The sequence below is a fragment of the Dermacentor silvarum genome, chromosome 1 (genome assembly GCF_013339745.2).
Source record: "Dermacentor silvarum isolate Dsil-2018 chromosome 1, BIME_Dsil_1.4, whole genome shotgun sequence".
In the NCBI taxonomy this organism is placed as follows: domain Eukaryota; kingdom Metazoa; phylum Arthropoda; class Arachnida; order Ixodida; family Ixodidae; genus Dermacentor; species Dermacentor silvarum.
Window position 1 is genome coordinate 99,458,986 of NC_051154.1, and position 144,179 is coordinate 99,603,164.

Here is a 144,179-nt window from a genome sequence, read left to right on the forward strand (position 1 = left end):
TAGCGTGAGCTAAACTGGCCGAGGTTGAGCAGTTTCGCGTGGCTCCTGGAGAGCCATGCTGCGCATGCGTGAGGACCAGTGACGTCACACGGCGCACAGCTGGCGCGCCGGGCGTTTGATCGTTTGCGCTGGGCGTTTGCCAGTGTGCTATAGCCATGGAGAAGGAGAGCGAAATTGCTGCTCAGCGGCGCAGAAGAGCGGAGAAGCTTAACTCATCGAATCCCGAAGTAGTTGCCTGACAATTAGCGGTTGAGTGTAGGAAGAACGAACAGAAGAAGGCTAAACGTGCTGCGGAGACACTGGTGCAAAGAGAGGAGCGTCTAGCAAAGCGGCGTCGCCAGGAGGCTGAGCGACGTGCCCGACCATCTCAGCAGCAGCAACAACAAGGCGCCGTCGATGACGTCAAGGCTCGCCCATTGACTGACTATGCGGTGAAACTTATCGAAAGCGTCCGTGCGACTCTGGCCTTCGAGACGGACTTCGTAAACAATCCGTTTGGATATGTGTATGACGTGTGTGAAAGACTGTGGCACGTGAAAGACTTGATGCCGCTAAGTGGTGCCATGCGTGAAACGTTGAGTTTAGCGGCACCGCACGAGTGAGGTGAAACCGTGGCGCGGGTTTGTACAAAGTGCAAGAACGCGGGTTTGTACAACGTGCAAGAACGTATATCCTGGCATAGCCGAGCTAAGCCACTGCTAGTTTTTGAAGCAATTTGGTTTCGCAGGATCGCAAGCGGCAGTGGCAGGCGAAAGCTGCTAACCACGGCCCCGAGCAAACTCGAGACATCGAATGCAAGCGACAACGGCGAACTGCGGGCATACCGTCAGTGACGTTCTCTCCGTCGCAGCCGAACGTGTGTGTAACCTCATAATTGAGAAATACTTCAATGAACCCTAGGGATTAACCCAGTGATAAATAGCGGTGCCGCACGTTTCAGCTTCGCTGGTTAACCATCTTCACGGAGTGAAAGGGCTGACGAATTTTTTTCATTCTGGACTAAGTGCCATTTTATAACAGATATTGTTTATCTTGTCAAAAGCCAATTGTGCCAACTATAGTTAGTCTTTAACAACGCAAATATTACCTTTATCAAACGTTTATACATTTGTGTTTCAAACTTGGTTCCACCTCTCCAATATTAAAATAGGGCCCTACAAAACTAGATAACTGTGTTTTAGCCTTCTTGAAAGTGCCCGGTAAAAATTTCGATTAATCGATTAATCGATGAAAAACCCTGCATCGAAAGCGATTAATCGATTAAAGGCTAAAACGATGAACGATTAATCGTTAATCGAATAAAATAATTAATCGACCATCCCTAGATGGGCATGCCGAGGCGGCCGCTTTTCGTTGGGCGGCTTTGTGTTCGAGCACGGCTTGCGTTCCAGCGCGGCCGTGGTTCGAGAAGCGTCGGACCGCATTGTATGTGTGAACGCAGAACTTCATTGGCGCGTGATACGCAGGTTTTCCTGGCGATGACGTTGCAACCAATAAAATCTCGAGAGCGCTGTCTGTTTCTTGTCGCTCGTGATTGAGTTATTCGGCTGACATTTGAACGCTGACAGCATTTGTCGACTGCGGCTCCGCCGCGCTTAAATACTGTAGGGGAACGGAAAAGGGGCATTCGTTACAGCAGTGAAGTACTATACTCGCGCGCAACGTCATGTGGCAACAAAGGAAAGTTGCGGGGGCGGAGCTTCTGCACACCGCGCCAAGAAGTCGGGCAGCGTTTGACAGCGCTTGTCGTTTCTTGGAACAGACGCTGAGTCGACGCAGCTATCACGTGCAACGGCTTCGCGTTTCTTAGGACGCGCAAAGGGAATGCCGCAAAATGAGTCAACTTCAACACTCGGTGGTGTGTTTTGTCTTATTTAGCTGTTGTAAATACGGTGTATGTTTTCTCTTTCCCAGCTTAATAGTAACGCGGAAGAACACGTGGAACTTTTTTTTTTCCCCCGAAGCGCTCTCGTTTGTGCGCGCTTTGCCTCCGCTTCGCTTCATTGCCACAGAAAGTGGTCCGCGGGTATAGCATGTTTGATACTTTTCCGTTGCTATTCCTTTTCGCGCTTCGTCAGTAGTCAGAGCAACGCTCCGCACGCGCTAATATGATCAGCCGGCCGTGAACGGTGGATAAGAAGCATAGAATCCAGTGCGAGGCATTACAACAATATCGCGGCCCACTAAATATATATGAAGTGCTCACGTCCAGACCTTGTCGCAGGTCTGGACATGGCCGTCTTCAGTGGCAGCAATATACGAACACCCGTCACACTGTTCATTGTACTGGTGAATCACAACGTGACCCGAACAGATTTAGTTTCAGATTAGGAGGCGCAAGCGGGTTTGCGAACGCATGTCGTTTGCTTCCTCTAATAAAGTTTTTTTTTTTTTTTTATAGCTGCACAAAATGAAAAAAAAAGAAAAATTGCCTGTGGAAATTAGCACAATTCTAACCCTTGATCTAAATTACTTCTACGAGAAATCTGAATTTTTAATTGAGTAATCATAATTACGCGAATTACCTTTTTAATTACTCTACGGCACATATTTAAATCTACGACTTGTAGCTAATTAGTTTGAAAGGCATATCGAATTGGAACGAATTCTGAGGATGGGACTGGTTTCGAGTTATGCGCCGTCAAAGTTTCGGTAAACATGCACTGTTTCACATACAATTTAAAGAAAACGACTGTTTTATACATTGAAGGCACTAAAGTAGCTGTAACGCCAATGCAATTCGTCGGACACTGAAAATATCTCGAAACTAGTGGAATAATGAGAATTCGTTCCAAGTGGATATGATATGCCTTGCGAACTAACCGGCTGCAGTTCGTTGATCTAAATATATATGTGCCGTAAAATAAAAGGTTTATTACGTAATTATTATAATTATTCACTTGGGCATTTTGATCTCTCGTAGAAGTAATGACCGCTTTATCGAGTAACTTAGATCAATTGTTAGAATTGTGCGAACTGCCACATGTGATTATTTTAAATTTTGTGCAGCTAAGAAAAAGGAAAAAAAAAAAAAAAACCCACCCTTGAATATTAAGCTCCCTATATAGATAGGACGGGTCGTCGAGGCGACCTTGACGAGTGAATAGCTTCCGTCTGCGTTCGTTCTACGCAGCGACAGCTCGAAAAGCTTTGCGATCTGCACATTTCGTGTCCAGCCGCACAGCTCCGCGCACCCAGCGAGTGAGCAGTGGTGATTTCGACGTCACCGCTATCGTCACGCCAGGCTTGGGAATGGAAATTTCGGGCCGGGACGTCATGGATCGCAGTGAACGGTCCTTGCGCTATCTTATAGGCGGTGTTCACCCAGCACGTGCGCGAACACGCGACTCCTGCTGACGCGTCGTAAGTTTTCGTCCTCGCAGCGGGAGATGGACGTGTGAGGTTTGCCTTCGGGGCATGCGCTGTGAATGAGCGTAAGAATGTGTTGCATTCGAGGTGCTGCTTACCTTGCGTGCGCCAAATTGGGCAAGTGTGCCGTCCAAGAGGGTGCGTGTTCCTACTGGCTGTTCCTACTGGGTCCCGCACATTTGTCAGCGCGCGTCGTTTCCGACATCTTACATTATGTACGTCCACATGTTCTTGTATGATGCTCTTGGGTTCTCGTTTCGTGTACAAAATTATATTGCCATTGAGTATAAAACAGTACAATATATATATTCTAAATCTATATGCACATTGTATTCTTGAGTTTCACGTGCCAAAACCACGATCCCGAGGCACACCGTAGGGGTGACTCCGGAATAATTTTGACCGCATGGACCACGTGCGCCTAAGTAAACGATTGTTTTTGCATTCCGCCCCCGTCGAAATGCGGCCACCGCGGCCGGGATCGAACCTGCCAGCTCAGCAGTTCAACGCCCTGCATAGCCACTATGCTGCTGACGCGCGTTAACGTTTTCTTTGCGTGCGGTATTTTACGGAATGCTCGAAACAGTTGCCTTTTGCAAATTTCCATGTGTAAAACAATGTTCTCGCGCCAGCAGCTCTTAGATGTGTAGCGAGAATTCGGCAGCTAGTGCTACTTTGGGTGGACGTGTCTCATTGATGCTGCTCTTGAATCCCAACCGGCATCCTATTCAAGTCGAGACGCGCTGCTCCTGTCCTCGCGTCCTGCAAGGAGCGCGTATATTTTCCCCTTAAGGGTCGCAGGACTTTGCGTTTGCCTCTGGTGAACTGCTGAGTTGCCGATGTCCTGCTTTTTACCCGCCGGGGTGGGTCAGTCAGCTAAGGCGTTGCGCTGCTGACTGAGCACGAGGTCGCGGGATCGAATCTCGGCCGCGGCGGCCGCATTTCGATGGAGGCGAAATGCAAACACGCCCGTGTGCTTGTGTTGTAGTGCACGTTAAGGAACCCCAGGTGATCAATATTTAACCAGAGCCCTCCACTACGGCGTGCCTCATAATCAGAACTGGTTTTGGCACGTAAAACCCCAGAAAGAAGATGTCCTGCTTTCGTTATCTTCTTGCGCCACGGGTTGTCACGCGACACGTTTGTGATCAGAACGCTTCATGCATGAACTGTAACCGTGGCTTGTGAACTGGTTGTATACGAGCGGGCGCGCCGTGCCTTCTGTAGGACAGTCGATGGTTAGCATCCTCTGCTGAAGCGGGCGAAGAGCACTTGACGTCTAGGGTATTCAGATGCCGAACCCCTGGCCAAAGTGCAGGAAGGTGCGAGAAGCCCCTGCCCGAAGTCTTTGGATAGCGACTTCCTCCGCCTGAGAAACACTAAGCGGGAAAGGATTACACACGTGGTGTCGGTGGAAGGAAATTGATCGATGTGGTTGACTGGCTAATTATACTGAACGTTGCTTAATTAAGAGCTCCATGTATGTATGCATGCACCTTCCGGTTATAAACTGCTGGCTAGTTCGCCCTCAAATTTCACATGGAAATGGCATATCGCGGTGCACGCGCAGCTTAAGTGCATTAAGAGCCTCTTTCGCACAGAGCGAGTGCGGCAATAACAGGGGAAAAAAAAAAATCGCTGCAACGTAACAGTGGACGCCGTCTGTCACTGTCACGACGAAAATACGCGCCCGGACGGCCAGATGGCAGCTGCGGGTGCGGTAGCCGAATCTTGGCGCAAGCGGCATAGGCACCGTGCATTGCAGTTTGCGCGCGATCTATGCGCCAGCTACAAGTGAAGCTTTGGGACGGCCAGCGTATAAACCAGCAAAACTGGAGAGACGCTGCATACATTCGCCGTGATACTTTAGATCGCTTATCACGAGAGAAGACTGCCCGAGTTGTGAAAATATAAAAGTGCGCATGCTCTGCATATGACTGCACGCGTTCGCGATCGATATGAGAAGTGAGAACAATTGTGAGCTTGATATCGTCAAAGCGCTGTGCATACCTCTCAGACGAGCGACGATAAGGGAGCCGTTGTCGTTCGGAATGGCGTATCATTTTCATCGCCTCTCTAGCGGCCGGTGTCAACAATACTGGGGCGAAACATGAAATGTCGTAGCGCCATCTGAACAGTGAACGGTGAACGCCGCGGTAACGAGCTACCGCATGCCGAAGTAATCGCGCCTCATATTTCGGGAGCTGCGTGGGTCAGCGAGTCTGACTCGTATCTGCAAGCTCCACCGCGACGCCCTTTTTGGCCCGTTTATCAGCTTCAGTTTGTCGCTATGTGTCACCGAGGTGGCATCCTGCCCATATCACCGTTATTCAGTGATTCTAACCCATATTACTTGGTCTTTACTTGACCCACAGGCGGCCGCGGCGGTCAGATTTTCATGGGGACGAAATGCAAAATACACGTTGAATGAAGATTTAAATACACGTTAAATAACCCCAGGTGGCCAGTATTAATCCGGAGTCTTCCCCCACTACTACACTATGACGTGCCTCATAATCAGAGTTGTTTTGTAACTTGTTTTTTTCTCATATATTTATTTCGTGTTGACTTTCGGAGCCTTGTAGGAGCTTGCGCTGTTGAAGTGTAAAGTAACTCGTTTCCTGAATAAGTTTTGCAGTTGATTGCGCTTGTGTTTTCTACGCCTTCCTTCGCTGTCGTTTTCAGTGCGCAGTTTCTTATTAGCCATCGCTCATAACTAGACCGCGGTTATGGGCTCGTTTTCTTTAAAATTGTTACTTGAACCAAGACCCTGTAGCAGGCTTTAAAATTGGAGCTTTCATTGCTGTGAATGACTTATCGGTACGCACTTGTTGGAAGTGCTAGTGATGTGTATAGTATATTACAGCTCGCGCGTGTTAGTCTTGTACTCTAATTTGTTTAGCTGCCCCCCCCCCCCCTTCCTTTTTTACTTAGTTTAGACTCAGTGACGCGTTTTGTTTGTTGTTATTTTCTTTTTTGCGTATTTCTATTTTTACCGTATGCGATATGGAGCAGTAAATGCGGTGAACATTGTACGAAACGGGAGGTTTCTTGCTGCTGGATCAGTAACGTAGTATCCAACTCTTGGAAATACGGCGTGTTTTTGGTGAAAATCGCACAACAGCAAATCACGTAGCCTCGAAGCGCGCTGGTCGCAAATAGTACTCGTTTGCACGGAAATAAACGCTTCGTGCTCTCACTTCCTCGGTAATGGTCACAAGGACTTGCTGTCTGGAAGCCGTGCTTTGCCTTTCGTGAAAAGGTGTTCCTCAAGTATACCTTAGTTGGTCCTGCGCACGTTCTTTTTTTTTTTTTTCTGTACTGCCGAGTAACGAGCAGCTCCCTGTATCGCGTAAGAAATCGGAATCGGCAAACTTGGCTTGTCTGTTCCTGTTCGCGTGCATCACGAAGAAATCTTTCAGTACGGCGGTTTGTAGATCGCTTGTGCGAGGTCGAACTCTCGCGGTCCTCGCATTGGACGATCGTCTGCGATTTACCAACCTCGGAGCGCCTTCCGGGTCTGCTATGCTATATGAATGTCGGGCATAGCGTGTCGCATTGTGGTCCCGTTGTGATGATCCCGCGAGTGTGTGTGTGTGTGTGTGTTGTACGGCTCTCTCTCTGCGGGGCTGGTGGCATCGTCACTCGAGCACTGCGAAACCATAGGTCGGCAGAATAAGTGAATAGTCACTCGCACTCACTCACCAATATTTTTTTGCAGAATATGTACTCACTCACTGTCATGTGCACTCACTCACGTTCCTACTTGCACCCACTCATACCCATCAACACTCACTCGCGTTCATAATCACTTTCAGTCACATTTACCACCATCCAATCACGCTCAATTTCGCGTCCACTCCCAGTTAGCCGCACTCACTCACTCACTCACGTACATACTCGCGTCCATTCAAACTCACGCCCTTCGTCACTACTAACGCTGTATCTGACGCCCGTGAAATGAGTCAGTCGGTGCACTCGTCAGTGAATATGCCGACCTATGCTGCGAACCCGCGGAGAGCGCCGGCAGCCGGCCCCCCGTATGTGTGTGTGCGTGGTTATTAACGGCGTTTTTCTTCCCTTCGGGGTGTCCCTCCCCGCCCTGCTCGCCCGCCATGTTCCTGCCCGGACTCGATTCATGTCCCCCCGCTCGTTACCCTGGCCTGTAGATTACCCCAGTTATAACTCCAGTCGCAGACACGGTGAGTGGCACTCAATTGGACGCACGTCTTGGGCGCATCGGCTGCGCCCTGGTTTGGTCTCCGGGTGCCTGCGAGTGGTTTGCCTGGTCTTGGGTCTGCTCTGCATGCCTGGTTTTTGGTGCATGGGTGTGGATGCCGGGTGGTGCACGTCTAGCGTGGCCGGCACGGACAGCGTCTCACGGCGCCGTTGGTGCACGGCACATTTTTATTTCATTTTCTTTCTGGTTCATGCTGCCGCTGCCTTGGGCGCTGATGAAATTGTTTGGAGCTGCTTCGGCGTGTGCTCAGCGTCGTGACAGTGTGATGAGAACAATACAATCTGGCACGAAAAATTCGGCGGTGACGCATGGGACTTGCCCCCATTTATTTTTCTAAAAAAAAAATCTCAGTGCCTTATGCTGCGGCGTATGGTGATGTGTACCCCTTTTGTCATAGCGTCCTCTGTCTGTACCTATAACGACTCTCCCTGCTTCGCGTCTTTGGGACGAGGACAGCCACTGCCGCCGTGGATGTGTACGGCACAGGCAACACTCTGTTGCTTTGACCTCGAGGTTAACAGCGTCCGGATCACGGTTTTTAGCGTGTTTGCCGTGCACGTTCTTTAAGCTGTTGAGTATGTATGGAATAAGTGTGGGAAGAAACTCGGAAGCATACGTTCTCTCTCGCACACACGCACATATTTTATCGCTCTTCAAATGTTCGTCAAAGCCTTAGCACATAAACAAAATGCGAACAAAAGACACCGTTAAACACAAAATAATGCCGAAATCTGTCTGCACATTAAATGAAAAAGCGTCAACCGACCGACGTCGAGGTGTGTGATTCGCGTGGAAAACGTGCCTTGCGGGTCATGCGATGAGGCTCCTGCTGCGCATGTGCTTCTGGGGGCATAGCAACGCGAATTCTCAAAATTTTGTGGCGCGCAATGAAGGCGTTGCATTGTGCGCATGCGTGGTGCGGTCACTGAAAGGTCAGTTTAAACACGCGCACTGAAAAAAAAAAAAGTTCGATTATAGAGCTCATTTGTATACTCTTCTGCCCTTGTTGCCACAGCTGTGATAAACGACAGTGGAAGGAGCCTACAGGGCGCCGTCTGTACATGACCTCGTGCAGTGCGGCCTTGCTTTGTGCAGCCGTAAAGCTACCTGCGCCTGCGCGTTTTGTTTTTCAATACAAAATTGCATTCGAACGTAGGAAAACGTACTTACGCGATAGTATTACCCATCGAAGGCGCCAGTTAATGTTATCTAAATGGGAAGGTAGAGAGGTCGCTTCGTGTAAACTGCCGTACTTTTGAGTCGCGACAATGGCAACTTTCAAGCGTCGTGAAAGTAAAGCTTCGGTTGGAGCGAGTAGGAAGCGTGACGTCATGAGCTCTATGCAACCTCGACGAGCGACAGTTTTTGTGCGTTGATAGGTGGGTTTTCGGCGCCCGTCTGACGTGCGATGCCTGGAACGTTAATGCGACCTTCGCAGGATTCAAGTGTAACGGATTCTCAACAAAAATAAAATATAAAGCTGTTCTCGGTGTCTTTGAGAAACAAGTATAAGCGACGCGTCGACGTGTAATGATTTTGTGCGGCTGAGAGCGTCCATCGAGCTAAACGTATGGCATTGCACGTTTGTCCGCAAAATTAGTATTCGGAGCAGTGTGTCAGCCAAAAAAAAAAAAAAAAAAAGAGGCATTGCGGTTCGAGTTCAGGATGCTTCGATTTCTTCTTCTTCTTTTTTTTTTCTTCGTGTAGTCCGTGCATTTACCCGTGTAGTCGCGCGAAGCGGGTACATACAGGCTCGCAACGACTAGTTCAGCGCGTAAGAGGAAAACATCCGACATGATCCCGTTGGGGCGTGGAAGACAGGACCAGGATGTCTTAGATGGTTTCAAGCACGCAATATTCTCTACGACACATTACACGTTTTGTCTATAGCTGGTAAGTTGATGTAGCTGGCTTTATGCGCATTTCAAATTATACATGTGAACGAGAACAACTAAGATGACTAGCGTATTAAGCGATGCCCACGATTCTGTGCTTTGAGGCGTGCAGCGTGTAAATATTTGTGCGTGTGCACCATTAATAAATGGCTTCATATTATTGTACGATGAGTTTGGGAAATTAGGTAAACGGGATAAAAAAAAAAGTCCTGTCAAGCTGATTGAATTGGCGTGTAAATGGCAGTGAGGGCAGCGTCACGAAGCAACGTGCCGGCAACGCGAGTAGCATGCTGCCTCGCTCGTTGATTGCAGGTGCTCGCTTTACAAATTGGATCGGATCACGACGAGTGCACGCTGCTGGGATGAATCGGTGATTGAGCGTTTATAGAAAGAATATGGCACTTCGGCCTCTGATTATTGGGAAAGAGGAGATCGGGGAAAGGCTGTTTTGGTGAGAAGTGCCGACTCTTTCTCGGCTCTACAGAGGAATGCTCGAATTTTCGTCCACCCTTCGGTGACCGAGAACGGATGTTCGCGTGCGTGACAAGCGTGGTGAAAGAGGCGCGCCCCGTTTCTGCACGCGTTGTGCATCGCTTCGTTAGCTTCTTGGCAGCGCAGTTTTCTCTTTGGTTCGGGCATTTATTGATGGATATCTCGCATCCAAGCACCTCGAGCATCTAGTTATCTCGCCTTCCCTTTCATAATTAAGAAATATACGGTAAGACTGGTACACGAGTGTCGGCAGACACGTTGTTTTCGTTCGTGAACTCGACTTGAGAGCCGATTTCGTTGCGAAGCCCGAGAAGGCGCCGTTGCACACGTTCTCGGTGAACAGAAAAGCAATTTCTTTAGAAGCTACCTGTAGGTGGCAGCAGCGGCGGTGGGCAAGGAGGAAGTGAAAAACGTTACTGAGTGACTGCAGATGTCTGTAGTGTAGGCGAAAAAGAAAATATATTCGCCTCACAATATAGTCCGAGTGCACTGTTACTTTGTGAACTCCAAAGAAAATGGAAGTGATTCTGCGCATTTTACGGACCGCTTCTCGTTGGCGTGTGTCCTCCGCGAGCGCGTCTTTCTTGGGCTCTGCATCTGCTATCTTCAAGCTTTAAGACTGTGCTAGTTACCGCAGTCAAAGATGAACTCTCTCTCTCTCTCTCTCTCTCTTTAGCGTTTGATTTGCCTTAGTTTACCGAACCATTTACATCACGAACGGCTGTCTCGGAGACGTTCGGTAAAACGTTTCTGTCACGGAGCCAAGTCATCGTGGCTCTGTTTGAAACTGCAAGCGTCTGGGCCTAGGTGCTCGTAGATTTCGGCATATACGCAGCACCTGCATTTACATAGAAGTGATAGAATAGAAACCACCGCCTTGCGAGTCTCGTGAGAGGAGTCATTTCGCGAGGGTGATACGGACGCTATATAGTTTGTCGAAGGTAGGCTGACGCTTGTAGAAATAACTCCTGATAGCCCTTACGTGAAACTTCGATCTGGATGGATTGAACTTCTAAATATTCGAAATGATGACTTGGGCTTTTTCAGTTATACCTCATGCGTTCTTAAGACGACAGAGGAAAAAAAAAAAAAAAAAAAAAAAAAACCCTCGAGAGCTAACTGTTTCTCGAACGAGTGTTTGTCTTTATTTTTACATGTTTTATTTCGCTCATCGCCTAGGGCATTCGGTGGGGTGCTTTCGTGGCGCATGCTCAGCTCACGGCGAAACGGCACACTTAGACCACTTTTCCGCATATGCCGGCATTCCCGGTGTCCTAAACGCTTTCTCCCGCTCAAAACCAGCGGCCAGTGCCCAAACAACATCGCGACTGGGGCAGCCCCTGGCCACACCGGCAACAAGAGATGCGCCGATGCTCCCGCGGGGCTGTTGGAGGAGCCGTGTTCCTTTTACAATGGAAACGCAGCACGAGGGAACGCGCGGGCGGTCATAAACGAGCTGGCGGGTGGTTTGGGGGGTCGCGTTTTATGGCACATCTCCTTGAAGAAGATTCAGAGATGCCCGAGTGGCGAAATGCCGTTTGGGCAAGAACAGCGCCGAGAAGGGAGGGAAAAGAAAACATTGTCCTTGACACTCGGCGTAGAGGGGGATCGTTTTATGAAGGCTGGTGCCTGAAAGGATCCAAGTAGGCAGACGAATCGCTAGTTGACCGGGAGAATGGCGACATGGATCCTGCATTGGGGAGCGAGGATTGCGCTCCGCGCATATCATCTGCGGCGAACTGCATTGTGAAGCGCCGAATGGAGCTAAAGAATCAATAAATTCTGGGGTTTTACGTGCGAAAACCACGATTTGATTATGAGGCACGCCGTAGTGGAGATCTTCGGATAAATTTCGTCCACCAGGGGATCTTTTAACGTGCCCCCAATGCACGGGACACGGTCATTTCTGGCATTTTGCCCCCATCGAAATGTGGCCGCCGCGGCTGGGATTTGATCCCGCAACCTCGTGCTTAGCAGCGCACCGCCATAGCCGCTAATCCACCGCGGCTGGTGAGCGGAGCTAAAGCGCCAATCGGCGTTCTCGTACCACCGAACTTTACGCATCTGTTGCCTTGGTCGCAAGAGTTGTCAGGGCTTGCAGACGCAGTTGCGTGAGCTCACACCAGGAATGGAGCCATCTTCTGTCAGCAACGTCAGGCGCCCCGAAAAGGGTCATACGAGCCCGCAGCTACTACGTTCACCGTAATTTGCTTCCGAAATTAGGTTGTCCTATACTTCTTGCACTACGGCCCAATGGTGTTGAACAGTAAACTATTTTATGCTTCCGCGTGCGCGTCCGCTGACGGGAACGTTCACGATGAATCGGATGGACTCGTGGAGGCCGCCGCTGAAGGTTTTCAAGGTATCTGCGGGATGGAAAGAAAACAGAGAGAAGGGGATCGAAATTATTGGCGAGGCACAACGTAATAATCGTACCATTTGTATGTGTTCGATGTGTAAGCTTTAGCCGTCGTCATATTTTAAGCCCCGGTTTACGAATGCAAGAAAGCTAAACTTTGTTACACGTCAATATTTAAGTTCATATTGTTGAGGCCAAATATGAAGCGTTTGAGAATCAACATTTCTTAGCACGATGAGCTGACTATTGACCGCACGCGAGAGGAACAGGGCAACCAGCGGACATTTTCCGAGTCGTGAACGGTGCCATTTGTTTTTACTATAACGCAATTCATATCGACACAAAGCATGTTGGCCATTTCGTATTACAATACCCTTAGATAATGTAGGGACCGTATTTTCTATTTTAATTTTTTCCACTCATTTCGTCGTCGCGACTCGGAGATGGCCCCGTTATCGCCGCGATCTGACACTCCGCCTGTCGAAGAATGAGAAAATAACGGAAAATCGAAGGATTCTTCTGAAAAATACGACCCCAGATGTATTTTCGCAAGAGCAGTCGGGAAGCCATATAAAGCACCGATGTCGCTTCCCGATGGCAGCTTGAGGTCAAACACGTGTTTCGTGATTGCTGACAAAAACAGCGCGTCTGGCCCTTGACAGCAGGATGTAACACGGGCCTCCTCCGTCCTACGCCTCTGTGACCGAACTCGATTCGAGCGTGCTCGACGTCCGTGCCAGACTTGTGACACACCTAGGCGCGTGCACTGGGGCCATCTTCGCGGTCGATCTCTTTTGATTACTTATGCGGGACGCTTCTCAGCGCCACGCCTCTCTCGGAGGGTCGCACGTCCTCTGTCAATGCGCTCGGGGAACTGTGTGACATGAAAATAACGATGAGACATGTGTCGTTTCCATAGTATTGACTATTCCCGCTTGCCTAGCCAATTAAAGCGAGCCGAAGTGGTATCCCAGAAAGGCGATCGATCAATACTGCCCCTGCATTTCAACGGCCTTTCGTCGCTTCCATGAATTCTCCCGTATCTGACAGCGTTGCCGCCTTCCTCGTTTTCATTAGCGTAGCTCTCAGTTAACTCATGCTGTAACGGTTGCAGTGCGGTTTTTTTTTTCTTTTTTTTTTAAGTTTACTCATGCTCAGAATGCGACGCGAAACTCGAAAAAAACCCTTCGGGAGCCTTACCGTGCACAACCGTGCGTTCTTGCACAGACCGTCATATTCGCTAGTTTTTGCCACATCCACGATCGTCCCCGTTTAGAAAGACTCGTGAATCCCTGTATCGGCAGCTGGGCTGTTCTTTTCACAGCTCTAGTTCATTCTCAGTTTAGCGTTGCTGTGGGCAGTTTACCAAGCCTGTTTTGAGCTGAAGCAGCGAAGTCGCGTCAGCGCTGTGGGCGCATTGTCGGCGTTTCTGCGCATCGTATATGTTTACCGAGGAAGAAATGATATTCCGTGCGCGAACAGCGTAGCGCCACGGCGGTACCGTACGGACTGAGCCTGAGTCACCTGCATCGCCCGGTGACTGGTTTCGTGGGGCGTAAGCTGCGCCGCGCCACACCTGTGCTGAATCATGTGGGTATGTGTTCGGGGTGTGGATTACTTGCTTTCACCTATTTAGTTGCTGCAGCGCTTTTTATTTATTTTTCCTTCTTCCCCGAATTCGTTTACCGAAGACTACTTAATGTTAAAGAACGAAAAGACCGTGATACCGCTTGTTCCGCACGGCAGCCCTTGTAAACACACATCCGCCGTCTCAGAATGTCGCGATGCTGCAGTTCATTAAAGCAGACCCATTTCGACTGGGATTGTCCTTGAAGTGATAGGATACGGGATTGGCACCACTTAGTGCGAACGAGCACCCGTAATATAGACGTCGGCAGGTGTCGTTATAGTTAATGCCGTTCCACTTCGGTGCGCTTGGTGTTTTATCAAAGGGCCGCGGTGCGCCACCTTTGTTTTAACCGCAGCGGCGTTCGCGTAGGCGATCGACGATACCGCTGGAAGGTGTGACGAGACGGTTCGCTGAAAACAATGGCGGGAGACTCCGCGCACGCGGCGTCACCATGTGCGGTCCTTGGGGCGACCTGTGGTGACGTCATAGTAGGCGGCCCTCAGACGTCGTCCTCCGTGTGAGGTTTTGCTGGTGTCTCGAACATTAATTTTTTTTTTCCTGCCTTGCTTCTATGCCAGTGAGCGCAGCGCGCCCAAGCTATACTGCCATTTGAAGGTGAATATAAACATTGTAATCCGCACTGGTGCGCGTGGGCTATCGCTGCTAAGCGGCAAGTTCCCGGAATCAGGTGCCGCTGAGAAGAGTGCGTCGCATTTCTTTGATGCTGTGAGTGTTGTTCTGTTCCATCTTAGGATTCAGTGCAAAGGATACCTAAGCATACCGCTAGAGAAATCGAAGTGCCGCTCGTTGAAGTGCTGGGCGAAACACGGTGCTCCGAGATTAGCACAGTAGGTTGGTTGGATCTTGCGTGATACGGCGCAACCCACTAAGGGTGGATGGGCCATGAATCGGGTGGTAGTAGCAACAAAACTAACATGATTTTGTAACAGTCTGCTTGATATATGTCAGTTCTTTCTTTTTCTCTTTTTCGAGGAGCATGTTGTACCCCCGCCAAACGGGCAAAGAAATGTCACTTTGAGCGAGTGTCACTCGGCGTTGTGTCATTCGGAGGCTGTCACGCGAGGAAGTGCAGTGACACTCGATAGCTGCAGAGTGCGTTCGACGAACTCGCTTCACCAAGCTTTTTCCAAGTGTGCACTCTTTATAACAGCAGTTCTAGGAGAAAGCGAAAAACAGATTTGAAGCGTTTGGTAATTATAGGAGTATAAGTCCAACTGCGTATGTTTCAGTGAACAAAAACAGCCGTCGTGCGCTTCCGGGGCTTTATTTCAGCGGCCCCTGCCATTGCATCTGTCCTGTGTAAACTACGGGTTCAGTAAAGCACTCAGTGCGCCCTCTCAGAATGACGCCAGCCAGGCCGGAGTATTAAATGTCCATGGCGTTGTTGTGCGGTCAGTGGGGAAAGCGCCCGCCTTTCGGTGGCGATGCCTCGCGATCCGGCCTCCAATTGTGCTCCCTGTAAACAGCCGCGTAATGTGACCTCCAGCAGCGCAGCGCGCTGCCCATCGGAAGGGTCGTTCAGGCGCGCTCCGCCGCCGCTCGAATCTGGGCGTGGCCGCCGGAGGCAGCCTGATCGACGCGCGCGAGCATTTCGTTCACGGTCGCTGAGATCGGCTCGCGATGCCGCTGGCCATGTTTGCTTTTGCGCTTGTAGACCGCGCGTGCTTTCACATTGGCCGTGCGGCGCTAGATTATAAACTGACCGGAGCCAGGCAGGGTACCGCGAGAGCTGCCACTTTGCTGGTCGCTGATCTTTCTCGGCTCTATGTTAATTTTTTTTTCTTCTATCAAGCCTGGATAAAATTGTACGCAGGCCATGAGCGGACGCTTTTATGATGCTAGGGTGTTTTTCTCTCACGTCCTTGGGATGGTAGTGTCTGCTCTCCTCCAGCGCCGTGTGCTCTCTCTCTGGCTTTGCTTGCCTACTGCATTCTCTGTCGCCCTGTTCGCCCGTGTACTGACTGCCCTACATTCTCATTTATTGGCGGCAGTTAATGAACGCAAATCATGCCCTGTCGGAAGCAGGTGGGGAGGTATTACGCGCCGCTGACTACTGCTGCTGCCGGGCTGCGTACTTGGTTAGAGCTGTGCGGGTCTCGCGAGAGCGTCGCTCTGCCGTGGTGCTGTCCTGTCACTTCCGCGAAATCTGCAGCCGAATCTTTGTGGCCGGAATCGTGCCCCGGCGGAGCAATGGCGGCGGGGCGTGCTTCTGCCGAGGACCTCTGGCGATTCCAGCTGGCTCCACCCGTCGAGTTCACTCGCCGCTTGCTGCAGCCACGGCTCTCGTGTTTTCTTTGGTGTCGTGAGCGAGCGAGAGGGGCGGAGGGGAGGGGGGGCAGTGCGTCAGCCACCCGCCCGCATGCGTCGCCTGTCCTTCGTGGTATCAGCCACTGCGGCCACGCGCGGGGTGTTCGCGGCGCTGTTTCTGTTGCACGAGCCACGGCTGCTGCATGCAAATGCGTTTCGCTCCCCCTCGTGTTCACTCAGGGTTCTTCATCATCGGTTGTCGAAGGTTTCGAAAATGTGTGGGGCGAGATTGACATTGACAGCGGCGAAACGGAAGCGGGCCGAAATGATTAATTTTAACCGAGGCGCGCTGCTCCATGGCCGGTGCTCGCTGATGCGGTTCTTGGCAGCTTTGCGCGCATTTTTCTGAGGGCGAAGTACGAAGCTTAGAGGGTCGCACAATATGAAAGGAAACGCTTGCTAATCGCGATTCAAACATTGAGTGCATCGGAAGCGTGAAATCTAACCTCACAAACCTGGCGCGTGGTTCTCTTGTTGAGTAATGTGCCTATGGCATTTGCTTAGTTGCAGCGCGAAAACAAGTTTTTTTAAATGCATATCAGCTGCCTTTCATATTGACTAGCCACGGGTGGTCGGAAGTCGTACCTGGTAATGTGCCCACTTTGCACCGAGGCCATTGCTGCTATATTCTCCATTGTGGCTGAACTTCTTCGTGTCAGCTTGCGCTGAGAGATGGTTTATACGGTAGTATCCCTATTGCAAAACCCAGTATCCAGTTCCCAGTGCCATGCCTGATTATGGGCCCAGTGTCGCGCGCTGGATACTGGGACGCTGGCAAGGCGCGGCATACTGGGAGGCGCTGGGCGCGGGGTACTGGTGCGAAATGCAGCTCTAGAGCGAGAAATACGTGGTGCCTGGCTACCTTATATATTTTTTTCGAATACAGAAAGAAACAGAGAACGTTGTAATGCAATAAAAAAAGGAAAAATAAACAAAGAAAAAAAAATTAGCGAGGATTCGAACCTCCGCCCTACAGATCCCAATCCCAGTATCTTACCACAAGGCCACGCCGATCCATGATTACCTGTTCATATTTTGCCATGTCAACGCGCTGACACAGTTGTAGCTTTGCACAGACGTCTATAGCACAGACATGGTACATGCGATATCGCCTTCAACTAAAACCTACGCCTCCATCAGAACGAAAAAGTTGTTGTCCGTATTGCATAGTATGCCTGGAATTGCTGCAACACTGATTTGCTTTTGCGATTGGTATATTAACAACGAAAAAAGCCTTAAATGAACCGCCGACCCGGAATGTTGTACGGGCCGTTACTGCCGATTTTGACAGCCGTTTCTTATTCTTCGCGCAAAGGTAATGCAACATTTCCATAGCTCGACAATGCCTTTCAATCGACACGTATGTTTAGGCACATATCTCCGTAAGGGAAGCGGTCGGTTAATGCGACTGACAGCCTTCGGCGACAGCACGTATAGGTATGTTTATAACGTCATATTGGCGCTCATCGCTTGTTATGCTGACACTGTACACACGAAAGAATAGTCTGTTTAAAAACACCGATGGGAAAGGTGAACTACAGAGTGATTTATTCTCGTTAGACTTGTTGATTCCTCAGCCCAGACGGGCCGATAGAGTGTAGACGAACTCGGCGGGTACGTACGATAGGCTTAACCTTCGGTTGAAGCGAACGATCTCGGTGTGGGTACCGGGCGGATGCGAAAATGTTTGTATTTGAGCTTCAGAACCTTTTAACTATTATTTTTAGTACAGCAGCGAAAGTGGAAGCGCACGAATCACCGCAGCTTTGTTGTCGGTGCGATAATATCAATCAGCGGCAGGCTTTCTGAGGTCCGTTCGAACGCGTCTGAACGGCTGCTCGGTTTCGTGTCGACTGTAGAGTGTACAACACTGCGATAACTCGCAGTCATCGATTGCGTACAAACTACTAGAAAACGAGGCGTTATCCGCGTTTGCGTAATTTTGTTCACGAATACAGCTATCCGCACAGTCAAAAGGGAAATGTACAAAGCGAAAGGGATCTCAAGTGTCGCATATGCATGGGCTAGCATCACGCATGCACCTTGATTCCAAGCTGCAACACCGCCGACACGAAATAGACATTTATGATCCCAACTTATTGCGCTATATTAAGGACAGGAGTCTGTTTTTTGGACAGGAGATGCCCATAAAATTGTATCAAGCATTTAATATTCAACAGCGCCTATACTCCGGCAGTGCGGCACAAACGAAACCAGCGTAGTCTCCAGTACGAGCCAGCGAACTCCAGCGCGTGTACAGCGCACACCAGTGCGCCCCAGCGTCATAGCAGTGAAACCAGCGTTTCGTCCAGTGTGACCCCGCACTTCTCCAGCGATCTCACCAGTGTCGCAGTGACTCCCAGTGACTCCCAGCGTGCGCCAGCGTCCCCAGTGCCACCCAGTGTCAAAAAACGCGCTGGTTTCACACTGGAAGGCACTGGAAGACGCTGGTTTTTGCAATAGGGATTGCAAATTATACGGTAGTATAAGTTTATACGGTAGTATTGACTCACTAGACTGAGTAATGCGTCGCATAAAGAGAAGCTGAAGCACTTTTCTGAGCACGGGTCTGCAACAGTGCTTAGATTTTGATTTGGTGAGATACTTCAGCGAAATATGCTCGCCTGCACGCAGCGTGGAACCTGCAGCATCGTTCTGAAGACTGCTTGGTACTTTCCTGCAACATTATAGAATCTCTGTCACCCGTCGCTTAGCATCGTGACAATAAGGGAGCCAGCGAAGGCTTTCGGCCGAATTCCATTATTAAATGAGGCCAGTGGCCTGGCTCTTCAGTGGTTGCTGCGAGCCAATGTCAGACCAAAGGTAGCAGAAACTGCGTTCATCGATCAAGGCGGCTAAAGAATAGAAAACAATAATACTCTGGTGCCTCTTTTATTGAGTTTATTCACTGTCTGCGAACTGCAACGAAATTTCACTTTGGCTAAATTTATACATGAGTGGTGTATACCACTAAAGCAATCTTGCCAATGCCGCAGGGCTGGTAATTGTACAGGGTGTTTCCCTTGAGTCAAACTTTAAAAATATGCGAATGCCACGTAGCTGGACAGAACCAAGGTAATGTTGTTTGCCGTCGCTTGGATGTGCCCAGATTATTTTTGCATACCGCTTAATTAGATAATTAGTCTTCATTAACTAATCAACTTCTCAATTATTATGAATGACAAGTGTCCATGAGAAAATTGTAGAGCAACATGAAAAACTCCCGATACAGCTTTCTGTTGCTCAATATGTGCTACATAAAAGTGTTTTTGCGAGCAAAGTGTTTTTGTATTTGCGGAATCTCACTTGAGCTATGTTCTGTCGAAGAACATACGCGCGAAATACATTTTGCACGGAAGCGAGTGAAACCAACATGTTTAGTGTTACGAAAGGGGATGTGACGGCGTGAGCGAACGAAGTACGGTGACAGAGGTAGTGGACGGGGGACGTTCTAGATGGCAAGCTCTCGGCACCGCAGCATGTGCGCGCACCGGCGCCAAGTTGTCTTTTCCTCGACTGATTTCGTTTCCCTCGTTATTTCGATAAGGGCGAAATGCAAAAAAGCCCGTGTCCCGTGCATTGGGGGCACGTTAAAGATCATCCCCTGGTGGACAAAATTAATCCGGAGTCAGCCACTACGGCGTGCCTCATAATAAAATCGTGGTTTTTGGCACGTAAACACCAGAATGAAATTCAAATTTCCTCACCATTTACACATTTCAATTAGAGTGACTCTAAATTTCCGCTATGCTTTCCTTGGCTACATTGTTGGCTTGGTGTAGTTATCCGAGACCGAAACTCCCGTGTGTGCGCGTGCTCGAGTTGTGGCACAAGGGTAGCAGTTTGGGGGCGCGTTGGTATTCCATAAGGACGACTGAAGAAGTGGAAACTGGACATAGGAAAAAGGTGCACAAAAGCGGTAGTCGAGCTATATGGTGCCTGTGCGATAGCATGTGCTGCGCTGTCCCCGTAGTAACGGGCTGCTGCCGATCGCTGCCGAAGCCCACTCGACATGGTGGGAGCTTCGTAGACTGTGCCCACGGAACGAAAATCTCTCAAGGACGCGGCACAGTGAGCGACCCGTGGTCGTCGTCTTCGTTCCAGGAAGCGACGATACGTACGTTGGAAGTTGTGGCGGATGCCGGAGGCGGGTTCGCGCCCCTTTCCGTTGCACACTGCCGGGGTGTTGCAACTGCCTCGGTGCGGCCAAACTTCGAGCACGGGAGGGGGCGCGCCCCTTCATGTAAATTGAGATGTTCGCCGTGATTTCGAGGCGCCGTTGTCCCGCTTGCCTCTGAGCACTTGGACGGAATCCCTTTGCCAAAAAGTGGCTGCGAAAGGCGGTTCCGCGGATTTGTTTCGCCCTCATACGCTAACTCTGTAGCTCCCGCGCACTGTCGCAGATCCGACTGTGGAACGGCAGTCGTACGTACTCTCGGCGGACAGGGAAAGTATTCTGTAAGAGTCCACCTAGTGAACATGTCCATTTCGTCTTCTGCTGAAGTGCTGATTGGCTGTGGCGCCTGGCTCCTGTTGAAGCGCACCCCAGCCCAGCCAGTCAGAATTTCAGCAGACGAAATGGACACGTCCACTAGGTGGACTCTTACAGAATACCTCCCCCGGTCTCTGTGGTTGGTGGGGAGGGAAGGTGCACCGCTGGAGCCAGTTCTGGGGCCGCGACTTGTAGTCTGCGCCCCCTATCTGAAGCAGATAACTGTGCTGCTGGAGGCGTCTGATTCGTGCGCGTTCGCCGCGTGCAGCCCGCAGGGAGGATGTCGCAGCTCGTATGCATGTGCACGCTTTCGACATGTGCATGGGGCGTCGCGGCGGCGGTGGCGGCTGCGCTTCCGTGGCACAAAGGCCGCAGCAGCGTTCACTGTGCCCGGTAATGAGCAAGCTTTGGCAACAAAGCGCACGGAAGAGGCTCTCGCTGATGCAACGAGTTTGCCAACCACGCGTGCCGAGTTAGCTATTACACCTGCGTAGCCATTCGCGCGTGGCTGCCGTTATGTATAGCGGCGAAGTCCGGGGCAGACACCCGCGAGGTAAATGTGTCGCAGGTGTGTTGGAAGCTGGCTGACGTCGCGAGCACGCCTCTGGCTTCCACACGACCCCGGCGGGTGTGCATACCTTTGCGCCGCTGATATGCAGCGGCACGCAGTATACGCGCGCGCGCGTAGCATTGCTTTGGAAAGCGCTCTTAATCGACACTCTCTCCCGTCACGTTTCTCCCCTTCCATTCTTTTTTTCCTTCCTCTCTCCGGCTGTTGATGCCGCCATTCTGCACGGCTGACCCCTTGATCGTCGTCGCCTGTGTTGCTGCTGCCTGGCGGTGAATTCTGCTGTGCCTCGGGACCGCGATGCTGCTCGCGCCAACAGTCGTGAGTACACGCACTCTCTTTATTCTCGCGCCTGTGTAAATGGGCCGTCGGTGGCATCTCACTCGCCGCGACAATGGCAGCTGCTCTGGCGTCGACACCCTTCCCCCGCGCGCCCTTGAAGCGCTAGGGGCACGAGCTGAAGCCATGCGTACAAAGTCTGCCTTCTTAAAGCACACGCCAGTCCCCTTTTTTTTTGCGGACCCGCACCCATTTTTTTTTTTTATACCACGCATAAAGGCTGATCGTTGAACGCGTCTGACCCATAGTCGATAGGGGCCTGAATGTTGTATTTGTTGGTCAATATTTATTTAGTGTAGATAGAAGGAACAATTAGATTATTGATCTTAAACATGCCCATTTTTCTTTCTTGTTTTTGGGCTGTGTGCGTTTTTGTATTTAGCATTTTAATTTGTTAGAAGTCTGTAATTGCTGCATTCGTAAAAGGTGACCGCGACATTAGCCTGCGGTAAGGTAGGCTGGCGATAAGCACGCGCACTTTGTTACCACTATCTACCAAAAAAAAAAAAAAAAAAAAAGTAGTCGATGTATTCGGCGGTTCCTGCCGAATGCATATTCACCCGCCGCAGCGGCTCACTGGCTGTGGCGTTCTCCTGCTGAGCACGAATTCGCTGGTTCGATTCCCGGTTGCGGCTGCCGCATTTTGATGGGGTCGAAACGCAAAAACGCTCGTGTATTTAGATTTACGTGCAAGTTAAAGAAACACAGGTGGTCAACGTTGGCAGGGAGCCCTCCACTACGACATCGAGAAAACCAGTGTTCCTTTCGAACATTAAACCACATGAATCGTAAGATGGTAAAACCATCGTGACTTTGTATGTATGGTCAGCGTCAGGGAAAAAATGCTTATGATGCGTTAGGTGACCCTGTAGTGGTAAAAAAAAAAAAAAAAAATTACTGCCGGAACCTCCGCGTCAACGGTTAGCTGTAGAGTGACTAGTTGGGCTTGTTGGTTGAACATCATTAGCTGTAGTCAGTTCCGAAATACTAATTTGGCGTTTACGCTACGGCGTAGCACAGCAGGCACTTCTGAAGCACGCTCGCATTATAGGATCCCATTTAAAAACTATTTTTCCCATGTCATGTGATGTTAGTAGATGAGAGTTGTAGGGAATACGTTTTTTTTTTCTTTTTTTTTTTTTCCAGTAGCCTTATCTCAGGGTTATGCGGTTTATTCATTATACAACACATAAGTTCACGTTCGGTATACTCGTCGGATGGCCGTGATTGGTTTGCGACTGTTGTATCACTGCATTCTTGAGCGCTAAATGTTTGCCTGCTGTTCATGCGAAATGAATGCGCATCCGTAGACTATAGAAGCAGGAAGTTCCGCTGGTTCGGTCGCTCTCCTACTGTCAGGGTGCTTAAGCTTAACCAGATGTGTGGCCGGACTAGCGTGCTTACGTGTTTATTACTCTTCTCGTAACGCGGTGACGTGAATTTGAGTGCCTAAGCGAGCATCGGCGGGTGCCGCGATGCCACTGGCCCTCTCCATTGAAGCAAGTCTGGCCGCTTCTAATTTGGGAGAAACGTGCCTGTGGCACAGTGGCGCCTAACCCCATCGTATTCTTTGAGCTATTTTCCATGTCGTGGTGGCGTTGAGGCTTTAGGCGTTGCGCGCTAGGGCGCGGGATCGAATCCCGGCCGCGGCGGCCGCATTTCGATGGGGACGAAATGCGAAAACGCCGTGTATTGGGTGCACCTTAAAGAACCCCATGTAGCCAAATTAATCCCAAGTCCCCCTATTACGGCGTGCTTTGTGATCAAATCGTGATTTTGGCATGTAAAATCCCAGAATTTCTTTTTTTATTAAGGGACACTAACATGCTTTTCTATTCTGAATGTACGAACTTGTAGACTACGCCGTACAGGCCGCTACTTCGCCATTCTGTCAGGGGTATGGCCTTCTGAATATATAAAACGCAGAAAGTGAGCACTCGGCTGGCGACTTCTTCCGCGTTCGCGTGAATTGCGGCAAGCTACAACAAACACTGATGTTTAGACGGCACCCGAACTCCGCGTCGTCGCGGCATGTCGCAATATTAATAGAGCGGTAAATAAAGACGTACAGGGGTGATCAAAAGTTTCCAGGCCACAGCTTGCGCGAACACGTTCACTCTTAAGCAAGTAGCGGGGGCCCCTGGAGTAACTTTGGCAGTCGGAAGCTGTGGGTGGTGAGAAAGTGTCTCTTACCCTCTTCACAAAAACCTTGGAGCTCTTATAATCCGATACGTGACAGTCCCGATTGTTGCCAAAATTAAAAGAAACGCTTCCGGGATGAGTAAGTGTCACAGCTGTCACCGATTTGTCGTCGGCGCGAAGTCGATCGACGGGGTATACAAGCCGGTTGGTCGTTCCGTACTCAAGCGAACACAGTGAAAAGAGTCAGAGTCGGGAGTAATCAAAAAAGCATGATATTTATCAACTGATAAATATGCTAATTACCTTACTAATTTCCGAAAACGGAGCCATGCTTGACTCGAGAGATAGCGCAGAGCAATTTAGCAAATGCTTCTCAAGAAGCAGCTTTCACTAACGAACTGCCGCTTGATAATACTCACATACTTTTGAACAACCATCCATTCAATTCGCCTTTTCTTCCATCTTGGTATCGGAACATGGTGTCTCTTGTGCAATTGACAGGCTTCCTCTTAAAACCGGCCCAGGTCCTGACGGTATAAGTGCTAAGCTTCTAAAATTAACGTCGCACTACTCTTCTGTCTTGTTATCTCTAATTTTTCAGCAATCCTTAGATACCGGATGCCTGCCGCAAGATTGGAAATCAGCATTAGTAATACCGGTATTTAAATCTGGTGACGCAACAGATCCTAATAATTACAGGCATATATCACTGACATCAATTTGTTGCAAATTACTGGAACACATCCTGTACACTCACATTATAGCCGATCTTAACGAAAATAGTCTGCTGCTCAAAAACCAACATGGCTTTCGTCAAAATCGCTCATGTCAGACGCAGCTATACGAACTTATAACCGATATTCACATTTCTTTACACAAATTGGTTTGCACAGACGCCATTTTCATTGACTTTTCTAAAGCTTTTGACCGGGTGCCTCATAATCGTCTAAAACTGAAAGTTCGGAACCTACAGCTTGACTCTAACACGACGCGATGGATTGAGGAATTCCTAAGCAATCGATTTTAAGTAATCTCTTTGAACAACTGTTTTTCTAACCGCACTCACGTGACTTCGGGAGTTCCTCAAGGATCTGTTCTTGGTCCGCTACTATTTTTAATTTACATAAATGACATCGCAACTAATGTTACTTCACAAATACGTCTCCTTGCAGATGACTGCGTCTTGTATAATGAAATAAAACTGCCCGGCCGACATCACTGTGCTGCAGTCTGATTTAACAAAACTTACCGAATGGTGTGACATATGGCAGATGGAAATCAACATAGCCAAAACTAAACACGTAAAATTTGCTCCTTTTACTCGCGTTACCTCTGTCCAGTATAAAATACGTGGTATTACTATTTACACAGCATCTTCAATCAAATACTTGGGTGTCTTGCTTACTTCCAATCTAAGCTGGAATACCCACATTGAACACATTACCACAAAAGCATGTAAAACACTTGGTTACTAAAACGGCACTTACACCTTGCGAACACAGATACCAGGCTTCGCGCATACAGTTCTCTTATCAGGCCCTCTTTAGAATATGCGTCCATAATTTGCCTCCATATGCGTCCTCGGTAGCCAGCAATCCGGTTCATTCATCCTTTCAAACTGCTGTTTCTAACATTATATAATGATTCACCACTCCTCTCTGTAACGCCATCAGACATTGAGAGTATGTTAAATAAATAAATAAATAAATAAATAAATAAATAAATAAATAAATAAATAAATAAATAAATAATTTGGCACCCCCATCATTCAAATCTCACGAACCTACTTGAATCAGTTCAAAATAAAGGTGCGCGGTTCATCTCGTCTTCATACTCTCGCTATCAAAGTGTGTCAGCCTTAAAGAAATCACTAAATCTCTCTTCTCTTGACATGCGCAGGAAATTAACACGGTTGTCGTTCTTCCATAGCCTTTTCCACAGCAACATCCCATTTGCCCGAGCTCATATTCTTCCCGCTGCTCACATATCGACGCGCACAGACCATATTCATAAAGTAAAACCTATATTTGCCAGGACTAATCTTTATCAAAATTCGCCTCTAGTTTTATCTATTGCCAAATGGAACTCACTCCCTTCAAACATTGTCTCGCTTACGGAATCATCATTTCACGCAGCACTACTAACCTTTTTAGAGTGTGTCAACCTGTCATAACACACGTATTACGCTTGAATATTTACTTGAACATGTTTTTATGTGCTTAGTATTGTATAATTTTTTCCGTTTCATCTGATATGTACTTGCGAAACATCTTATCAGTATCTGTAGTCCTCTTCGCGTTTTCAGTTCTCTTGCGTTTTTTTTACGCTACCAGATATTGTATAAACATCGTTTTCGTTGTTGTTTTCGTTTCTTTGTATCTGTTCCACGTTTTGATAATTTTACTGTACCTCATAGCTTGCCATATTATTTATATTCTACACAGTGCACGTCCATTTGACCTTTTCCATCCCCCCCCCCCCCCTATGTAATGCCCTAACGGGCCTTTAGGGTACTTAAATAAATAAAAATACACAAATACACAAATTAATTAAATAAATGAGAAAGGACACAAGACAAACACACTTGAACTTAATATAGCACAATGATGATGACAAATAAATACGAGCAATTAACCATACATATACATATCAAACAGGGCGCGGATCAAATATACAACAATAACACCTAACAGCATTTCACTAAATAAAGTTCAAAAGAAAACAACGATGTCATACGCGTGGCCGGCGCGCAGAGCTTTCCCGAAAAATGCTGGCCGGCCGATCTTGTTGAGGTGGATGCGATTGCTGGGCTGGATTTCCCGGGAGTCTAGATTTGACGTCTTCTCTCAAGCAGGTTGCAGACGTTGGTTTGTCATCTCGTACTTCAACTAGTTCCTCGGAGTTCCGACGTGGCCTGGTGGCCCAGGCGATACTGGACGGCACTAGCCCCCCGACGGCTTCTCAGCAGCGCATAGGTTCAACTTCTAGACTAGCTAGCAGGGCCCAAAACCTGCGCTTAAATAGCCTCTCCTTTCCCTAGTTCCCTATGTAGGGGAACTACCGGTATGCAGAGTTCACCTATTTATTTCATGACTCCTCCCAAAAGTCTTGGCCGCGCCCCTTTCACCAGGGACGAAGGACGGTAGATTTTCCACTCCACGGTCGAGCCCCGGCACTGCACCACACGGACGCACAGGCACACCTCTGGGTCCGTTAATCGGCGTGTCGCTGTCTCGAAATGAGATGCCACCCCGTGGGGCCACATGTTTTTGACGCCCGTCAGTCGGCGTGTCGCCTTCTCGAAATTATATGCCACATAGTGAGGACACGACGTTTTTGGCGGCCGCTAATCGGCGTCAAAACCACTCGAAAACTCTCGAAAATATGCCGCTCCGTGAGAGTAAGCAAGACTTGTTTTCACTTGTTTCTCAGGTCCCTCGAGCAACTCGGGAGCAGGCGCCATTTTTATCCCCGGAACCGTGCTCCTCATTTATTCCCCTACGGTCTTCCCTATTTTTCTCGCTTGCGGCCACTCCCCGTGCCCTACCTGTCGCCAACTTCCGGGCCTTGAGGGACAGCCGCTATTTCCTTATTGTTCAACTGGGCGGCGGCTTTCCGTCTGTTAGGATGAATAAAACTGCTTTTATAGTTCAGTTTTGGTTATGGGGATTTAAAAGCGAGCATTCTTCACTTCGTAGAGTGCACGCACAGGAAGCGAGAAGCGGCGACACGGCGCACTATCAACATCGGTACGTTGCCGTTCTCGAAGAGTCGCACTCACCGGCGCTTCCCCAAATGAAATGTCACTGCGTGCATGGGTGTGTCCGTACATAATGTTATCATAATCTCGTACGGGCAACAAGTGGTGGCCCGTTCAATACAGCAGCATAAACCAATGCCTCGTTCAACTGCCAACGGTGACAGTATTAACATCGCCGTTTTCGCGAGAGAACTACGCGTTCTCTAAATGAGCAATCATACACGCGTAGTATTTAAGTCTAGTTTATCGAACACATAAATTGTGTGCATAAAAATAGTATCTATTTTTATTACCCTCATGCTTTTCACATTACACAGTTGAGGCGAATAGAAACACGATAGCAAACGCAACATCACTACTACCAGCAGTAAAACTAAATCAATTAGGTGGTGAACAACCAAAACAGGTAGAACAATAAAACATGATGATGGTAACATGACTAGTCAAGGTCAAAATGTGTCGATCTTTGATAGGTACAGAACTATGAAGTTGTAAAAATATGAAACAGCCTATAACCAACACGCTCATAATCATAACTGAAGAATAGTGATAGTAACAGCGTCTGCTATACGTATGACATCTTATATAGCGAGTATGAGAAACGCTTTTTTGAGGAGAGGTAACAAACCTAATACAAATCAGTTGCAGCCGTGTCGGCGCTGATATAGGATAGTCGCGTCGTTGTAATGTGACAACAAAATCAACTCGGTGTCCAAATCTTCTGTAGACAGTTGTCGGCACTGTGTGATGGGACAGCCAAAAAGACGGATGTTTTGGCCGCGTAAGGTCGGCGCTGCTGCCGTACGGGGCACGACGCTTGACTGCGAAAGCACCCGCTGGCAGCGACTGACGCGTACCAATGGCCAGGGCTTTTAAAGAACGCCCCATTTCTTTATCATTAATGAGTAACGAAACGCACTTCCAGCGCTGACTTGGTTCACCTAGGTGGCGCTCGTGACGTGGTCACTTTCGTCGTCCTTTGGGCGCAGCTACAGTGTGCTAGTATACTAGTACACCATATTATTGCTGGTACTCCATTCTAGTATACACTGTAGCGCATCAGCTGCCCGAAGAGCGCCGCCAGCGCCCCATCCACAACCAGCAGGGTGCACACAGCTGGTGCACACGACAGCGGGACAGCCGCCCCTCTGCCGCCGTTATGTGGCGCCAGATGGCCGCCCACTCCGCATGGTCGCGCTCAGCTCCCTCTCCTGTCGCTCTGCTTCCCGTTTACTTGTGCGTCTTAATCGCCGTTCTTTCTTTTTTTGACCCCCTTTGGCTCTCGGTCGCCCGCTTCGGTCGCGTTTTGTTTTCTTCTTGCCTCATCAGGCGTATGGTCGCCCTCGTCGCACAAGCGAAGCTTTCCTTCCTTGTTGGCATCCCCCCCCCCCCCCTACTGTTATCCTCCCCCTCCAAGCGTGTTTGCCTGCCGGCAGCCATTAGGCTAATTGAATGTCAGCTGTCTAGCAGATCGCTGAGCCGATACAGGCCATGACTTGTCACCTACAGCTCGTAATGGCCTCTCGGCTCGAAAACTCTGGCATCCGCTTATTCCGTGTCGCGGCTCGCAATATTTGCGTTCTACGCATTGCTGCGGCAACACAGTGACCTTCGTCGCACAAAACGGCTGGGAGTAGGGGCGACATATCCGGGACGTCCGTCGACACGCTAGTGGTGTGCCTGCGATATTTCTCGGGAGTCGGCGCCGCGCTGGTGCCACTCTTGGGGCCTGGAACCTCGCGATACGCGCGCCGCGCCGCGTTCGCATGCGGCCCGGCTTCGTTTTCATACCTGCCGCTTGCCTGTGTCCAGCCGCGACGGCGCCACCGGGTGATAAGCGCGCACTGTCGGCGACCTGTGCTAGTACTGTTGGTAGCCGGGCGACGTCCCCCAGCCGCCCGCGGCACAGTGTTGTGCGCGTCGGGCGAACGCACCAGCGGAGCGCAGCTCGCAGCAGGCCTGCCCCGCGGGGTGAGCCGAGCCTTGTCGGCGGCCTGGACTTCGTCACTTGCGCCCCTATACGGGCCCAACTTTGACGAATGCATTCGCGCGCTGCAAAAGGGCATGCGTCGACACGCCGAGAAAGAGCCGCGAGCGCGCTCTCTGTGCGTGCGAAATGGCCAGGTCGCGTCGGCCCGTTTTATGGTCCTCGGCGCAGTGCCGCTTTTCGTTAGCGCTTAATCCTGGAACTGAGTGTGCTGTAGTGTCCGGCCGGCAAAGCAGACTGCGCGCCGTTCCGCCCCATTTAGCGTGCTAAGGAATTTCAGCCATCAGCATTTCCACTGCGTGCCAAGGACTGGCAAGCGTTGCATGTTCCCGTGACAACATTGTCGGCGGGGGAGGGCGGGGAGTGGCGACCCTTGAAGGGCTTCGTTCGTGTCGAGAGTTATTTTCGCTATACGTGCGCACCACATCGTATTGTATGCGCAAATAAACTCCCATTGTTCGCTCCCGTGGTTTCGACGTCGAACGTGGTTGCGCCGCCTGTGTCTTCACGCCCGATACGTTCGACCCGTTGGGTGCAGCATGTAGCTACGCAACGATATCCGTGACGTTACAGCGAGATTCGTTCCGCCCCTGCTCTCGATTCACCAACCGTCGCGGGGGATTAATTCTTGTGACGCGATGGAGTTTCTGGTGCACAGGAGGAGAGGCTGTGTCCGGGTGTTCGTGTCTGTGTTCCGCGTGCACCCTGCTTGATGGTTCGCGAGCCCCGTGGAATCGAGGACTCAGCATTGGACAGAAGCACGTGGCGTGATGTGCCTCTGTATACCATGTTGTTTCTCATATCCCCAGCGGCTTCGTCCACCACATGTAATGTTTAGAACCTGGTCCGTGCGCCTCGGCGACGCAGCCTTCTTTCACGTTTCATGTGTCAGAATTACGAGGCCGCATTAAATTTCTGCAAAGCATGCCTCATTTGGGAAGCGGACAAGTAAACATTGCCTTTGTTTTACGGACTTGCACGTTCGGCGTTCTCCAAATCTGCGAGATGGTTTACCGTCTTGGAAACGAATCATCGTTTGTGCCGTTGATATAAAGTCGCTTTTCCTGGCCTCCACCTGCGCGCCGCCCAGCGTCGACATTGTTAGCAGACTGGTTACCAACGATCGTGAAATAACAAAATCTGGTAATGGTCGTAGCATCTACAACCGGATGCATGAGCGAAATTAGTTGCGAAGCACGGGATCGCTGCCGTGGAAGCAGCTTTTCCCGTTTCCCACGCTACGTGAGCAAAGATAGCCTCAGCGATGGTTTACGGGCCTCGCCTAAGCCGCGCCTTCATGCTCGCACTCTCCCGATTCCCTCTCCGCACCACGCGCTCATAACGAAGCCTCCAGCGTCGTCCTCTTACCGTTGGACCGACGAAGGAATGCGCCTTGTGGAGCGGCCAGATCCCAGGGTTTTTCAGGTGCGTGCAGCGTCGAGCGAGCTCAAATCGCGCGCAGTCCGCAAAAGAGAGACGTTCTTGGGTAGTGTGCATTACTCACTCTCGGTCGCCTTGCCTGTACGAGTCTTTTTCAGAATTTATTTACGCGATGAATGTCGTTTTTCACTTTTTTTTTCTTCCAGGGAATATATTTTACCACATGGACTCATCGGATCTTTACTGTGGATAACTTCTCGCGTCGAGCTTACCGGTTTTTTCTCTTTTATTTCATTTTTGTGCATATCTGGTTAAATCATTTGGTTTGACTCTGAAACGTGCTGTATAAGTGCAGATCCTTGTTTCCGTCGCTGTAGTTTTATCCTAATTCACAGATAAACAGTTTTTGGGAAGCGGTCTAGCAAGGGCGCGTTACTATTGACCCTTTTCGCGGAGCAGTTTGAGAGAAACGAGATGGCGCTCACGGCGGCGCGCCATACCTCTCCTCAGCGACCGCGCACGAATACGAAACCATTACTGCTTCTACCTTGCTTCTGTACAATCAGCTGTCGGAAATGCAACCGAATTTTCGCTAACACACTGTGCTCCAATCATGCTAGATTGAATCATGTGGATTGAAGACGTGTGCAGTAGTTGGCTGCAAAAATAGTGACTGCACAAGTTAAGGAATATAATGAATCTGTGTGGCCAAGTTCGCGCACCGCTGCTGCAACTGTCCGAACGTGTTACCGGCACTTCGTGATGTACGGCTTTCCTCGAGGATACAGAAATTTGCTCATCCGCCAGCCTTGTATCGCTAACCTTCAAAGAAAGGGCTTCATCCCCAGAACGTCGGCAAGAGTGATTACCACTCGTTAAACAATGACAAATGGAGTAGCGCCGCTCCCTGTCATAGTAAGTTTCGCGCACGTTATCTATACACATCTGTCCCAAATGGCAGGAAAACTTACGCCCACTCTATCGCCGACGTATCAAGAATAAGTGAATGGGCGCACACTTGAATATATGCGCACTGCATGTATATGCACAATAAGTGACGGACTACACCTATATATGGCGCACGAATGGTCGAAGCTGAATGTTTTGTGACGGTCCACAAGAGTAAGCGAGTTACTAGCTGCAATATATTTGCTACAAGGTATTACAATGTACAAAACAGCTACGTTTCAAGCATTTTGCGCAGCAAGAAGAAACATATCGGAACTGAGCAGATAGCAGAAAATAATCAGATAGTGGCCGCACCGAGGAACTTCACTGAGTCAGAAACTGACAAGCCACTGCTTCAAAGTATTTTCCAAATAAATAACAAAGAGGAATACACACTAATCCTGATTGAATTAGTAATTGGAAAGCTGGGATAGCTTGGAATACATATTAAGCCCCGCTTTTAGAACAAGCGCCATATACGCTGCTTGCGCCGTTTGGACATAGCTTAATCAGCTCCGAAAGCGCTTTTGCATGTTCTCTGAAGCTGTGATCAAAGCTTCGTTTCGTCCACCTAGTCACCGTCTACGATATCTCCGAAAACAGAGGTTTTCTAAGCCGCGGCGGCGTCATACACTTCCATTGTAAACAAGGAGGCAACGGAGGCAGTTGAGGCAAGCAATGGACGCGTCACCACGTGATCAAACATGGCAGCGCCCACGTGATCGCCGCGAAAAGGGTCAATACAGCGATGGTGACTATGCAATGAATTGGGACTATGTAGTGCATTCAATATTCGAACACCAATAGGATGAGGCTTCACTTGTAACATTATCCAGGTACAGAGCTCCAACGAAGAACACAGCAAAAGAAAAAAAAAATGTCACAGTTTCGCCCTAAGGGCGAAGCAATGAATGCGATAGCAACACAGCAATGTCATACGAAGTAAGGTGAGCGGCTTTGGTAGCAATATGAATTGTAGTAAACATGAGCTGGATTAAGTAAGCAGGTGTGCTGCGGCGTAAGTAGACCGACATGAAGAGAGACTCGATGACCACGAGAAGGCGCGTGTGAAACGGTGGTGTTGATGAGAAGCGCTTCCCGTGGGCAGCACGTGCGAAGGGACACACCTGTAGCGCTGCACTGCCGATCCGGGCAGCATTGCATGTGTAGCGTGCGTTGGAAAATGTGGCCCGACTATTACTAACTGAATGAACAAGCGTGGTGTGAGCGCGCACAAACAAACATGAATAGATCACACTGAATGACTGCAGACAACGACCGTCAAAACTCTGGCAGCAAGCGGATACGCCGCAGCGGCGAAGGTACGTGCGGTCTATCGCTTCAACGGAAACTGAGCGGCGAATGCACGCGGCGCATAAAGGTCACAGCCGTGTGGAGATAAGAGACGGTGCGAGCGAGCGACGAGCGCGGTTGTTGGCAGAGTGGAAGTGCCCCCCTCCCGCTCCCTCCGGCGCTGGCTTCCCGCTTCCTTGCTTGCGCGTGGGAGATTGAGTGCGTTCGCTCTCCGTGATAGCGCGCGTCCCCGCACGCTTCCGCTCGGGCATACGGCACGCGGCGAAGATTTTATCTATAGGGAACCTCACGGCGACGACGACGCCGACGGCAGAAATCCGGTTTAAGTGTCCATATAATTGCTATCGCAATAAAAAAAAAAGGGGGGGGGGGGCGGGGGGTCGATGCGACCCTGCGGATCATCGGTAACTTGCCCAGTTACCGCAGTGACTGCAGCACGGAGTCTGAAAAAGCTCGGGCCTGGGCCCCCCCGATCCCTCTGCGTACCACCAACCTCCTCCCCGCTTGTTATTATCGCAGGGGCTGGCAAAACGTACGCTATCCAGAAAAGAAAAAGAAAGGCATCAAATATTGCTTGGGCGGCGGCACGCTGGCGCGTGACCTTGGCCGCGCGCGGGCTCCTTGCATCGGAGCGTGTGTAGGCTCGCAACTGCGTAATAATTGCTGTCTTAACTCGTTGATAATTTGCTTTCACTGTCTGTTTCTCGTTAAAGCCGAATACCCCCTCCCCCTTCCCCCCGTCCTCCCTAAAAAAAAAGTCGCCTTTTTATTTATAATTTTTAAAACCGAGAACGCTCAACCCTACCGTGTACGGTGTTCAGTGGACTTGGAAACACTACTTGTGGGTTGGGGAGTGTTGTCGCTAGGCTCTAATTAGAGCGTCAGAAAGCCGACCAAGTTGGTTTAAAAAGGCAAGCGCGGAAGATGCGGAGACAGGAGTAACTAATGGCTTCCATATGTAGATGTTGTACTGTACAGTACGATCATTAAGCACTTCTGCTCCTAATAGCGACACGACACCTATCCGGAAACGCCGTCAGCTACGCGTACTTCAGACCTACTTCGGCATTTTCGGGCGGTCTTCGGACCGTTGTGTGCGCGTTCTTCGCGAAGCGCCTCCTAGGGCGGCGTCCAGACCTTGGCCCCCGGATGCGTGTTTCTCCGAGGCGAACGCAGTTAGTACTCGCTGAACGGGCCGTCCCAGGGTCGCCGCTCTCTGGATAAACAGCGGCGGCGGTTGCTTACAACAGTTTTCTGTGCTCTGTCAGCTGCTGCTCTCGGACGGGGGCCACCTCCCCGTTGCTCAGCGGTCGACAGAGCAAGCCACCTATGGCGGTTGTTTAGCCGGCGCCCCATTATTCAGTGCCGTCGTTATCTGCAACGTCTCTATCGCAATTGGTCGATTTACAGGGCAGAAAGTAATATGCGCTCCACCACGGCCCTTACAAAAATGTCTGCGGCGTTTTTGTTGAACTTAATTTTTCTCCAAAGACTGTATCGTGTGTAAACTGAATTTATGTGAATTTTCTTTCTGAGTTGCATGAACAGATTGGCCACCGTGTTTTAATTGAAAAATTTTGTATGTCAGTTAAACGCCTGTTTGTAAAAGTTAAACGCTTGTATGCTATAGCCTCACTCTAATAAAGAAGACACTTGCTCTGTGTTCCAACGAACTTTCAAGCATTTTTAAAAATTGCTTGCGGCAGATCGCCCAATTCTAGTCCATGAGCAGGCCTACTCTAGAGGCGGACATTACTTTCACACCCCCAAAAAATGAAACGCATAATCGACTAATTAACAAAATCTACTAATTCAGTTTTTAACTAATAAGATTATTGGTTAGGTTATTAGAACAGAAGCGAAAGCTATGGGGGCAGAACTTCTGCGCATGATTGTAATCGTGCGCCGGGTAGTCCGGGGGAGGTCGGCACGAGTTTCGTTTTCTCCGACCTCGCACAACTTCTTTAGTGAAGGCAGAGACAATTAACTCGGCGTCAATAAATCGGTGTTTATACGCATCCGATATGTACCGAGTTTCACACGGCGAGCAACGCGGCCTGCGTCGGAGTCCCCGAAGCCGCCAAATGACTTAGGCGTCGGCAGGGCCGGTGCCGCAGTCGGCTCGCTCACTCGCTTGTATGCGTACATGCCTACGCTTGAAATTTCCAGATAGGTTTCGCCTGGTTTCCGCGTAGACGCTGCAAACACTTTTATGAGCTTCGACGCCGTTTTTCTGCTGACGTTGCAGTAAACAGCTACTCAGGGGGGTTGATTGGCGGGACAGCAAGCGACGAACACTCAACCGAAGGTGCGGGCGCCATTTTGTTTTTGAGGAATGCGAAAACTGAAAAGAGCAAACTGAAAACACAGTAATATACTAGTAGCCCACTGGTGAATGTTGCGTATTGTTTCAAATTAGGTGCTGTAAAAAAAAAGAAAAAAAAAACTTGTTTCTCACGTAAGCAAAACTGCGGGACTACTTCCAGCAGCGGTGAAAGAGGCGCGCTTTGGTTCCGTAGCCTTCGCGTCATAGCCTAGAAAAGTTTTCCGCGAGTATATCTGAGCGCATGATATAGCCTAACCTGAACCAGACGGTACACGGAATGTGACCAACGACATATTGCAATCGTCTCGAGCTACTCAAATTATTTTTGTAGTGTGCTTAATGAAGTTTATGGTAACTAATGCGCACAAGGGGTCGATGACACAGAGAAATAACGACAAGGACGCACCACTTGCAATAATCCTATAGGGAAGTTATGTAAATATTAAATATTGGGCCTTCAAACCGTAAGCTGTATTTGGAAGAGTAAGGCGTGTTCAGAAACACCCAATGAAGTCGTCTCCGTGAAATCTGCACTCGTGATACTTTATTTAGGGCGCTGGGCCCGTGTTTGACATAAAGTCCCTATATAGGAAAAGTGCCGCCATCCTTTCAACAACGCCGCTTCTCTCTCCTGTATCTCCGATTGGACGATGATAGCGCGCACTTTCACTTCTTTATATTTTTTTTTTTCGCCTCAGCACCATGTCGAATGTCCCTCTGCGCAGCCGCCGCGGTCGGCGGCGGCGGCGCGCGCCCTGAAAGCTTCAACGGGGGCATTCGAGGGGTGCCACCGTCGACTTGCTTTCGTAGGCAAAAAAGTAAAGAAAAAAAAGGCGTTTTAGGAGAGAAGGCGAAGGAGAGAGTAGATGGCGGTACTATATGACCCTTTTCGCGGCGATCCCGTGGGCGCTGCCATGTTTAATCACGTGGTGACGCGTCCATTGCTTGCCTCAACTGCCTCAGTTGCCTCCTTGTTTACAATGGAAGTGTATGACGCCGGCGCAGCTTAGAAAACCTCTGTTTTGGGAGATAACGTAGACGGTGACTGGGTGGACGACACGAACCTTTGATCACAGCTTCAGAGAACATGCAATTGAAAGCACTTTCAGAGCTGATTAAGCTATGTCCAAACGGCGCGAGCAGCGTGTATGGTGCTTGTTCTAATAGCGGGGCTAAATATGTATTCCCAGCTATCCAAACTTTCTGCTTATGAATTGAATCAGGATTAGTGTGTTTTGCTCTTTGTTCTTTATTTGGCAAATATTTTGAAGCAGCGGCTTGTCAGTTTCTGACCCAGTAAAGCACCTCGGTGCGGCCACTATGATTATTTTCTGCCTAATCCCTCGCGGGTGTGCTCAGTTCCGATAGATTTGTTCTTGCTGCGCACAAGGCTTGACACGTAGCTGTTTTGTACATTGTAATACCTTGTTGCAAATATATATTACCGCTAGTAACTCGCTTACTCTTCTGGACCGTCACGAAACCATTCGTCGACCATTCGTGCGCCATCGGTGTAGTCCGTCATTTATTGTGCGTATATAGCGCACATATATTCAAGTGTGCGCCCATTCACTTATTCTTGATACGTCGACGATAGATTGGGTGTAAGTTTTCCTGCCATTTGGGATAGATGTGTAAGATAACGTGCGTGAAACTTACTATAACAGGAAGCGGCACTACTCTCTTTGTCATTGTTTAACGAGTGGTATAACTCTTGCCGACGTTTCGGGGCTGAAGCCCTTTCTTTGAAGGTTAGCGATAGAATGCTGGCGGATGAGCAAATTTCTGTATCCTCGAAAAAGCCGTGCATCTCGAAGTGCCGGCAACACGTTCGGACAGTTGCAGCAGCGGTCCGCGAACTTGGCCACAAAGATTCATTCCTTTCTTCAACATTCCAGTCACTATTTTTTTGCAGCCAACTACTGCACACGTCTTCAATCCACATGTTTCAATTTAGCACGATTAGAGCACAGTTCGTTAGCGAAAACTCAGTTGCATTTCCGACACCTGATCGCACAGAAGCAAGGTAGAAGCGGTAATGGTTTCGTATTCGTGCGCGGTCGCTGAGGAGACGTATGGCGCGCCGCCGTAAGCGCCATCTAGTTTTTCTAAAACAAAGTGCCCCGCGAAAAGGGTCAATAGGGACTTTAGTTTGACAACGTTCCATTTCGTTTTCCTTTTATTTTTTTATCCCGCGGCGCGCCGAGTGACCGATCCCAGCGATAAGAGCAGCGTGCAAGTCGTGTCCGAACCGATGACGAAGGGCGAAAAGAATGTAAAAGTGAAAATGAACGTTACGAAGCCTGCTTCGAGCTTGGTTCAGCTTCGCCCGACCGATGTCGACGCGCACGATAAAGCGTGAAAAACATGTCATACAGGTGAGCCCCAAGTGGCCAATGAGGAAGAGCTTAATCTTGACGTCATTTTGAATGTATTCAGCTTGAAAAGTGTGCCGCGGCGACACGCTCTCGAGAGCATGCCGAAACCTGCGTGCGCGGGTCGCGCGCAGCTGCGTTGGCCAGTTTGTTGTTGTTGTTGTTGTTTTTGTTTTTTTCCCATAAGCCCGATATCCTGTGCCCATCTCGGCTCACACCGCAAGTCATTTAACGAAGAGGATAAATAATTTCGGTGGTGATGTGGCCAGCGCCATTTACATGCTTACAGCTACTTCAGTGTGCGTGCGAAATAGATCATCGTTATTTTTGCACGTTCGAATGCCTTTAGCTTTGCACCCCCCTCCCCCCAACACACACACAAAATGTTTGCTGTTTGTTTTGTCTTGCACGCAGCCCGCTCGAGATTAGCAGAAAATCTCCACCGCCCCGAAATGTGTCGCGCATAACAAGTGCCAACTAAAGTCCCTATATATAAGAAAAGTACCGCCATTCTTTGATCAACGCCGCTTCTCTCTCTCTTGTATCTCCGATTGGACGATGATAGCGCGCGCTTTCACTTCTTATATATATATATATATATATATATATATATATATAATTTTTTTTCCGTCTCAGAGCTATGTTGAAAGTTGTCTGCGCAGCCGCAGTCGCCGGCGCGCGCCCGGCCTGAAAGCTTCAACGTGGATTTTCTAGGTGCGCCACCGTCGACTAGCTTTCGCAAGCATAAAGTAAAGAGAAAAAAAGCGCTTTAGGAGAGGAGACGGCGGAGGAAAGAGTAGATGGCGGGGGCTTTGGCGCTGAGCCGTGCTCCCTCAAGGGCTGCAGAAGATAGCGCCAACCTTTCCCTTTCCATACGAACCACTTACTACTACTTTAGTGCCAACATTGTCCGCGACGATGCGGCCTCGTCACGCAGGGGCTGTGAGTGGACCTGTAATGACAAGACGCGGTCGCCCGTTGAAGGGCGACTCCGCATTTTTTTTTAAATTTGTGATTTTGTGATCGACGTATCTCGACGGGATTTTTTTGTCATGCGGTCGCCTAGGCACTTTGATCAACGGGACGAGTATACTGTTGGTCTCCGCACATTCGTTTTAAGGATTGCCGTGCGCGCTTCCGAATCGTGACCTCAAACGGATGCTGGTTTTGGCCACCTTGTTCTCGCTGATGTCGCGACCTTGATGTGCGTTCAGCACCACAGCAGCGGCGCTGGTATCGAAATACCAGGAACAAGTTTTTAGATTGGAGGGAGCGGTTGTCTAATATCTGGTGGCGTAAATTATTGAGCATCAGCGTAACCTTCGTTTCGTAGAGGCGTTTTATTTATTTTTTCTTGCCACGACGAGTTGTGCGACACAAAGACGTTTAAAAATTCTAGTTTTAACGCATTGTCTCATGCTGTTGCCATGATTAGCGCTCCTGTTCCCGGTGCATGCGTATCATAGTGACACCGCTTGGCGTCACATGAAGTGGTTCTTTAGACGGCCCCTGCCTTCCGCTAACAGAACCAAGACATGACAGGAGGCGGAGTGTCATCGGCCGCAACAGCCACTTCTCTTAGATAGTTAGCCGTAAAAAAATCCCTTCAATACTGTTCGCTTTTCGTGGGAAGTCGGCATCAGACTATGTTATCACATTTTATCTTGCCGTTACCGCGCTATTGTTGTCTCCCCTGCGAGATGCCGTCTGCCCCTGTGCGACGCTGTGTAACAGCTGGCACCCGGTTAGGGCGTAACGATCTTGTAGTGTTGTGCCAAAACGATCTAGAATAGCATTCTGCGGCGGAACGACTTCGGCAGGTCTCCTCGTCTATATAGGTGCAGTCCCAACCACATCGAGACGCCGGGTTTAGCGCGCTCCGGCGCGCAAATAGAGCCGCGGCCGCATTTCGACACGCTGGTGCGCTTCGCCGCCAAGCGCGTCGCCGTGATGACATTCCAAAGGGCTGTCGTAAGCGACGCGAACAGAATGCTGTTGTGCGGCGGACGCCGAGACACGTCATGCAGTTATCTTACGAGAGTTTTCCTCGCGCTAAGTCATTAGCAGGCGGCACAAACATCAACTGAGGCATTATTTTTTTAATGTGATTAGCATTCTTTGCCTACTACAGGCATTTTGAGCCTATCTACCTATCTGCTCTTACGTCAAGCAACTGGCCCAAGTTGTCTATACCAGCTTGGGTCACTGGGTATGAGCTCGGTGATGCCGTCATGCTCGTTCCATCATTGTCATTTCAGCTTCGTCATCTGACTCGCGTCTTGCCACCGTCGTCACGCCGTTGTCGTCACACGGTCGAACGCAATGCCATGGCTCTTCGCTATGCGATATTCATGCCACTACGCGGTCCAAGTGCGCGAAGCGTAGCGGCGGCGTTTGAAGGAGACGGCACGCAGTTCGTTTCTGGTGCGTCTAAACGTATAGGTCTATCGGCTTTCGACAAAATTCGGCTCCCGTATGCAGTTTACAAAGCTCGTTGACACAATGGCGCATAATGGCTTGGTGCCGGTGGGCTTTCTTTCTGCTCGTTTCCGACTGGTAACGGCATGCACCGAATGTCACTTCACCTCTTCTCCCCCATTGTCCTCTTTTGTCTTTGCGAACACTATGCCCCGTCCTTTTGCGGGGCGTCGTTCGGCTGCGACCTGCGCAAGCGGGTGGCGTTGCCTGCCTCATCTGCATGATGATGACGACGTCTGCGCTGGAAGAAAGCGCTCGTTGTCGGCGCGAGGAGGATCTGGGAAGACTGTTTTCTCGCCGAGGCGGCGGCGGCTTCTGCACGTGGGGCGGCCGTAGGTGTGTGCGCTTTGTCTTTTCGCGTCTGCCGGGGCAAAGGGGGAGGCGCTCGCCTGAGTATAGCGGCTGCGCCCAGATGGGAGCGGGTCCGATGTGCGTGCTCCGTGGCACGTGCCTCTTGCTGTAATTTTCGTTGCAGTGCGTGATGTTTGTCCTACGCATCCTCCGCTCTGTACGCATGGAGTCTTCGTACTCGACCATTTTTGAGGCGAAGCTCGCGTCCGCCCTATTTATCGCCACCATTGACCCTGGCCTCTTGCGCGGCCAGTGCGGGCGAATTTTTTTACTTGGAAGATGCGCTTGTTACGCCAGTGGGATACCAACGCGTGGGCGACTCTGTGCCGAAGGCGAACGAACTCACCCGGTGTCGGCTGTTTCAAAACCGTGCCTCCGAGGTGTGACCTCGCCCCCGCGCTCTGAGGCCGGGAAGCGGCGAAACGTTCCGAGACGTCTGGGCCGCTTGCCGTGTGTGGAAGCTTTCGCTGTCGAGCACTGTCGGAAGTCTGGTCCTGATGGTAGAAGGAGGGGGGGGGGGGGGGGGGGGGGGGGGGGGGGCGGGGGCGCGCTCTTCGTGTTCGCCGCATGGTCGGGGTCGTATTTTCGGCCGGGCGGGGGGTGGCATGGATGCTGCTCTCTTTCTGCTCCCCCTTCCCCTTCTCGCCGTTGTCTCTCCTCGCCCATTTCCCCTCATGGTTTCAGTTTTTCTCGACCCCTCCTTCGCTTGTTTTCTCTGTGTTTGGCTTCGCGCGTCTCTCGCCAGCTCTGCCAGCCGCACTGCACCAGGCGCTGCTGCTGCAGGCGGCGTCCTCTCTCTCCGTTCACTCTGACAAATCATTTCTCCCCCGAAGCACCGCCGGGTAGTGCCTGACCGTCTTTCGTTCCCATCCATCGCCCATCGTAGTGTACGTTGAGCGGGCACACATCTGGGCGTGCTGTATTCCTCGGTTACACCTCGCCCGAGTCTCGTAGTGGCATCGATGCCGGCGCTCCCCCGCCGGTCGGCGTCCTCGGGCGCAGCCGACGTGCCCAGCGCGCGGCTGGGCTACCGCTACGCGGGCCTCGAGCGCTTCTCCGGTCGACCGCGCGTCTACGAGAGTCCGTCGTCGTCGCGCTCCTCGTCGCCACCGCCGCTGCCCGACAAGCAGCCGCCGCCGCTGCCACCGTCGTCCCAACTGCCATCCTTTGCGGCCCTGACCTTGACCAGCTCCGTGAGTGTGTATGAGTGTGTGTGTGTGTGCGCGCGTGCTTCCGCGGAGCATCGTTCTTTCTGTCCAGACGGCGGCGCTGGCTGGTGAGCGGGGGTGCCTTCCGGTGCGGACAAGGAAACGGCAGTACTTGTTGTGCATGCGCCGTCTCCCAAATCTACTCTGTGAACTCGCATTTCTCGTTGGAAATCTGCGTCGCGAGAAACGCGATTCCCCCATGCCCTCCGTGTGCGGTCTCCACTGGCTGCCAATTCAATATTCGCATGCGCCCACTGGTATACTGTGCAGGCTTGGATAAGCGTCGTTCGCGGCGGCAATTTAAAGAGCGGTTTGTTCAATGCGACCGCTCGGCATATATACTAATTTCCCCTAGCTGTAGTTTTGTGATCGGCCTATTTTAAAGCCGGTAAATGTTAGTCATTCGTTAGCCGGTTTTAAGAATTTTAATCACGTAGCAAAATGAGCACAGCGCGGGATGCAGAAAGAAAGGCACACGCGGCGCTGGCTTCCAATCAAGTCAACATCGCGTTGTGTTTTTCTGTCCCCGTCGTCCGCGCTGCGCTCGTTTTGCTAGGAATTATCAACTCGCCCAGGCCTCTACGCTTTTAGCTTTAATAACATGAACCAGTTAAAGCTTTGCCGAGCCAAGCATAAATCTAATGACGGTATTCTTGTCAAACAGTAGCGTTATTACTAAATATTCCGCGTTAAACGAATGGCTGCAGGTCAGATTCGTGTCTCCCCATTCATGTTTCTCCGTGCTGGCACTTGGCGTGGGAAGCGCCGTGCCCCTGCGCTCTTGTCTCTTAGGGCTGCCTTACATCTCCGTCAGCCGAGGTCGAATGCCGCGTTTTTTTTTTTTTTTTTTTTTTTTTTCTGTTCCTTCACGATACGGGTCTTTGAACCCTGGGCCCGCCGGCGACTGCTCAAGTTGACGCTGTGAGCCTCTTGTCTTGATAAGAAACGTTTCGTTGAAATTTCGCAAGATGCCACTGAAGTGCAACGTTCTTCGGACACAAGTGTCTTTGTTTCGGCGCGTGTCTAAACTCGCCAGAAATCCCGTGTTAGTTGGGACTGTCTCTGTCGTGCAGGTGCTAGCATAGAAGCATCCTCATTTTCACCTTTGCCCTTCTTGAGCTGCTTTGTACTAAATCTTACGCGCTGTCGCAGTCACTCCACGAACGAAACGCTTCCTGTTCTGTCGCGCTCGGCGCACGATATATCGGTTCTTTGGCGTCGGTGCTATCGGTTAGATTCGGTACTGTGTATTTAGAGAATTATCGAAAGATTAAAAAAAAAGCCTTAGCTCGCGAGGGGTTCGTGACGTATGCCGTTGGAAACAGTTATGCATTGCTAAACGTGCCATCACAAGGAATATCGGGTGAATCGGGATGTAACAGTTGGCCGGCATTGGTCGTGGTACTGTGTGCTTTACCTCCTCGAGACCTGTGCAGTATGGGTTTCCGAGCAGGATAGCGCAACACCAACTGCTCAGCTGTATAGCCTGCCTGTATGTAGCGACAGATTTTTGTTGTGAATGTGCGATTCTGATATTTCGTGTCACGTTAGAAAGAGAGAACAAATCGTGGCATAGCTTGTATGGTGACGAATAAACAGCGCGAAGAAGGACGCGAACTTCGAGATTAAACAACTCGCGTTGTTTCTTCTCTGTAGCCCACGTCCTCCTCCTCGCTGTCACCATGCAATTCTACCAACCCACCCAAATTGACCTGCATGGCCTGTATGTAACAGATGTTGTTGTCCGCGCTTATATAGAGTACCGTATTTATTTCTTTTGTGTAAGTAATTTTACTATTTTTAAGGGTAAATATTAAGTCGAGCTAAATTGAAGATTAGGCTTCTGTAATGACGAAATCGTCATTCGTAGCGAGGACACATCTTTCGTGAGTGAGAAAATTATGATGTGCAGCGCTACCCTTTGAATTTGGTGAACGACTGTACATCCTCCTTCCCGATGCAATATATGCGCACAAACTAACAGATCAAGTTAGGCACAGTCCCTATACAGTTATTGCAGACTGGAAAATAGGAGTGCGCCACCTGTTCTGTACTGTGGTAGCTCTTGTGACGCCGGCACTGGCTGATTCGCAGAGGACGCCGTAGGGGGAGGTCAAGTGGAGATAGCGTGAACTCGTCCGTTTTGGTGGGGGCGATTCAAATTGAGCAGCAGAGGGCGACTTGGGCGGCAAATTTCTACGAAACAAAGTTGTATATTGGTACACAGAAAACGTTGATAGACTTCACAGGAACACTTTATCGAGATAGCTCGAGTTATTATTTTTCTTTAGTGTCCCTTTTAAGCACTCTTTCCTTTCTTCCTTCCGTTCTTTTTTTTTCCGCAGTGGTAAGATTAATATTATATATATATATATATATATATATTATAACTACGTCACCGTTTTATCTTCCTCGTGTATAATCGTCCTCCCCTACATTGCAGGATGCTCGGATCTCCAGCAGTCTTGGCAACGTTTATTCTCTCTCCGCTTTAATCAGGGGCGTGGAAATATGTGATTTGATTCCAATAAATACGATGGTACGCATCAATTGAGAGCGGGACTGAAGTTTGTGCCTGCAGTAAGCATTGGAATGGATTGTGCTGGGCCGGTATAATGTTAGCGGAGCGATTCCTCTGTCCGCCCACGGCCGGTCGATCCTGGTGCTAACGGATAGGCCGTCATTGACGAAGCTCGGGAAGGAAACCAATTCGGTTGTAGAACCATCCCGGACCTGGCGCTCCCCTGTTGTTTCGTTGCGCTTCAGCGCGCGTAATCGTGCTTGCGCATGGAATCCCTGCGGTTGTACTGACCGTGTAGTAGGGCTTGCTGCTGCACGGGCAGTAATTTGCCGCGAGACTGGCAGCGCGTGTATCAACTGTTGGGGTGCCTCAAGTCAGGTTGAGGGACCAGGCGGTGACAACACCGGTAGCTCAATGGTAAGAGCATCGCACGCGTAATGCGAAGATGTGGGATCGTTCCCCACCTGCGGCAAGTTTTTTTTTTTTTCATCCACTTTAATTTCCATTAATTTATCATTTCTTTAATTCCCTTCCTAAGTACAAGTAATTTACCCAATGTTGTCCTTGGTATCGTTGTTTTCTTGCCTCTTATATGAAATGTAATTTAATTATGTTAATGTAATAAATAATCAACTTCTCAATTATTATACTTAGATTAAAAGTGTCAATGACAAACATTGTACAGCAATATGAAAAACGCCCGATACATCTTTATGTTGCTCAATACATGCTACGCAAGTGTTTTTCCGAGCGTGAAGGAAGCCCACGAATACACGCAATATTGTCGCGCGACTGGCCGCTCGAGGCACTTTGCGCGTAATCGCGGGCATTTTTCGCGCTCGGAAAAACTTCTATCTAGCACGTATCGTGCAACAGAACGCTGTATCGGGAGTTTCTCATGTTGCTCTACAATTTTCTCATTGACACTTTTCATGTAATGATATTTGAGAAGTTGATTAATTAAGACTAATTATCTAATTAGGCGAATGCAAGAAATAATCTGAGTATCTCCAAGCGACGGCAAACAAAATTACCTTGGTTCAGTCCAGCCACGTAGCATTCACGTATTTTTAAAGTTTGGCGCAAGTTAAGTGAAACACCGTGTATATCCTCTTTGGGGAATAATAGGGCCGAGGCAGTGAACTTAGCCCATGTCCCTTTTTGCATAGCGTTTAATTCTACAATATTGACGCGAGTCACTTAGTCAACAATAAAACTTGAAATCAGTTTATTTCACGTAACATTTTCATAAAACCATTTCATTGCAGCTGCGTCTACAGTTGGCTTCTTCGGTGATCCGCGAAGCAGTTGCTCTGACAGTGCGGCCGGAAACGCTAAATCTGGCCAGCAAGAAAGTCTCTGCGAATCCGGGAAGGCCAAATGGGGACTAAAAACTCGCAAAATTTAGCGACTCTCTCCGCAAGTTTATCGGGCGCATCTACAGACAGATCAGTTGGGTGCAAAGTCTCGAGCACCATTCCACGTCCCTCGGTGGACGCGCGGACATTCTCCAGCCGTGGTTGGAGCAGTCGCGGAGGATCCCCCTCCGCGTCCTGTCATCGGTGTGTGTGGCTCTCTACGGTCGTGCTTTTGGCGAGGGAGACTGATCGACCCGTGGTCGTTTCCTCGTTGTGCCGAGTTCTGTGGTTTCCTCATTCTCGATTTCCTCTTTTGTTCGGGGGCCCTGCGATTGCTAGCGATTGCGGGTTCGCGCCGCCGCATGTTCCTCTTGCAGAAGTGCCCACGCTTCCGTCACTCCTTCCGGTTCGTCCTTTAAATTGTTATCAGAGGGCGCTGAAAGCACGAATGCTGTGGAACAAGAAAATGGCCATGCGTAAACAGGCGTATAGGGATCACAGTGAAGCCAAAAAGCTGGCATTACAGAAATTAAACAAGCTGTAGAAAAGCGTAAACACGCGTCTAGGAATCGCAGAAAAGACAAAAAAACTTGGGATTGCACGATTAAGAAGTGCTCTTCGGATGAAACCAGTGCAAGGAAAAACAGCTTAACGTTGGGTGCATAACATTCGCTGAGGAGATAAAGGCGCATCGAAAAGATTCTGGAACCATGTTAGGGCTGTAGGAGCCCCAAGAATATGCGAACCTTTATTGTTGTTGGTGGTGGTGTTAGTGATATGTTCCGTAAAAATGAAGAAAATAAAGGGTAGTCCAAGCTCAGACTTACCCAGCAATGAGAAGCCGGAGAGCTGAAAAAAAAAATGAAAAAAAAAAAAACGAACCGAGGATTACGATACTTCATAATGCAAAATTTGAGTGCAGCTCTATGCGCGTTTTCATTTCGCGATATATTGAGGCAAAGAATTTGAGACACATGTTGCAGAGTCGGCAATCGTCGCATGTCTGATCTGTGGGTCAAGCGCGTCTGCTTTTATACGTGACTCGTCGAAAGTTCCAGTGTAATCGCTGGTGCCGCTTGGCTTCCAGAAAGTACTGCACAATTCGCGTCGCGCATACAATCAGATTACAAAACAATCGCAAACCATGACTATCGAAACAAGCGCTGATCAGACCAAACCAAACAAGTGCGAGCGAGCAGACGATAGTACGAAACTAGCTGAGACCAGATACGAGTACGCATCGAGCTGTCGGGCGGGTCCGCATCACCACCGTGGTTACAGTGTACTAGTCTAGTACACTGTACCATGGTCCGCATGAAACCAGTTTCCCGCGCACACGAGGGGCCGCTCTCGTTGGTTTCCGCCGTTTGCGGCTCGCGTCTTTCATCTTTCGCTGTTGTGCTCATTCGCTCTGTTACGCCGCCACCGACGTTCGCCGCGGGAACGGGCTATTAACAGCTGTGCTCTAATAAAGACGTATAAAACATACTAGAAAAAATGAAGAAAATTACTCTAATAATACGGCAGTAGGACCCTATGAAATGCCCATACAGCTAATTAATCAAGCTGTGTCCAAAGAGCAAGGCACAGCTGATTTGCGTCATCGAGCAAATGAACAAAACAATTAACATTCCAATTGGGTGGCGTGAAAGCAGGATGTATCCAATCTATAAAGGTAAAGGAAATCCGGCGAATTCGTACAGACCAGTTACAGTCTTAAGTCATAAAAATCGACCTGTCAAAGTGGGTAGAGGAAAAATGGACATCGGGTGAATTACAGAATAGGCTTGGGCGAGGCCGACGCTTCGAAAAATATTGTATACTGAGTGCATAGAGATTTCAATTGCCCAAAGCCGTTACGAATGATTTGGTTCTAGATATCAAGGGCGCTTACGCCAACGCATAGATAGAGTTGCAATCGGATATTCTGAAGAAAAAAAAAAGTACCACGCGCTTCTTCAGGCTGCTGCCATCGACATACAATTGGTTTCATCTGCATGGAAGGCGTCGCTTTTTAAAAAGATGTGGTGCATGGTAGCTGGGGCACCCTGTGTAGGGACAGCCGAGTACAAGGCCGATATTTATAGCGATGCCTTTTCCGATGCTGTTCCTTTTCGCGACTTCGTCAGTGGCCGAAGCGACGTTCGGCCCGCGCTAACAGTGGGATCAGCCGGCCGTGAACAGTGGATAAGAGTAGCATAGAATCGAGTGGAAGGCATCGATACTAATGTCGCGGTCCAGATCGCCTGGGAAGGCTGAACATGGACAGATTGGAGGGAGGGAGGGAGGGAGGGAGGGGAGGGGGGCGGGCGACGCTCTGCTGCGGCACCAAATGCGTATCTTGCAACGGGTGCAAGGGTAACTGGCGACGCAATCTCCCACGCGAAAGGAGCAAAGCGCGAAGGCAGTGCGGGAACAAAGGAGGGGGGGGGGGGGTTCTTCTCGGCCTTCTTGTACTTTGCGCCGGTGCGGGCTGTCGGTGTTGTCGCGCGCACCGTATCTTGAAAGCGATCTCCACACGGCTCTGACCTTTGTATGCGCTGTGCATTTGCCGCTCAGTTTCCGTTGAAGCGATAGACCGCACGAACCTTCGCTCGCTGCGGCGGCCGCGCTTCCCCACGCCCGCGTTTTGACAGTGGTTGTCTGCGGTCATCGAGTGTGCTGCCCTCAGCAGACTGAGACAAGATTCTTCTACTTTCTGGGGTTTTACGTGCCAAAACCAGTTCTGATTATGAGGCACACCGTAGTGGAGGGCTCCGGATTACTTTTGACCGCCTGGGGTTCTTTAACGTGCACTACAACGCAAGCATTTTTGCATTTCGCCTCCATCGAAATGCGGCCGCCGCGGCCGGGATTCGATCCCGCGACCCCGTTCTCAGCAGCGCAACGCCTTAGCTGACTGAGCCACCCCGGCGGGTTCCTGAGACAAGATGCCAATAGCCCAATTTTATGCAGTATTCAAGAAACTTCAGGCAAAATTACTTCCTGTGGAGTGTCCCTCATTGCCCAGTAGATCCCTCGCACGTGGGCATCGTTGGAAATGAAGAGGCTGATCGCCTCGCTTCAAGTTGTGCCCACCACGAATGTGACTGCCCTGACATTTCCTGCATGTTTGAAAACGCTCGTCTTCTGATACGCAGACACCTCCTAAAGCAGCACCCAGACCGGCGTGTTGCAGACGGATCGGTCCCTGCCCTTGTTCGTGGTCGATGCTTGCCACGTCGTGCTAGAACACTGCTATATAAGTTAAGGGTTGGGTCTGTGTTGGTGCGCGAACGCCTATACCGACAAGGACGTGTGGACAGCCCGTCGTGTACGTTTTGTGGCTCCTGTGAGACACTTGAACATCTCGTTTTAGAGTGCCCCGCATTCGTTGCGCAGCGCGCAATGGTAATTAAGGAATGTGGACTTGTTGGGCTGCAATGTGCGACCCTTGCCGATTGCCTATTTCCAAGGGGGTGCGCTTCCCGACGTGACCAGGCCCATAGAGCCCTGCTAACTTTTCTGAAGGACACTGAATTGGCCTCCCGTTTATAGACATTATTTGTATTTCGTTTTGTTCTATCTGTGTCTCCGTAATTTATTTATTTTCTCTTTTCTTTCCTCATGTTTTCATTTCCTCTATTCCCTCCTGAAAGAGTAGGCAGGCGTTGTGCCCCTCTCGGTGGCAGTTGTCAGCTTGCTCCCTTCCTATTTCCTTCGTGTCCTTGTGTTATATGTGTAAAAAGCAAATAATAATAATAATAATAATAATAATAATAATCTATTCATGTTTGCTTGTGCGCGCTGACACCACGTTTGTTAATTCTGTTAGTAAGTGAATGTGTCAAGTGTTACGCAGCCGATAAATCTACTATCCCTACTCCGAATAGCTCTCTACTAATTTGCTATCGCAATTGATGCTTCGCCTTTCGGGCGAAACTGCGATTTTTTTTTTTTTTTTCATTTCACCCCCATCGGAATGCGGCCGTAATCGAACCCTGGACTTCGAGCTCAGCAGCACAACGCTATAGCCACGGAGACAGAGTGCCGTAGCCCCTGGGCTATCGCAGCGGGTGCCAGATGTTTCACAACAGTCGAATGTTAAGGACTAGTTAACTGTACTGTCTGCTGAACAAAGTATCGCAAATTATCGCAAATGAGACGACATAAGTTTGCGAAGCAATGAGAAACAAAATGGGTAACGCAAGCTTTCTTTTCGGTTTCGCAGCAGAGGCCTACGTGGCAACCTGTGATTCTTGCTTTAGTCTGTCATTTAGTGTTTTTGGCTGTCATGTAGCAATTTTATCTTTTACTTACGCTACAAGCTGTGATGTTTTCCTCGCAACGGACCCTTTCACCCGTGTCGCTTTTTTAAGAGACTTAGTGCATGATAGCACAAAGACCTTCCGCAGCTTTTTTTTTTTTTTTCCCCCTCTTCTTCCAGAATCTGTTTTCGGCAACCATTTATTTAGCATTTTTTTTTTTTTTTAGAAAGCTAGTCATACAGTAGCCATTCTTTCTTGGAGAGATTGTTTGCGACCAGGCTCTAAAGTGATTGAGTCTGTTAGTGCAGGTTTTGTAATGACAATTTGTGATCTTGTGTTTAAAACTGATCATTTGTCCCTGATAGCTGTCCTTTTTGCTCTAGTCGAGGCGTGGTACCTAATTAAACCGAAATTCTTGCTGTATATATGTGCGTCTGCGTTTCACTATTTGATATTCGTTAGTTTCTTTCGGTTCGTATTCGAAAAAGTTGATATTCGTACAACTTTATTGCAAATACATGTGGCAATGAAGCGACATATCGGCGTTAATTTTAGTACATATAAATAGGGAATTACGGTATTTAATGAAGAAACAAGTAAATACGTATTATCAATTCAACAGCAAGTCTCATACACATAGTCAAGCAATATAAATATCTGGGTGTATACATAAACGAAGAAAAGACATACTCAAACACTCACACAAAAAGAAGAAAACGCTGAAGATGCATGGGGAGTGAAACGTCTGGCTATAATGAAACATGGAACCACTTAGGGCTATAATAAATACAAAGTGGTACGAGGAATTTGGGAAGGAGTAATGGTGCCAATTGGCAAACACCATTATGTGCCTAACGTTTGAGACCTCGTCGGGGTTGTATTTTAACCAATCGGTGGGCCGATTGGTATTGAAGACCCACAGTAAAACCGCAAGTGAGGCAGTGCAAGGTGATATGGTTGGGCCTGTTTTGAAGTCGAAGTGCAGAGCAAAATCAGTGCTTAGGGGCATAGAAGAAATGTGCAGGTAGAAATAGTTGTTAACATCTGTATATCAAAAGTGTGCACACGGAATGGAGTAAGAGGTCAAGAAAGCTGGCAACAAGAGCGTACAAGGTAATTGCAAGTAGAAGTAGACAATCCGGAGTCATCAAAAGGCAAAGAAACAGACTTGGTAAATTGGACGCAAAGGCTGAAAACGGCACGGCAAGAAATCGCGAAAGACATTTTTATGATGACACATAGTGCAGTGGCTTGGTTTTTTTTTTTTTTTTATGTTCGAGCTGGCTGCCTGAGGACCAAAACATACAGAAACAATTATTTGCAACAGTATGATACCTGGCCCCAAAAATGGTATGGAGACGACTACGCTCATTGTAATGGAATGCCACATTCAGCGAGTGCTGTACAGAACGCCCACCTTGCAGTAGCGCTGGTGTTCAAAGCTGACAGAAGCGTAAACTGGCTAGCACTGCCACTTGTGATAATTAAGCAGGTAGGGGTTGTAAAATTGCAAGGAACTGATGAAGTGTAGTTGTCACAAGCATAGGTAATGTTATGAGGTCAAGTAGATAGGCAGAATGCTAAATTACGATATAAGGTAACGCGGAAGTAGCTCTCACAGGCTAGCTCAAGGAGCAAAGAAAGAAATAGCACGTCGTCACGCAAGCCAACTCTCCGTGAAGTCGCTTTTTTTTTTTTTTTTTCGTGCCTCCTAAAGTCGGCCCAGCACGTGGCCCTGGGCTCGGCGGAGCGGCCCAGTCTGTTTGGTTTCCGGTAGGTTTTAATGGATGCGCACTTGCTCAGGGGCTGCTTTGCCAACCGCTCCGTACTCTAGGCACTATAGCTCTGTGCACATTTTCTCTCGCAATGTCGGTCGTTTATTGTAACGTATGCATTTGTCGTCGTCGTTGCAGCGTGCCGCTGGTTCGAGACCGGCTGCATTTCGATGAGGGTGAAATGCAGAACGCCCCACAGTCATAATCAGATCGAACGTAAGACCCCAGAGTTTAATTTAACAGCGCACGTTGCTGCCGCACCCGTTGTCTTTTCGGAAGAGCTGTTGAGCGCGGCGGTGATAGATTACTGCGACATGATCACGTGCTGGCGGACGTTTTCTGGCTTCATTTTTACCGCCTGACGCTCACTCCTTTAGTTCTTGCTTTCTCCACGGGCTAGGGGATCAGTTGTCGCCACCCGATTCATAGGGAATGTAATTAGAAATAATCTGCGCGTCCGCACTTAATCGCCGTGCCTTGGCGGTTATTGACAGCGCGACGTCCAAAGCGATAGCGAGCGGCAGTGTGATCGCAGCGCTTTGGTTATCATCTGCTTAGTTCTTTTGAACGACTAACGTTATTTGCCTCCCTCGCCCGCTTTCGAAGCTGGTCGGACTCAGCAAGGTAAACTTTCGCCCACTGGGGCTTTTCGTTTGCATTAGCAATCATCGTCGATGACTTCTGCACAATATTTTTCTTCGGGTTTCCATGCACCTGCTCGCGTTTTGTTGTCCCTTGTGACATTGTATTTACTACCGGCTATAAATACCGTGCATGGTGCGTGAGCGGAATTTCGCTTCACGGTGCGCTTTTCTCTTCCGATTCTTACTACTTATAATCTCCTAAATTCGTTCTTTGTTTTTGTCGTGGAAAACCAAATAAATGGCCCTCTGCGGCGAAATAGGGGTTTGAAGCTAACAATTGAATATCTTGAATATGGCGTGTTAAGTATGGTGATGAAAGGAACCACACGATTCGCGTGTCATTCGTCTCTAATCCTTGCGTCATTGTCTTTCAGCACTAAGCACTCAAGGTGTTTAAGCGATTAGCTCGTCAGATCTCCATCTGGGAAAGTGCTCGACCGTTCTGCGTGCTCCGTGGTTGGGGAAGTCCGTGCGACAGCCGGCTGTGACGCAGACTGGAGCACTGCCGCTGTAACTTGGCGATTACATTTTGGCATAAGTTATTGCAAGGCAGCTACTTTGCCGTGGGCATAGATAGTGAGTCAACTTTCGTTTCTTTGCTTGCGTGTTGTAAGAAGACAGTGACGCCTTGCCGCAGGCAGCAAAGCGCCTCTGCCGGATGGAGGCTGCAGATTGCAGGCTCGCGGGTCCTTCGGGAAATGTTCTGCCATGCCTTCGAGTAGTGTCGTCGTGCGCGTCTGTCAGCCGCGGGGCCGCTGTTGAGTGCGTTTTTTCTTCGTGTTTTCCACCTGGCGCAGCTGTCTACCAAGCGGGAGCTGTTCTTCCGCGACGGGCCGGTGCCCCCGGCGGCGCCCAGCGCCGGCGGCCTACTGGGCCTGAGCAAGGACTCGGCCGGCAGCCTGTCTTCTTCAGGAGGAGGCGGCGGATCGGCGCCGCCGTCGTACACTTCGGCTACCGGGAACCGCGAGCTTGCGGAGGGTTACGTGGGCTTCGCCAACCTTCCCAACCAGGTCTACCGCAAGGCGGTCAAGAAGGGCTTCGAGTTCACCCTCATGGTGGTCGGTGAGTGCGCCTGTCGCCTGTTCTCGGCGCGACCAGTAGCACTCTTGTGTCTATCTGCTCCAACTATTATCGCCCCGACACCCGAGAGGTGCAGCTGTGACGGTTATTTTACACGCGCGTGTACGCGCTTCATTTTAGTCTCCCTGGTAAATAGTGCTAACATTCGCTGCCTCTGTCCACACGTGCCCTTCCATGAATGCGCGGATGTTCTCGCGTCCCCGCGGCTCTTCTCTCCCGGCATCTTGAGACGACACGGCGCCGTTGTGTCCGCGTTCGCGTGTTCAACGGCATCGCTCGGAAATAACGGTGGCCGTTGTACTCTCGTAGCATTTTCTGCACATCGTCCGTGCACGCCGTCCTGGACGCGGGTGTGCCTGGCGCGGGGAAAAGGACTGCCCGCCGCGCTTGCTTTTCTTTTCCTTTCTCTCTCTCTCTCTCTCTCTCTCTCTCTTTTTCCCCCTCCATCTTATTTTCTGCTTGAGGGCTGACGGGTGGCGCCTGTTTACAGCTGCCGTCGTCCCGCGCGTTTTCGTACTTCTCGTCCTGCGTCTGTTGCGCACATGGCGCTATTAGTTGACAGCGGAGCAAATGGACCCAAGAGGAGTGGTAGCGTTTCCTTACGCTCATTCCGTAGTAGGCTAAGCACGTTATGAATTCCGCAGGTTTTGTGTTCTTATGGAATGTCAGGATTTTCAAAAGTGTCTTGATTTATTGTGCATAACACTTGTTTTGAAGTTCACTTTTTTTCGTGTTTATTGCAAAATTTGACCTAAAGAGGCATTTTCTGCTTCTTTGATGAGCCCTTTTTGTGCATTTGTGGCTTAGGTTTGCTGTAGCCTTTTTGTTTTTGACTGCTCGCTCATGCACGCGCACTCGTAGCCCTCTGAGAAGAGTTGGTCCCTCCTGCTCATAACAGAAGTAAAGCTGTACATATAAATTTATTTCACTATACTATGTGTTTGAGCACATAAGGGCAACTTCTTCATGGATAGGAATATACGTAGGTAACTTTGCACAAAAAGTATTGTAAAAAAAAAAAATCCAGTCAAACCTCGATATAAAAACACATATTGCAATTTATTTATTTATTTATTTATTTATTTATTTATTTATTTATTTATTTATTTAAGTACTGCCGGCCTGTAGTTCAGGCCTTAGGCAGGAGTGAGTGTTAAATACATTTCAAAGTAGTGTAACAAAAAAAAAAAAGATTTCATAACAGAACATACGTGAGAATCCAATACAAGCATAAGAACACAAGAATTTGCTGTCACGTACACTTTGAGGAATATACACGTTAAATACAAGAAAGAAAGAGCAGCACAAGTTTTAAAATACAATCTTTGAAAAACACTAACGACACATTTGAGTATAAGTTCTACAACACAAACCCTCACAAAAAAAACACAAAAAAAAACCCGGATATATAGAAGTAAATATAAAAATTTCTTTGGTCAGGCTTTAATTCAATGCTATCCTGCTGTAACGAAGAAATTTTAGTGTGCATGTGCGTGCAATACATTCGCCGAAGCACTTTCCAGTAAATATAAAAATTTCTTTGGTCAGGCTTTAATTCAATGCTATCCTGCCATAAAGTAGAAATTTTAGTTTGCATGTGCGTGCAATACATTCGCCGAAGAACTTTCCAGATGCCCGATTTTTCAGACCTGCGAGATTATTCAGACTTCTCTGCGGCACCGCCACCGACCCTTATCACCAATGTATACTATAACGGCAGTAACCTAAATTTTAGATGCCGCACAGTGTTTTGGGCATGAACAGTGCTCATGATGCCGTGAACATGGCGGTCATGAGCAAAGTTGCTGCCGTTTTTGACTTGGCCCGAAACCACAACTTTGGATGCCAATTCCTGAAGCGGCGCTGGTTAGGCTTCGGGGCCTAAGCAGTGCGGCCAGCGGAGTGTCTGGTGCCAAGCCGTCGCGGGAAGCTCTCGGTCAGTATGCTCGCACTCTAGACCTTATCGTCAATCAAGTGGGAGATCAGACGCATGGTCTAGACCAACGGCCGTAGTAGCTGGGTATGGATCCACTTGCGGTCCCCTCTGTATGTGAAAAGTCTGGTGGTGGTGGCAGCTTGGCTTAGTCGGAACGCCGTCAGCAAGCCATCGCGCTGATCTCGCGTGATAATACCAATCGTATGGTTGCGACTTCACCGCGGTGCAGAGTGTGTGCCCATGTAATTTATTAAATATTGTTCTAGTTTCTTGTATCAGCATAGCAAGATGCCGACGGGCCATCAAAATCTGCAGCTGACCTTTTCCTGGCACGTCTATGCATTTCTGTTGCATAGACCTGATCGCAATATTTCTTGCCGATATCTACATGTATGCTTTAGAACGTATATAGGATATAACAAACTTATTTTCGTGACCAGTGCATCTTCATTATAATGAGGTTCGACTTTATAATTGGAAACCCCGTGAGATGACAGTGCTTTGCGTGACACCTGCCCTGGCTAACCTTCTCGAGGTTGGCCCCAAGTCAGGATTCATGAGGAGCTCATGTTTGGAGATTGACATTAGGCTAATGTTGGCCAACATTCGGCCACCAATAGAGGTCCAACCACTTTAGCAAACCTGGCCAACACTTTGCCATTGTAGCAGAAATTACAGATACTATGTTTTAGGAACAACTTGTTGCATATGTTTCCACCATGTCAGAAACTATTGTTTGTAATGGTAACATTAGTAATGGTTAGAGCTTTCTGTATTTTGTGAACGTTACCAGTGGAGCTCATTTACTAAATCCAAAACATGGTAACAATTACTATCCCAGCTGCATTATCATGGTTAGCAGTGTATAAGTGCCACTTCCATGGCCATAATTAGGTTGTTTTTATTCTAAAATCATATTCATGGAAAAATAATTTAAAAGCTACTTTTCACTTTTCGCATCATATTCATAATAATAAAGCTAAACGATAAAGGGTAACAGCATGTCAGACCATAAACAAACAACATATCTTCAAGAAAGGCCCAGGCCCAGCTGCATTATCATGGTTAGCAGTGTATAAGTGCCACTTCCATGGCCATAATTAGGTTGTTTTTATTCTAAAATCATATTCATGGAAAAATAATTTAAAAGCTAGTTTTCACTTTTTGCATCATATTCATAATAATAAAGCTAAACGATGAAGGGTAACAGCATGTCGGACCACAAACAAACAACATATCTTCAAGAAAGGCCCAAAGAGTATTTATACCAGTACTTTTGGGAGTACAGTTTGTACTGGTGAGCACATATGTATTTGGATAAACTGAAATCTTTGGACCATAATTTTTATAAACTACTGTCTGCATGTCTGTATACCTTGAAGTGGCTGTTAATCCAACAACTGTTAATCCAACACAATGAAACAAGGTAGTACAATTCATCTCTGTGTTGCACCAAGACTGTGATCATGCAGCACAATAAACTACAGGCAAGACAAAGTAGTCACCTTTTGTACTTAACTGAAATGCACATGTGAATTTCTTCCATAATTAATTAGGCAGTAAATGTTCATAATGGCCTATGAGAGGTAGTAACTGCTGCAGGTGCTAGCTTGCAGTATAATCTCGCCAACTTCTTAACAAGGTTTGCTTGCACTTGTGTTCGTATCTCTGGTACCATCATTGGCAGTACATAATCCATGGATGTTGAGCCAAATAATGAAGCCTGACCTTGTGCTGTGTTCAGTGGCAAGTCAGAAGCAGACCTTAGTCCACTTGGTCTGGCCGACTAAATTGTCCAGCAACTAGTTCTTTAATTTTATTTTTGTAACCATATTTTCGGGGGTATTTATGCAGGTGAAGCTGGACTTGGAAAGTCAACGCTCATCAATTCTATGTTCCTAACGGACATTTACTCAAATGAATATCCCGGGCCATCTCACCGTGTAAAGAAAACTGTGGAGGTTGAAACCACTCGAGTTCTTCTAAAGGAAGGCAGCGTCAACCTAACACTGACCATTGTGGACACACCAGGCTTTGGCGACGCTGTTGACAACACTCAGTGGTGAGGCTCATTTCTGTCGCTTCTTTGCCATTTGTATTGCTTGCTTTCTGAAACAGTCGGGAATGTGTTGGAAATGTGTAGTCCGAAAGGCAGAGAGCCACATGAAGGAATAGTTTATATAGTCTATTTCTGTTCTTTCACTTAAGCTGCTTCTAACTTGGAACGCACAGTTTATCCATAGTTTATATAGTCTATTTCTGTTCTTTCACTTAAGCTGCTTCTAACTTGGAACGCACAGTTTATCTATACTTCTGTGGTGTTGTGTATAAGGGTTCTTTTAAAGAGAACCTTGTGGCCTCCTCTCTGTGGCACTTCTAACTCTTGCAGTGGCCGTAGTTTCGCACAGGCACAGCGAGTGCCCTCAGCAGGGCTCGGCTTGTGTCATATGCTACTGTGCTGAGCCACGATCTGGATCTCCTCGAAGCAAGCCACTTGCATAATCCACTTTTGTAAAGCCTGCAAAGTGCGGCTGGAAAGTCTCTGTTAATTTAAAGAAATTCCAGCTGAACCCAGCTTGCTATGACTGTTGGCGATGATTAGCATTCAAGCCACGTAGCGACACTGTATTGCCACCACTGAAATACGTTGTGTATGAGCTGTGTACTGCAGGTCAGGCTCCTCTCTCGTGCTTCCCTCTGAACATGCTGCGCCATCTAGCAGTCCTCGCAGGAAGTCCCCCTTTTAGTGGCCTCCAAGTGCTTAAGTGTCAGGCAGCTGTGTTGAACACACCGCGCCATGTAGTGGTGCGAGTGCTAAGTCCCGCGTGGAGAAGTCCCCCTCCTCTTGCATGACCTCCGAGATTGCACCGGTAGCGCACTGGTGCGTACTAACGCTGAGAACTAATCCCTCGCTCAGCGTGGGCATTCGTGGTAGAGTGCACTAAAGCGTCATCCTGCTTTGCTTGGGGAACCAATGTGACGTTGGTTGAAATCATCCAAGCACCAGAGAAATTTGAAGAGTGGCGTAAAGAGGCTAGATAGACAGATACGCAAAGTGGCCGAAGTAGGCTAAGAATTCTAATTGCATTAAAACCAACTGCAGGTTGTTGGCTTCCTTCAGGATATACTGGCAGTATGCAAGTTGTGGTTGGCCTAATATCCTAAATAATAACGAGTTTATCAGCTGTCATTAGACAATAATTTTAAGTTTACCGTAAGTGTTACTAAAAACCTTAAGAACACTTCAAAAATAGTAAGATTTAATGAATTAGAAGATTGGCTACTCTGTGTAGATTCTTTGTGAAAGGCGAGAAAAGAACAGGGAAAGAGCACTAAATATTACAGTAAAACCTCGTTAATTCCGACCCTCTTTAATTCGGACGCGTCCTTTGGTCCCGGCAGGCGTATGCAATTATTAATGCAATGAAACTCGTTAATTCAGACGTATTTGGCCGCACATCGGTTAATTCGGACAACTCTCGGAGCTCAGCGAGTGCTAATTTGCGACGCAAACGAGCCATAACGGTGTTAGCGTCCACCAAAACGAAGCGACGGAGTTCGCATTGCCATAGCCATCAGTGGAAATCGTACGGGAATGAAAGCAACACCAAAACGCTTCGTGCCACTTTGAGCCTTTAAAGCTTTTATTCTTGCATTTGCGCATAGCATAGCGGTGTTGGCCTCGTGCCTTCATGACTGCGTAGTTGCCATCTATCAATGCGTTGATAGCGCTTGCGGTTTCATTTGCAGCAGTTGTGGCAAAAAGTAGTTTAGTTTTGGCTCGGTGCGTGCGTCGGCCGCGCGCCTTCAGTATTGCAAGGTTGCCGTGCATGATCACGTTCACAGCGGCCGCGGTTGCGGCAAACAATAGTTTCGTTTTTACTTAGTGCAAAGCTGTCGAAAATGAAGAGCACCGTCTACATCGCAATGGGCGGCGACATTGGTGAAAAAATAATCTGGATGTGCGCGCGGTATTGAAAAGCATGTCTCAGATGAAGACTCGTGCTGCGAGCGCTAATCAGTCATGAGATGGTGAGAATTGCAGCTTCCATTCTGCATTGCATTTGTGGAAAATAGAAACAGAATTTGGGGGGGGGGGGCTGATTCATTCAATAAATAAGAGCATGTTGACGTAGTAAGCATTTGTTTATTGTTTTCTTGATACCCTCGATAATTCGACATTCGGTTAATTCGAACATATTTTTCGGTCCCGTGAAATCCGAATTAACGAGGTTTTACTGTAGCATTAAGTGAAACTTTTATAAGGAGCAGCGCAAATATAGGAAGCATTGAAGTGACCCAAGGCCACAAAAAGTGCTGCCGAGCAGAATCGCAGTACAGTCGCCGACCGATTTTCCAGACTTCGCGGGGACCGAAAAATAGTCCGAAAAACTCGTTCACCCGAAAAAAGAAAATTTATTAGGCTTAGAATGGCACAAAAAATGTCTAATAATGCCCTGCCTCATACTACGCTTAGAGGCGAACAGATTTGTTTGTATTTGCACAAGACTGACGTCGTCTCCGCATACAGTCGACCAGAGTGTCACCGCGTTGGCGATCTCCTTTAGCAGAGGTCGCCATGGAGATCGGAAAAACGAGCCCCGTTACTTAGCACCACTTGGCTCTCGCGAAGGTACAGGAGGTGGCGCCGATCACACAAATGCAATTAAGCCCCTTAAATGTGAAGACGCTCAAACATGCACAAAGATGGAGACATCTCCGAGGTGCACACACCACATGCAAAATAGCAACCGAAACTATAAAAAAAAAATGATCTCGCAAAGTGATTATGACGATTGTGCTGCCACGACCAAAAAAGAAAGAAAAAAGAAAAATTGCCGTTCCCTAGAGCGTTTTGTTAGCTAAAGAAGAGCGGGCATGGCGCACGCCTCCCAATCTTGGAGGCTATAGAGCAGACTACTGGAAACCAAGCCTGGGCAAGCCAGCGGAAAATCCAACATAGCGGCCTCCATGAACGGGTAGCGTGGCTCGGAACGAGCGATTTAGTCCGGAAAATCGAACATTGGGGCCTAAATTCGTCCGAAAAATCGGTTGTGAAAATGCATTAGCTCTATGGGAACCCTGACGGTGCATTTATGAAGTCTGGAATATCCAACAATTCCGAATTTTTGGAGTCCGAAAAATTTGTCGGTGACTGTATTGTACAAGGTTTAAATTTATTGCAACAAAAATGCATACTGTGTTATCAAAGTAAACAAGCAGAACAGTCAAGTGCAAAAAAATGGACATCTGAAAGGCGAACCTAATTTTGTTATATATGAAAGACTTCAGCAGTGTCCCTTGTTTTATTTATTTTATTTTTATTTACAAATACCTCACAGGCCTACGAAGAGGCATAGGGTGAGGGGGGCGTGTGTTACAATAAATACATTCGGTTAAAAGATATCGATGCTACAAGGAACACAATAAATTTGCAAAAAAACAGATATATTGTAAAAAAAAGAAAAAAGAAGTGAACAGATAAGCATTGCAAAAAACACAGCAAGAACTGAAAAAAAGTTACATTATACATTACATAGTTACAAAGGACTTTATACATTGCATAATATTGAAAAAGCAAAAAAAAAAAGTGAATAAAAATTAAAAAAAAAATAATAACACAGGCATAACGCATGACAATGCATTTAAAACGTAATCGGTTTGATAAAACTGTGATCAGTGTGAGGAAAAATGTTTCGTCAAATTACAGCAAAAAGCGTCGTGATTTGTGAGCGAGGCAATGCTATCTGGAAGGCTGTTCCAGAGACGGATAGCGCGAGGCAGTGGTGAAAAGTTAAATGCTTGCGTCATGCCATATACACGGGCATAGCTGAAATTATTGTGTAGTCTGCGCGATGTGAAGACGTGGTGTTTCAAGCATGAGGGGGGGGGGGGGGGGGGGTAGTAGGGATATTTGGTCAGAGTGAATGAATTTATGAAATAATGACAGCAATGCAATATCATGGCGACTACTCAACAAATGCAATGTACATGTCTTGGCAAACAGAATTAAGTGTCCTTAAGAAACTGAATGTGGCAATGTTTTGAAAAGTTGGCCAACAAATGTGAATTGGGCAGGCCCTCTCAGTGTTGCTCTCATGAACAAGTTAATCACGCTCCATGCATGAACCTGTAATTGCACAGATATGACTTGGTATTTATATCTGTGTGGCCACTAAATTTGTGCCAGCACCTGGCTTCATGTCTTTCCCAAAATTGGACACTCGCTGCATGTTTTGATAGCCGCAAACAGATAGCAGAAGTTGGTGAACGCTCATTGGGAATTGCAACATGCACCGTTTGCCCAATTAGGCAAGGCTAATTGCTGACATGAACATCATGGTAATTATCAAGAAAACCAGCATGTTACATTTACTGGACAGCTTGTTCATGTCATTGTTAAAGTTAAATGGTGCTCACTTCAAGAGCAGCACTGCTGAGCTGGGCTGTTGCTCGGTTAAAATTTCAAAAAAAAAAAAAAAAATGGGTGCTTTCTTTTAGTTGCACATGCGTTTAAAAAAGACCTAGCATGCAGGAAGTGTTGGAATCGTATGTTACCAAAATAGCTTTAGTATTGACAGTCAAAGGATATATTATATTCATCACCATGGGCATTTACATATGGCCAGCTTTGTTTATTGACTAATTAGGCAGACCGCGGAAAACACTGCTGGCTTCTTCAGATGGCCTCTAACAACATACATTTAGTTTCATCTATCTTCATAGATGACTACAGCTTTTTTAAAACTTACTTCATAGCAGGTGAGGCATCCTGTGTAACCACCCAAACCTTGTATTATGTGCATCTGGTCCTGTCATGTTCCTCATTTCTGTTTTTATGATAATGGTCTTACAAGTTGAAACTGTGTCCTTTCTATGTGAGTACTTGGACACAGCGTGAGAGAGAGAGACCAAGCTTATTGCAGTTTTTGGAAGATTAATAAAAGTTCAGGGTCTCGCTTGCTGCATTCACCAGTGCTGATCCGATGAGTGCAGCAAGGAATCTTTGATCTTGTGTCATTGAGGCTTGAATCAGCCACCAGGCCTTGGGGGCCAAAGCAGAGTAGTTGGGTTTCTGAAGGGAGGAGTTGTGTGTGGGGATAGCAGTTAGAGTAATGAACAATAAATAAAAAAAGGAAAAAAGGAAAAAGGGACAAGAGTAGACAACACGAGCGCAGTTTTTATATTCTATAATATGTATTTTTAAATTAGAGTTGTTAGTCTGACCTGCCGCAGGAGCTTAATAGTGGCTATGGCGTTGTGCTGTTGAGCTCAAGGTCGCTAGTTCCAGGCCGGCGTCCCGGTGGCCGCATTTCATTGGGGGCAAAATGTAAATGTACTTAGATTAGGTGTGCGTTAAAGAACTCCAGGTGGTCAATAATTAATCCGGAGTCCCTAATTACGGCATGCCTTATAATCAGATCAGATTGTGGTTCCGGCAAGTACAACCCCAGGATTATTTTTTTTTAGTCTTTGTGCATGTCTAACCTTCTGTTTTTTTTTTTTTTTTTTTCGCTATGTCTCCAAGTATTCATATAGATAAGTAGTCATGTACCAACAAGCTCAGTTTACAACCTCTCTTCATGTCCTTTCCTACTTTGCTCATGTAGAAGCTACTCACTAGATTGACATTGTATGTATTAGGAGCCATCTATAATAACTATTTACATTTGTGGCTCTTCATGACTCTTGCTTTTTTTTTATATTTAAGAACTAGAGAAACATCTTGTAATCAGTGAAATGTTAAAAATGATGTTTTAATGCATTTGTATTTAGTGCAAATAAATAATCAGTGTTAGTACACGTAGCTCATATGAATTGCTTGCATTTAAGATATATAGTGACTTTGGTTATCTTGCTTTTTGTGTTAAAAATCTTGTATTGATTTTTAAAAAAAATATTGATAAAAAATATTTGGTGCTATATTCAGAGCAGCGTATAACACTGCTGCAAATTCAGAAAATTGCTGACGCTTTCCCAGAAATTTTGTGCTAGGTTCTGGCTAGGTGTTCATCCCTGGAGATTGCAAACTATAAAAGAGATAGTGCAAATAACTGATTGCCTGCTGTCTAATATTATGGTGGTTTTCTTTAATGTGTGGTTCAAAGATCTAACTTTTCGTTCAGAGCTGTGATGCAGAAATGTAAGCTTGTTCTTTTTCACGACCTCGACTTTGAAATGTCACATTTATAACCTTCTTTTTTTCTTCCTTTTTTTCTTTTTTGCAGTTGGCAGCCTATAATCGACTACATTGAAGCGAAGTATGCAGAGTACCTCGATGCAGAATCACGAGTACATCGGACAACATTGCCTGATAATAGAGTTCACTGTTGTCTTTACTTCATTGCACCTTCAGGACATGGGTTAGTACTGTAGTCTTGCTGTTCACTTATCTTGTACTGCCGGGAAATAAGCTTAATTTATTAGTTTGTGCTGCACACAGAGAACAGCATTTAAGAGCTGCTCTTAGTGTAGCCAATGTTATCTCTTCTGCTTGCCTTACAATAGTTATAGCCTATTGGCTTTTAATGGACAGTATCTTAACTTGAGGGTAACTGCTGCCATGGTGCAATTACTTCTATAGTATCTGCAAGTCATTCTTATTGTATAATCTCTGGACGTCTTCATATTGCAGGTTAAAGCCTCTGGATATTGAATTCATGAAGCGGCTCCATGACAAAGTCAACATTATCCCTGTGATTGCCAAAGCAGACACTATGACACCAGAGGAGTGCAGTCTATTCAAGCGAACGGTGAGAATTAACTGCAGCCTAGTGCTGCATTTGGCTAGTCACGAAAATGCTTTCCCATCTTGGAATGCTGCCCAGTTCTAATTATGTAGTTCTTGCTTAAATGTGCTGGCTAGTCCTTAAAGGACTTCAGTGAGACCAATGTTAACCACTGATGTCTTTTTTTTCTTCTTACTGGCACTATACCAAGGTAGTGTGCTGTTGCCATGAAAAGTTTCCTGGGCATCAATTTCATGAAAAAGCGTGATTTATGAGCAATTTGGTCATGTGCCTTATGAAACAGTATGCGAGTATGCTGACCAGGCAACTCTTGAAACCAAGGCTGTGAGGCTAGGCTTTACAGAACTTTAGCTTTTTTTGCATGTCCTACACCCTGGAGACTTGTGATGGTGATACTAGTACATTTGTGTCAGGGTAACTAAGCGACCTAGTGTTGTATGGTTAAACCTCAATATAACGAAGTCAATAGAATCGGCAATTTGATTCGGTATGTCAAAATTTCGCTATATTGAAATCTGACCTTTTATGCAAATGAGTACAGTCATCGATAGATTTTTCTTACAGGGAAGGGGCCACAAGATTTTCCAAATTATCGGGCAATCGGAACTAGCAAACTTGAATGAGGAAAAAATAATTTTGTTGAATTAGAGAGTTGGTGACGGGGGGGGGTCAGTGTCATGGGGCAGTGTCAACAATATCTTCGCATCAGTGGTACGAAGCGAAACCAGCCCAGCTTTCACATTCACTCTGCCCCTGCGGCTGATAGTGTCGCCTGCAGTGGGATGACGCGATCAAATGCTTCGTCTTTTTCTTACTTGAACACCTCTCTGAAACTTGAAATTACCCAACCTTCAGTACTCAACGTGCGGGAAGATAGCGTACATGATGCCATGCCATCTCGGCATGCCCACTCTTTACAAACGTGGCAGATTACCTCTAAAATGGGGCGCGCAGGCTGCGTATGCCGACAGCCACACGCAGTCACAGCCGCTCTAGAAAAGGAGACTTGCACCAACCTGCACCCCCCCTCTCTTGCTCACGCTGGAAGACAGTACTTGCCAAGTCTCACCATCCTTCTCTGCTCACCCTTATAAGCTTTCACCTGCACACAAGCATACAGCGTGCAGAGTGTGATAGGATCTTCAACCACCTCCACCTAGACAGTATAAGGCCTCGACACACTGTTGACTGACGTCGTGCTACCTGGCCTGACTCGCATAGATTTAAATGGGCACGCTCAAAACGCAGCTGCGCTGATTATCACATCATTGGTTTCATCACGCAATGCTTGGCAGTAGAAACTTTTGGTGAATTAGCATGACATCATGAAACAGAGTGTGAAGGCCTGCCATCTAGGTGGTGGTGTCTTATCGCACTTGACTTTATACAAAACATGATGCTGCTCCACTTTGATTATCGCTCTTGGTCGCCCAGAGCACGATTTGAGAGGTGTGCTCGCAAGCAGCTGCTTGTAATTCAACCATTTGACCATCTGCATCTGAAGTTTCCATTTATTGTCTCAGTATTGCTTTGGGATGGCAGCGAAATTTCATTATATTGAAGTTCTAAATTCGTGGTGTTCTATGGACAAGAAGTTATAAAAAGTAAAATCCTTCGTTATATCGAGAATTGCATTATATTGATGTTCGTTTATAGAGGTTTAACTGCATCTGTATGGTGTGATACTGAATTGTGTACTTTGATAAGTGAATAAAGTGACCTGCTGTGATTGCTTAGTGGCTTTGGTGTTGTGCTGCCAAGCTCGAGGTCGCGGGATCAAATCCTGGCCGTGGTAGCTGCATTTCTATGGGGCGAAATGCAAAAATGGCTGTGTACCGTGCATTGGGTGCACGTTAAAGAACCCCAGGTGGTCGAAATTAATCCAGAGTTCCCCACTACGGCGTGCCTCATTAACGGATCATGGTTTTGGCGCGTAAAACCCAGGAATTTAATTTTAATTCAATAAGGCAAGCGGGAACACATTCCCACACGCTTCCTACAGTTCACACAATCCCAAACATGTTTGGTTCCTTTCCAGAGAATTGTGCCGGTGCATACTTTGCCATTGCACTTACTTTTATGCTAGGGCCACTTTTGCATCGTGCATTTCTGGTGTTTCGCACACGCTGCAGTGAAAAGTTTTGACCAAATTAATTGGTGCGTGGCCAAAACTGCCAAATTGACAAAACGTTTGATGCCATTGAATAATGCATACATTTACCAGGTCCAGATGAGGAGTTGGAATGAACAAGGTTTAACCGAAACAGTTTTGTCACTTGCAGTCGCCTTACAGAAGCGTAGCCTCCGCGATCAGCTCCGTCAGCGCACCGTTGCTGGCCCGTTACAGAGTTGGCAAGATTACACATCTCTGCAAGGCGACCCGCCGACGGCACACTGCCGTAGTGGATCGCGGAGGCCATGTTCGAAGTAATGGGGCTCGTTTCTTCTATCTGCATGGCGATCTCTGTGAACGGCGATCCCCAATGCGGTGACGCTTTTGTCGAATGTATGCGGAACGACGTCAGTACTGCGCAAATCCCGCCTCCAGGCGTAGTATAAGTCGGGACATTATTAAAGTTTTGATACCACTGTAAGCCTAATAAATTTTCATTTTTAGGGTGAATGAGTTTTTCGGACTGTTCGATTTTTTGGACTATTTTTCGGGCCCCGTGAAGTCCGGAAAAGTGGTCGGCGACTGTACACCCTTTATAAAAAAAATTTGATTGCTGTGTGAATGTGTGCAGCTTACATCTTGTCAGCATCTGCTTACTTGGGAGCTCTTTGGGAAGGGAGATAAATTCTCATGCCCATCTTCAACAGCTTCCTAGTGCCAACAATTCGTTCCACACGCACGACATCGCATAGCTATGAGCCTAAGACACTTTTTGCTTAGGTTGCTTTATTTCTCTTAATAAGGACTGTGCATTCTTACATACATACCAGTTTATTTCACTCCAGTGTATATTGATGATGTGCTTAATCAGGGAAGGTTCGATAATTCACGTCTCAAAAATTGATGTTGTGGATTGCTTTAACCCACCACCATGGTTTATGCAAGCTACATAGAAATTTAACACCAGATCATTATTTTGAACACAAATAATTTTTGCCACTGATAATGCAAGCTGCATGCCTCTGTGCATCAACAAGCAGCCATTTTTCTGGGCAAGCACAGCTGGCACCAAGCGGCTCTTATAAGTGGCAGGGTTTGTGTACAATCCATGCGCCCGTATATTATTGTTATCCTTAATTTACACATGAGAGCAGCACATTCCATGTTTTCACTGCTGCCTATGCACATGCATGTTCGTTGTGCATACATGGTTCTAATATGTTTACCTTTTGTTTTTGATAACAGATTTTGAACGAGATCACGCAAAACAAAATTCGTCTTTATGAATTTCCTGATCCAGAAGATGAAGAGGAGAGCAAACTGCAAAAGCCACTTAAGGTGACAATGCTTCTGTAATATTCAGCTGATACCTGCACTGCAAAGTGTATCTAGAGGTCATAATTAGAACAAAAACTGACATGTGCGTGGTAATCACCTGTCTGCTGCGTTGAGTAAGTTATAGGAACTTACGTAGCTCTAGTATGGTCTCATTATTATTATTTGTCACTTGCCTTAAAGAGGTTGAAACACCAAATTTTGAGGCTATAAAATGCCTGCTGTAGGCTTCCTCTGTATGCAAGGACACTCAATATGAAGTGTTGGACACCGCAAATGTTTAAAATATTTTAATTCACTTCCAAAGAGTGCCTAAATGCTCGTTCTCGCCATCGAGACCCATCGCTAGCGCGATTCGCACTGACATCACTGTGTTGGAAGCGTAACGAAAGTTTTAGTGGTGCCATACCACGTTAGAGTGACATACAATGAATGGAGCCTCGAGTCTAAAGTGCACTGAGCCGCATCGGACGCAGATGTAGTCTGAATCGGAGCTGCCGCTGCTAGCCATGACGGCTGTAGGCGTGGTTTTGTTTGCCTGCGCTGGTGCAGAACGTGTGCGAGAGCAGACGATGCAGCAGTGCATGCGTCACTGCTTTGTAGGCCCCCGTGAACAAGCTACCTAGACAGTGACGTCACTGTCCAACTTGGCGCCCAGAAACCAAAACCATCCGCCGTGGTTGCTTAGTGGCTATGGTGTTGGGCTGCTGAGCACGAGGTCGCGGGATCGAATCCCGGCCACAGCGGCCGCATTTCGATGGGAGTGAAATACAAAGACACCCGTGTACTTAGATTTAGGTGCACATTAAAGAACCCTAGGGGGTCTAAATTATGCCGGAGTCCCTATGGCGTGCCTCATAATCAGATTGTGGTTTTGGCATGTAAAACCCCATAATTTTAGAAACCGAAACCGAAAATTGTTCACATAAATAATGCGATATTAAATCATTTACTGAGAATATATGAATCTTTGAGTGTGTATCATGCTTCCTAGAGCAATAAGAAACGTTTGAAAGAAAGAATGCACAAGCCACAAAAGTGATGTCTCAACCCCTTTAAGCAAAAAATGTAACATATATATATATATATATATATATATATATATATATATATATATATTGCATTGCAGTGAAACCTGGATGTAAAGAAATTGACCAATTCCCGAAAAACCTCGTTATAGAGAGGATTTTCTTATAAGCAGGTTCGGCACGAAAATTGAAAATAAAACGCTTACCATATTTACTCGATTCTAACGCGCCTTCGATTGTAACACGCACCTGTTTTCCGTTTTCGTCGAAGCACTCATCCTTGGAATGTCACACCAGGTACTGGATGCGTGGACGTGTGTCGTTTCGCACAAGTGCGAGGCATCGTAAACGAAGAGAGAGCGTCACGATGGTGTCTAGCGTCGTATAGTGTTTCAGTAGAACCCCGCTGTTACGTTCCCGGGTGCTGCGTTTTCCCGGCTGTTATGTCATTTTCGGCCGGTCCCGGCACAGTTCCCATAGAACCCAATCTTGCCCCCGACCTTCATCAGGTTTGAATGAAGGTCGGGGGCAAGGTCACGCCCGCGGCGGGCGCGGCGTCAAGATTGCCAGGTCGAGGGATGCAGGCCCGCCTCTCACACGCACGCACACGTGTGCTCGCTTTGCATTCCGTCGCGGCGGATAAGGTGCTTCCGGTTGCTGCTCGCGCAAAAATGACACAATTTGGGGCGAAATCTCTAGGTTGTCGGCGGGGAAAATTCGTTATTTCGAGGGGGTCTCCCGCTGCCACTTCGTTACTTAGAGGTCTCAAATACATGTGCTTCTATGGAGTAACAGCGGGGAATAGAAAAACTTCATTATATCCAGGAATTCGTTATATAGAGGTTCGTTCTAAGCAGGTTTAACTGTATTTGTTTGTTGTTCTGCATGCTCAACTAAATGAGGTGTGCATTACACAGATGGCAAACACCGATTTATTAAAACAAGTTGAACAGCATGTCAAATAAATCTATTTATTCCACTGGAGCACCATGCTGTGAAGCCAGGTGGCCTTTTGCATGAGCTAACGTGAAGAAAAAAGGGACAAATTGTAACATCATTTTGAATGTTATGGTAGTGTTTGTCTCAGTGTATTTGTAAATATCCTTTTATCTGAAGTTTCATTTCACCAACTAACAAACTTTAAATAGTGGTTTATCTTTAAAGCATCAACATTTAATATTACTGGGATGCGAAAAAAGAAGTTAACTCATTACCTACTACAGTGTAGACCGTTTATAACTTAAGTACCGCACTATAACCAAAACAACAATTTTCAAGCCCTGCACGTATGCAAAGCATGTAGACACGCTTTGTACTATTGCGCGCACATCGCGATTAAATTTTGGTTACGTTTTGATTACGTAGCTGGTTACGTAGCTGGCGAAAACATAATCGCGATGTAGCCGGTGCTCTTCAAGCTCGACAGCTTTGCACCGAGTCGAAACGAAACTGTTTGCCGCAACCGCTGTGGAAAAGACTGTAACTGCTATCGACGCGATTATGAACGGCGACTTTGCGGTGCTGAAGGCACGCACCCGACACACGCGAGTCTGGACGAATTAACTACCATTCGCTGCAACAACTGTAGTCAAAACCGCGGTTCCTATCTATGGGATCATCGATGGCGACTACGCAGTTTTTTAGGCACGCGGGCAACGCGTGTACCGAGTAAAAACAAAACTACTCTTCGCCGCAACCGCTGTGGAGAAAACCACGGCCGCTATCGACGCGATCGTGGATGACGACTACGCAGTTACGAAAGCCCGCGGCCAACACAGTGTTATGCGCAGCGGTAAACGCAAGAATACAGGCTTTAAAGACACAAATAGGCTTGAAGCGTTCCGGCGTTGCTGGTTTTGCTTGGCTTTTTAGTAGTACATTTTAACAAGGATTGTCTGAATGCTTCCATTCCATATGCTGTGTAACTGATTGGAGGAGCCATGATAACTTAGCTTCAGCTGCATTTACCAAGTTTGCTCAGGGGCTGCCGGCCGCCGTCTAAAGGTGGGGGGGGGGGGGGGGAAGCTTCTAGTCATTTCCCCATCCTCTAACCACATTTTGGGCAAAATAAAGTTATTTCTCTCTCTCTCTCTCTTGACAAAGTAGGGCTTCATTTAATTGAATTGTTAACATTCTGTCCTATGAGTAGAAACCAAATTAAAATTAAGTACTTCTCTTCCATTATTGGCATTTTCATTTTAGTGTTAGTGCCTCATTTGGGGTCCACTGTGCCTGTAAAAGGGATCAGCACGTAGTTTAATTTGTGTCCATCTCTTATTTTTAAGTTCACTTAAACAGTAATTGCATGTTATATAGCACAGAGGTATCTATTATGCTACTGTTTGTGGAGGTTGTTTCCCTGAATTAATTAATGCAGTTCTTGTTCAATTTGTCAGTTCCACCTGTTCCCTTTTTGACCATCATGATTGTTAACTTCTCTATTCTGTACACGATGCCTCTTTTTTACCAGAATGGTTGGGTTAAATTTGCAGTATTTACACACCTCTAACTGTAAGTTTTGTAAATAATTCTGTTCGTCGTACATCTTGGCGTTCTAGCTGTTTGGTTAAGCTGTAAGGTATGCCACAGTTGCGGCCTATGGTACTATTTGTTCTTATGCTTATACCTAGTTATACAAGGCGAGGCAACTGTTCCCACGATCGTAATAAAAAACCATAGAAAGGGGTAGATAACATTGTAAGAAATTCACTTTCTATAGTCATGTGCTTTTCATTCTAGTTGATGGCAGAACATTAACTTCGGGAAATTTCAGCTGCGTGGGAGTCCCTAGTTGTAGAGCTTCTCTGTTTGAACTGAAATTCCGGCTTCTGTTCTGCTTAAGAGCAAAAATCTGCATTTATTTATAAAGAATAAGAAAGTGCAGGTAAGAACAAGAAATTAAAAACGGGACAAACATTTGTGAACGGTGTTCGAAAAGCATTGGAGCTTTAGCCGCACTTTTATATGTGGTTACTGTGAAACCACTTAATGTAGAGCAGAACTGTGGTAGGTTGTACTACGGCATTAGCAGAGTGGGAATGAATGGAACTGCATCCTTGCTGCAGCAGTTCCTGTTTCTTTTTACAGGAACGTGTACCCTTTGCTGTTGTAGGCAGCAATACAGTGGTTGAAGTGAATGGTCGGAGAGTCAGGGGTCGCAAGTATCCTTGGGGAGTTGCAGAAGGTGAGACGTGTGGATTATAGTAGAAGCTATCACTTCAGTAGTTGTGTTTGACATGGTTGCCCACTCATCATACCGCCTATGCTTTGGGCTTTTTGAGAGCTTAGCATCGATCATTTCCCAAGCAGCAAAGTTATAAAAACGAGCTTCACATCAAAGCTCTGTATACCTTGTACAGGATAGTCATCACTTTGCCAAAGCTGAGTGGATATGTAGCTGCAGTTTGACTGCGTCTGAATGTGTGTACAACTAAGCATTATCCTGTAGTCGAGGCCACTGTCTGAATTATTTGGCTGCAGTAAGCTTTTCCTAATCTTTCTGGGGTTCATGTAGGGGCTTACTTGCTCTGTGACATTTACCATGACCGTCAAAATCCATTATTCTCCCAGCATACCTTTGTGCCTTGTAACTTCTGCATATTCTACGAGTCTTAAAACTACTAGTATTAGAAAAAGTTATCATAGTTGGGGGAACACATGCACAACAGAGCAAGCTGTGTATCCCACTGTCTCTTTATTAGGGTGACGTACAGGCAGGGCATACTCAAATTACTGACAGGATTACTCAGGCTAATGGGAACCATGAAAGAAAACATGCATGGTATATTGCTTGCTCTGTTCATTTTTCAGGGTTCCAAGCTAAGTAAATGCTGTGCACCACATACAATTTCTAACAAAGAAAAATATTGCCTGTTTGCGGTATTCCTTCACAAAAACCACATATATAAGAAATGGATGCCCATTTCTTATTGTGTTGCCGTCGCACTGTAGTACTGTCAACACATTTGAACTTTCTTAATTTTCCACTCTTTTACAATGATGGAAATTCCTGCGTTTCTGCACATCAGAGACTCAATTTCTGCTCCATTTTTCTTATTTCAGTCGAGAACATGGACCACTGTGACTACATTGCCTTGAGGAATATGCTCGTAAGGTATGAAATAACTTGCATATCCATTTTTGTTGTTTGATTTCAGTTGAGTAATTTCTTTACAGAATGGAACTACTGTAATATGCATAAGTGCATTGTTCATTGGTTCTGTGCTTTTTCACATGTGGAAGTGAGGATGAATCAATCAAGTATTTTATGTAGTATGCGAGATGCTTTGTTGGTCATGAATATTATGTATTGACACTCTATTTATATATTCATTTATTCTCATTAACTCAGATACTTGGTTGGTACCCGTATTTTTTCCCTGTTATCTATTCATGCGTTGCTGTGTGTACTAGTCTAAAGTCCTGCATTATTGATGAAGCTGTCATTTAACTCGCTGTGCATGTATTTGCTATGATAAACTGTTAACATATTTTCAATTACTCGTTTGTAACTTTCAGAGTCTCAAATTCAGAACTGTAAGTCATTGGTGAGGTTGCTTTCTTTGGCGGGTAATTCATTTCTGGCACCATACTCAACCAAAAAGTCCTATAATTTTGCAAATAATTTACCTTTAACAGAGTCGATCCCGGATATATCGAATCTGAAGGGGATCACAAAAATGTTCGATATATAGATAATTCGATATATACAATAAAAATTTTATACAAAAATTTTCAAGGGGATTTTACTGCTGTTTGTTATACACAATATTTCGTTATATGTGAGTTCGATATATCTGGGTTCGACTGTACATACTATTTAGCGTTTCTTGTAACTGGTGCTAACATCTAGTTTCATTATGACCTGCTTGACTCATGGAAACCTTGAGGCAGCTGTAAAAACTCCACGACGGAGACATTCGCTTAAAATGATACACCTTATGTTGAGCCAAGGCCTCATGATAATACTGAAACATTGTGTGTTTATGAAAGCCTGGAAGCGGCAACCCCATGCATGCGATATTCAAGTGCTAACGACAAGCGACGCAACAGACACATCCTGTCGTGCTGTCGCATTGCGGCATGGAGCAACCATATGGGTGCGCCATCGCGACAAAAGTAGCCACAAATTTACATTGTTGTCAGAGTAAATACTATCGTGCGCTCGTAAAAAAATCTCAAATGTACCACAAGGTCAATGTTTTAACCACAGTGTATTAGGTCTCGCTTTATTATGCTGTCATTGCCAGTGGAAATCTGTTACCGCCAGCATAAAATGCCGCAGCACCATCTGGTGAGCAAAACTTGAAATAATTTTGTGGCTCTCGGTAGCGTCTGGCCTAACAGCATCAAAACAAGCAACCGATTTCAATATTAGTGACAAGTCAGCTCCGATACTTTGTCCTCGGCATTAGCTGACTAAGCGATGGCTGACATTACTATTTATTTTTTACTGTCACGGCAGAGGGCAAGTTGCAAGAGCAAATTCAGATCGAGGTGGGTGGGCTGGTCGCTACCATGTTGTTGTGCAATCGTGCGGTAACAGACTGAAGCCGCCGCGTAGGCTTCGGGGCGACAAGCAAAGTTTTCTGTTCAGCCAGAAACCAGTGACATGACAAGCGACAGCGACGCACTGCCCTCTGCAACGGTTAAACTTCTTGCTTGTTGCCGTCGCTCGAAAATCGCGTGCATGTGGTTGCGGCTGAAGTCCTTGTTTTTAGGTTTGATTGTGTCTGTGGGCATGGGCATGCATGATTTTCAGTCATGTTAGAAACTGAACCATCTTTTTCCAGCTTTACTTCAATGATTCTAAAGCAAAACGAGACATGTTGTTCATCATTTTAATAGTGTTCAAATTTGAAAACGTATGTGAAAAAATTTCGAAGCTTTGTAAGTTTTTTTTTTTTTTTTTTTTTTTTTTTTTTTTTTAATGCTTTGCGGGACCTAATCAATTAAGTAGCTTTATTCAAGTGGTGTTTTACATGCCCTAGAAGCCATGCAGCAGCAAAATATTAGTCTTGCTATGCTGAGAAGATGTGAAAAGATTAAGCATGTGTGATATTGGCTTCAAACCACCTGTACAAACCCTGAGCAGGTTTGCGAGATCAAAATATTTTTGTGCCTAGGACTCACATGCAGGACCTGAAGGACATCACAAACAGTGTCCACTATGAAAACTACCGTTGCCGAAAGCTTGCTGGTGTTGGAGGTGCTGGGGAGCCAGGTCATGTCAGGTCTAACAAGTGAGTCCTACGTACTCAATTCTGAAAGTGCCCAGTAACATGTTTTTACATCAATGGTGTGCTAAAAGATTGAGAAAAGGTGCATTTTTTCAGTTTCTTTCGGAATTAAGTATTTTTTGGTGAAAGTTTTTTTGGATTGCTATGTTGTGGCAGTTCATAAGGAGTAGAAAATTGATAATAGGATACAGTTGATATTTGCACTCTAAGCAGTAATAGGACTTGTTACCATAGGGAATATCTCACATTACAATCACTGCTGGGATATTGAATATTTATTATGTAGAAGGGATTTTGGATGTTTAAAAAATTTAGGATCACTCCATGAAAGAAATTGCTTGAAAAAACAGCTATGGGAAGTGTGGAGAGCAGAAAGAAAATGAATTATTTATTATGATTATACAGGTGGTGTACTTTATGAACACTGTACAGTTTGCAATCGTAAGCATTATGATACATCATTGAAACGACAGCATGAAGTGCAGATATTTTGTTGAGCTTTTAGGTCTAGTTTTGAAGCATCAATAATTTAGGTAGGATGCCTGCAGTGCTTCAGCGTGCTTACCAGAATGGATGAGGACAGGAGGCCATAAGGGGCTGTGCTACAGCTAGGCTTGGCAAACTCTTGTAGCTATTCACTCTTTACAAACGGCATGAAAAGCAGGGGGTAACTGAAACAACTTGTTTAACTGCTTGTGTGCATACTGAGGTCCCACAGCTCTCGCCATGCAGACTGTTAATGTTAACAGTGGTGGTGCCCATTGCAAGATTATCCCAGGCCTAGGCTTTATTGGTGCACATACTGTGTGTTCAAGTTCTTAGTTCTTAGTTGAAAAGGATTGGTAAGCAGTGATAGCAAGAATACATGTGTATACTGGCTAGTGTTTTTGTTCCACACAAATGTTATAAGGCTTCAAGTTTTCTGAGGTAATTGTCAGATATGTGCATTGGCAAAAATGTGGTCATGGGTGCTTGAGTCAGATATACATTTCTAGCCTGTGTCAGGGCATAACCCACACAAACTCCAACCTAAGATCTTAAGCAGCATTTTGTAGTTTTTTGATTCTGTTCTTTTTATCTCTCACGTTGAGGGGTAGATTCTTGTAAAAATGATGGCACAGCGGTGTATGGACCGGCAGTGAAGAGGGAAAAGACTGGAAAAGAAGTATAGTACTTTTGTTACAGAACAGGCCCTTGGACTTTTTTTCCCAGAAAGTGCCTTCACTATGAAGTTGACTGGGTTGCTGCTCTGAAGAAGCTTAAAATCACTGGGATAAAATAGGTTAAGCTGGTGTGGATGTATTATCCTTTCCCAGGTAACTTGTACAAGCACTTTGAAAAGTCTGAAGTCATGTGCAGTTAAAAATGTATTGTGACCACATATTTTGTTGTCCAGGTTTATCTGGTGATAGTTTTAAGGGGTCTCTAAGCTTTTATGCAACATTCGTAGCTCTTTATTGTAGTTTGAGACACAGCTTACAACTGTTACAAAGATACTGAAGCTTCCTATCAACCAGCAAATGAAAAAAATGTTTTTCTTCCTTGGCAGGTGTTTTTATCCTCAGGTTCAATTGTGAAGTCTAATGTTTGTTGTTACAAGCGCTTATTAGCCTGTCTGTAACGTTTTGCTTTTTACAAAATATGCTAGAATGCTGGAGACTAATATGTGAACAGCAGCACTGGTGGTGCCATCTTGTGACGTTGAGCTCAACCATATTACACAAGACTATTATTGTAATGACAGACACTGCTCTTCTTAGCAGCTGGCATCACAGGCATTGTCAGCAACGTAGTCATTACCAGATACAGTGGAACCTTGATACGATTCTGCGTAATACGTTTTTCGGGATGATACTTTTCTTTTTTCCCTATAATACGATTTAGTTAGATAATACGTTGGATGATACGATTTTCGGATGGATACGCTTTATTTTACGGTTCCTGTGAAGATCGTATCAATGAGATTCCACTGTAGTAGCTTTTACACTGTGAACAGCAGTTATGAGCTAGGCAACGGGTTGATCCTGTTTGTTCATTCATTTTTGCCACGCTTTGGTTTAGGCTAATGTTGCTATTTGGACCTGTTGGCAATCTGTAAGAGCAGTAAGCATAACATGCTGCAGACAAAGACCAAGAAGAAAAGGAATTGGACACATGTGGCGCTGACAGACAGCGGCAGTTTTCTATCGGGCTAATCTTGGACACCATGCTATACAGCATGGATTGATAAATATATAGTGCCTGCGACATTGGTGCACATACAGTGCTGCATGTTCTTCACTCTACTGGCATTCACAGTGCGCTGCTCATGCTAAGAGTCGCAGGTTCTTGAAGCAGATGTGAAAAAAAAAAAAAAAAAATGCCAGCAGACACACACACAGATGTGTGTGTCTGCTGCTGCATGCAAGCTGCATACTTGTTCAATTTCTAGGGGAGACTTAGCATTGTCCACGAGTTGCCAGTTCAAGTGATGAGCTGTGGTAGAACAAGGAATGTCACTGAAGCCAAGATTTCAACAAGGATACTTGTCTTCGTCAGGGAAGTGACAAATCCCCTTGTCAGAAAGTTGTCCCCCAGTGGCGTTCCTTGTACCACTGTTCATCCCATCAAGCCTCCATCTTTTTATGAACTTCTGCCTCGTTTGCAATTCTTTAGGTGTCACACAATTTCCTTTGGATGTTTTCCAGTAGTATCATGGTGTTGTTGGGACCAATTTGTGTGTGCCTAATCATTTTTATCTTTGGAGGCTTATTGCTGCTGCTGTTCGCAGTTATTGTGTTAAGCAAATGGAAGACTTACTGGAGTGCTTGAGATTTTTTTCTTTACTTATTGCTTCAATAACAATACTCGCGAAGCATCAAAAACATTTTTAATGCATTGTGGTTGAGAAGTTTTACAAGATCTTGTTACCAGTGCTGCTGCTGCATTTGCCTCTAGTGTATTGGTACTCCATAAGTAGTAACAGCTGTTCGGACTGTCAAAAACTCTCTAGTATGTAAAAGTTAAATAGTGATTCTTCCTACATTGATTGGATTTTGATTGGATTCACCTCCGAGTATTTATTGGTATTCCTAAATAACTTGGAAAAAATGTTTTGCCTATTTTGCCATTTTCATAGTTGACAATTGTCAATAGATAATGAAGACCAAACTTTCCACTATATCTCCTTTTTTTTTTTTTTTTTTTTCATACAACTGTTTTAAGCACCTGATATTGATGCACATGTTTCAGGTTTAAAAAATAAATAAATAAAATAATGTTGCAGTGGTGCTATTTAGCTTCCGACTGGGCTTTGTGGCCTTGCGTTAAAGAGCAGTTTTTTGTTTTTTTTTAACCTTGAGTTGGTGCTGCATGAATTGCGCTACTTTTTAGCCCATCAGTCTTTACTTTTCTTTCTTGCTTTACATGCTAATTCGTGTAGAGAAGTTGGTTGGTTTTTCTTTTGCTGTTCAGGTAGCATTTGGTGCCTTGTCTGCATTTTCTATCATGGAGTTTTTATTGTTTTAATAACCTTTTCTTACTTTTTTTTTTCTTTGCACTTTGAACGGAGGAGTTCCCTAGATCATACCCTGTTAACAGTGAAATCTTCCTAGTTTCTACCATGTACTTCTGGTGTTCTTGTAGGAATTTGTCACACTTTAGAAAAGTCATGGTAAACTACCACAGAACAGCTATGTAGTCATGTTCCTGTTCGTTTGTACAGTGCAGTAGTTCGCAAACAGCAAAATTGCACACTGCCGTGTAATGCAAGATTTTGCCATTCACATGGCTTTATCAGTAGTGTTCTCCTGCATAGGCATTATCACCAGTGCTAACAAAGCAAGGGTTTGTGTTCGCATATGGGCAGCTTTTTATGGAAAAATGAGTCATGGAAGTACAGGACATACCATGATCGTGAACTAGTTGCATCATTGTGCTAAAGGCTTGTTGCATTCTATTCCTTCTTTATGCTGGCTTGTATTCCTTTAGTTTTGCTTGTGTTTACTCAAGTCGCACTCTGCTTATGAGCACAGCTTGGATCTGTGTGCGTAGAGTGAAAGATGCTTCCTTCTCATTTCCTCTTTCTCTTTCTCGACAAATTTGCTTGTCTTTCCTCTCTTCGCTTGTAGTCTAACCCTTCATTATGTTACCTTGTCATGTTGCGTGTTCCTCAGTAAAGACAAAAGAGGCAGTGGAATTGACACGCTGATTGTTTGCTAGTTCTTGCCCACAAAGGATACTGAACACTTACATGGTGTTCTGGTAAGTGCCATCTTTTGAGCTTGTGTTTGAGATTAAAAAAAAAAAATTAAATGCTCTAAGGAACGCTGTGCCTTTGTCTTTGTTTCTTTCTCCTCTGTCTTGGTGTACTGGAAAATCTTTTGTACTTGAACCTCGCATTATGCTTTGTCTTTTTGTTTGCATATTTGCTGCTCTTTTGCTCAAGTGTATGGAGGCATCATAAGCATGTGCAAAAAACTTGGCATGTTAGTTCCATGTGATGATGTCTTGCTTGGCGTAAAGTTTGTATTGTAGCACAGTCTTCTGTGTATTTTGTAGGCATGGTTGTCTCCCCCTGTTTTTTTTTTAATGCTTTTTGCTGGGGGAAGTTTTCGTTCTTCCAAAATGATGTGCATGAATTAGAAATGCCTGCCCTAAGCCAGATCAGTTGTAGGAATAGTATAAGAGCTATTTTTAGAGTTTTTAGCATTAGTGGGGCTTTCCATGCCGTCGGCAGACAAAAACTACTTAATAATTTTTATGGAGTCAAAAATGCACAGGCAGTAACTTCATCATGAATAGAAAGGGAATGTATTATGCCAGTATGCTGTATTCCATCCATTTAAATGATTCTAACAAGTTGAAAAAATGTAATAAGTACTTAATTTGCTGGAGTCTTTGTTTAGGCTGTGGTTACTTTTAAGCTATTTATCTTGAGAAACGGTCTGTACAATGTAATAACACCACTGAAAGCTGTGAATGAACGAGTTTATGTGCTGCTTGTTCAGCCTGGTTGTCAAGAAAGAATGCATTTATTTGCAGTGCTTGCAGTTTTACAGCTGCAACAAATTTCTGAACAATCCTGTAGTGAACCATTATGTTTAAGGAACTTGGAGTCCATAGTAAAATTGGGCTTACAGGTTTCAATACTTGCATATCCTTTACCTAATGTTACTTTCATCATTGTACTACTAACACAGAGTTCGTCACAATATTACGATTTCATGTGCAATAGCTGCATATGAGATTATTCAAATGCCATATTTATTTGAAAGTAAGGTGAGACTTTTTTCCCAAAAGCTTTAGTCTTCCTTATATGCAAAGCTGATAATTTCATTTACTTTTTCAATATGGCAGCAGCAGTGCCATATTACCACCGATTCAGTTTTTGTGCCGGCACACGGGCACTTTTGATCGGGATCAAAGTTTTCTATCTCTATTGACTCCTTTGTGCAAGCTTGCAAAATCAAGCCAATCGTAATCAAAAAATTCAATCCTGCTTGGGCTTTATCATGATTGAAAGTACCCATGTGACACTAGTATGAGATGGCAATGCAGATTCTGACAACTTTGGCAGGCAAGACAATATTTGGCAGGCAACTTTGGCAGACAAGACAAATACAAAGGTAATGCCTTTGATCACTGTCGTCATCAATGAGCCATCAAGCAAACAAAGCCCTGCCTTGACAGTTGGTGGAGAGGAGGTGTGGAACACACCAGAAATTACCAGAACGCTTATTTTATGAGGGCTTTTTTTATGTTATAGTCTGTTGCAATCTTTAACCAATTTCGAACATTAAAAATTCGAACAAGCCAAGCCGAAGCTGGTGAGCCTGCACATTTGTGTGTACACTGTGTGCGTTTCACATGTCCGTTTCTTACTTACCGTAATAAACCGTGGCATGGTCTCGGGCGGCTTTGTTGTCTTCTGTGAGGAATTTTTGTCACTCGGAATTATCCGCCAGCTCTACCCTCGCTGTCTCTGCAGACGCGGGCCACGATGAAGCGAGAGAAGGGCTGCACAATGAAAGTTGCAAAACCGTGATCATTTTGTTGACGAAAAGTGGTCAACCTCTGTTCAAGTTGCCAGGAGATGCAAATTTGGTGCAAGCTTTCGCCATACTTTCCTCTGTCTAGCAACAGCATGAAAATGACTGAAATGCAGACTGATGTGTTCACATGTAAACATGTACGTCCTGCACCACATTCACAAAATTGGCCGCATTCAGAATAATTTTTCTTCCTGGGGAATCTGTGGTGCATCTCCACTTCTACTCCTGCTGCATCGACTGAGCGCGTCCGCGCGCCTCCTATCTTGGAGGCAATTGGTGCCGGGTTCAAAGGCTTGCCGACCGGATGTAGCTGATGGCTTCATGTGTGCTGTATTCTTGCACACCTAGTTCGCATTGAAGCAAGAGGCAGCACGTAGGGAAATTAGCTCACTGCTGCTGCCGTTCTTCGTCAGGCCAGCGTTCTGACAGCAAGTGAAAGCGTGCGTGGGATGGTGTCTTGATCTCACACGTGCAAGGGAGGAGGATGGGGTGGGGGGGAGGGGGGGTCCACTCCGGGGGCGGCTGTATATTGCACCGGCCTTATATTGAAAGTGATTTCGGGTGGGTACGGAGTATAGGTACGCCGAGGGCTGATGGCTTCGTGTGCACCGTGTTCTCGCTACTTCAGTCACTGCTGCTGCTGCTGCTCTTCCTCACACCAGTGATTCTTGCTTCGTATAGCTGCCTAATAATTTGCTAATGCACTCGATGCTTCACCTTTCGGGTGAAACTGCGGCATTTTTTTTTTCTTACTAAAAAATAACCATATCTTTCATCAGATATGGTTATTCCATCAAAGCAACAAGCAGGCTGGCGTTGAGACGCATGCAGGCCAAGGGAACGTTCTTACGTGACATGACGGAAGGGTGGATGAGATGTCTGGCCCATTCGAGTTGCCTGCACTTTCTGCACTAGTTCATGAGGTGCTGCACTTCGCTATTCGTTTCACCAGTTCAGCATGATGGCATCTACACATCGGCCTTCGTTTTTGAGTGCAGTGGTTGGGTAGGTCTTGCTGGTTCCACACGAGCACGAACTGTCACTGAACTGGCGAGAACACGTTCACAAGTGCAGGGCAAATGGAATGGACCTGTGAACATGCAGTTGCAGTCAACATGCAGCAGACGATAAATGACACTGTCCACATGTGATACCACCTAGCAGCCAAAGAAAAATAATACAGCAAATAAATCGTCGTAACATTCAAACATAACTTGAGCTGTGAAGATTATATGTTCCAAGAGTAAAAGAAAGTTTTCAGTTTAACATTTTCATTTCTTTTTAAAGCTCCAGAAACATTCTGCTGTTTTAATGTATTGTCCCCAATTGAAACCCAAATTGGCAATGCAGTGATGCTACTGGCCCATTCCCTTTTGGAGCAGCCAAAAATGCATTTCGGAGCAGGTTTATGAAAGTGATTTCAAACTATATTATATGGGGCAATGCAATGTAAAAGCAGTAAGTAGTCACCTGGTTCATAAATTCAATCCAAACACTAAAAATGACCCCCCCTCCCCTGTCCCCTCCTCCTTTCATTGCAGTCCTTTCTGTAGACTGCAACGAAGTGGTGGTGTGTTAAGATGTTCTAAAAAAGCACGGAAGCTTTTGTAAGTGCTACGTGCAGAATTCAGAAGCGTTTTGAAAACCTTCAGCGTGATCTTGCTCTTATAAATGTGCCTTTAAGATAAAGCACGTTTTTAAAAAAAAGTTACCGCCAGTGGTATGAAAAATGTGCTTAGTTTTCCCTGTGATTCACTGATAACCATCTACATGAAATACTGCGATAGTCGACACTGCCGTAGCGGCTCGCTTGTTGTGCAGCTTGATGTGCGCTGCGCACCATCGTGAAGTGCAGGTATACGTGTGTGACCTTTGACTGTGCACATGTAGTGTTGTCAGATTAGGCTGTGATCAGCGAATTGTTCGGAGCATTCTGCCTACACGTGAAATTTTGCCGTTTCGTCCAGTAAGTGCAAAAACAAACTTAGCGAAATGTTCATGGTAGTTGCCCACATGTCACCCGCGGAGTGAATCTCTGCTTCCGGCCACCAGTCTAGCCTGTAATCTCACGTCCGATCACTGAAGTGGTTTGCTGGTCTGAACATATTGGGAGGCCATCTCGCTGCAACGACTTGCGCACCACCACGTCAGCTGGCAGCGAATTTTTGTCACAGCCACACGATACTTTGTCAGTATCCAGTGTCGAAAGTTGTCCGTTTGGTGCCGAGTCGACCAAAATCTTGGCCGTACGCCATTCTTACGCCATGAAATTGCCGTGCCAAGAAAAGTGCGGGCGACAAATCGAATAGCGAGGAATTGTTCACGGCTGCTGTGTCCGCACCAATGTACACATTATGTTTGAAAATCGAGCGAGACGCCATACAGCATCCGAAACTTCGGTCACCATTTTACATTGATCATACAGAAGCGCGGGGTCTGGCTCGGCACCAGCACAATAGCTCGCTGTTGCCTGAAAGCGAGGCTGTCCCGTTGCCTAAGCAAACCGTACACGTCAATGTGGAAGGTATTCAATAGTATAGACACCAACCCATGGAAGTACGATCTCTCGACTCGGTCCACCGTGGAGCTAATGCAACCGCTGGTCCACGCAATGCCACATTAGATGGTGCTGTAAAACGGTGCTTGAGGGCATAGTTCTGTTTTTGAAAGCCCGAGCAACCCTTTAGGCGTAGATTTCTCATATTTTGCTGAAATGCAGAGCGAGAACTATCAGTCCCTCGCAAAGCAAGTTGAGTCAACACTGGCACAGAGGGACCGGTCTGCCCGCGTTGTGCTAGCTTGAAATTGCATGCTCGCTCTTGCTTAGAGTAACTGAAATGGCGCCAATTTTGCTTTGTTACTTCAAGCCAATAGCAAAATTGTTCGCTTTCACATACGACAAACGTTACACGCCGCTGGACACGTTCTCAGCATGAAACAACAGGCTTTGTTTTTGTGCTGGAGTAACGACATTCGAAGCGAAGAAAACGCGCGAGAGCAGAGAGGCGATGAAGCCTATGAAGCATCGGCGGTGAAATTGAGCGAGGCATCAGATCGCCTGGAGCAGCAATCTGAAGAAGACATGTAGTTTATGGGATCTCGATTTATTAAACAAATTTCTCGCCCTACCATGGCGACGAGCACATCTTAACTAAGTCTCTATGGACAGGCAAAAGAATGACGCAAACTTACAGCAATTCCATTAGTAATATCGCTGTACGAGCACTGAAAATGCAGTCGCCGGTGATTTGAGGACTGGCGACTAAACAAGGACCACGACGCAGAAGGGAAAGCGTAAGCGTCGGCTCACTTGTTTGAAAAAGATTCATTCTGTTATTGAACACTCCAATACCATGCTGTGCCCTGACCGGTTTCAAAGCTGCGAACTGCGCTGTCCATCCCATAGTTACGCTTCTGCTGCAACAAATGTTGTGACGCAAGCCGGCAAACTCCACTGTCACGGCAATGCTAGGCCTAGCTGCTTCGACGTTCGCTACCAAGCTTTCTGCTGTTCGGTGCCATGTTTTTCATTGAAAGAATGCACCGTTGTCAGCAATAGCGCCTATTCCACCTTTGTCATCCTTGCGAACGTCTTCGAAGCACGGAAAGTAGGTCAAGGGTCAAGCGTTGCATAATGCAAAAGCCAGCTTCGCCGCAGTGCAGCAGTGTCACATGGTGAAGCGTGCCCACTGTGTTGCGGTGAATTATATCAAGAATGGAAAGGGGCCATTGTCACTGATACAGTATGTATTCTTTAATTATACACGCGTGCACCCGCCTTCTCATGTCGCAGTACGAGTGTCAGTATGCCTAATAAGTGTACTGGCAGGCCTTCAGAGTTATTTCAGACGGGCTTGTGGCGGATATGAGCCCTTGGGAGCAGTAAAAAGGATGCATTTATTTTTTTCGACGTTGACTATATTTGTCGAGCTAGATCGAAAGACTAAGCTTTTGTAATAATGAATTCGTCACTCGTAGCGAGAACAGCTTTTGTGAGCCAGAAAATGATGAAAATGGAAAATCAGTGGTGCCAGCTATTGTGGAGTATGGTACCTCTCGTATGACGCGTGGTGTGACATCAGGGCACTGGATGGCTAATGCCACCTGCTAGCCAGGAGACTGAACTGAGGTGGGAGGCGGGCAGTTCGAGGAACGCCGCTGACGTGATTTGAAAGAGTGGCTGATTCGCAGATAGCAGGAGAGGAGGTGACGTGGAGGCTACGTCGTGGCCTCAGTTCTGGCATGGGCGATTCAAATTGAGGAGCTGCAGCAGGACATTCGGTGGCAGTTTTCTACACAACAGTCATATATTGGCGCCCAGAAAACAGTGATAGATTTCTAGACAGATAAGCTATCGAGTTAACTTAGTATTTTCCTTCAGTGTCCTTTTAACATATGGTGAATTAAAATGGCAGAGTCGAAGCAGACGACCGTCTCCGTGAGCAAGCACCTCTTTCTGGTGTAGAGCATTTCCGCTAAATCTGCAATTGGAACACAACTCATGCCACAGGAGCATTGGCATGAGAAATGAAGTGCAAGTTACTCTACTGGACTCTTGAGTTACCCAGGATACCCATGCGGGGTCATCTGCTCTCGATCTCCTATTGGAACACGCAACTCACTCCTACACTCTGTCATTGGAACACACTTGCTCCAAAAAGAGCAGTAAACGTTGCTCCAACTCCGCCATTAGAATACACTAATAGTGAGAACAGCAGAAAAGGCACCTTTTCTTTTAATAAACCAGTTCATGCATTCAGTGAGTTTTTGAGTTCGAGTACAATTAAAGTCCCGTATCAGTGCAAGCACTGAGAAATATTTGTTGTGCATGCAGTCACTCAGCTGTTGGGCAGACTGTGGGAATGGCATTGATTCATCTATCATAAAATGCAATGCACTTGTAGATTATCAGCTGTCAGGGTCATGTGAGACAATGAACAAAGTAGTGTCTATGGGGGGGGGGGGGGGGGGGGGGCAAAAATCACTTTTTACCTCCCTTAGGATGAGATTTAACTGTAGTGTGTTGCCTGTGGTTTTATGCTTGCTATAGCATGTCTTGTTCACATCACTGTGCTAAAACGCCGTGTTTTAGTATTGGCTTAAGTGCTTGCAACTAAGAAAAGGGCTTTTATTCAAATTGGGTTCGAATGAGTTTTAATGTAGAAGTATAAAGAAGGGGTTGCTCTTATTAACGGTTACTTCAATGAATGTGTGGTACTTTACATTAAAAAGTAAATTACCAATAGATGGTGCAGACCTCAGTGAGATTAACTGATGTACATAGAAAAAAAGAAAAGGCTCCTGTGAAGATAATCCCTTTGTTTCGAAGCATTAGGTTTCATGTGGGAAAAAGATGCAGGCATCGAAATCCCTTTGCATTCTTTTCACTCGTGGCATGCTCATGTTCTGCATTTAGATGTTTCCTCATGCAATTCCCATCTCGTAACGTGCTGTGTTGCTCAAAGCCTCCGATGTCGTCTTATCCCACCATGTTAAAAAAAAAAATTTACTATTGTGCTGTGACTAAGGATGTGGATGCCATATCATACTGAAGCAGTTCTTAAAAGTACTAATCATGTTTTGTTTTTAACCACTCATCATTGGCATGTCAAAACCCCTGTGATTGTGCAAAAGTCCGTCCGATTTATTTATCAGCTTTGCAGCAGGTGGCATTTATTGTGTGATATTGGAGCTACAAAAGGAAGCCAGGAGTGGCTCTCTGCAAATTAAAATGGTATCACTTGCAAGGTTCTGAAAGTGAAGCAGCTTTTACTGCAGACTTTAGTATCATTGAGCACAGTCAAACCTCGATATAATGAACAAGGATATAATGAATGATTTGATGCAACAAAAAACAATTAAAATTTTGTTGGTCATGCGTTTTTCAGCAGGGTATTATCCCGCTATAGTGAAACAAAATATGTGGGATAGATCATTGTATCGATTATAGCAAAGCAAATTTTTGTTTGCACGTGGCTCAAAATATGTATTGTGATAGCAAAAATGTAAAATACAATCGCCGAACAGTTTTCACACGCATGTTTTTTCAGACCTGTGCACTTATTTGGACTTTCTTGTGGCATCGCCACCTATCCTTAGAGCCATAGTATAATAGGCACCGGGCGCGGGATGAATTTGGACCGGTGGCGCCTTCATGCGGCGGCGCCGCGAATGTAATGGCATGTGGCGGCCGGGCCGCGCGTAGCAGGCGCTGCCGTGAAACCAAGTCTGATCAAACATGTTGCGTTTTTGGGTGCACCAACAGTTACTGAAACATGACGGAAGCTGATTAGGCCATTCAATTTAACCATTGTTCATCGCGGCATTGTGTTTTTCAGGCAGAAAGTCTGTATATGTGCGGTCTGTAGGCAACAGCGCGTTCAGTGCTCAGCAATTGAAACGCGATACTCGAATTGCATGGTCGCCAGTGCTTTTTGCACTGACTGTAAGCGCTGGGGACACCAAACTGATGCATTGTGGTGTAGAGTGAAAGCGAGAACCTTCGTAACGCATTATGACTGCATTTGGTCCCATGGCGCTCACCTATGGCACGAAAAGAAAAAAAAAAAAAAAGGCGGCAGCCGCGTGCTGCCAGTGCTTTAATCGCTGGTCACTGTACATTTCCGACGCTGATTTGCTATGGTCTAGTTCTTCTAACGTTAATAAAAGAGCCGTTAATGTACGCAAGAGCTTCGTGTCCCACTTGCCTGTCTTCGCCTCCGCAGTGTAACGGCTCCGGAGTTTGGGCACCGAAGGCGAACACTCAGATTTGTAGTCATTTTGCTGTCTTATCAGTGTATCAGTCTTTCTTTTAATGTACATTTTCCTTCCTAGCAATTCCCAACTCTGGTTGTGTCCGGCACACGACTGTGCTGTGCATCGACGGCGAACGCCAACGCAGTGGCGTGTTCCCACTCGCCACCACCGACGGCTCCCGTAGCGCTAAGCTATATAAAATGGGCCGTGACAGAAGATTGGGCTAGTTTATAAGCAATTAAGAATGGGGAAGCATTGCAAAGATAAAAGAACTACAATGGACAGAGAGCGGGAACTTACACGTGCGATCGGTGAAGCCGCTGAAGAAACAGAATAAGGAAGACATATGTCTCCTTTTTTTCTGTCCATAATTTTTGTGTCATTCGCATATTTCCATGATTAAATACGCGGTAATGTTATAATGCAAAGCAAAATAACATCTGGAATATAACTGCTGGAGTTCCACGTCTTAGCTTGCCGCTGTGAGCTCCGTTCGCGTGGTGCACTTGCATCGCAATTTGCGCTCGTTTTCTGCTTTATATACTACCTGATGCCACGAATGTGATCAGCCTCCTACAAGTGACGACCTTTCTGTGACGACACACGAAAATACGTTTTTCGGTGCTTCAGCCCTTAAAACCCGCAGTGCCAAATCACTGGAAGCACCGAGCGCCTTCGTCCTGTCGTCTGCTTCACATGCCAGTGCTCTGACAGCTGCCGTTCGCGGCGCTGTTCGCCAGCATATCGCCGGCACGCCGCTGGTGCCTTACCCCGTGTGTCTGCTACGCAACACCTCTTCATTAAAAAGTCTTTCAACTTGGTAGAAGACCGCTTGCGTAAAAAAGTTTTTGGGCGTGCTCATGTGACAGAGGTATAAGGTTGCCGCCATGTTGACTCTGCACCAAATTGCAACTTTGGTTACACACTTCCAAGGAAGCGGTGCTGGTTAGGCCTAGTGGCAGTGCGGCTGCGACGAAAATTTGTCAACGGCCAGCAGGGAGTTGCTGGCAACACTACGTTGTGGGAAGCTCGCTGGCAACTGCAGACTTCATCGGCAGTAAAGCACGACATCACACATACAGCCATAGTATTAAGGGCTTGGGTCTACGCGCGGCCTTCTCTGTGTCCAAAAATTTGTCGGCAGCTGTACTCGGCAAGAGCAGCTTGAAATTGCACATTTTGGACACGCATGTGCGCATTTTGGGTTGGTTTGACTGCAACCTTGGCAATTCATTGTGCTGATCTTGTGTGATCAAATAAAATCCAAAATCTAAAATCATTAAATTCTGCAGGTTCTTTCACATGGACCTGGTCGTGACCCCCAATGTCAGCTTGTATGCTTACCGAGAATATCGGAGATAATGATGGTATTTTTGTAGCAGATGCGACTTCATTATGACGAGGTTCAACTGTATTGGAAAAGTAGTCAATGGCAAACTTCTGACTTCATAAAACTGCTCTTAAATGAAATGATAATGAGAAGGGCGAAAAGAAACTGCCATCTTTATTACAATAATCACACCACATAATTCAAAGCCTGTTGCCATTTGTCCCTGTGGCATCTGAAGCACGGTATAATATACTGGGACGCAATGGTTAATGCAGTGACGTCTTTAAAGTAATGTGTGGTGATTAGCACAGATTCTGGTACCATTATGTAATTCCAGCTTCAGTAAGTATGAGGTTTTAGTATTTCGCTTACTTCAGGACTCGGCTTTGTAGACTTGCTGCTGCGTCAATAGCATCTATCCACTTTCACCTTCTCTGCAAGCGTGTCAAGTTTGTACTTTTAGCGTAACTCAGATGAAATGGCATCTTCACAAGGTTTTGCACTTAATTTAATGATATTTTAGTGAAATTTTTAAACACAGTCATGTGCAGTAACTGCTACAATATGTGCTATTATGTGTATGTGATAGGATATTAGCATACATACATTTTGGTAAGCAAAATTTTAGAGGTGTTATTAAGTGTTCACTAGCTGTCTTTATAATTTTCTGAGTAGCTGCTGTATTAGGTATTGCCATACTGCTACACAAAAACGCATGCACGAGGAGGTAGATTAGAATGCATAGAATTCTTAGGGCAATCTTATTACATTGGTCGGCAAAGCTATTCTAGAATATTGATAAATAATTGACAACAGCATTTTTTTTTTTTCTGTTTATAGAAAGAACTATGTTGAAGGCAGCCATTTACTTGCACTTTAATGCTATTTTATACTGTTCTAAATTTTATTCATAGAAACACAAAAATTTGCTCTTGCAATGGTCAGCATTTCATAAGATCTGTGTTTATAACACCTGCTTACTAACATTCTTGTTACTGTATATTGTGCACCATATAGTCAATGTAGGTAAAGCTGTTTCCTGCAATTAGCAAATTCATGTACGGTGATGCATAATTACCATTTGAAAACAACGTTCGGTCTCTGTATGGGGCCTTAAAAAAACTCTTGAAGATCAAAAGTACCAAGCGTATATGCCAGTGCAGTACCTACTTTAACTCCACATGTTGTGCAAACCAATGTCTGATAGTTATTGTTATATATAAGCCACCATCCAAATAAGCACTCTTTTTCAGTTGGAGTCGGTAATACATACACATGTCATTATGCTTCTTTGACTGAGAGGCTTGAAGTATTTCTTTTCTTTTCTGTATTCTGCTGCCAAAGAAGCGTCAGCTACACTTAAAGGAGTATGCAATCGCATTGACTGAAATGGTGCATGAAGGATGTTCTCCTACGGGTGCCCTGTTTAATGCAATGCCATATTTTCTGTGAGGGGAGTCGGAGAAAGCCAAGGGAATACTTAGGCCTTTCAGATAAAAACAAGCATATCACTCACATCAGTGTGTTATCGCTTTCTTTCACTGAAAAGAAGTGTGCTCACTTGGGCATGTGACTTGTAGCATGAGATTTCGGATATTTAGCTGTACTGGATGTTGCAAGCAGAGAAGCTGGTGCATTGGCACATTCATTTGGTGGTTACATCGCTGTTCTGGGTTTTTAATAGAAAACAAGCTTCAACTTTTTGATAGGAGCTTGAACACTTTTCTTAATTTTCTCCCCCAATCATGAAGCTAGATTCTCAAATGGATCCAAAGTGTAAAATTTATAAGCATCTAAAATATATTTGTTTTTGGCGCCGTCATTAAGTTAGATTATCAAATGCTAAGCACTGAACTATGGTATAGACACTGCTCCTTATCTGGACCCATTGAACCGGAGGGAGAAGTTGCAGCCTGAACTGTCAAATCGTTGTTTACAATATCAAGGACACTTCATTCATCTCGCATCTTATTGCATTTGGTTTATCTGCCATGTCGTCTACAATTCACTAGGACTGCATACATAAAAGAAAAAGCAGCAATTTCTGGATTTAAAACAGACAAATGACAGTGCTGCATGAGCTGCACACCATGGATTGGAAAGATTTTAACTAACATCGCATACATTTGAAGGCCAGAGGCATATGGAACACAGTGAAAATCAAAACAACAAGGAGTAAAAGGAAATATGCAAGAGCTCTTTTGAACTTACTGTGAGCATGGTTAATACTCACATGTGACAATGTATTCTTTTCACACAGTGTAATAAATTTTGTGCATAAATAACATCAGTTTAGCTTTGCAATCGTGCTGCTACGTGTTGCAACCCTCGATGTCAATGAATTTAGCACGACAGGGCCTTCAAAGCCCTTAAATATTCTTGAATTCCTTTGTCAGAGACCTTTCTGGACCCTGAAAATTGCCGTAAGCAAGTTTACACTTTGATTCTGTGTAAACCATGTTCATAGAATGATTCCGGCAGATTATCTTCACCGCTGCCACATATGAAGTGCTTCTACGATGACTGTCTCCAAGTATTAAAAGTAGCGGATTTAAGTTCTAATTTTTCCCTGCCAAGATGCATAAAGCAATGTCAGACAGCAGAAACTGGGCAGTAATAGCTTGTAACTTTGTAAGACTAGACCTCATAGGAAATTTCTATTATTCACTGAGTTTTAAAGCACTGTCAGGCAGTTTTCTATCACGTGAATTTTTCGCAAAGGTTTAGTAATAGCAACCATAGGAGCAAATAATGCAAAAGGCAAAGTACCCTCTCTACAGCAGCAGCTTTCTCCCGTTGCCTCAACCAGTGTCCACAAGCGACATTCCACCCCCACATTCTTCCATATCAAAGGCAAGAGGCCATGTCAGGTTTACACCACAAGCATTACCTCTTTATTTCTCTATTCTTTCTTGCTGCACGGCACATTTACGATGGTGCTTTTGCATTCTCTCATTCACTGGAATCCCCATGCTGTTCACGTTGCACCTGGATATTTCTATGCAGCATCTTGTCCTGTCCTGATGTAGCAGGTGGAAAGTATGATCTGTTAGGCTAAACCTGTGACGTTGTCTTTCTTAATTAGAATACTAAAAAATAAGGGGGCACAAGCTCTCATTTAAATTTTAGCTGTTTTCATGACATACATAATATTTCTTTTGGCACGATCATCACCACAGGATCTACACACATTGTTTGTTTGTAATGCCCAGACCTTGTGAGGGACCCATTAATTTAACCTAATTTCACTAAGTAGCTTTGGAGTTGGTTACTTGAGAGCACCTGTTGCAATGGTAGATCAGAAGCCACTAGTTCGGGGATGCATATATTGTAACTTGTGCTAGTTTCTGGATTTCTACCAAGGGGACATGTCTCGAGCATTGGCCAGCTTCAATTCTGCAGTTATCACGTGTGCATGAAATCAATGCACATATCTCACAGTTTATGTGTGCCACTGCTATGCACCTTGTACAGCAAAAATTATAATTTCATCTTGAACGCGTTTTTGATAATTAGAGACTTCATCGCTGAACTAACCGGTACATATGTAGCCCGCAAGATTAATGGTTTTGTCCGTTTTATTCATATGGAAACATGCAGTGCAGTCTTCAGTTACTACAATGAGTGGAGATAAATGTGCATGCAGCATGTGTCCTTGTACATGATGTTTGCACATACTAACAGGGCACTTTCTCTCTTGTCACCTACTTGGCCATTTCGGGGCTATGGTCGCCCTGCAGGAATCCACTGGCCCAAATGGAAGAGGAAAAGAAAGACCATGAAGCTAAGATGCAACGCATGGAGAAAGAGATGGAGCAGGTGTTTGAGATGAAGGTCCGCGAGAAGATGCAGAAGCTTAAGGAGTCTGAAGCGGATGTAAGTCACTCCTGCATTTCTCATTATTATACCTTTTCCCATAGCAAGTATTTGTGTTTGCATGAAAACACTACGGCAGGAAGCTTATGGCAAATTTCAGTCTCACCTATACTCTGTTCCACCGTAACTTGGAAAACGGGAAGGCTGTGGGTGCTATGGGCCAATGGTATCATAGTAGACTGCCACGGGACTTCTCCTAGTGTATCACTTCGCCCGTCACCGTGGCAGGCCAAAGTGGGAGCTGTCATCCGTTCAAAAAGAAAAAAATATATATATATTTTAGTGACACATGCTCGAATGACATATGCACCGCATGTGCCTGTGAATTTGTCACCCCCACCTCGTTGTTCGTCGGCCCAACTTGTTTCCAAATTGGAAAGCCAAGTGGCACAACATCTATGTGTCAGAAAAGAAAGTGTTCCAAGAAGTATTTATGTTTCAAAAAAACGCCTGATGATAACAAAAATTGTTTCAAACAAAGAGATTGGCATTAAAAAAAAAGAGAAATATCTTTTCAATGTCGAGTTTTTTCCAAGGCGACGCAACCGCCAGCTTCATTGTTTTTTCGCAGGTAATATAAAACGAACACAACAGTTTATTTTTGGCGGTGCAGAAATAAAAAAAATGACACAGATAATGGCAAATGCTCTCTTGGTGTGATCCTTACATTATTAGCTGACAAAAGGAATGTCAAGGAACGTGGCAGGACATAAACGCAGAAACATACCAGCACGTAATTGACGCTGAGAGGTTAAACATTCCTCCTTTTAAGGTGCTGCCTTGATTTATGGTAGTGCACTTCCCTGTCACTGTGCTTCAGTGACACTTGCCTGCTGCTGGGTAATTTGTTAATTTTGAAAAAAGAAAAACAAATAGGTTGCTTACATGGATGCAGGCCTCTTTGTAATACTTTGGAGAAGCTTATGAATTTTTTGTTTAAATTTTACTCCACAAAGCAGTAATGTTTTAAAAAAAATGTAATGTCATACTTCAGTGCACACTTCAAATCATTCTCATGGGCAGGTTAAGATACTGAGATAATATATGGCACAGATAGCATCAATGAACTAAAGATGAGATGTGCACCATTTTAGGGTCATACAGTAATGGAGATAGTCAAATTGCTAAAAAAGACAGATTTTGACACTTTTGACCACATGTAGCATGGTCATTCACTGCACAATTTTCAGCGCAGTATTCTCAGCATTGCTCTCGCAAAGGCACGCCTTCATTGTCTTGGATGTCGGTCAACAAAGTGTCGTCATTGGTCTCATTCCACTCTTCTCATCACTGTTGTCGTTGCGCTGTCGCCCTTGTATTTGCCATACCGTTGCTATCGTGCTGTTAACTGCTTTTCTCAATAACTCATTTAGGGTTGCCAGAACCGTCCAACTCTCTGCTTTTTCCGCCCAGTTTTTCATTATAAAAGACAGTAGTGCGACAAGTATCTGCTCTAATTCAGCTACCGTAAAAACCGGAATATAGGTCGAACTTTTTTTCAAAAAACCATTGCGAAAAGTCGACCCTCGTCTAAATACTGTCACCATTGTGCAACCGGCTGAGTCTCATTTGTTTAAAGGTAAGGGTGTCTTTCGGTACTTTTGCCGTTGAAAAAGATTTTTTTTTTTTCATTTTTAGAATTAGTTAGTTAGGGGTCGACCTATAATCCGGTTCGACCTATAGTCCGGTTTTTACGGTAAATTACAATCGGTTTAATGATGTAATACTTTGCAGTATGAAACCTATTAAACAGGAAAAATTGAGAAATGGGAGTAGTGTTGAACTGCACACAATATTATTTTAATTCTTACGTGCGACAAAAAGTAGTTTCGCCCGACAGCCGGAGTATCGATTGCGGTGAGCTATACAAAGTAAGAATAGTAGTTTTATCGTCTGTATAAACTTGTAAACATTCGGTTATTAACTAATTAACAAACATAGTGTCAGCGCCCACAGGCAAACATGAACACATCACACTCGATGAGCGCGGACACGCGCAGTTAAGCGCCGCTGCAGAAGCGAGCGAAGTGACCTTCGTGCTGTTGTCTATCGCTTCAACCCTAACTGAGCGCCGAGAACACGCAGCACGCACAAAGCCACGAGCCGCCGACGTACCTACACTGCGTAGAATCTACCCCCACGCAGATCGCTTTCAAGATAGGGCGCGCGGGACCGCGCGCGCGCCGCCGCGCAGTATGATGCCAGAGCACAACGCTGCCCGCTACCCCCCCCCCCCCCCCCCCCCCCCTCGCTCCCTCGCTGGTGCCTCGAGCGCAACGGAAGGAGGCGCGCTGCCTCTCTGCTTTTCTTTCGCGCGCGAGACGCAGTCGTCGGCTCCCCTCGCACGCTTTCACTCGCACATTCAGCATATGGCCGCGCGGCTTCCCTCGCACGCTTCCACTCGCACATACAGCATACGGCGCGGGGCGACGTATGCTGTATGTGCGAGTGAAAGCGTGCGAGGGGAGCCGACGACTGCGTCTCTCGCGCGCGAAAGAAAGAAAGTATACGGCGCGCGGCGACGGTGTTATCGCCCTTGGACTTTATACGGAACATCTATGAGCCAAAACGAATTTTAGGGCCGCAACGCGTCATAGACATCATCTTTAGATAGCAAAAGCGGATATCAAAGGCCATACTTTTGCTGGCAGAAACCGAAAATACGTAATAAATGTCGCCCCCAGCACTTTGGGCGGCCAATGCCATCGTCAAGCAACCAAGCCAAGCGACATGAAAAGTCAAAATGGAGTAGTAGATGTCATGCTTTTTGAGGAGATGGAAAACATTGTAGTCAAATAGTTTGCAATGTTGAGCCTTTATTACAGTTTATATATCTTGTTTATCCACTTCTAACAAGCATTTCTTTTTTTTTTTCTGCAAAAGCTTACTAAAAATTTATGTGCACGTTAGATACAAATACGAAACCAACACTGCAATAGTGACAAGCTAAGAAACCTGTCCAGCATGAATTGGCTTAATATGCCTTGTCTTTTGGCATTTCGGGGGAAGAATATATATTGTACAATATCTGCTGTGGTTATGTGTGTGGTTTTTTTATGAATGGTTTCTTCTTGTAATAGGCCATCTTTGAAATCTCAAATCAGATTCTGTGTTCTGCTACTTTGTTCCACCCAGGAGCTGCTTTACAAAACAAAACTAAAAAAAAAATTTTGCGCTTGACACTTAAGAGGATAGTGTGACTGACATTGGCACGGTGTGAATGCAGTTGCAGAGAAGGCACGAGCAGATGAAGAAAGGGCTGGAGCAGCAGAAGCTTGAGCTAGAAGAGAAGCGGCGCAACTTCGACAAGGAAAAGAGTTCTTTTGAAATTGCCCACAGGGATATGGAGGATGTCTTTCGCAAAATGGCTGTGGACAGCAGCTCTAAAGAGTGAGTGTTTTTATAGAGACCATACTTTTCTTGCAGTATTCGGGGCTCGGAGTAGAGCCGTGCCAAGCAAAGTGTGAGCGAGGAGGGAACCACCAGGGGAAAGGCATCCAAGCAGATTGTGTTGTATGGAAATTAATGCAGTTGTATGTGAAGGCGCTGCTTTCTTGTAATTTTCATTCTTGATTTGAATTACCAGGAAAGCAGCACATTCATTAAGCCACTGTATAGATTCATAAATTCAATTTATTAATGTGCTCGCCTGTCCAAACACTGCAAATTGAATGAAACGTGACAACTAGATGATGCAAGCACAAGAGACCCACTAGAACTTTGCTAACAGTTGTTTTTGTTAGCTGTCCCTCCTTTCCTGCAGAAACTTTTTATTAACTGCCATTTTTATTTCCTTATAACTGCTTGGAACTTGATTTTTTTTTAATTTTTTTTTTTGTCTCTGCTGCCGTGATAACTTTTGTTTGCATGGCTTTGGTTTTTTTTTTTTTTTTTTTTTTTTTTTTTTTTTTTCCCTCCACTAGTTGCACCCATTGCACTGTATCCATGTTGTAAGGCTTGTAAGTTCAGGCTTTTTGTGAGATCATTGCCCACTTTTTTTTTTTTTAAGGTGTACATTTCGTGCATTCTGCTTAATTTCAAACTGCATATAGGAGAACCACTGTATTCAAGATTTTCTGCTGTCTAATCTCGATATGATCATGGTTGGTCCGGATTTTTGGGTGATAAGAATTTTGAAAAAGTCCCAGCCAGAAGGAATTAAGTGCATTGCGTTCTGTTTAGGGATGACTTGAACTCTCTCAAATGCTGGGCCATAGTGAGTGGGTGATGCTGATTTCTGAGGTGCTGCGAGGTCTCTTGTCCTCAGGGGAGCATAGCTGTGGCTTGCAACTGCAAGATCAGAGGTTGAAATATTGTTCATCCATGATTCTAGTGAAGACTTGTGCACTTTAAAAGCACTCACTGTGGCATCAAGTGAGCACTGACAACACAGGTGAAGAAACAAGCACGATGCTAAACATTTCAAAATAATCTGCTCTACAACATTGACGGAAGAATGGCCCAGAAAGCCATTAATGATTTCTCAAACCTAAAGGAATCGCCATTAATAGGCAAAATGTCTGACTTTCACATTGGTGCTGGGGTTGTCGTTTGTTATGGATCATACGAATTTCAGATTAAAATATTTTTACAGGTCCGGAGAAATTAATATTATCGTGATTCTACTATATATAAGTATGTAATCACAGAAATAAACCAGTCTTTGCTGTTTGCTGTATTCCTACAATGTGCACATTGACATAAAATTTTCAGTGCTCTTGTTTTTATGGTGTAGTTTGTTAATTCAGAATGCATTGCAACTGTAGAGAGGTATATCTTAACCAGATGTGCAGTTTTTGTCTGCTTTTACTTTTTGCGTACTATTGATGTGTTTCCTACGAGTGTCTTTGCACACTGATAAGATAGGAGTCTAGGAAGCAGCTAGTGTAAATGTGGGGAATTCCGGTGGTGCTTTGAGGTTCTAACATTGTTCTGATATTTTTGTGACAATTACTTGTGCTTGGAGTGATCATTTGTTGAGACAGATTCCCATGTGCCGTTTCAGTTACCTGTTGGTTGCACATGTGTGGCACAAGTAGTACATTAATCTCTTATTGTCACAAGTGTGAATGGTGTGATGGTTGACTGTGGTAACTGTAGCTGTATTCCAAATAGCGTGTGTGGAATAGCTACTTGATTAATATCCATAAGGTGTGGCCTTCCATATCCGGCTGCTTTGTATGGCTAGAGCAATATGCTGGAGTTTGCAGCTGTGGGCTGCAGCTTTTGTTTCAAGTGAAGACCTTTGCTAAGACCTTTGCTTCAGGTAGTCAGTAGTTTTGTCCAGAAATTTTTAAGAGGTGGACATTAGTGCTAATGAGAGATCACGAGTTTGCTAGCAGTGACAGATGTTCTGCGGTCAAGCCTACATTTTGGAATAATGTCTGTATTGGACTGTGATAATATTCCCTCACCAATCCAGTGTAAGTGCACACAAACATTATGCACCATTATCGAATTGCATCTGCCAGGATATTTGATGTGCCAAATGACACAAAGCACTGAACCCCTGTAATATCACTTCCACTCACTTGCACTGGTTCAATTGACTGCAACTACTTTTTATGAATTGAGACTTCTGTCATAGGTACCTCACATCCAATCCAACAGGGTATCAAGGCTAGCACAGTGCAAGTGATCAAGTGATGTAAGGTTGCTTTATACTGGGGCAGACTATCGACAAAACTAGTCGCTGTCATACCTATACTGCTCTGTTTCCATCTGGAGGGATATTTTGTAAGTGTACATGTAGTGGACTGCCCATTTCGGCTGCTGCTGAAGTACTGATTGGTTGTGCCAGGGTATGAGCGAGAATGAGGCAGTCGCCCCCAGCCTACTGCGTCTCACTCGTACTGCTCCAGCCAGCCTGCAGTGGCCAAAACGAGAAATCCACTTATTGGACACTTACAGAATATCCCCCTGGTTGCTCTCTTTACTGAGCCATAGCATGCAGCAACTGCAGAAGCACCATATGAATCCAGCATTGTCCTACTGCTGTATGCATGGGAACTTGTGTCGCCTGCACAGGACGCATCATCTACTGGAAATTATGCATGTTATGTGTCGTTGCGTTGTACAACCACTGTCAATACATCAACATGCTGTGCACTGCTGCTCCAGTTCGCATCAGCAGCTCGGTAACCATAATGCAAAGCCACCATGGAGGCCAGTAGTGAACATGACTGGTGAGCCACACTCAGAGGGGCCTTGAAGGCTGGACTATCATTTGGCTGCTGATTTTTGTCAATGTACAGATACTATAAAACCTTCACACATAGCACAGTCGCCAACCGATTTTCCGGACTTTGGGGGGACCAAGAAATAGTCAGAAAAATCGAACAGTCCGAAAAACTCATTCACCTTAAAAAAGAAAATTTATTAGGCTTAGAGTGGCATAAAAAAATCTTTAATTATGCCCTGCCTCATACTACGCTTAGAGGTGATGAGATTTGCGTGGATTTCCGCAAGACTGACGTCGTCTCCACATACAGTCGACAAGAGCATCACCGTGTTTGCGATCTCCGCTATCGCCGCTGAGATCGAAGAAACGAGCTCCGTTACTTCGCACGTGGCCTCCGCCATCAGCTCTGGCAGTGCATCATTTGCTCCGGCCTTTCCATTCAGCAGGACCTTGAATAAAGTTGATTTCATTCATTCATTCCCATTCGGCGCGTAGCCTAGCGGAGAAGTGTAACCTTCAAACTCTGTAACGGCTCAGTAATGGCACGCTGCCAGAGCTGATCGCAGAGGCTACGCTTTGCACCACTTGGCTCCCGCGAAGGCACAGAGGTGGCGGCGATCACACAAGTGCGAAGCCACACACGTCTCCGAGGCGTGTAAACCACGTGCAAAATAGCAACCGAGCCTAAAAAAAATAGTAATAAAAAACGGATTTCGCAAAGTGATTATGACGATAGTGCTGACCGAATAAAAGAAAAAGTGCCGTCCCCTAGAGCATTTTGTCAGCTAAGGAAAAGCGGGTATGGGCTCCAAGACGGGAGGATGGTGCGCGCTCTTGTGTGTCTCCCAATCATGGAGGCTATACAACGAGCAACTGGAAGCCTAGCTTGTGCAAGCCAGCGGAAAATCCAACATGGTGGCCTGCAAGAACGGGTAGCGTTGTTCGGAACGAGCGATTTAGTCCGGAAAATCGAACTTAGGAGCCTAAATTCTTCCGAAAAATCAGTCACGAAAATGCATTAGCTTTATGGGAACCCTGACGGTGCATTTATGAAGTCCGGAATATCCAACAAGTCCGAAAAATCGGTCGACAACTGTATTGGTATTCTAATAGATCTTCAGATTAGCACTGATGTCCGCTGATGCAGCTGTGGAAGTGTGTTGCAGAATAACTTATGGGTGTATTCATATATAAGGGCAGTCATAGGGGTGTCCCGGCAATTTCTTTCTTTGTTTATTTGAACAAAATGTTAATATAACATAGCAGAATCCCTCCATTAATCGTAACTGAGCTTTGTTTTCCAGGCTGCGGGGTGCCATAAACAGCAGCTTGTACATAACTAATCACCGCTTTCCTTTGTACTCTGAACAAAATTATACAGATATGGTTAGGACACCCCTATGACTCTCCTTACGCCTTGTCTGAACACCTTTCTGTATATTTTGTACACTTGTAATGTGACAAAATCTGTCTGTGCAGCATCCTTGTTATCCATAAGCAGGAGAAAATATTGGGGTATAGACCAACCCACTCACCCGCTTTAGAGCTGTCTCTGAGCACGTGTCTGAGTGATCCCGTGCGGTCTGCTTTCTTGTGAATCCAAGTGAGCCAAGATGAGCCTGATATTGGGGGAATCTGAGCGAACCATATGGTAGTATTTTTTTGTGAACCCAGCTGCATAACTAAAATGCACACACATCCAGAATGTACAGTGCTCACAAAATGAAATATATCAATTTAGGGCTAACTAACGGCGATACTTTCATTTCCACCGTCTTCAGTTTGTGTGACATCAGCGTAATTTTTGCTCATACACTTTGATCAGTCCACATCATCTTTAGTGACCAGGTTCATAGCGGCGTGACATTGCCTCTCTACATTTTCAAATTAAACTTCTTCTTGCACACTTGAGTAATTGTGCAAAATGGGTGTTCTACTTCAGTTTCCCTGTCACGTTTCTTTCCATGAGTATAGTACTTCCTTGTGGGTCATAACCTTCGTATGGTAGGAAAACTATTGTTTCGAGTTGCTCTTGCCGAGAATTCAACTTTTTTGGTGCCAGAATACATATTTTGAGCTGCAAGTGAACAAACATTTGCATCACTGTAGCCGATATTGTGCTAGATCTTGTGTTTTCAGTCTTCTTATAGCCATAGAAAAACCATTGATGTAAAGCATGCCAGCCAAGTTTTAAATTTACTTTATTGTAGCTGATAAATTATGTCAGTGTTCTTTACATCATCCGCCTGTAGTTTCGTTTATTGCAGTGTTATGGAATTATTAAAAAGTTCATGCAGTAGCTGTAGTGGGGAAGCATGCTTCATTTCATTGCTTCACTTCAGTTGGATGCTCTGCTCAGAAGTTTGTCTCGTTTAATCAGTGCACAGCAAAGTGCCCTTGAATGCTAGATGCACGTGAAACTGCAGATCCACCACCACAGTTAGCCAGAGTGACTAAATTTTCACATGCGAAGGACCCTTATTGCCTCACCTTTTGATTTAGTTCTTCATTAGTGAAATTGCTGTTCCTGCAGAGTGTATTGTGGGCAACTTCAGGAGCATTCTCTTGATAACCAGTCCTTGTTTCTACCCTTCTTCAGTTTTTTTTTTTTTTTCTGGCTGTTAATGACACTTCTAATTCGACATAACATCATAGTGTTCAGTTCTTTCATGTTCAATAGATGATCTTAGTTGGTTGTGAAATTAACATCTTTTGTCATTTTTACAAAAAACTCGAGACTGGATATTACGACAAGTATTACAGTATAGACCACTTATAATGTAACTGCTTATAGTGCAGGACCGGATATAGTGCGGTATTTTCAGACTCCTGTTAATTTTCCCATATCACTCCATGTATTGACCCTTTTCGCGGCGATACCGTGAGCGCTACCATATTTGATCACGTGGTGATGCGTCCATTGCTTGCCTCAACTGCCTCCGTTGCCTCCTTGTTTACAATGGAAGTGTATGACGCCAGCGCGGCTTAGAAAACCTGTTTTTGGAGATATCGTAGACGGTGACTAGGTGGACGACACGAAGCTTTGATCACAGGTTCAGAGAACATACAAAAGCGCTTTCAGAGCCAATTAGGCTATGTCCAAACGGCGCAAGCAGCGTAAATGGTGCTTGTTCTAAAAGTGGGGCTAAATATGTATTCCAAGCTAGCCAAACATTCCGCTCGTGAATTCAGTCAGGATTAGTGTATTTTGCTCTTTGTTCTTTATTCGGCAAATATTTTGAAGCAGTGGCTTGTAAGTTTCTGACTCAGTGAAGTTCCTCGGTGCGGCCACTATCTGATTATTTTCTGACTAATCGCTCGCGGGTGTGCTCAGTTCCGATAGATTTGTTCTTGCTGCGCACAAGGCTTTAAACGTAGCTGTTTTGTACATTGTAATACCTTGTAGCAAATATATATTACAGCTAGTAACTCGCTTACTCTTGTGGACCGTCGCGAAACATTCAGCTTCGACAATTCGTGCGCCATAGGTGTAGTCCGTCATTTATTGTGCGTATACAGTTCGCATATGTTCAAGTGTGCGCCCATAATGGTTCACTTATTCTTGATACGTCGGCGATAGAGTGGGCGTAAGTTTTTCTGCCATTTGGGACAGATGTGTATAGATAACGTGCGTGAAACTTACTGACAGGAAGCGGCGCTCTCCCTCTTTCATTGTTCAACGAGTGGTACTCACTCTTGCAAACGTTCTGGGGATGAAGCCCTTTTTTTGAAGGTTAGCGATACAAGGATGGCGGATGAGCATATTTCTGTATCCTCGAGGAAAGCCGTACATCACGAAGTGCCGCTAACACGTTCGGACAGTTGCAGCAGCGGTCCGCGAACTTGGCCACACACATTCATTCTATAACATGCCAGTCACTATTTTTGCAGCCAACTACTGCACACGTCTTCAATCCACATGATTCAATCTAGCGTAATTGGAGCACAGTGTGTTAGCGAAAACTCAGTGGCATTTCCAACAGCTGGTCGCACAGAAGCAAGGTAGAAGCGGTAATGGTTTCGTATTCGTGCGCGGTCGCTGAGGAGAGGTATGGCACGCCGCCGTGAGCGCCATCTCGTTTCTCTAAAACAAACTGCTCCGCGAAAAGGGTCAATACACGTATCGCTTATAGTGCAGTTGCGGGAAACGAAATACCGGTTACAGTGCAGCTGCCTGGGAGTGCGGAAGTCAGCAGAGACGGCGAATGCTCCCCTCAAACGGGCGCCCCAAGGAGTGCTCGAGGAAGAAAGAGAGACGAAGTGGAGGAGAAGGGCACGTGGTGCGAACGAACAGCCAGTGAGGCTGAAACCAGAATCTTGAGTGCGAGTCGTGAAATATCACGGCGCGCATAGCGAGTGAGGGCCACGAAACTGCTAACGCCGGCCAACGCTCGCTTCATGATAACGGTAGTAAACGAAACTTCAGGGAGTGGGCGGCGCCGGCACGGCACAGCGAAGGGCGCACGTGGAGACCGTGGAATATGAGGGAGGGAGGGCGGCGGGGTAGCGCATTTCGCCTCGGCAACTCCGCCGCTTCGGTGGCTCCCCTCACCCTCCCTCGTAGCTCCCTCACTTGCACCATGCATGCCCGCCGCCGCTTCAGCCGGCCCGGCGCCAGCTCTCCGAAGTTTCATTTTCTGCCATTATCGGGAAGCGGGCGTTTGCCGGCGTGGGCAGTTTCATTGGCTGGCCTGGGACAGCGCCGCTGCTTCCCTCTGTGCCGTAGCCGCAGCGTGCAAGGTCAACACGTGACTAGAAAGTAGAGGAAGCATAAAGGAGAAAGAAGGATTCACTGCCATTTTCTACGCGTGGCTACAGTAGCGTGGCTGAGACGTCTGCACGTACACGCATCTTCCAGCGCAACGCAGAATCGGCGACCTTGCCATTTGAGAGAGGTTGAAACTTCCGCCGCATTTTTTTTTTTTTTTTTGTAATATTTTTTTAGTTCGCACGCGAGATTGAGGGGTCTCTCTTAAGCTTTTACTCTATGGCGGTGCCGGAGCAATGCCGGTCGGAGGCGCCGCTGCGTGAATTATTTCGAATTAACGAGATTCCACTGTACATTGAATGCAAACGTTCTAGCCGCATTCCTCGACTGTCGCTTACGCGTGGCGGCTCGATGCACATGTTTTTCATATGTGCAGGCCTTGAAAATTGTTGCTTTGGTTATAGTGCGGTACCGCTTATAATGCGGATATTCGCAACTCTGGCGGCTTACGTTATAAGTGGTCTACACTGTATATAGAGTTACTTGGGAACTGGCACATACAACCTAGCAGAAGGTTCAGAGTATCTAACTTGCATCCAGAATCTGTATGCTATCTATCCTTAAAGGGATACGGACACAAAAGTTGGCGGGTGGTTTTTTGCGTCGGAACAAAGGTTGAACTGTTGAAAATGACGAATACAACAGGCTGCTTTGAAAAAAAGAACGAGAAACATCTTTTTTTTTTGCAATTTTCTGTTGCACCTTGCCTCCAAGCGGCCGCCGGCAGCAGCTGAAATTTGTCGTCATAACACCCACCTGCGGCCAAGGTCGGCCACAGCCGTCGCAGTGTTTCCCGGGGTGTCGGTCCCTTGCAGCGTTTGTTTCACCCCTTTCGGCGATCTTCGCATGTGGTCTGTCCGAAACATTATCCACGCAGGTGGTGCGTCTTACATGCGCCTTCCCGCGGTCGTCGCTTGGTATTGACGCGTTCATCGCGCTGGAAGGAAATGCTCAGACATTGCTGTTATAACAGCATCGTCGGTCGTGACACGCCGTCGCACACGTTTCCCAGAGACGAGAAGGTGCGTAAGCTTTGGATACCTGCCTATTAGAGAGCTTTAGCTTGTCGGGTAATCGGGTAAACGCGGGCGTTCGGGGGGAGCCGTAAACGTGAGCGGCCTGTATGGTGCTGCCACCTGGTGGCGCAGAGCTCAAACAGGAAAAAACAGCTAATATTGCAGTAACCAAGTGTAGTCTACTTCGCTGCTAGTGTAAATCTTCGGCAGGAACATGATTACGCCACTATCGAAAATTTACACCAGGAAATGACCAATAATTCTTGCATAAGTGTCTCGTGCAGAGCGAAATCTTCGTGCTACGGTTCGCAAAAACCTGACCGGGACTTCCACGGCCACCTGCTCTTCTTCGTCGCTTGACGCGGAAGGCTCGTAACCGTAAGCGGTAATATTTCTTGCCAAGTTGGAATGGTCCTCATCTTCAGACTGTACTCATCGATGGTAGATGCACCAGAACTCGAATCCATGCTCGGGATGGCGGCATTGGCGCGCTTCGAATGACCGCGGCCGGCCGGCTATCAGACGAGGGTGTCGTGACGTCACGCCTTGCAACTCCCGCGGGTCGGGCGGCGAGGCGCGCGCTCGCAAAAACGCCAAAAATAAAGCCATCGGCTCAAAAATGAGCTAAGTGACTACTTCGTTTTGGTGTAATCACACACTGAGGATTCATTTTCAGCATTTTCGTGAAATTTTCAGATTTTCTGTCTGTATCCCTTTAACATGGGTTAGTTTTCAGCCCTCGCTAATTTATTCCAAAGCCATTTTCAAACACATCAAACTAGACACAGTTATTGGATGAGTTTCTGATTGGGCTCAGGCACGAAAACAAGAGAAAATTCGCAAGACCGGCATCAGTCAAAAACAAAACTCACGAATTATATTTAAGCATGCCTTTGATCCTAAGGGTTATTGGGAGTGAAAACCTCCCCTAGAGATCAATGTAGCATGGCACATCATTCAGTAGTAGGTTTCTGTTCTTTCCAGTAATCGTAATGCTTCCAAAGCCGATAAGGTTTTAAATGACAGTGGTAAAGAGAACCACATCTTGTGAAATAGAAAATGACGTCGGCAGCACGATGGCAGAGAAAAATACTCGTGCCCACATTTAGTTCCTACACTGCAAGCTAGCCCGTGCACCATCGTTGGTGTAAGAGTGGATGTTCTGTAATGTGCAGTGCTTATATGGTGGATATGGATTGGCAAAATGAACCGAACCTCACTCACACACTCTCACGAATTGTGTTTATAGCTTATATGACTCAGATTCGCCAAAATCGGGTCCAGCCTGGCTCACTAATGAAATACTACTGGGCTACTTGGTGCGTCAGCAGTGCACCAGCTTGCCCAGCAGCATGTTGTTAAGCTATGTAAATGACCCACCATGGTGGCTTAGTGGCTATGCATTCTGCTGCTGAACACGAGGTGGCAGGCTCGATTCCCAGCCGGAGCAGCTGCGTTCTGATGGGAATGAAATTGCAAAAACACTCGTAGTACTTGGATTTAGATGGATGATAAAGAACCCCAGGTGACCAAAGTTACTCTGGAGCCCTCCATTACAATGTCCCTCGTTACCTAACGTGCAGTTTAGGAACATTACATTCCCAATTTGCAATCTATGTAAATGAAACAATGTGCATATGCCTGTGAACTATGCCGCAGAGCAACCTAGGCACTCCAGGCTTAGGGAGCACACACACTGCCAAGCATTGTAGAGGTTGCATTTGATCCTCCGTTAAAGTTCACAATTTACAAAAAATAGACCCAAGAAATTTACTGTATAAACGGGCACCTTACGTCTGTAAAATTTGATTTGATTTTCTCAGGTAACTTATACACATGTGCTCACTCAGGCTGATTGGTTCCAATGGACTTCACTGTTGTGACACAGTCGGCTAGCTCACTGTTCACACTCATATCTTGAATTACATTTAATTCTAGCTGATGGCTTCTACAGCATTTTTAACACAGCTGGCCTACCAATGAATTATAATAAAAGAACTGCGTGGCATATGTTCCATCCTAGGTGTGTGCTACATGCATGCCGTGTACACTACACAAATGCAAGTAACAAAAAAAAAAAAAAGAAGACGAGTCTCCCCTCACATTTATTTATTTATTTCTTCTTCGCCCTGCCTAGTGATGATCGTAGCGACCTATGGATACTCGCACAGTTGTATCTTATGAGGTGCTTCATACTTAACTGCTCTTTGAGGCTTGTCCTAAATAAGTCAGTATGTGGCTAAATGATTCTGAACTAGTGAGGTTTTGTGGTGAAGCTCTTATTGTGACTGCAAGTGCTCGAAAACATACAAAGGTACGATAGCATAAGTGCACCTCTATCTGAAGAACCAAATGTCGCAGTGTGCAAACAATTAAGAGGAAATGGGGGAAAGCATTAATGTTAATTGGATGGGGGCTTTCTGGGAAATCCTGCCTTTTGGTATTGCTTGCATGCGCCCATTTCGAGGCTGTATAGAAGCGCTGTGAGAGAATTGCTTGGTCTGTCTGGGGGACACAATGCACAAGAAGCATATGTACCTTTGAGAACATGCTGGCAATCTAAAGTTTCAGGACAAATGAGGGAGCCGTGAGATAACATAAAAATTGTGCTACTAATTGTGGTGAACATTAGGGCTTGTTGGAAATTAAGTGCTTGCTTTAAAATTTTGCATTTGCCAAATTAAGAAGAAAATTCATCGGCTCTTCCACTCCGTGAAGATGGTTAACCAGCGAAGCTGAAACGTGTAGCCCCAGTGTTTATCACTAGGTTAATCCTGAGGGTTCAGTAAAGTATTTCTCGATTACGAGGTTACACACATGTTCGGCTGCAACGGAGAGAAAATCATCACTGACGGTATGTGCCTGCAGTCTGCCGTTGTCGCTTGTGTTCGATGTCTCGAGTTTGCTCGGCGGCGTGGTTAGCAGCATTCGCCTGCCATTGCCGCATGCGATTCTTCAAAATTAAATTGCTTCAAAATTAAATCTGTCCATAGGTAAGACAATGAATGGCTCTTACCCCCGTAAACGCGGCCTCCCCATTATGACGACAGAAGAGAAGTGAAATTCTACGCTGGAATGATGAGCGGCAACGCAGCCAGTTGTGGAAGAAGACGACAACGAAGGGCGCGGGAGCAGTGGCACAAGCGCGTGCCGAGCACGAGCATGAGCGCAACCCGAGGGGTACCTACGAGCCAGCTTCGGAACACGACGACTACGTTCCAGTCAATGCTGATGATCGTTTTCTGTACACAAGTGATTTTGCCTAGCCTGAATGATGAAGTTACATCAGCATGCTCAGAACTGTCCTGAACATCTTGGTGGAGGAGGTGGCTGCTGGAATTTACATGTTCTTGCAGGACTTGTGTCCAGATTACAAGGCAGGAACAACGAAGGCTGGCTTCATTAGAATGTGCTCATGTGCTGGTCTTTTGACTTCAAGGTGCCACCAAGCTGTGACTACAAATGCAGCCAATTGTCACAAGATGCAGTAAGAAAAAAAGAAAGCATGGACAAAATTTGGAGGACACTTAAGCTTCACCTTTAAGAGTGGAACGCGATAGCATTCAAAGGCTCCCCGGTAACTGCAGCTTTCTTTTTTCTGCACCTTCGCCTCCGCGTGCCACTGCCGAGGAGGCAAGCGCCATCTGGATGGTGTTTTTGCAAGTAACCTACCCCGGCGCGCCACTGTTGGTATGGCAGAAGTGCTGGAAGAGGGGTTTGTGTTTGAGTTTCTGCGTTTTCTTGTATATTCAAATTACATTCCAACGCTATCATACCTGTAGGTTGTAGTTGGGTCGTATTTTACAATTTTTCTGTCGCATTTTACTTTGAAAAATTAATTAGTTCATCTGCGCCACGCGGAGGGCCTGTGTGGTTCGGGATGATTTTCTTGGCCGTGGACGCCTCACGCCGACGCCGGATTTTTTGTGACACATGGCCCTTAACACTATTGCGTCAAAATGCATTAAATACTACCAAAAATGCCCACAAGGCTCGCATAAAACTGCTCATGAATGAGCAGCACATTAGGCGCGCTTGCACAATCTTCTGGTTCAAGCTTGAGGAACTTGGGTTACTCCTGTAAGCTATTTCGAATGCCTTACATATTGAAGTAATGTACTTTTGTAGCAGCTTTCATGTGAACATATCAGTTTCGGTTACATATTCTGAGCCTTATGTTTCTGGATTTAGCTTGAATACTCTGTACATCTTGGTGCCTTCGTCTAAGGTACAGTGGCCTCTTCACGACTCTCAGCTTCTTTCATTCGAGATTGGTCTTTTGTTTTTGTTTTTTTCGCACGGAAATGCCCTCCTTATTCCTGATGATTCAATCAGTTAGATCAGGGAACTGAGCTATTGTTGTGATGGCAAGCTGCACTGGGTTAAAAGAAAAGACATGGTTAAACAGGATAATGTGTACACGGTGATGATTTGGAAGGTTTGGCATATGAGACACAGATACAAGATGAGTTAGTGTAGTCCTTTTCATACCTCTCCGTGTCTTTTATGCCTAACCCTTCAAATCGTGAAATGCTCAGCCACTTTCATTTTTGCCTTTAGAAGTACACTTTCCCATTCTTTGAAGCTCTTCAAGCTTTTAGCATATGTGGCGCTGGATATTGCGGCAGCATACATTTAGGTTTATTTTATAGAGCATTGCACACCTTGTGACTCTCGCCTAATGCTTGCAGTCCTTTTTTTATGCTTTTCTTGCTTTCATTATTGAAAATGTTGAACTTTTATGAGCACATGTTGATATTGATCTTTCATGCTCACTTTGTAGGGCTTAGCAATGCACACTCAATACTTCACAACAGAAACACCATCTATAAAAACCTTGTCAGCATTTCCACATCGTTGAGCTTTTTTTTTACTGTCAGTCACTATGTTTAACTACACATCGAAACCCTTATTGCGGTTATCTTGTTTAACTGAAATGTACGTCTAAAAATAGACAATGCTTTTTTTACTTCTTTCGGCGATGTGCACTTCTGAATGCTACGCGTTTCTTTTGTAGCTGACATTTTGATGAAGGAGCACCACAAAAAATATAATTGTCCACCCTGGTCCAAATAATATTTTTGGATCACTGCAGAGAACCCTTTTTCTTGCAATTTTTTCGCCCATCTCTGTAGGCCCATTTAATGTGTACACATAGAACTCTCGAGACACTTTCGGTTCTTCCCTCTAGAACAGCCCACTAAATTTAGTGGTTAACAAAGAGAATCGCAAGTTTCAATAGCCTGCAAATAGGTGGGACCCTCTTGCTAGCACCAGTTTGTCTATGCAGTGAAAACATTCATTGATAATTGAATTTAACTCTCAAATGCACGAGAAAGCTACATATGGGAGCTCGACGCAGGAGATGCTTCTAATATTTTAACACATCAGGAATGCATATCTATAGTCAACCAAAGGTCAAAACACTTGTTTTCTCTGCAAACTTGGATCCCAAAAATATGCGACCGGGAAGGCTCGGGTATCACAAACACACTACAGCAGCCAAAACAGGGCCCATACTCACTGCATACTTTGCAGCTTATGGACTAGTCGCTTGCTGAAATACAGTTCGTTGCTACCAACCTCAGTTTGTGGCAAATGATGCCCAAGCACTAATCATTGACAGGAGGGGATTAGCACTTGCATCTGAAATTGTGCACTCTTATGAACAGCACATTCAAGTGCAGAGGAAGCAGCTTGTGACAATGCCTGGTTGTACAGTGGCCCTTGTCGATGTTGTTGGGCTCTTTCAGATTGCGCCGTTCTGTCTCTGAGGACCACTTCAGTAGCCGCAAATGCATGCAGTATGCTGCGCCCGTCCGAAAGAACTGCAAGCAGATGTAGAGTGATGCACGCCCCTACTACCACCCCTCTGCCGTCACCTCGGCACCCACCTTGCCTTTGGCCGGCTATAGTTTCTTGCGTCACACTGAGAGTTCAATGGACCAGCACATCCTTCTCTTTTTTTTGCGCTTATTTTTCTGTGTATGCAGCACACTATCAAGTTATCATTTTTCTGTCAGTGTTACGTGTTTTACTTGAGTTCTTCACTTCTGTGATGATTTTTCAAAGGTGTGTGAATGCTTAATGACATGTGCAAGATTACTGCTTCTGATTTTGTTGGCTCCTTTTGGTGTCTTTCAAACACCCTGTAGAAACACTGTTTGCATACTTTCTCAGGCATGCAGGTTCACTCACTCTTGTCCACAATATTAATTTTTATTTTTACATCTCTTGCATCTCTTGAAAGGCGCCTCTTTGATTGTGCTTTCATCATTTCATTATGACAGTCATGACACTTATCACAATTCCGCATTTTATTTTGTGTTCTGTGCCACTGCCCTCCATGCCAGCCAAAAAATGGGAAAAAACATGCCTGCATAACTTGCAGTGCTATTCAACAGAGGATCATGCACATGATATTTATGACAAGAACTTCATGCATGTTTTATTTTCTTTGCACTTTCTGCGGCATTATGTCAAGGTTGGACATTTTCCCCCATGTTGCAGTCTTCATTACATGTTGCAGTTGAGCTGTGGTTATTCAAGTCTGCATTGTAAATAACACTAGCCCTTATTTCAGTGGCAGCACATCCTTGTCATTTTGAGCTAAATGATCTGGTCACAACTGTTTTTTAGTGCACACATGCTTCACACATTGTTGTTACTTTATTTTTGTTTTTCATCCTTTGTTGCATTGTTACATATTTTATTCCCATTACTGTTGATTATATAGTATGTTCAAGTTTTGTGTGTCTTGTTTATCAGCCCATAAGGTTTGCATATTAGTGACTTGTTCTCAAGCATTTTATGCATTGGGTAGTGTGTTGGAGCTTGAACTTATTTCTTTCCCTCCAGAAGAAATGCTAGTAGCTTTCATACCTTTTCTCTCTGCTTTTGTTGTAGCTTAAAGTATTTATATTTTAAAAATTGTACATAACAGTAATTAGGACATGATTTTGTGATAAGCATGACCAAGGAGCACATTGTTTATTCCTAGTCCAACACATATTAGTTGTGAACCAGCATTTCAGCTATAAGTTTGTTGGTTTTGTCAGTGTTGGAAAAGAAAGGTGAGATAGGTAATGTGTGACCTGATTATTACCTGCATGTTTCCAAAGTCTACTATCTTAACTAAGTAGTAAGCACAAGAACTGTATGGGTTGGTTGTTATAGCTGTGACAAGTTGTATGTGATACGAGGAACTAGTATAGTCTGTGCATTCCACTGAAAGAAAAGAACAGCTCACACTAGAGAATGAGCTATTCCTTGAACGTGACATTCTGTACTGTTACTTTAGAATGGATTTGTGAGCAGCACAACACGCACTACAGATGAAAGGTGTCAGGAAAGCCAATACCTTCTCAGCTTGCACATGTGCCTTTGGATTGCACCATGTAACAACTTTGTCTACCACATAATATGAATGCTCTTTACTACTAAGTGGGAGATTCAGCACAATCACCTGCACAACTTATATATGCCAGTGGTCATCAAGAAACATGCCTAAGATTACGCACACATCTTTGCTTCTGCAAACTAATATTCAGTTGAAGCAAGAGCCTGATCTCACTAAGTGGCCTTAGTCTGGTAGCCTTTCGGTTGATTGTTCTAATAGTTTGAAGTGGGGACTGCTAGTATGCTGTCGCCGTTAATCGTGACTGTGGTCTGCAGAGTAAGAACTTAGAGCTGCATATCGACCATAAGTGGTGTTTAGCAAGGCAAACTAGCACATTGATATCAGTGTGTTGTGTTAAATGTTTTATTTTCTAACAAAGAAAGGTGACGTTACCTTTCTTGCTAGATGTTGCCCATTGCTTCAGCTATAGCACGCATATTGGTATCAACTGTAATATGTTCCTGATAATGTGTTGCATCATTCTTTGCATTGCCAGTACTACCTTTGGTGGGCTTTCAAATACCAAAAAGTTATTTTTTATTTTGTTGATTATCTTATGTTGAGTTTTGTTTTATAGTTTATGTTCTGTTGGGAACAAAAACGATCTTAAAAAGTAATGACAGGGTCTTATGTGAAACGAAATTGTATGTGTGTCACCACTGAATTGAGACATGCACCAAAGCGCTGGAGCTCAGGTAATATGGGGTCCTGTGGCTGATCACTAGGGAAGTTCAGTATGCTACAGCTTGAAATATTGGCTGCATGTTTGCATGTTTTCTTATGGTATTCTTACTAGGCAGCAAGTGATGCTTCCTCTGTGCATGCTCTCCTTCAGTTTTGATGCTCATATCCTGTATGTCCTCGCTCCTGAAAATTGCATATATGCATTTGTTTCCATTTTGATTATTTGCATTGTTTTCTAATTCTAGCCCCTAGGCAGCCCTCATTTTGACTTGCATTAAGGTTTACCTATAGCTCCTCTTTTGTTTACTTCGTAAATGGACAGTGCCTCTCTTGTCGGTAGTTAATGGCATAAACCTGTTTTGAGAGACCTTGACCACTCCACATATAGTCCACACATTTATTTTATTTCACGAGCTAGTTAATACCGTCAGCATAGTTCATTCACTGTGTTTAGCTAGAGGCTCAGATAAAAAGCTTTATGTGAAGCGTGCTGTGCTCCTACCTTTCATTCTCAGTTGATGTCAAGATGAAGCTACAGAGAGCTATGATAAATTTTATATGCCATTCGCATGCACCAAGTTTAGATAAGAGGGAGGTAATCAAATAATATTTATAGCACTAAGTTTGGCACTCTGGGGTGATTGTCGAATAAATGACTGTGTAAGTGATAGTTTCTGTATCCCCTCTGCCTAGTTCTGGGTGTTATTAAGAAAAGAACTTACTGTTGGCTTCATTAGTGCTGTAGCATCATAAATTGCTATGCTTTTCGGCCACCTAGTTGTGTTAAATGTTACCAAGAACCTGTTGAAATCATTTGCATAGCGTACAGGGTTGCAGTTGCTTTCACTAAATGTATCTCTCCCTCTCTCTCTCCTTTCCATTGGCTGAAGTTGAAGAACAGTACTGGAATTTTTTTTATCAGGACTAGCAAAGTCTGGGAGCTCGTATTTTTATGAAGAGCACACAGAGCCTATGATTAATAATTAAAAGTGTGAAGTCTGTGAGGAATGAAAGAATTGAGGTTAAAAAACTGATGAATGAGTAAAAGGGTTAAAAAAAATTGATAAGTAATCCTACCAGAAAATGCACACATTCTCAGTTTGATACAAGTTTTCTATTCTGTTAAAAATGAGAATGCATAGAGAAACAGCGCATTTCAATCAGTAGTACCTTTGTATGCACGTTTGTCCCCATGGTTTCAATCAGTTTACAGTCTACAACTTGTAACCCATATGCATTGTGGGCCACATCACTCTTTCTGTACCAAAGGAAATGACCAATAGTACCAAATTTTTCAGCGATTTCCAGACACTTGGCCTCATGACTATACTCACTAGCAGTAGAAGGGCTAACAAAACAATTTGCTTGTGAAGCAGGCTCATGATAGCCAGCTAAATGAAAGTACCAGCCAGTCATGAAGCGTTCTAAAGTATGAACAGCTTTGTGAATATCTACTGACGTGAGCAAGTAAAGTTTTGCTTGAATCCATAAATGAGGAATGTGGCAAAAGGAAACCTATATCCTCAACCTACTTCATAACTGCATCATCCAAGGGCACTTTTATTTCATGTTTTTGTGAATAAATTATAGCTGTTCTAGCTTGTAATTCGCCACTAATGATAAAAAAAAAAAAAAAAAAAAAACCTGTGAAGGTCACACTTGCCTTAGCGGCTTATTTATTCACAACATTAAATAACATTACCGTAGGCGCTGTTCTGTCATGTTGGACCTGGGCCTTAGGAGCACATGCCTTAGGCAATGTTATATTCTGTTGTCATTATTAAATTGTAGCTCCCTAGGCCTGAATTTCACCTCATACACTTGGGAAAGGCTACACTTGGCTCATGCCTTAGGGTCAAAAAGCAATAAATTTGTCCTATGGTTCTTGTTCGTGATCTAAAATAGTAGCCAGCTCTCATGTTGGCCTTGTTGCATCATGATCATGCAGAATCTGTCCATATTGTAATGACTATTTTGTGTTATGGCTTGGGCATGGTTTTGCTATCCAATCCATGCATGAGCAGTGGTCAGCAATCATTTATTGCAGTTAAAAGGAAGTAATGAAAGTTCAGTGACTGGTGTGTGAAGAAGCTTGGTCTAGAAAGGGCATTTGCCACTGAAAGTTTTAAAATCAACATATTTATATGTCGCTCTTGCATTTCACCATTGCATATAGTCATTGAAAGATCATCATATTGAAATGTTAAGTTTTGCTCATTTGGATGTTGTTGGAAACGTTTCTTTGGGTTGGCCTTGCCTTATTTAAGATGACTTGAGGAGCTTTTTACCCAGGTACCCATTGCCAAAATGTATATGCCTTGAAAAATAAATTGATTTGGTAATGTAAAGCTGAAATTTCAAATGTGAATTTGTTTTCCCTTTAATAAATTTGGGGCGCTAGCAAAAATATTGGTCTGTTCCAGTTACTGACTAGAACATCCTGGGGCAAGAGGAAGGTTGATCAGTTTTTGTACAACCTTCACATGAGAGCATTGCTGTATATTACATGTGTCTTTAGTAATGGAAACCTGAACTTCCTTTTGAGCTCTGCTCTTGTTTGGCAGCCACTACGATTGCCACAGCTAAATTTCAAGTCTTGGTACTGATGGTCTTTGAGTTTTCATTAGGGCTTCAGTTTTCTCTAGAAATATGCCAAAAGTCGGAATTTATTTTTTGTATACTGTGCACATGTCAATATGTGCACAGAACACATCAAAATAATTGGGGTGACATTACATCAAATGTATGGTTGCTCCAACATTTTGTGACTTTCGAAAGCTATGGTATGAAACAATATTTATCTTAACGCATCTCCTGCTGAGTTATGCCACTGCCATGAAAGACCCTATGTGAAACCCTGCAGGCAAGCTTAACTTGACTGAGTGTATGAATAAGATAGTGGCACTCACACTGCAAGGAGATACATGCAGGGAGAGCTTGCACATGTACCGCCATTCTTGCCTGATGTAAGAACTTGCGGGTCTGAACTTGCTTACTGCGAGAGTAGGCACAACTGTGTTGGCGGTGCCAAGTGATGTGGAAAACACTACGTGCTTGAGTTTGCAAGTTCTAAAGTTTAAAATGTTGGACAGTTTGCTGTTACACAGTGGATCTCAAGCTTTTCATTATTATTCGTTATTATTAGTCAACCCTGTTTCCTTTTACTTGAAAAATATTGCATTCAGCTCGTGTCATTCCCAGAAAGATCGTAGTGCATTGTGTGTGATTGTCAGTCTTATTTATAAAACATGGTGAGCAAGCTAGTGAAAGTTGAAGGGAGAGTTAATTGGCTTGCGCTGTAAGTGGAAATTGTTTATGTCGAAGATGCCGTGCAGCACAAAAAGGCATAGTGGAATGTTAGAATTGAGCTAGTGCATAATTGTTAGAGTTGCTGCAAGACTGAAAGTGAGTAAAGGCAGCTTGTTTCCTGGTCGCCGCACAGGTGGCTCGCGACGACGAAGCTGGGCACCTGAAGTGTTACTGACTTGAAGCAACCCTGTTTCCCTTCCCCCCTGCTTGTGTTTTCGCAGACAACTCGACGGGAAGGAGAAGCGTAAGGAAAAAAAGAAAGGCCTCTTTTAGGCGCCTGAAGGGAGCCTGCTGGACCGTCGGAAGGAACCGCCAGCCGAAAGGGACCCGCTTCCATTGCCCCAGCTTCTCTCTTTTTTCTGTTTTGCCCACCGGGTTCCTTCAACCCCGTTAAGCGCTTGAGCAACGCGGCGGAATTTTTATTTAATGTTTCTGTCTATGTTCACCGTATGCGCACGCTTGCGTGAACGGTTCACACTCTAATGGCAAAAGCGTCGGGAGTAATCAGTGGATGCCAGTTCTAACGCATGCCAGGCAAGCTGCTTCGTGCGATCGTTCCGTGTCGCCGGTTCAAATGTGAGGACATGCGCACAGCTTTCGGCTGAAGGTCGTGCGTGCGGGCGGGCATTGGTGAAGCAAACGAACTGCGCAGCACATGGAATTATTTCTATATCTGATATAGCCTTCGCTTTTCTTGTTTCTACGCGCGCGTGGGTGGGGTGGGGGGAGGGGGGGGGGGTGTGCATTTGCTTGCGCGCTTTCCTCAGCGCAAATTCAACGACGTCATTGTGTGCCAACAACAGTTCGCCGGTTTATGCTCCTTCCTCTATACGAAACGTGAGCCGGGTTCACGCGCTGCTGTGTTCAGATCTCCTAGCCCACGTGCGGTTCAAAAGTGGCGAGCCGAGCACGCGACGCGGCTCGCTGCTGAAGTAGCGTCCCAATGCTGGACGCTGTTCTCGCTCAAGTACGGCTCATATTTGTTCTTCACCTCAGGATGCTTTGTTTTCTAGCACGTCTGCGTTACGTACGTTTACGTTGACGTTCGTAGCGGCCCGTTTAACTTGACGCACGCCACGTGCCGTGCGCCTTTTCTGTGAGCGCGCGTGGTTGTAGAGCTGGGACGCTGTGTAGGGAGAGCGTCGATGTCCGACGCTGTATGATGGAGACTTCCTCCAGAAGGTTGTGACCTTATCTGGCACAGGCGGCGTTGCTGCTGCGCGCTGTCTCCGTACAGCCGTGCGGTTCGTCTCAGTGCGGCGCCGCACTCGCACACACACGTACTTCACTCGACATTCTTAAATGTGTCCACTTTTCGGGGTGCACTTGTTTTCTTTTTCTTTCTTTTTTTTTTTTTTTTCAACGCTGTGTGCTTGGTACTTACCAGGAATGCTAGGCTGGATATTTAAAGGGGGAACCACGTGCTACGCATGCCCGACAATATTTTTTAAGGGGGGTGGCGGGAGAGGAGGGGTTGTAGCGTTGTATTCCCGGCTCTAATTTGAACCGCGTAGTTACCTATGAAAATACGCAGTGGGCTGCGATCGCAACGTGGTTACTGCGCAGCGTGAGCTGTCGAATAGACGTTCCGTGTGGTTTGCCCTGTCGAGCCCACAAGAATTAATTAGCATTATTATTGCGTGAAGGAAGTGACATCCCAGTGGTGGGTGCAGAGTGAACAACGGCCACAGGAGGATGTGGATCAAGGGGTAGGCGGTGGCCGAAATCAGCTCAAGCTTCTGTGTCGTCGTTGCGCGCTTCTGTGTCGGCGCCTGTTTTTATTCGGCTGCGTTTCCTTTTCCCCCGCCGGATGCGGAAACTGCCAGGGAGGGGAGAGAGAGCGTGTGCCATAGGCTCGCGGTGTGTTCGCACCTGTCGGAGGAACAGCCACACAACATTCCCTTCCGCAGGAGAGCGGCGCTCTTCCGACCCGCCGCCCCAGCCCTGCTTCGAGGCAGCGGCGAACGCGACAGAGCGCCGCCACTTGTACACCCGCGGCTTTTTCTTCGATTTGCACATACTATATATATACATATTATAAATATAGTAAATATGTGTTGAGAAAGAGAAAACTTGTTTCAGGTGGCCAAAGAATTCTGCTTTGCTTCTCTGGTATTCGCGACGTTCGAACTTTTTTTTTAACGTCTATCTGTGTGTGTGTGCGTCTCGCTAATTTATAGCCACGTACGTGTAACTCGTCCACTATTTATACTCGGTGCCGCGACCGCGTGTCGTGTGGTAGGCGACTCGAGAAAAATGTGCTTCAAAGTGACCGATCTTTACTTGCTGTCAGTCTCCCAGACGTGTAAAAATTTTGCTTTGTTGTTTTTGTACAAATGAAACGAATAAACAGTATCTTAAGATTCCCCTTGCGCTTTTTGTGTGTGTGATTTTCTTTTTTTTTTTTTCCCTAATCCGCCAGGCGGCCTGAATTGTGGCTAGAGAGAACAACACTGGCGCGCCTGTGTCATCCGTTCAATCACTGGTGAAAAACAAAATAAAAAGTGTAAAGGCGATTTCCACCTCTAGTTGCATCGATCATACAATGTCTTCCTGAGTGAGTTGGGGTTGAAATGGGGCAGAGTCTCAGCGCACGGCACTCTTATCGCGTCAACCCTCGCGCGAGGGGAGTAGGAGGATGTCGGACTCTTGCATTATCTTCAGGGATCGACCAACATTAAAATTTAGACTGCGCATACCCACGGGAACGGCCCACGAGAGAGGCTAGAAACACGTACCAGATATAATGGGGATAACTCGCTAAGGCTGATTTTAAAATCGCCCTCTACTCTTACGTATACTGTTGGCAATAACGGAAACGAATTTACTATTCACGAGGAGGGAGGAGTAGGGGAAAAAAAACTAAGGCCAGCACTGAGGCCCAGTAACGAGCGCCTGCTCCCCTAAGGCCCGCGAATAATCCGCCGAGTCCGAGTGAAGCCAAGCACTCCAGAAAGCAGGGGGAGGGTAAGGGAAATAAGGAGAGGTAATGGCAGTGTTACATGAGTACAGAATGTGTTCTGTATCTGCCTTTATCTCCGGACATTTAGGGCAGCGAGCTGTGCTACGCCATCCGAAGTTGTGGAGCCTAGTTGGGCCTTTGGTGACAATATAGAGCGTTACGGTTTGCTTTGGGGGCTGTTCCAGCGGTGCCTGTGAAGTAATTTCAGAAAAGTTTTAGCACAAAGTATTTGGAAGCAGGAGGCTTGCCAAAGGTGAGGTAAAAGACTGCAGCGGACGGAACACCGCCGTTGACAAGTAGACCGACGACCTTGCAGGCTGCGGTGCTTCATGTCGGTAAGAAGGTTGAAATGGCGCAAGAAATACGCTACTAGGATTGCAACGGAGATATCCAGAAATCGTTATGCCGCCTACACAGTCAGTGATCAATGGTGAGGGAATTCTGACCGCAAGTTTAGATGAACCGAACCAAGCGTTAACACCTTGGAGGGGGTGGGTGGCTGATTTCGCGCGGAGACTCCGGTAAACCGTATACTCGTGAACTATTCTCACATCTGAACCGGTGTGGACGCTTGCATCAACGCGGTCGGTAATGTGGACTAGTCGGCTCCAGACTTTGGCCACGGTCGCCCACCGCTGCTACTGAAGACCGGCCGTGCTATTTCTGTGTCACTAGCCCGGCGGGTGTGGGCATTACCAGGCGCAATGATATACTGTATGCTTTGCTCCACAGCAGGGCCAGTATGAGAGATAATGTGTGGTGTGGAAGAAGTAAAGGAGCGAGACCTCCGTGACAGATCGATCGAGATATGCATATAACCGCAGGACGATAACTATCTTTAATGATTTGGTGGAAACATTGAAATAACTTTCTAGACCTCCATGTGTTGGCACGTATAGGAGCACCACATCAAAACAAGCTACGTGGAGTTTGTTTTGGAAGTCGAGAGAACAGTGGACTGAGCAAGTAACGCGACCTCTTCAAAATAGCCAGTCCTTCCTGGCCGGTTTGCGTGACCGATAGATCTGTGAGAAAAGGTGCAACCTCTCTTCATGAGAGGGCTGGCCCTTAACATGTGGCAGATTCGTGGTGTCCGGTGTACCACATATGCTTGCGATATACATGATTTATCGCCATCCCCTTTGTAAAGGGAGGGGGTCGCAAATAGTCACCAAGCCTGCTTGAGCTAATCAGGTAATTTATACATGGTTGTCAGTCTAGCCTTTTGCCTATATCTTAAAAGCGCTAAATCTACTTGGTACAGTTACCTAAGCCTGAACGGATCCGGTCCTGTCAATCTCTTCCTTTCTTTTTTTTTCTGCAGTGGAAACAGCCATACAACCCCTTTTGACAACGGAGGACCTATGCATGTGGCCTTGGACGTATTGGCTGACTGTCTTAAAACGACAGGAATGCAACCGTTATCGGAGAAGACGCAGTGCATTCTCACCAGAGGCAACCCAAAGCAGTGCCGTGTAGTCACCTTCTTATGACGCCTCCTCCAACTCGCAGGGGAACACACTGGCAAAACAGATGACGAATTGTGTATGATATATTTACCAAAAACCGCACCGTGGGACGGCGTGCTGTTGCCGGTCGCCAAACATGACCGGACTGTATTCACGGACGCCGCTGAGGGTCAGTGTCCCGACTGTGGTATAACGCTCGGTGGCTTTCGTCAAAAGAGCGAAGGAAACATACGTGACTGTATTACGGACGCCGCATTTGACACTGTGTCGCGAATTTCTGCACAATGCTCGGCGCCTACGCCCGAGCGCATGCACACCGGGAGCCGCGAGAAGGACGCGCCGAGCAGTTACATCCCGAGCCGATACCATTTAACGTGCTCGCACATCCTACAACACTATTGCCTTTCACGAAAAACACTACAACCGCCTCATAATACTCTGATGCGAGAGGAAGCCGTAATATGGCGGAAACTCCAAACAAACATATCCACACTTGATTCTCTACCACACCATACACCCTGCGCGTTGTATTCCTATAAATGCCCGCACTGTGATCAATGCGCAACGCTTTACCATATGGTATGGCCTTGCACAAGCGCACCAGAGCTCACGCCCCTAACACACCCCACAACACGGCAATGGGAGGAAGCGCTGTCCAGGATCCGATTCGACGGACCAGCTCAACCTCGTCAACCGAGCGAGAAGGGCAGCTAAGGCCGCTGGACTGAGGGGACCACGCACTGCAGAGCGGAGAAGCTATGCGTACGCTCGTGTGCTCTTTTGTATAAAGGTTATTCTCTCTCTCTCGGTGGCTTTCGTCATAAGAGCGAAGACGTGACTATTCACGAACATCGCATGAGGGTCAGTGTCCCGGCTTTCGGCATAACGCTCGGTGGCTTTCGTCAAAAAAGCAAACGAGAAATAGGTGACTGTATTCACGGAGGCCGCATGTGACTTGTGTCCCGACTTTCGGCATAACGCTCGGTGGCTTCCGTCAAAAGAGCGAACGAGACTGAAGATACTGTATTCACGGACGCCGCAAGGGACTTGTGTCCCGATCCCGACTTTCGGCATAACGCTCGGTGGCTTTCGCCAAAAGAGCGAACGATACAAGATACTATTCACGGTTGCCGCATGGGACTTGTGTCCCGATACCTACTTCCGGCATAATGCTCGGTCGCTTCCGTCAAAAGAACGAACGAGACTGAAGATACTGTATTCACGGACGCCGCAAGGGACTTGTGTCCCGATCCCGACTTTCGGCATAACGTTCGGTGGCTTTCGCCAAAAGAGCGAACGATACAAGATACTATTCACGGTTGCCGCATGGGACTTGTGTCCCGATACCTACTTCCGGCATAATGCTCGGTCGCTTCCGTCAAAAGAACGAACGAGACTGAAGATACTGTATTCACGGACGCCGCAAGGGACTTGTGTCCCGATCCCGACTTTCGGCATAACGTTCGGTGGCTTTCGCCAAAAGAGCGAACGAGACAAGATACTATTCACGGTTGCCGCATGGGACTTGTGTCCCGATACCTACTTCCGGCATAATGCTCGGTCGCTTCCGTCAAAAGAACGAACGAGACTGAAGATACTGTATTCACGGACGCCGCAAGGGACTTGTGTCCCGATCCCGACTTTCGGCATAACGTTCGGTGGCTTTCGCCAAAAGAGCGAACGATACAAGATACTATTCACGGTTGCCGCATGGGACTTGTGTCCCGATACCTACTTCCGGCATAATGCTCGGTCGCTTCCGTCAAAAGAACGAACGAGACTGAAGATACTGTATTCACGGACGCCGCAAGGGACTTGTGTCCCGATCCCGACTTTCGGCATAACGTTCGGTGGCTTTCGCCAAAAGAGCGAACGATACAAGATACTATTCACGGTTGCCGCATGGGACTTGTGTCCCGATACCTACTTCCGGCATAATGCTCGGTCGCTTCCGTCAAAAGAACGAACGAGACTGAAGATACTGTATTCACGGACGCCGCAAGGGACTTGTGTCCCGATCCCGACTTTCGGCATAACGTTCGGTGGCTTTCGCCAAAAGAGCGAACGAGACAAGATACTATTCACGGTTGCCGCATGGGACTTGTGTCCCGATACCTACTTCCGGCATAATGCTCGGTCGCTTCCGTCAAAAGAACGAACGAGACTGAAGATACTGTATTCACGGACGCCGCAAGGGACTTGTGTCCCGATCCCGACTTTCGGCATAACGTTCGGTGGCTTTCGCCAAAAGAGCGAACGATACAAGATACTATTCACGGTTGCCGCATGGGACTTGTGTCCCGATACCTACTTCCGGCATAATGCTCGGTCGCTTCCGTCAAAAGAACGAACGAGACTGAAAATACTGTATTCACGGACGCCGCAAGGGACTTGTGTCCCGATCCCGACTTTCGGCATAACGCTCGGTGGCTTTCGCCAAAAGAGCGAACGAGACTGAAGATACTATTCACGGTTGCCGCATGGATTTCTGTGTTCCGACTTTCAGCAGTGGCCTTCTCGAGTGGCTACAGGTGTGAGACTGTGCGCTCTTTCAACACCTAGACGACCCGTCAACCCTCGCCTAACAGGGAATATAGAGTTTTGGGTTTGGTGCACCCAAAGTAGGGGACGCAACCGCCAGGCGTACAAAAGAACGCAAAAAAAGTATGCAAAAGAATGCAAAAGCCGTATAAAAGAACGGAAGCAGGGCGCGCTACTTCTGAAATTCTAAGAATGACGCGAACTGTGGCGGGGCATATATAACGGTAAGCCAATTGTACCGACTCTCTGGAAGTATTTAAATCGCTTTCTAGACCCCCACGTGTTGGTGTTTTGGAACACGATATAGAACAAGCCGCATGAGATTTTCGCCTCGCAAGTGGAGTAGGTGCGCATGGTCTGGGTCCCGGGGCACGCGGGCAGTGTCGGCAACGGCGCGGCCCACGACGCGGCGAGCGAGCTGTTACACTTCCGCTTGTCTGCTCAGCTGAACGACGTCCCTACCGCGCAACAGCTCATTTGACCGCAAGGTCCAAGAGAGCGCGGCATAATGCAGGTTTAAAGGGAGCTTCGGGCGAAGGTGCCAATGCGCCCACCCTCTCCCCAAGGAGTCCCTCACGGCACTCAGATCCAGGTTCTCAAAGCTAAGAAGGGAGCAGCCATGACGAAGGATGTTCTCACCGTTTGATAGGCCTCCTCAAAGAGAACACAAATGCAGAGGCAGCGTCGAGGAGTATGCAATTGTGTGCACTTCCGCGGTACGAAGCGCCCTCCACCGCGGCTGCCGTTACCTGTCGGACGTGCAACCACCACCTCCTGTGAGAATACGTTACCAGGCACGTCGAACTCTATACGGGAAAGGGGGTCGCTCTATTCTGTCTAGCTATAGGATGTCAAGCTAGCAACAATGTCGACATACGAAGATGAAATTTGCCTGATCTGTAAATGAGGTCGGGCAAGTAGTTGCTCCAAGAGAGGTTGTGCATCCTGGGCTCTGTTGTCTACAGCACCTATGACATTGTTTAAACTTGATGGTCAGTGGTCTGGGATAGTCTGTCAAGCATAACGGCAAACGAAAAGTTGAAGAGGTGAAAGGATGCTGCCTTGGGGAACATCGCGTGTCACAGGCCGTGGGCTGCTCAACACTTCGCCTGTGCGAAGTTTGAGGATTCGCTTAGCGAAGTTCCGCACGAAGTTGAGAACGCAACTGCGGTATCGACAGTTTTTCGGCATCAAGGCAATAACTTGTGACGAAATCATTCAAAATCATGTTGTGTGACCAGTAAGAATGTATTATAAGATGAAAAGTTGTTGACCCGAGCCAACTCCAGCGCTGAAACGAGTTTCGTGATACTCTCAGCGGCAGAGTATCCACGGCAGAATCTAGTCATTACACCGTGGAAGAAACTTTTCTCTTGAAGCCTGTCGTCGAAAAGAGGGAGTGAGTCAGCGGCAGAGTATCCACGGCAGAAGCTAGTCATTACACCGTGGAAGAAACTTTTCTCTTGAAGCCTGTTGTCGAAAGGAGGGAGTGAGAAAGACTTTGTTCAGCTCAAATTTCGATGGATCCAGTGTCGTCTCTCTTCCGTTGTGTCTCATCCCGGTATGCGCAAGGATGTTACAGCACCGGCGCGGTGCTCGGTGAAGAAAAAGAAAAAGCGTGCCCCTGGACCCACTACTACTGGAAGAAAAAAAAATTCATCCTGCTTAGGTCCACTGGCAGAGTGAGAACCGCCTCGATGGCGGCACCCAGGAACCGCTGACTCATGTTTGCCCATTGTTGATCATATGTATATTGTCCCGTGGATAGATATGCCGCAGGAAAAATGATGGTGAGTGACGCACTTCACCAGTGACGCGGGACCTCGACAATGCGCACGTGGTGACTATACCGCGATATGCGAAACACCAAGGTGAAGCATAATGCCCAGTCTCGTTTAATGTTGCCGTGACCTGTGCAAGCCTTTTGGATGGCCGAAGCAGGTGACAAGAGACTCAAAGTGGTACGCCAAAGTACTTGTGCGACTGCCTGTCATTCATTGGCGTCAGTGTAGTGCAACACAATGGTTTTCACTACCGAAGAATATATGACACACCGACAACTTCGAACCCTACACGGGTACGACGGCAACAACACTTGCATTTATTATTTTTTATTCCTTTACGAGAACACGTCCCGTAGAAGGTCCGTACGTGCTACTTTGTTCTGGAATGGAATGGGAAGCCTGGGATGCTATGATGCAAGATATAAGAACTATCTTGAAATGGCGCGCAACGGGACGGCACAACAGAGGAAAGCGAACACAGGCGCAAACTAACAACTTCCTCACTGTTGTGCCGTCCCATTGCGCGCCATTTCAAGATGCTTCTTATGTCAAAATACCAACTAGCCCAACATTCAATTATTATGCAAGGATTCCTTTCGCTCGATTCTATACGCTTTCTTCTCCTCCTTCGTTCACGCGGTCCGATCTCGGTGATAATGTGCGCGGAGAGCCTCTCGGACCACTGACGAAGTGCAAAAAAAAAAAAAAAAAAATCTTTCAATGGCTAGAGCTGTGCTTCGGCGTGGTGCTCGGTCGCTCACAGGAGCTCGCATTGCGGAAGTGGGCCTCATAGATATTTTCTAGCATTGGTCTCTCGGCAACTTCTATAAGAAACGACGTTGTAGAGCATCCGCCTTCGCGGCTGTGAGAAGCTGACTCCAGCTTACGCCGGGATCATACCTGCAAAATATGTGCTAGCGCACTCTCGGGCGGGTATGCCCGGCCATTACAGGACTTCACATCTTGGAAAGGGGCATCACGCGCAATCTGCGGGCTTCGTGACTTTGCAAACTCATAATTTTCAGCGAAGTACTGCATTGTAAATAAATAAATAAATTAATTAATTAATTAGTTAATAAACATTAACAAAATTGCCCGACGGCAAAGTTTGAACACAGGATGTCTAGCGCAAAAGCACGATATTGAAACTACTACGCCACAGACTCATGCGTCGACAAGCGTCATAGAACAACTTTTAAGAATTTCTCGCGGGCAAACCAGCGCGTTGAAACGTTTGGCACGTTTCGATTTGGCCACCTTGACAGGCGTAACCGCTGGAATTAGTAGCGACTATGCATGTTCGCAGAGTCTTACTGCCTTCTGCATTGAGAAAATTCTAAAATAATTTTGAAATTGCAGACCGATGAAGGTAGATAAAGCTTAATAAACAGACACAAGAACGTCTGAAGCTACAAGCACTAAAATAAGACAAATCCATGTTCTCATTGACATGGTGGCTGAATGATCGCAGCGCCAGAGTTCCCTTTATTAATTATTGTCAGAAACTGTATGATCTACATGGTCACTGTCTTCGTGGGCACCGGTACCAATAGTGTTGTAAGTTCGTAACTGGTAGCCGAGCTTCTGCAAGTTACGACACCGTGGCATTGGCCAGGACAGCAGCTGGTCATCTCGTTGCGACGATTGGGCGATGCACCGCTAGGCTTACTTCGTTGTCGTTTGAAGCTCATATATGACATAAAGGCCTGCGCACTTGTGTGCATAGATGACCGCTTAACGCTTAATATGAGGCTCTTTTCTTCAGTATATAGTGTACTATAGTACACTAATTTCATAGTTTTACCTGAGCTAGTGCTCCCGGAAGGTCATCCTGGTGGTGAAGATTTTTTCGTGAGTATATGGGGCGTCATTAATATTCTGTAGCTGACCGTGACGTTTTCCGGTAAGAGGGAGCCATTCGCGCAATACGGCACGGTCTTTTTTCGATCACTCGGGCACTACCGCCCTGAATCAGGAGAGCGACTGCAATTCATAGCAGTGTCGGTACTGCTGAGGGCAGTTGAATCGGGGCTATAGCTAAACAGAGAAACAGCCGGGGACGGGACACACGGAAGGCACAGACAAAGCGCTAATGCCTGTACCTTCCGTTTCTCCTATCACTGTGCTGTTTCTCCATTTATACCAAGTCAGCACTCTGCCAAAGTCGATGCATCGGCACCACCAAGCCTACGTCACCTGAAGTGTTATTGAACTGAACAGAAAGACGACTGAACCCTCGGTTACGAATTTTAGTAGTCACTACTATAACAGAGCAGCGACAGCTCGTTGTACGTACTTATATTATATAGGTCTATATTCCAAATAGATGTCACAAATAGTAATTAAGGCGATGCATGACCTAAACCTATTTTGCCCATATTATCGCCTCATTTCGAAGCACGATCACGTTTTATCTCATAATTGGACAAATCTTGCCCTTGCACCGTTCGCGCTATATCGATGGTATATAGAGCAAAGGAATTCTGCGTCAGAAGCCGGGTTAGTAACAAGGACCAGGAGCTTAGTTTTTATATCATGCGGTCAGCCCCCCCCCCCCCCCCCCCCCACACACACACACACACGGTGTTTACACATTCACAGTCTATAGAGTGCCTCAGCGTTAAAAAATGCCGTGAAAGATGAATTTGAGGCCTACGGTGTTCTCACATCTCTAACGACCGAGCACCGTATGTCGTATATCGAATCTTGCACTGTATATATATATATATATATATATATATATATATATATTCTTTAAACCGCTTTGCTAACTTTAGCTGACACACACGGTATACCCACATAAGTGGCGCGCGCCGACTTCTGGGACTATGCATACAGCACAGGCGCCTTTTCATTAACGTTTCCAGGATACCAGAACCCGTTATTCGTTCCACAAAGGACGAAATCGTCTTTTCTCTGGATCATGGAGGAATGCAATGTATTCAGTGACCTTCTGTTGGCAGCTCAAAATAAAGGACCTTTGAGAACTACTCGCCATACACAGCCTTGGCGCAACCATTGTGTACAAGTCACGCCAAGCGTAAATGCTGTTTGTAGTAGAATGATTGCGGACCGTCCCGTTTGTTGACGACGTGCGGTGCAGTGAAGGATGGAGCCGTAGACGTTTAGGTTGGTAGATAACATATATTAGGACTAAGCACTCTATCGTATACACTATACAAACATAACGTCGCGCACATCATACAGTAACTAAAGTACATGCATTTTACACATGCATGCTAAGTCCCTACGCTACAGGTTCTTGCTCGCGCTCACTTCCTCGTCGTCTTCAGCAGAACGATGCCGTGACGGGACGACTTGGTCGCTGAGCAAAACGTAGCGTGTCGACTTGCCGAGGTGCTGGGTGAGCGGTGGCGGCGGATCGGACGTTCAGGAATGGCAAGAGATCATAACGACCAGGAACAGTACTGATCAGTATACTGTTCCCGGCCGAACAGTAGATCCCGGTCGACCGGGAATACTCGCGGGCAGCTAGGTATAGTAGCCGCACTGCACACAGACATCTGCAGGAGCGCGACCGGTCAGGAGGTTGCCCAGCGGTTCACCCGGGCAGCCCTCTCGAACCCTGACTCTTCGAACGCCGTGTCCAACGAGTCTCTGCTGCGCTCGTGCCTTCTACCTCTTCTTTTTTTTCCCCTGCCGCCGCCACCTCGTGCTCTCTTTTTTTTCCGCGACGCGCCGCACAGGTAGTCAATGTCGTCGTCGTCGTCGTTTCACCGCACTACCCCTCACCCAAGAAAGTTGTTTCTCTTTAACCCACTTGGCTCGCGCCACCAGCTCTCAATGCTTCCGGACGTGCTCGCTTCGAGCTCCCGAGAACATCCAGCAATGTCAGTTTCCTGCACCGGAACCTCATCATCTTCGTACGAGAGGTCAGTCGATATCTTCAGACTGGAACGTGAAAAGTCACCTTTACACTCAGTTCCCATAGAACGGTGAACAGTTTTGTGCCTTAGCCGCTGGCCTCGCCACGCTAACCCTAGCTGCACGAGACCCAAGGCTCGCGCACGTGCGCTGGCACGCGCCTAGAATTGTGGAAACGCAAGAGACCTAAGACGACGCGACCAGGACTGGCAAACCGTTAGAGACGGTAGTAGGCGTCTTGAAGAGCATATCACCGTAATCGTGTAAGTCATCGATGGTACCGCATTAGAAGAACACCCACAAGACGGTGTTGGACCCAGTGTTGTGCACGCAGCCTGCTTGACAACTACGGAAAACAAAGATACCTACGTGAAGGTGAGGACTGTACAAACCTAATAGCAGTTGACAGCTACCGCTCAACAGCAATAGAGAAACTTCTTCGCATACGGCAAGTTTCGATAATGGGAACACAGCACCCGGTCCTCACATACCACGCGAATGGCATGAACGCAAAGGTGTAATTCATGGTATACAGTGTGTCGTGACAGATGAAGAACTTGAAACGGAGGTAGAAGTATAAGGAGCTAAAATCCTTTATAAATAAGACGCATCGGTGCATCGAAAACAATCCTGATAACTCTCGAGGGAACATATTTGCCACGCTATGCTCTCTACTGTCGACTGGTTGTCCGAATGCACCAATATAGGCCCCGCAGCATGCTGTGCAATTCATGCCTTCAAATTGGACAAGGCGCGGACGTCTGTCCCCACACGAAGAAATTAGTGGCTTGCATAAAATGCGGAACTAAGTTACCTCCCGGATCCAATGAGGACACTCCTCATGACTGCGAGCTACGCTGCTGAAATTGAGGTGGAGAGCATGCAGCAAATTACCCCGATTGTCCAGTACGCCAAGAAGCTGACGAAGCGAGAAGAGAAGCTTCAAGAAGCCGCAAGCAACGCTACTTAAACGCTATAAACAACCCGGGAACCCCAAAGAACAAGCACCGCAGCCGCAGTAGAAGCCCCGGTAGAACCAACTAGCCTAAGCTCCCAACAAGAAACCGCTTCGAAAGACTTAGTAGCCCAGAAAAGCAACGTGGCCGAAGCGCCAACTGCACCAGAGACAACGACCAGAACAAGAGCACCGTAGCTAACAAGGAAGATGGCAGAGAGGTCCCACGACTACACCAGAAGCCAAGAGGAAACGAAGAAAAGACGAACAGGACCCCTTCAGGGACACTGAAAGACAAAAGAAGAGCAACGTACGTGGGTGAGTGGCTCGCACTTTTCACCAGCTGCCAAGTCTTCGCCTTCACATCACACCGCTAATGCACACCCTTCCTACAGTCAGGCATTGAAAGCAGCTCAGACATCGCAATCTCAAAGGAACATAATTAGACATCTACCAACGAGCATTAAAGAGAAAGAGGGGGACACGGGTACTCAACATAACAATACAACGGAAATGACAGAAGTCCTAAGCAGATTAGATCAAATTGTTGTTGTAACTAAAATACAGGAACACATTTTGAACCTGCAAGCAGAAATGCAGAAAAGGGATGCTGTCATAGAAAAATTTGCAGACTAAAATGCATTAATCAGAGAAAGACAAGAACAAACAGAAAGGACAATTAACCGTATCGAGACAATTCTCAACATGACGGGAAAACGCACTCAAAACCTCTCGCATTACTCACAAGATGAAACACCTAACAAGGTAGTAATTCTGGAATCGGAGAACAAAAATATCCCCAGGGAGCATGACACCCAACATAAATAGCGGTATCGGAAGTAAAAGAAGCTCTCCAACTGAAAACAAAATAATAATCTGGGAATGGGACTGCGGAGGTTTCAGAAAGAAAAAGGCGCTGCTGCTGCAGCTAATCGGTAAATAACCTATAGACCGCCTGATATAATCATGGTGCAGGAATCAAACGGGATAACAGCCATACCAGGATCCCAACTATTTCAGCAACCTAGTATTAAAAGGAAATGTAGGAAGGAGACAAATAACATTAACGCATCAGGCATGACCGTAACTTACATTAAGAATGACTTAGCGGCGGTACAGTTCGACACGGCAGGAGGCAATACAGAGGAGCAAGAGTACGTAACAATAAAGTGCAGAATCCCGAAGAGCACACAGGAAATAATTTTCATAAATGCTTACTGGTTTCCTAACAAGCCAAATAATAACATTCAGTGGCTCAAAAACATATAAGCGGCCTAAAAAATAACCCTATTCTCTTAGCAGGGGTCTTCAACAGTCCAAGTAAAGCTTGGGGATATGACTGGACGACACCGAATGGCAGAAAGTAGAATGCGTTATGAACAACGTCCAGGTTCTGTTTAATGATACCACGATTGCTACTAGAACAGGCAACAACGTCGACAAAGACACGAACCCGGATTTAACATGGTTCAGAGGACCCATGAATGCTGTATGGGAGAACAGCCTAAAGAACTTGGGTAGCGATCATTATATTCTTACAACGCAGCTTCTAGCGAAAAAAGGACGAACCGAAAACAGAAATTTTAATAAAACAAAGAATACTAAATGGGACGATACGCGAGCTCAACTATTACAGAGAGACCCAGGGGACGACATAGATACTTGGGTAGAAAGTATCAAATCTGCGTACAAAAAGAACACTAAGGAAATAGGAAGAGATGAAGATGACCCCTATATTGACTCCCATCTCTTAAATCTCTGGAACAAGCGCCACAGGTTAATCAGTAAATACAAAAAGAATAAATTAAACAAAGCATTACGCAAAACAATTCAAAGAATCACAATAGAAGCACAAAATTATGCCCAGGAATTAGCCAACGAGAACTGGCTTGAAACCTGTGATCAGCTTAACGGACAGCTGCATACCCCGAAGGTTTGGCAAATATTGAGGACCCTTCTAGGCCAGGCAAAACCAAGACACGCGATAACTAAAACTGCAAATGTTGGAAAATAAAAATGCAGATGAGCTCGCTGTAGAATTTTTGCATACCTTTTTTCCAATCAAAAGCGACGACCATCCCTTACCAGATTACGACGAGTACGGTAACGACAATGCCCAAGGCATCAACTCGCCTTTTTCCCTTCGTGAATTACATGCCGCCATGCAGAGTTTGAAAAGGAACACTACCCCCGGAGCAGATGGAATCACGTACACAATGTTGAGAAACTTGCAAGCTAATTATCAAGAGGCTCTGCTGGAATATATAAACAAAGCATGGGAAAAAGGAATAATTCCAAAGCAATGGAAGGAGGTGAACACCAATTCTTAAGCGGGAAAACCATATGACAAAATATCCAATTTCAGGCTCACATCACTAACCTCTGTGTAGGAAAATTAATGGTGAAGATGGTTTTAGAACTTCTTGAGTGGCACCTGGAAGGCCTTAAACTTTTACCCGAGACAATGAGTGATAGACTTCAGAAAACATGTTAGTACTCAGGACGCTATGCTGAGGGTCAAAAACCAGGTGTTCGATTTACCAAGAACAGCTAAGAACAATCGTAAGGGTCGATATGCAATTAATGAGCTTTTGATAGTGTCTGCATGACATGCTGACCGCTTATCAAGGACAAGGAAAGAGAAACACAAAAAAAGACGACACGGGCGGTAACTTGCAACTGATTTATTCACGGAAGCACGTAGAAATATATAGACAAATATCACATGCGCAGAACGCAGCACCAAGTCCACTCATCAGCCTATAGCAAGGCAACCACTTATCAAAAAAAGTCTATGTCTGATTCAAACAGCTTAATGGAGGTATCGCTAACACGGTCTTGACCTTTCTTTCTTATATGCTATGTCTCCATCAGTTCTCGTGCCGTCTGGTCCTAGCTTCTCCCCAGAATCTTTATCTCCTTGAAACGTAGTTCACAGGGGCAGCCTTTGCAATGCGCAGGCAAATGCGCCAATTCGCCTGTCTTAAATTTTTGTTTATGTTCCCTGGCTCGATGATTAAGGCACCGCCCCGTCTGCCACACGTCAGGGGGATTTTATACACAACTCCTACATTGCATTTGGCATCCGACTGGACATGATTCTTGCCACAGCCTCGCCTTTTAGGCTCTCTGGAGGTGCGAGAGCAGAGCCGCGCCAGCTTAAAAGGTGCTGAAAAGACAAAGGGGACACCATATCTGCCTGCCACCTTCCTTGGGTTGTGACTGACCTTATTAATATAAGGTACCACTTCAGGTCTTATTGTCATAGTGGTGGTCCTCACCCTTGCTTTACTCCTGGAACCTTTCACCTTCTGTAGGAGGGATTCCACCACTGACGTTATCATCGAGTTAGGGAACCCTGCCGTCTCAAGACGGAAAATCTGATTGTCAAAAGCACGTTGCATCCTGTGCACACGCGATTTCCGGAGTGCCGATTCTAAACAAACCATAGCAACTCCCCGTTTTACAATCTTTGACTGAGAGGAGTCATGTGGAACCAAGCCCTTCTGTGCCCGAGGAAAGTACTGCCAGCACGCGCAGCCTTTAGCAAAGGAAATGCTTAGGTCTAAAAAACGCAGGAAATTCCCGTTCGTGAGTAAAAGAAAGACCTTTACCGAGTTGTCTAAACATGGTTAAAATGCTATCACAAGTAGTTAAATTACCTTGCTCGTTAAAGCATTTAAAAATTATCCACATAAATAAAACTTTCAAAATGTTAAAAAACGCACGAGCCCCAAACACCTCATCAAGTTCCGTGTCAATTTTTCCTAAAAAGATGTTGCACAATAGCGGTGCAATGCACGACCCGATGCAGATTCCGCGTTTCTGCAGAAAGGGCCTATCCTCAAAACTAGTGCAAGTGCTATTAAGATAAGTTTCTAAAATTGTTAAGAAATCTTCCACCGATATGCCAGCTGTGTTCTGGAAGGGAATTATGCCATTTGTTTCAATGCACAACCTGATCGCAACAAACATATCGTTATTCGGAATTGAGTAAAAAATGTCTTCTACATCTGCAGAAAAAACTGGGCTTATGGCCTGGTTGTCCCTTAGGAAGTCAACAACATCATCAGAACTTTTAGTAAAAAGGGATCGTTTATAACTACTGTCCTCAGATTCTTAAAATGAAGCGGCTAACTTGAGCATGCCACGTTCCACGCTCGCTAACAAATGTCCTGAACGGGATGTAGTGTCACCCACCGCGCATTTCTAGAAAACCTCAAGGCAGCTAAACCGGGGCCTAGAGTATACAACTATGTTAAGGACTTCCTAAATGAAAGGACGGTTAAAGTGAAACTTGATAAATATGTGTCACCTAGCCATCCAATCACGCGCGGAACACCTCAAGGTTCTATTCTCCCGCCGACTTTATTTAACATAGCGATGATGAATCTACCCGCATTACTAGAACAAATACCAGACCTAGAAAATAATCTGTACGCCGATGATATAACTATTTGGTGCTGTCGAAGATCATCAGGATGGCAAGTACACATTATTCAACGTGGACTAGATACCATACGCGTATACGCAGAAGCACTAGGGCTAGAATGTTCCCCTCAGAAATCAGAATATATTCTCATTAGTGAAGACGTTAGCAAGTGAGCCGAAGAATATGAGAATTTAATCAAACTTCGAATGAAATACGCAGTCTTACCCCGCAAGAATACCATAAGAATCCTCGGTTATTTTTTTTTCTACAGGACAATGGTAAAGCAATAACATAGGTGCAGAAGCTACCCGTACAACTGGAACAGATCCTTGCAATGATGCTTGGAGTAACTAGACAAAAGAGAGGAATGAAAGAACACGAACTATGTAAGGTTATAGAAGCCTTGATCTTTTCTATGATAATGTACTATCTACCATACGCTAAGATAACCAACACGCAGCGCAAAAAGATAGACATTGTAATTAGAAAGTGTGCTAGACTTGCCCTGGGAGTTCCTAAGTTCGCACCCAACCGTAAAATTGAAGCAACCGGCCTCTTTAACTCACTAAAAGACAAAATAGACATGCACAATCAGGCGCAAATACAGAGACATACGTAAATCATATCATCAGGGTCGACGAATACTGAAGAGACTGGGATACAAAACCGCTAACTTACCCCCAATTCCCCCGAAATTACCACCATGGGATGATCTACCAAGGATAACCGTAGACCCCGTTCCAAAAATATGCACCTGGAAAAGAATCGAAAGCGGCGCTCAAAAAGAAATATAATGAAGAAGACAGAGGATAAAAGCACGTACTACACAGATGCCAGTCATAACGCCGAAATCAGCAAAGCAGCGGTCGTGGGCTATGACTCAACGCTTGTGAAATATTACTTGGGAGTCACAACGCCTCAATACGCGGAATTTCTGGCGGTAATGCTTGCCAAAACGGAAATGACACATACATCTGACACGATCACAATCCGAACAGACAGTCAAGGCGCTTGCAGAGACATTCAAAATGATGACCTTCCTTTCCACATACGCACAAAGCTTCACATGTACATGCATGCTCACCCCCTTCTACACGTACGTATACAATGGGTTCCAGGCCATCAAGGATTGCGAGGAAATGTAAGAGCACACCAGCTCTCCCGCGCAGAAAATCCGGGACCTCCTAACATTTGGCCTGTCGAAGACAATTGCAACTCCAGAAAAGGGCAAAAGATGCAGCGGAAAGAAAGGCTACATATTTTGAAGTCTCGCAGGGGAGCATCAACACTTCTCAACATACCATCCTACACGCATTTGAGAGAGGTCGCCTCAATCAAACGAAAAGCACCAAACACACACATTACTCACATCACATTATACGCATTATATTAACAAGGACTCAGGCTTCCCCACTTGCAAACAGTGCGGGGCCTGTCGATCAAATAAACACACTTTGTGGGAGTGCCCTGCAAACGCCATCTTCAAAAAAAAAAAACAATACTTTCCAAATTACCACACAACCAGCGCCCTGGTAGCTGGGAGGAGTGGACCACTCCCCCACGAAGATTTGAAAAACTATGGTGGCCGCTTCTGGTGCAGCACGTCAAGAACGTGCTGGGCCAGGAGGCATGAGCCTACCAGGAGGCCCGGACTTGGGTTTTAGTTCTTTCGGTGCTAATAAATGTTATTTCTCTCTCTAACCAACTTTGCTCTGAGGAGTGGGCTTGAAGAAGGAGCACTGGTTTCACTGGCACTTATCGCACACATGTGAAAGTACACAGATTTTCGCACTGTTAATACATTTCTAAAGCACACGCACACGATACACAGAAGCAGTAACATAACACATACATAAATAATAGTAGGTGTCATTTTTGGGGGTTACGAGACTCTGCTGAGGTAGTCGGCGCCAATGTTATTGCCTTTGATATACTCTACAGTGAAGTCATACTCCATGACTAGCAAACTCTCGCTGAGCACTCTGTTGTTGACCGTTGAATTGGCTGCGCGGAAAGCAAGTGTCGAAGTTTGTCGAAGGCTTCCTGATGGCGCATCTCCCATGTGAGCTTGTTGAGTGCCCGCTTGCGAGTCAGTTCTGTGAGGGGTGCTGACACTTCGGAATAATTTAGCACAAAGTCTCGGTAATAGCCGGTAAGGCCAAGAAATGAGCGGACCTCCTTATTAGTGGTCGGTCTTGTGGCGGCTTCTATTTTCTCAAGCGTCTCTGTATGTGGACGTAAGGCACCATGGCCTACATTATGTCCTAAAACTTCGCAGATGTAAATCCAACTTCACTTTTTGAGGGTTTGATGGTCAGGCCAGCGTTCTTCACTTATTGGAAAAAACGTCGGAGAGTATGAACATGTTGCTCCCATGTTTTTGTGGCAATTGAAACGTCGTCAAAATTGTGGTAAATATTGGGGATGTCGTGCACTACCTTCCTCATCAACCGTGTGAAGACGGCTGGCGCGGTCTTGATGCCGAATGGCATGAATCGGAACTTGTACAGGCCCGATGGTGACTGGAAGGCGGTCATCTGCTTGCTCTCTGGTTGCATTGGTACCTGCCAATACCCTTTTGTGAAATCAAAGTTTGAAAAGTAGCGACTCTTTCCTAGCTTGGTGACTATCATTTCAACCCGTGGAATCGGTTCATTGGCCGTAATGAGCACTCGATTTAGTTGTCTGAAATCAATGCACAGACGCATGCTACCGTCTTTCTTCTTAACTGCTACCACCGGCGACTGGTATGGTGAGTGCGAAGGTTGAATGATGCCTTGCATCAGCATTTCCTGTATTTCGTCTTCGATGGCCTTTTCAACTGCAAAATGTACCGGATATTGGCGTACGTGCACTGGCGCTTCCGTGGTCAGTCTTAGTTGGCATTCTACGAGATGTGTGTTGCCAGGAACATCGGAGAATATGTCTTGAAATGCACGCATCGTACCCTTTGCTTGATCGCCTTGCTCTACTGGCAAGTCCGTGGCAATCTTTACGTTCTCGTACGTTTCTTTCTGATTGAGTACAATAAGTGGAGGGTCGCTATTTTCAAAACCTTCGTGAGTGTAGACCGCGGCAGCAGCTTGATGTTTTGCCGGTGGCAATGACTCCCGCTCCTCGTACTTTTAAAGGAGGTTGATGTGGAAGGTACCTTCTCGTGTTCCTAAGTCTACGACGAAGTCGATGTCGCTTCTCTTATCAATAATACCAAATGGTGCCTTTCGGGTCAGTATTAGTTTGTTTTTATCGGATGGGAGCCGAAATAACACTTTGTCTCCCACGGCAAGGTGTCGAACCTTCGCATTCCGGTCATAATATTGCTTCTGGGTCGCCTTCGACCTTCGAAGTACCTCATGGGCAAGTTCGCACGTTCGGTGTAACCGTTCTTGCAGCTCTACAACGTAGCCGTACGTTGTTTTTGTCTCGTCATGCAGTTGGCTTCCAGACCACAGCTCCCTGAGGATTGCCATCGGTCCTCTTACGTAGCGTCCATATAGCAGATCAAAGGGCAAGAAACCCATGCTTGCCTGTGGGACTTCCTTGTATGCAAATAACAGTAGGGCTAAGTATCGGTCCCAATTTTTCAGGCTTTCTTAGCACATCTTCCGGATCATTTGCTTCAACGTTCCGTAAAAGTGCTCCACTAGACCATTCGCCGTTGGATGGTAAGGCGTGGTCGGTAGCTGTTTAAAAGACAGCAGACGGCTTAACTCTTTCACGAGTTGTGAGGTGAATCGTGTACCTAGGTCGGTTACTGTTTCTCGTGGAATTGCGACCCTGGAAAACATATCAAGCAATGCCTCGGCAATTCTTTCAGTAATGTCCACCATAACGGGTTGCAAAGTCCACTATAGTTAGGACATATCAGGACATATCAGTTAGGATTACCACTGGCCAATGTGGGTGACTTAAAGAGGCCCAATGATATCGATAACGACACGCTGGAAAGGAGTATTGATTATCGGCGCGTTTCTAAGAGGTACATGTCCTACACGATGTTTTGGGACGGTCCTCTGACAAATGTCGCAAGACTTCACAAACCGCGTGATTTCTGCTTGAACACTAGGCCAGTAGAATTCTTCCGAAACCGTGTCCGCTGTCCGCTTTGTCCTTTGGTGACCGGACAGTATGCCTTCGTGTGCGATCTTCAGGACGGATGCTCGAAGGTCCTTCGGAACAACAAGCTGTTCCACTTCTCTCTGTGTCGCGGACTTGTAACGCCGGTAGAGAAGGTCATTGATGATGGCAAATATGGCAGTGGTCGATCCTGTCGTTTTAGTCTTGCCCACGTACGCGAAGCAACCACTGAGGCTTCCATCGTCCTTTTGCATTGTCGCCAGTCTTTCGGGACCAACGTCCAACGGGCTTGGCATGACTACTGGCAGATTTGGTGATTCTTTGCCACCGGATCGTGATACAGCAGCCACATCATCATCGCAAACAGGATCAGTGTTGTCCTTGCAATGTAGACAGCAATCTGTACGTTTTTCAGGCTTTAGCGCGGCTTCGCTTCCAGGCAACTAGAGAAAGGGGCAGACGCCGTTGATATTGCCCAACATAACATCATACAGTGGCCGTTCCATGCACTTGACAAGTACCGTGCCCTTGAAGAACGGGCAGTCCATAGCAACTTCTGCTTCTGGAAGGTATTGAGCGGAACTATCTAATAAATAAACAGTCCGCGTTATCCCAGTAAGCTCCTCGACTGGAACAACTGCGCGCTTTACAATGACAGTGTCGCAACCTGAATCTCTGAGAGCGGTCACAGGTTGACCTTCCAGATAACCTTGCGCTGTCGGCATTCGTTCTGTTCGACGTTTCGGACCGACGTACGGGGCTTTCCGCACACGAACCAATTTTGTCACATCTGATGTCTTCAGTGTCTGTTTCAATTGGGCACTGTTCGCGCAGGGTGCTTTCTTGCGTTGTTTGGCCACGTTAATATCTGGAACACAAAGCCTCGTTACGGTCCTTCGTGTTTTGGGGAAAGCTCTGTGGCTTCTCCCCTTTCACATTGCTCACGGCTCCAGACCAGCAATCAGACGGCTTGTTGTCTCGTTTATTGCATATGAAGCAATGTGGCTTTCCTTGAGCGCTTCTTGGCTCTTTTGGCGCCAACCCACTCTTCACATACGCGTTCTCTTCTTGGTCTCTAGCCAGGTGTGTCAGGCCTTGGGCTTCGAGATAATGATCCGCTGTTGCAGCCAAACTGCCCAAATCTTTACAACCTCGCTCCTTCAAAATACCACAAGCTTCTGGTCGCATCGACGCAAAAATTGTTCCGAGATGACCCTGTCTTTCAAGGCGTCATACTGCCGCAAGTCTGCCCCTAAGCATGTTTTCTACGACGGTAGCCAGCGAGCCACTCTGTCAGAAGAGCGTCTGCTACGTCTCGCGCGCCTGCTTGGTTTCTTGCGGTGGTGCAACGTATGCCGCTCGTGCACGCGCACGAGACAGTGGTGCGGACCATCACTGGGAGAAGAGGAAGGAGTGCGTTCGGGCGCAGAGACGCTCGTGTGGAACGTTCTTGTAAGCTCTTCGTGTACATAGCTAGTTTCAGGGCACAGGTTCGCCCTTAATAAACCAGTTATTGTATTTTACTCCTCGCAATACCGTTACATTCTAGTGGAGGTGCGGGGTATGATTGGAAGTCCCCTAGGTGCCAGAGACCGGTGTCCTGATCCTCAGTGATTGGAATCTGGAGAGCTGACTCCAGTGCACCAGCGCGCCAGCCGCCGACTTCGGGGAGACCCGCCTGAATTCGGAACGCTTGCCGCTGCTACGGCAACACAGACGGTGTCTTCCGCTGACGCCACAACGATGACTAGCCAGGCGACATCATCCGAGGTCATCCTGTACCTGCCGCGCATGCCCGAGCCGTTCCACAGCGACCCGTACGAAGACGTAGAGGATTGGTTGGAGCACTTCGAGAGGGTCGCAGATGTCAACGGCTGGGACCGGGTACGGAAACGTCGCCACGTGTGCTTCGCGTTGGGGGATTCAGCGAAGACATGGTATGAGAATCACGAAGCAGTGTTAACGCCGTGGGAAGAGTTTCGACGACATATGCTTGCTGCGTTTGCAAGCACCGATCGCCGAGAGAAGGCTGAGAATGCTCTACAAGCCAGGAACCAACGCACCAACGAGAGTGTCGGCATGTACATTGAGGACATGTCCCGTCTGTTCAAACGTGCCGATGCAAACATGCCCGAGGAGAAGAAAGTGCGCCATCTTATGCGTGGCGTGAAGGAGGAGCTATTTGCCGGGTTGGTGCGCAACCCGCCACCTACTGTTGCGGAGTTTTGCACCGAGGCGACGACGATAGAGACTGCAGCAGCGTGCCCGCCACTACAACCGTGATGTCAGCAGCGCACCTGTGGACGTTCTTTCGGCAGGCGTGGGCAATAACAACGAAGCGTTGAGAGAGCTGGTGCGATCTATCGTGAAAGAAGAGCTTCGGAAGCTGCAGCAACCGCAAGTCGCGTCGACTGTTCCTTCTCTCGCCGCCGTCATTTGTGATGGAGTTAGACACGCCATGTTGCAACCGCAACCGGAGGTGCAGCGTGTTTCACTCGGGCAACCACTGCAGGAACGCCGCGTACCAACATACGCTGACGCTTTACGTCAACCTGCCGTGCAGACTGCATCATTCGCAGCTCCCAGTACCCGCCCACCGGCTCCGCTTAGTGCATCTTCCCAGGGAGAGTACAGACAACGGAAAAGCGACGTGTGGCCCACACCCGACAGGACGCCGCTCTGCTTCCATTGCGGAGAGGCTGGACACATGTACAGATGGTTCCCATATCGACGAGTCGGCCTTCGTGGATTTGCTGTCAATGCGCCTTGCCCCCGCAAGGGTGAAAGATCCATCGATATCGAAGATTACTTGTCGAGAAGTCAACTTGCAGCTGCTAGTTACCAACACCAGCCACGGTCACCAGTGCCCGCTCGCTACCGATCACCAAGCCCACTACCCTTTTCAAGTTCACCAAGACATCGTTCAGTAAGCCCGCGCCCGGAAAACTAAAGTCAGCGACCTGAGGAGGCAAGGCCGCTGACGTTCGACAAAGCGAAGATCCTCCGTCAATGTCACAACGCAATAGCGACAAGCAGAAAGCGACGACTACGATAAGTACGCAGAAAATTTCTTCAGACTTACTTGTGGCCGTGGATGGGCGAGAATCGAATGCTTTAGTAGACACGAGGGCTTATTATTCGGTCATAAGCTACGCACTCGCAAAGGAGCTGAAGAAAGTTTTGACGCCGTGGAACGGACCGCACATACGTACGGCTGGGGGTCAACTCATTAAACCTCTAGGAACATGCACCGCAAAAATTCTAATTCGAGGTGTAACCTACGTTATCGAATTCATAGTACTTCCGGACTGTTCGAGAGACATTATACTAGGTATGGATTTTCTGCACGCAAACGGTACTATAATTGACCTCTAGAATTCTAGCGTTTCCTTCTCGACGAAGCTGTCCATTGACATGAAGGAGCCTGAGGAGCCGGACTACACTGCCTTGCGAGTTCTCGATGCAGACGTAAGTGCGCCACCACGGTGCAGTGTACTGGTTCGCGTAAGAAGTGAAGCATTCCTTGACTCCGAGGGTATAGCGGACGGCAATGTCGAGCTATTGCTGAAGAAAGGTATTTGCATCGCTAGGGGCATTATGCGCTTACGCGATGGGCTTCCCGGTGTATTGCTGACAAACTTCGGAAATTAACTTCAGCATGTCGATAAAAACACTGTCATTGCCTTCCTGCACAGCTTTACTGTAGTGACAAGGCTATGTACCCTGGAGTAGGAGCCACCTCCTGCGAAAACTACGAATAAGGCTGCAGCAGCAGTTGCAATCAGCCCACACCTATCGCCAGCCGAGTCGAAAATCATACAAGACCTCATAGGTGCTTTTGCAGAATGTTTCTCTACTTCCTCAAGAGTACGGCGAACACAGATAGTTAAACATCGTATAATAACAGACGAAGCAACCAGATCTATATACCAACATCCATACAGGGTATCACAGTAAGACCGGGAGATCATAAAGGTTCGGGTGCAAGAGATGCTTCAGGACGATGTCATTCAGCCGTCCAACAGCCCATGGGCGTCGCCATTAGTTCTTGTCAGGAAAAAGAACAACACAATGAGATTCTGTGTTGATTACCGGAAACTGAACAGCGTGACCAAGCGGGATGTCTACCCCTTGCCACGTATCGATGACACGTTGCGTCATGCAAAGTGTTTCTCCTCATTGGATTTAAAAAGCGGATATTGGCAAATTGAAGTGGACGAAAGAGATCGTGAAAAAAACTGCTTTCGTAACTCCGGACGGACTTTATGAGTTTAAAGCACTCCCATTCGGCTTTTGTTTCGCGCCAGCGACATTCCAGTGCACGATGGACAGTGTTCTGTCATGTATCAAATGGCAGTCATGCCTAGTCTACTTGGATGACGTTGGGGTATTCTCTTCAACGTTCGAGCAGCACGTGGAGAGGGTATACGCTTAGTGCACTTCAGGCTATCCAGTCGGCCGGCTTGACAATTAAACCAGGAAAGTGCCAGTTTGGATTTGAAGAACTTCGTTTCTTGGTTCATGTCATCAGCGCTCAAGGTATTGGGCCGGACCCCGAGAAGACTGCAACCGTCACAGGATTTCCCAAGCCACGAGAAAAGAAAGAGGTGCGTCGATTTTTGGGCTTATGCGCTTACTACAGGCGATTTGTAGAAAATTTCTTAAACATTTCCGAACCTCTAACAAGACTCATGAAAGAAGACGTACCCTTCGTGTGGCACATTGAACAAGACACTGCTTTCAATGAATTAAAGAGGCGTTTGCAATCCCTGCCAATCCTCGCCCATTTCGACGAGACCGCAGACACAGAAGTCCACACAGATGCAAGAAATCATGGTCTTGGCGCAGTTTTAGTTCAGTGGCAGAATGGAGAAGAGAAGGTCATAGCTTATGCTAGCCGCACTCTCTCAAAAGCTGAAAGAAACTATTCTGCGACGGAGAAGGAATGCTTGGCAGTAATATGGGCCATCAGCAAGTTTAGACCATACCTCTACGGTAGGTCGTTTCTTGCAGTCAGCGACCACCATTCACTGTGCTGGCTGGCAAGCTTGAAACACCCATCCGGACGACTTGCGAGGTGGAGCCTCAGGCTCCAAGAATACGACATTACCGTTGTATGTAAGTCAGGGAGAAAGCATAACGACTCTAATTGCTTGTCACGCGCACCGGTCGGCTCTCCTCCTTCTGAAGACGACGATTTCCCATTCCTTTGTGTTATGCGCGCCGCGGAAATCACCGACCATCAACGGGCCGACGCAGATCTGCTTCCCACTCATAAAGTATCTCGAAGGGCACAGCGTTCAAGTTCCACGCGTGTTTAAGAGAGCATTATCTTCATTCGGCCTTCGAGATAACGCACTCTACAAGAGAAACTTCCAAAACAACAATGAAAAGTTCTTACTCGTCGTACCATCAGTCATGTGGCCTGAAATATTAGAAGCCTGCCATGGTGACCCGTCATCAGGCCACTTGGGTGTCACCCGAAGATTCGCCAGAATCCATGCAAAATATTATTGGCCCAATTTATTAGCGTCAGTGCAGCACTACGTGAAGAGATGTTGCGAATGTCAAAGGCGCAAAACACCACCCGTAACGCCAGCTGGCCTTCTCCAACCCATAGACCCACCTAAAACTCCATTTCAACAAGTTTGGATGGATCTTCTTGGATGGATCTTCACATCGTCATCAGGGAAGAGGTGGATCATTATCGCGACCC

The 144,179-nt window shown here is 46.4% G+C and overlaps 1 protein-coding gene across 3 annotated transcripts; it reads left to right on the plus strand.

Annotated features, from left to right (window-relative positions):
• Nucleotides 1–21,587: 21,587 nt before the first annotated feature.
• LOC119433396 (septin-7-like) lies at nt 21,588–117,086 on the plus strand. Of its 3 annotated transcripts, none has more exons than XM_037700591.2 (12): nt 21,588–21,694; nt 53,324–53,588; nt 57,397–57,604; nt 63,771–63,905; nt 64,178–64,295; nt 67,651–67,743; nt 71,856–71,952; nt 72,831–72,882; nt 74,894–75,010; nt 92,866–93,001; nt 96,228–96,391; nt 110,720–115,397. In XM_037700591.2, the coding sequence occupies exons 1-12, from the start codon at nt 21,674–21,676 to the stop codon at nt 110,808–110,810; spliced, it is 1,497 nt and encodes a 498-aa protein (XP_037556519.1). In that variant the 5' UTR covers nt 21,588–21,673; the 3' UTR covers nt 110,811–115,397. The 3 variants fall into 3 exon arrangements, with proteins under 3 accessions (XP_037556519.1, XP_049527540.1, XP_049527536.1); XM_049671583.1 differs by lacking the exons at nt 21,588–21,694; nt 110,720–115,397 and adding exons at nt 41,721–41,966; nt 116,580–117,086; XM_049671579.1 differs by lacking the exon at nt 21,588–21,694 and adding an exon at nt 41,721–41,966.
• Nucleotides 117,087–144,179: the final 27,093 nt, after the last annotated feature.

Coding starts and splice junctions, on each gene's coding strand:
- LOC119433396 (XM_049671579.1), top strand. CDS start 41,736: ATGCCGGCGCTCCCCCGCCGGTCGGCGTCCTCGGGCGCAGCCGACGTG. Junction 63,906..64,177: donor ATTGCACCTTCAGGACATGG/GTTAGTACTGTA, acceptor TTCATATTGCAG/GTTAAAGCCTCTGGATATTG. Junction 75,011..92,865: donor GGTCATGTCAGGTCTAACAA/GTGAGTCCTACG, acceptor GTCGCCCTGCAG/GAATCCACTGGCCCAAATGG.